This window comes from Adiantum capillus-veneris, chromosome 9 (assembly GCF_014529385.1).
Source record: "Adiantum capillus-veneris isolate H3 chromosome 9, ASM1452938v2, whole genome shotgun sequence".
NCBI classification, from domain to species: domain Eukaryota; kingdom Viridiplantae; phylum Streptophyta; class Polypodiopsida; order Polypodiales; family Pteridaceae; genus Adiantum; species Adiantum capillus-veneris.
The window spans coordinates 137,289,193-137,433,371 of record NC_140939.1 but is presented as its reverse complement, the minus strand read 5'-3'; the positions used below and the strand labels follow the sequence as shown (position 1 = coordinate 137,433,371).

Below are 144,179 nucleotides of genomic sequence, written 5' to 3'. Positions count from 1 at the left end.
TCAATTTGCCTACACAAAAATAATAAAAAAGGCAATGTGGCTGAAAATGGCACCAACTGGCAGATGAACTAGGATGCCAAGTCTATTGTGTTTCTCTACACTGAAATGGTGGACCTCTCAGCTATCAAGTCTATTGGGTTTCTATGCACCAAAATGGTGGACCTCCAAGCTATTAAAAAGGAAAGCTGTTGAACCTTCTCTCGTGCTACATATTTGGGTGTTGTTTTCAGTACAAGTGTTCACTCACCTGATCGACAAGATCTAAAATAGCAAGGAGTGCCGACTCTCAAGCGTGACAAAAGCTCGTAGATGTAGACTTTGCCATGAAATTTGCTACCAAGTGCCAATAACTATTGAGATATCCTTTTGCTACCACAATAACTTAATGGATGCACGAGGATGGTTGACTCAAATGAGCTACCCTAAACATTGCCAAGTAGACACCACTTATAGAGAATACCACCCATTGGTAGTTAAATTGAACCTTAAGATTAGGTGATCAGAGAGATAATCTTATCCTTCTTATAATTAGAGAATCTAACTATGGTCGTAGTAAGACATGATGCAAAATTTTAAATAAGAAACAAATATTCAATAATATGTGATTCTGTATAATTTGATGCGCTCTTTGCACCTTTTATAGCTAGCGATGCCATATAGTAACGATCCAACTAATAATTAATGAGCGGTGCCAAAAAGGAATTTGATCGGCTACACATACATATAGAATTCAATGCTCGAGCAGAGATAAACCACCTATAGCCTACAAGTAAATTAGTCCTTTTCTCAAACATGTGAGCGAGTGCTAGCTCAGTTGATAGAGCAAGAGCCTCTTGTGTCCAAGGTCTTGGGTTCAAACCCTCTTGACAGCTCGTGTGACATATAGCGCTCAGGGGGTGTTCCCAAGTCTATATGACAGGTTGACCTACCTTATCCGGTTGAGATGCTTCACCTCGTGGAGTTGGGTGTGTGAGTTGTAATTTCAAGTTGTAGGTATCTCTCTAAAAAATCAAATAAAAATATTTCTCAAACACCATCAAAAGAATTAAAAAATGCTAAAAAAAGACACAAATGAGAGAAAATAAATGTGTAAAATACAAGGTGACATGTGGAGAAAAGAAGGTTGACGTGGCAGCGCCATGTAGAATGGGAGTTGCCACGTGGGAAGGGGTGTTCGACGCTATGTAGGATTGGAGTGGCCACATGGGAAGGGGTGTTTGCCATAGGATAGGAAAGATTTTGGGAATGCGCGAGAATATGAGTGTGCAATTTGGACATGCTTGCCTTTGTCCTTGCATGTGCGGTTTTGGAGAAGAAAGAGAAGAGAGAGACTCGCAAGCGCAAACATGCACACTCACACACATGCACACACACGCAAGTGAAGACGACGAGGCGCAAAAAAGACGAGCGCTCTAACAACAAAAGTAAAGCTCCGGTCCGCCATCGCCACGCCGTTCCCTTGCGTCCCTTGCCTTTGCACATTCTCTCTCCTTTTTTTCATCTCCTCTCTCTCTCTCTTTAAAATCTTGCGCCAAGTGCGCCCCCCTCCCCCGTTTGAAGAAGCCTGTCAGAGTCTCGCAAAAGAAGTCATAGGCTGGGTTCGGACGGAGCGGCCAGCGGCGGCAAAACATAGGGCATGGCATCAAGCTTCTGTGGCGTGAAGGCATTGGCTGAAAGTTGACGACGTCTCTCCGTCTCCGGACCCACCTCGGGAACAGGCGGCACCCCCCCCTCCGGAAGAACACCTTAGGCGCCCTCCTGTCAGCTTGAAAACGGGGCGGGAGTGCTGATCACGGGCCAATGTGCAGGTCCGCCGCTCTGCAAGCAAGCACGTCGAGCTTGATTGGATGCTTCGATGCTCTATTTCCTCCGTGCTGCCGCCTATTGTGAAGGGGGGGTGGCAGACTTGGAGAGGGGGGTGGATTTCCACCGCTCCCGTCTGAACTCACCCATACTCCGTCCAGGCCTCCGTGCCAACGTGAAGACAGGATGAAGACAGCGTCAGAGCATGCAGCCCAGGACTGGATGAATGGAGATGGCAACCTTCTGAAGAGGCGATTGCCTTCTAAAGGAGGTTATTTCTCCAATGGCGGCACTTTTACGACACCATACACAGAGCCTTACATTTTTGCGCATGACTCAGGCCAGGCCATGCACTACAAACACTCAGAATTGGCAGACCCTCGTTTTGATGGTGCCTTATCAAATCCTCGCAAGGATAGGCACTGGCCCACTGGTATGCATCATAATGAGCTCTCTTTTCCTCGTGGGAGGCTTCACCTTTCTCAGCCTCATGATGGTGGGTTTGCAAACAGGGACCTTTACGGCACTCAAAGAGTCAGGGAACCCATGAAGAAGAAGCTGAAAGCCTTGCACTCTATGACTGGGAAGGATCATCAGAAGAGCATGCCCCCGGCGTCTGCAGTCAATTATTCTCTCAAGAGAAAAGCAGATGCACCGAAGGATACTTGGTTGGAGTCTCTGCATTCTGTTAAAACTCCCAAATTGAGCAAGTTCGACACTTCTAGAGATCCTAGAGCAGTCCCAGCGAACTTTAGGACCAAGGAAAAGCTGCTGGCTTCATCAAGGAGGCATGGGTCACAGCAACATCTCCATAGTGGGATGCCAGCATTTCTCAGTGAAACAAGTATGAGGCCCACAGCCAAAGCCTCCAAGGGATTGAATTGTTTGCTTGATTATGAACGTATGGAAGAGTTAGCAGCAGCTTACAACACCTCTAAGGCACACTCAGCACACACACAATTGCGAGAAGCATACACATCCACCAAGCCAAAGAATGCTTCCAAGAGAGAGAAGCATGGGCAAAATCAAGAGAGAACCCTTTACAGCGGGAGCAAGGATAGGGCATATGATATGCTCAATTCTCAAAAGAAAGTGGAGAAGTTATCTTCTTTAGACCTTCTTGTGCAGGCAGCCTCAGGTCTCGAGGCTGAGCTGAGAAGCTCTGAACTTGAGCTTCTTGAAAGAGAGAGTTACAGTTCTGATGGTTTCCAAGGGGAGGCAGGGATGCTGTTCACAGAGGAAGATTCAGATTCCACAAATGAAAATAGTGGGGCGGAGCAGACCTCACGTCCAGGTTCTCCAAAAGAAAAGGAAGATGATGCAGAGGAGTATGATATTGAAACTCTGAAAAGAATTGCTGCAATGTCTCCAGAAAGAGTGAAGGCTCCTTTAATTCGTAGTAGACGAGGCAGAGCCCAAGCTTTACCGTCCCGATTTCGTGATTCTTTGCTAGAGGACGACTGGAAAAGGCGAAGGAGGCGACCTGGCCAAGTTTCAACATCTGTTGAAAAGATTGTTCCAGTTGTAGATCACGAGGAACAGAAGATGGGCTCTAGTCAAATTTCACAAAAGCCAGTAGTTGAAAATTCATTGAATGAAAACGATAGTGATATGCAGACAAGCCGTGAGGTAAAGTGCGATACCTCTGATTTGGATAGAGAAAAGAGGCCACCTAAATTGGAACGGGGGGATGTTGGTACTGAACAGGTGGTTCTTGCAGACAAGTTTGATAGACCAGTTGGTTTTGATGTAAGTCAAAGCTCTTTAGCTACACTTTCAATGCAGGACCTCAGCATAAACCAGATGCCTTTTGCAAAGGTGGTGAAGCTGGAACCTGACGTCTCGGAGATGCCATCTACCAGTTTTGCTCTTCCTTTAAAGGTGCCTCTAAAAGCGAAGAAGCACAGGCAACAGATCAATGTTTCTTTGGAGATGTCAAGCAAGCAGACTATTAAGTATGCAAACCCCGATAAACCACCCTCTGTTTTACGTTCAGAAGAAGAAAGGGGCGGCTATCTATCCACTATGCCATTTGTGTTCAATTTTGAAATAGGAGATGTTGTGTGGGCTAAATTGGGAGTGTCCAAAGATTTTGTTTGGCCAGCAAAGGTTGTAGATCCCACGAAGGATGTTCCAGAGTCAGTGCTCAGAGCTGGCCACCCGTACCGGTTATGTGTGATGCTGTGTGGACCTTCGAGTGGAAAACATGGAGATCCGGTATGTCTACTTGCTGTCTATCTCAGAGGTTTGAGTGTGATCATGTTCTTAGTGCTGTTGCCCATTCTTGTGAATGGAACAGGACTACGCGTGGGTGAAACGAAGTTCAGTCTATCCTTTCATGGAAAATCTGGACAGGTTCTGCTGATTCCCACCTTTATATCATGCATTGGCATTAGTTTTCTCTATTGTATGAAAAATGTTCGTTTTTTGTATTGGCAGGTTTCAAGTGCAAATGGTGAACAGGCCTCCTGAATTTAGATTGGCTATTGAAGAAGCAGTACTGGCTGACTGTGGCGTCGTTCAAAATAGAGGGATTTACTTAGGACCTTCCCACTTTATAGAGCAGGCAAAAGAAATCAGCAATTTTGTCTCAAATGGTGCCATCGCAAACGAACGACCAGACCTTCCTCAGTCCTCAAAGGTTACTTCTGAGCTATTTTTCCAATGAGTGCAGATAGTTGCATGCATAGTGGTGATATTGGTTTGTGCTCTCATTAATTATGAACTTGTGTTGCAAATTTAGGCATGGCATTGTGTATAAAAAAATAAGACTTTGGTGAGTAATTTAGAAGCATTCTTCTATGTAATTCTTTTGTAATGCTATGCTGCATGTTGGCCGACTCTGCCCTGCATCTCAATAGCCATGACAGAAATCAGTATACAAACTTTTATGTACTGAGTTTATATCATGGCTATAGAGGTATCAATGTATGCTCATGTGTGCGCGTGTTTTGGGGGGGGGGGGGGGGGGGGGGCATATATTGATACCTAGCTTTATGATGTTAGTAGGGATGCTGTAGTATTTTGTCAATACTCTGTATGGAGGAGCTGACGGTTAAGCTGCCTTGTAGTAGATCACTGTGAGTCCATACTCACACAGTTTTTAAAGGTGACTCTAACCTTTCTGTGAGAAGGGAGAGTGCTTGGCAAACTGATCAAGTTCTGCGTGATTCATGCGCTTTCTAGCTGGAAGCATGTAAGGTGCAACGGAAGTGAATGTTGAACTTTGTTCAAGATGAGTGCTCTGAACTGTGCTCAAGGTTCCTTTTACTTATGGAAGGGAGAGCCTTCCGTTCCTTTAGTGAGAGAGTGCAATGGACACTGTGAATGAAGGTACTGAAACTGAGAGATAGAGAGAGAAGAATACGACACCAGAATGTTGTCAAACCCTCCTCCGAAGGCCCCACTCTCTATGGCGAGAGAGGTCTACTATTGATTGCACAAATCTCTATAATGCTTGGACTTGCTGACGATGTCGACGACGACGAGACGGGCTGAAATCTGAAAATGCTAATGGCTGAAATTTGCAAATCTTTATCTGCTGAATTCTGACTCTATGTCGGTGACGGCGATGCAATGACGACGCGCTGAAACGCAGATGCTGAAATTTGCATTTTCCGGGCTGAAACTGCAAACTACGTTGGATCTGACCGTGCGGCGAGGATCTGCTGCGGGAAGGTGAGATCTGCGAGGTTCGGGGGTTCTACTGCGGAGTCTTGATGCTGAAAACTGAAAACGTTGGTGCTATTGTGGATCTTGTCGCGATGAATGTGCAAAACGCTGAGCTGCCATGCTGATGCAAAAACGCTAGGGGCTGAATTTGTCCAGATGCAAGAACGCTAGATGCTGTGCTGTCCTGCTACTGTCGGTTGTCGTGCAAATGCAAAACGCTAGGCTTCTTGATCTGTCTGCTGTTGCCAGGCTACTGCAATGCAAAAACGCTAGCTTGGTTCTTGATGGAAAAAACGCTAGGTATTGCTTTTGGGGGGGGGGGGGGGGGGAAGGGGGAGATCTTGCTGAGAAGGTGCCTGTTGAACCGAAGTTCCTGCTGCCTCTTTTGTCAGAAAGTGCTAGCGCTAGGTTTCCTATGTACTTGCTTATCAAAATTGCCCTACCCAGTTTCCCAACAAAAGTCACTTAAAAATAATAAGTGAAAATTGGCTAAAATAGGGAAAATAGGTCTATGCACTGTAAAAATGCTCCTGATGGGTTCTGATGGAAATTTGATGATCATGTTGTGTGCAACCAGAGGATATGCATCTAATCTAAGTGTCTGGGCCTGCACGGTCTGCGAACAACTCACAAAAGTGCCAGATCACTTCCTAATTTAACTGAACTGAACCCATGTCATGAAGTAGCTTGTTCACGTACACATAGGATTAGATGTGCACGTGACAAAGCACTACCTCTTAGGTGCTGATTTTGTTGTCCAAACAGACCATCAAACCTTGCGATACTTCTTGACATAGTCAAAGCTATCCGAAAAGCATATGCGATGGGCAAACATTCTTTCTATGTTCCACTTCCAGGTTATGCGTGTGGAAGGCAAGAAGAATGTTGTGGCTGATGCATTATCAAGGAAGCCACAAATTTAAGCTGTCAATTCCTTATCATCATGAACTGGATGGCATGAAGGATTCACTTCCAGATTATGCGTATGGAAGGCAAGAAGAATGTTGTGGCTGATGCGTTATCAAGGAAGCCACAAATTTCAGCTGTCAATTCCTTATCATCATGAACTGGATGACATGAAGGAATAGTATGCTGCTTATGAAGATTTTGCAAGGATCTTTGAACAGTTACAAGAGGGGCAACATCATGAGCACTACCTCCTCAAAGATGATTTTATGATGATGCATGTCACGACTTTGTGTCACTAGGCCATTGCGACATAAGGTCATGGAAGAGAGTCATGTCCCACGTATGCAGGGCATCGTGGTATTGATGCGACAGTTAAAGTGGTAGAACATTCTTCTATTGGCCTACCTTGAGGAGAGATGTAGATGCCTTTGTGCGAGCATGCAAGATTTGCCAAAAGGTCAAGTTTGACAGGCAAAAGGCACCAGGGTTGTTACAACCACTGCTGATTCCGGATAAACCATGGGAAAACATTGCTATGGATTTTATCTTTGATCTTCCAAGAACGCCAACAGGGAATGATGGTATATAAACCATTATCTGCAGGTTCAGCAAGCAGACCTATTTTATCCTTTTTAGGAAGAAGATAAAACTTAACCAGATGGCACGTTTATTCATGTACAATGTGTTTAAGTACCATGGTATGCCACAATCGATTGTCAGTGATCGTGATCCTCGCATGACAAGTTTGTTCTGGAGAGGATTGTTTGAGAACATGGGCACTACGCTCAAGTTCTCGTTTTTGTTTCATCCACAAACTGATGGACAACCAAAAGAGGCTAATTCTACTATCTTAGATCTGCTGAAATGCTATGTGTCAGATAATAAGGGCAAGTGGGAACAATATTTGCCTATGCTTGAGTATGCGTACAATAATACGGTGCATTCGTCGATTGGCAAAGCACCTTTTGAGATTGTTGAAGGCGGAAAAAAAGTTCCTCCCATTTTGCATACAAAGGATAAGATCTTTGAGGCAGATCGATATGTTGAAAACATGGATGAAATGTATAAGAAAATTAAAGTTGCCTTGGAGAAGACTCAGGCAAAGCAGAAAAAGGCTGCTGATCGTCACCGTCGTGAATTGCTGTTATCACCTGGTGATTGGGTTCTGTTAAGGTTTGAGAAGGCAAGGTTAAAGAAGATGAAGGGCAAGGAACGGCTGTTTCCTAAGCTAAGCATGCGTTACTATGGGCCTTTTCAAGTGCTTGACAAGATCAGCGATGTGGCTTATAAGCTGAAATTGCCTGATGCGTGGAAGATTCATAATGCGTTACACGTGAGTCTTCTAAGACCCTTCGTGCCAGAAGATATGCCAGATGAGGATCAGTTAGAAGTTGAGGAACTTGATGAGATCCTGGTACTTGAGCAAGTATTGGCACATAAGAACAGAAAAGTTTTAAGGATAGGTTGCAAGACGCTACTTGGTGAAGTTCAAGAACGATCCACCTATGGATGCAAAGTGGATGGAAGAGCATGAATTATCAGAGTCACCAAATGTATTGCAGCTTTACCTTGAAGCCTTTGGGTTACAGCCTACGTATGTCCCAACCCAACGTGTGCAAAGGAGGGGTAATGATAGAGCTAGCACATCAAATGTACATATGAATTCAGTGTGATAGATGGAAATGACAAAAGTATGAAGGCCTCATTAAGTCATTTGTATCTATGTGTTACGACCTTTCTTGCGGATACATGCGGTGATAAAAGAGTGCTAACAACACAAGATCACTAGTGGCATGCATTTATGGTATGCAATCGAGGACGTTTGTAATTTCAAGAGGGGGGTATGCCACGAGGACGTGGCAAGTGTTAACTATGTCACGAGGACGTGGCAACTGCTAACCTTAGTTGTTGGTTTCTTTCCAATGATTTTTGTTTTATTTTTGAGACCCTCTTTTTGAAGTTGCAAATGGTCGGACATTGTATGGCCAATGTGAACAGTAGTTTCACGGGAAGTTGGTTGGCACTGGAATTCGTATAGTAAGAGGATGTCTAGGCTCAATTCAAGAATCATGTAGGTCCGCCCGTTGCACTTAGCAAGTTGGTGGATACTAGAAAGTGAACTCAATAAAGGCACAAAGCCAAGGTGGGGTCACCAAAGGAAAGTACCCGGTAGTTGGGCCACATTGCATTTTTGGATGCGGTCCCAATGGGAATAGATGGTCAGAAGACCAGTGGGAGCCAGCGGAAGCATTTCCTAAAAATTAGGGAACTGCTATTTTGGGCCATGAAATCTGTTCGTGTCATTACCTCCGGAATGACAAGGGGAACATTGTAGAACTCTTCTGCAAAGTCAACTGGGCAACCAGTCGGTAGATTTTTAAGCAGCAACCCCGAAATGGGAAATTACTTGTAAATGTGCCAAGTGGCACATTTTGGTGCACTTTCCTCTTGCAGAAGAAGTGGTGCTGAATTTTAAGCTGGGAGAGGGCTCATTTGCTGCCCACCGCAGGTAAAGAGCTATTGACTGCAAGCTTTTCCTCTCATGTACAGTGTGGTGCAAGAAGTCACATCTTGCACACCTCACACTGCTCTCTCTCTTCCCCTACGTGCAGTGATGTGATGCCCCACAAGAGGGCTCTTCATTTGACTCATGTACAGCTGTGGTTACATGCGTTTTTGCGGAGGCAAGAGCCTCTCTGAGCAAGAACAGGAGTAGCTAACTGCTGCTCCAAAAGCAAGCACCGGTGAGGGTGATAACCTCACCATACAGGTGCGTTTTCAGCGTTGGCTATGCTTGCGCTGAATTTTGATTGTTTTTCAGCCATACGGACGCCAGAACCTTGGGAATAGTGCCCCTCTATTAGAGGACAGTTTGGGCTGCTTAGGGCTGAAAACATGTCAAAAACCAGTAAATACAATGTGTTGAATTTACTGTTTTGGGCAAAAATCGGAGGGTTTATGCCAATGGAAGTGAGTTCCAGCAGGGGAATTGGTTTCGGGCAAGTTTTGGGATTGTTATGTTGTTGAAATTTTGCCAGAACAGGTGGTATCTAGCTGGATATAGGCAAAGAATTCCCAGGACTCTTCTTTGTAATTACCCTCTTAAAGAATAAAGAAATACCAAAAGGGGCACCAATTTTGGGGCCTACAAGTTGTCGGTGTGTGCTCAGAGCATTCTAGCTTCCGAGCCGTGTGTGTGTTTTAAGTGTTAATCCCTGTCGCATGTTACCTTTGCAAGTTCTCTCTGTGTGTGTCTAAAGTAAAGAATTTCGGGTGAAGCCAAAGTCTACCGCCCTACGGGCTGGATTTAGTGAACCTGGGAAATTACGTTCCTTTCGTAAGATCCTTAGAGCGAAGACGCTCAACCTGACGATTCCTTGGCTCGATCTTAGAGCAAAACCCGCTCATCAAATAAACTAGGATTTCAATCCTTGGATTCCTCGAGCACAGGCCGTAGCCGGCTCTTGCTCCTTTCCTCATAAAGAGTGTTCATTCACTTGTGCGAAAAGCACTACCATATCTTCCCTTACCGGGTAAAGGGTGTAAGCTCATAGGGTACTCAAGCTTGATAAAAGGTTTTCTTTTCTTGAAAACTCGGAATGGTTCCTTCATAATGACCTACCCGCAATAGCAGGTAATTTGTTAGGAAACTATCAGATACTAGATCAATCAGTAACCTTCCGGATGGTTGAGCAAACCAATTCATCGCATAAAGCAATGTTTCAATTCTACTCTCATAAACACTCGAGAGTGATGGGTTCTGGTGACACATTTATATACCTTGTGCCTAAAAGCAATACGCAGTTTTCGAATCCCTCAAAGATTTAACTTTGATCAAAGACTTGTCCGGTGTCCTCTCACTTATAGTTTGAGGGTCTTCTTTTCAAAAAACTTAGGAGTTAGATTGAATTCCCTTACTCCAAACTTTCTCCGGATAGCAACGTATCCTTCGAGGAGAGGTAACAAAAATTCGCTGTTTCTGTGTTCAATGGTTCCCGTCCATCGTGGGGATTTGATTCTATGTACACTAAGGTGTACACTCTCAGCTTTTATTGCTGACTCTACCATCTGCTGCAAAGTATCTTTGTAGATGCGTCTACAAAATTCGGGCAAAAAGTCCTTCGTTGAATTTCTTCATCTTTCTTTCGTGAGAGAGGATCAAGAGTGGAGCTACCTTGGCAAGAGTGAACCACTACTTGCTTTGATTCGCTCGTGTTCCTATTGGGCAAACCGATCCCAATCTTCTTGAATGCCTTCCTCAAAGCGTAGAGGAAAATAATTTGTCGAAAAATTCAGCCTTGAGTTGAATCCAAGTCTTGTTGTAAGTTCCTTGCAGAGCTTTGGTATACCACCAAGTACTTGCAATCCCCTTGAGGTGTTTGGTCACATGTCTCACCTTCGACGCTTCTGAGAAATTGCCATTTGCAAAGGCAACCTCAAACTATTGAATTAAAATGGTAGCTTTCGAAACATCTTCCCTTGCGTCAAAAGTATTAAACTCGACCGGAGTGTTCTGAGGTCTAAAGACCTTCATATCCTTCCCGAAAAGACGGGTTTTCTTGGCTATGGTTTTGGATTAATGTTCTTGGATGTTTTCTGGGTTCTGAAGTATCTTGAGCATTCAGCTCCTTGGATTCTCTAGGTTCTTGAGCATCATGCTCGTCGCCTTCTCAGAGAATCCCAAGTCTTGTGTCGACTTCTGTAGAGAGAAAAATTTTCCCAACTCTGCGAGCTTTTCTTGGAGGACTTAGGTTTCCGCTTGCTTACTTCTCTCTTGACTCGTCATGGCTTCTTGTATCTTCCCAAAGTCGTCCTCCTTTACAGAGAAAGAGAGGAGACCATGCTTTGATACCACTGTCACAAACGGGAGCGCATAGCAATATAGAATATATTTGGATAAATAGGACTTATCACTTATTACTGAAGCCAGAGGATATAGAGAGAAATAGATAGATAGAGAGAGAGAGAGATAGAGAGTGAGAAGATCGACACAGTATTGGGGACCTGAAGATGGGCTGGTCCCCCCATAGTATCTTTATTATTGAGGAGAAGTCTATACAAGCACTTGAACCGAACGTATTACCACGTTTGTTATGGAATAAGACTTGATGGTTCCGGGAAGCCTTGGCTTCCTATTCCTAGGGCAAGACCCTATTCCAAGGAACTTCCGTTATTTATTCCAAATCCTTGAGAACCAAGGTTCTCGCCTCTGGATCTTCCAGACTCAGGGCATGGCATCCCTGCAACTCTTTTCGAACTCTGTTTTCCAGAGTCCTTTTCCCGCAGAACAACTCTGCTTTCCCGGACGTGAAGTCCTTCCTTGGGATTCTCAACTTCCGAATCCCCAACTCGAGAGTCTACCACTCTCAGATCCGTGGATCTACGTCCCAAACTCGGGTACGAAACCCTTGGGCTGATCTGGCTCTAGTTTCTCAGAGCGCTTTCTCCTGCAGAGGCTCCTGCCTTCCTCTATTCCTACTCCTTCACTAAGAGGAAGTACACCTGCAAACAAATACTTAGAGATCATAACATGAAAACCGTTACCTTCAAAGTCTTGGCGCTCGAAACGCAACTTGGTTCTCGAAAAGCAATTCCCCGGAAAAGATCTCTATATTGAAAATCCTCTCTTCCAATCCTACACACAAAAGAGGTTTGTTCTCGGGTTCCTTGTCATAAATCAGCCCCATCTACGACGTTTATGGGCTGAAAACAGAGAAAAACAGCAGCTTGTCGCGATGGAAACACGCTCCGTATGCACTTCTTCGCGAGGGAACTTGCGCACTGGATCTTGGCGACATGGGTACACTTGGGGCAACCATTGCATCACCGGTAACGTCTTTTTTGCGGGTGAAATCTGTAGCAGCATATTCTCCTTGCAAAAACTGGTCTTCCTTCTGGGAAGGTCGTGTGATGCTTTTATGGGAGCCACGGCAAAGATAGCCGAGCGTTGGCTGCATGCATAGAGATCGAGGCCATTTTTTTTATTTTTTATTTTTATAATAGCGCTATTCTGCCAAAAAGAGAGAGAGAAATCACTGGCTGGTTTTTGCTGCTTTATTTTCCAGGTGGCTGCCCACTTATTAAGTGGGCGCTTGACATATTTTAAAAATGGTCTGAATTTGCCCAAAAACTCAGTAAAACCTTATAAGTTAAAACCAATGTTTACACAACACTTCCCAGGCGTCCTTGGATGCAATCACATGCACAGTTGCAATGCAGACATAGACTTCCTCGCGGAAAGCATCTGCTTTTCCGAAAAGCAATCCCGCTTTCTCAAAAAGCATCCGTTTTTCCTCAAAGTTTCCTATGAACTCATCTTCATTCAAGTGCTTGCTTTTCCTTGTGCACAATTCTAACACAGTTCGGAATTTCCTCGTGCCTAAGGATATTCCCTTTTCGATGCACTCGTCACTTACCTTGTGACACATCAGGAATACCCATCACCTAGTTCTTTCCTACCGAACTTATTGTACAATCTCCTTCGTGATGCTCTATGTCACCCATCCTATAACGCATCAGAGATATCCGTTCTCGGATGGTCGAATACTTCTTCTCGATACTCCCTGTCACCCATTCGATGTGACGCATCAGAGTACCCGTTCCTGATGGCCTTACAGATATTCCCTTTCATAGTGCTCCCGTCATTACTCTGAATGATGCATTAGGAATACATTGGATGTCTCCAGTGAGAAAAACCCTCTCACTTAAAATTCCAATAATTCATTTTTTTGGTGCTCCAAGCGAGAAAACCCTCTCACTTAAAATTCCAATAATTCTTTTAGAATTAATTTTCTTGGTTTTCCAAGCGAGAAAACCCTCTCACTTATAAATTCAATAATTCATTTAGAATTATTTTTTTGTCAGGATAAAGCCAATTTAGCAACTAAAATCATATGCACAAAGATCATACATTTAAGATATAACTATGGTTGCTTGAATCTTAGGCATAGCATGAGCTAATTAAGAATGCTAAGTGGGAATCTCTTTTGGAGTTTCCGAACTCCCTATTACACGATTATGTTGAAAGCAGTATTTTGGAAGTTCATCAAGGAAGTCATTTGTTACTTCTAATGTGGCGATTTACGCCAAATGCACAGTTGGATGAATTGTTTTCATCACGTCATGCATATGGACCATAAGTTGGAACTAATGGAGCAAGAGAATCTGTTAATATTATAGTATCCCATTCATCGAAGCCTTCTTCTCATCATGTCAAAGCACAAAAGCTGCACGAAGCAGAAAAATATAGACTCTTAATACAATGGATTCCTTGGAGATCCTATCTCATGGATCAAACCACTATTAAAGGTGGACACCACCTTCAGTTGCTAGAAACACAAGGACATTCTCTGACAAGCGTGGACTATCCTAGCAAAGCCCTCCTAGCTTTCAAGATTTATGCTTTTTTTTTTTTTTTTTGGTGTTGCATAGCACGAATAAAACTTAAAGCTTTCTTCTTCGTTTTTTCTCAATGCGATTTTTCCTTTGTAATGGAATTAAGCATGTAGTTTGGGTCTAAACCCTATCAATGCACTTGTTGCATGTGGTAAGACTGTCCATGGCCTTTTCCTCGTCTTTTTATAAAAGAATTAACCTGAAAATAACTTTTTGCTCTTTTTGTATAGGATTTTCCTTTAAGGAGGGAACGCTTGACTTTTAAGTTATTTGAAAGTTATGTGTACTTGACCTCTGAACTTGATCCACATGCCTCTCAAGCTTGCCTTTGTTCAACTTCTAATCCATGTATGATTAGTTTAACTAAGGGCATGACGATGCAGTTATCCTTTGAACCATTCGGAGTCTATGCTAAGTTCCTTCTAAAAATTTCAAGGTTTTTGGAGCGGTGCGAATTTTGCTTTTGCTTTTTTTTTTTTAAATAAAAAAAGAGAAAAGACTCTCTAAGAGAGAGAGAGAACTGATGCTTTTGATTTTAAAAGCTTTTGGGGCTCTGCTTTTGGGCATCCCTTGTAACCTTTAAATTAGTGGTGAGGGCCTCACTTCTCAGAGCATCTGGACGCAGAGTCTGAGAGTGGAACCCTAACCACTCTCTTGTACTTTGATGATTGAATAATATAAAAAGAAATACCGAAAGGGGCGCCAGTCTTTGGAGCCAATATCTCTAGGCACGGAACTCCGTCGGGCCAGTGCAAATCTATTGTGATCTGTGAATTGTTTTGAAGTGGTTATTTGGTGCTGTCGCGGTTGATTCTTGACTTGGAGTGTCCAAGTCTGTTACAGGCTCTCCCTTCCGTAAGTAAAAGGAACCTTTAGCACAGTTTGGAGCACTCATCTTGAGCAAAGCTCAACATTCACTTCGTCTTTAATGAGAGAGTGCTAGTGATCACAAACAAAGTGAATAAACATTGTGAGTGAAGGTGCTGAGACTGAGAGATAGAGAGAGAAGAATACGACACCAGAATCTTGTCAAAACCTCCTCCGAGGGCCCCACTCTCTATGGCGAGAGCGGTCTACTATTGCACAAATCTCTACAATGCTTAGACTTGCCGACGATGAGGACGGCGACGAGACATGCTGAAAAGAGAAAAGACTCTCTAAGAGAGAGAGAGAACTGATGCTTTTGATTTTAAAAGCTTTTGGGGCTCTGCTTTTGGGCATCCCTTGTAACCTTTAAATTAGTGGTGAGGGCCTCACTTCTCAGAGCATCTGGACGCAGAGTCTGAGAGTGGAACCCTAACCACTCTCTTGTACTTTGATGATTGAATAATATAAAAAGAAATACCGAAAGGGGCGCCAGTCTTTGGGGCCAATATCTCTAGGCACGGAACTCCGTCGGGCCAGTGCAAATCTATTGTGATCTGTGAATTGTTTTGAAGTGGTTATTTGGTGCTGTCGCGGTTGATTCTTGACTTGGAGTGTCCAAGTCTGTTACAGGCTCTCCCTTCCGTAAGTAAAAGGAACCTTTAGCACAGTTTGGAGCACTCATCTTGAGCAAAGCTCAACATTCACTTCGTCTTTAATGAGAGAGTGCTAGTGATCACAAACAAAGTGAATAAACATTGTGAGTGAAGGTGCTGAGACTGAGAGATAGAGAGAGAAGAATACGACACCAGAATCTTGTCAAAACCTCCTCCGAGGGCCCCACTCTCTATGGCGAGAGCGGTCTACTATTGCACAAATCTCTACAATGCTTAGACTTGCCGACGATGAGGACGGCGACGAGACATGCTGAAATCTGAAAACGCTAATGGCTGAAATCTGCAAATTTTTATCTGTTGAATTTTGACTCTGTCGATGATGACGACGATGCAACAACGACGCGCTGAAAACGCAGATGTGGAAATCTGCGTTTTCTGGGCTGAATCTGCAAACTACACGGGATTTGACCATGCGGCGAGGATCTGTTGCGGGAAGGTGAGATCTTCGAGGTGCGGGACTTCTATTGCGGGATCTGACTGCTGAAAACTAAAAACGCTGATGCTATTGCTGATTCTGTCGCGAAGATCTGCAAGAACGCTGGGAGTCCTGCTGATCCAAAAACGCTAGGCTCATTTGGGGTCTTGCGGGGAGAATCTGCTAACGCTAGGGCTGATCTGCTGTACTGCTGTCGCCGGGGCTGATTTGCAATGCAAAACGCTGAAGTATCTGCAATGCTGAAAAACGCTAGGCTCGGTCCTTGGCTGAAAACGCTAGGTTTACCGTCGGTGGGAGGTCTTGTTGAGAAGGTGTTTGTTGAACGCGAAGTTCCTGCTCCCTCTTCTCCCAGAAAGTGCTAGCGCTAGGTTTCTTATATACATCCTTACTGAATTTGCCCTACTTGCCCTACCTAGTTCCCAACAAAAGTCACTTAAAAATAATAAGTGATAAATGTCAAAAATAGAAAAAATAGGTCTATGCACTGTAAAAATGCTCTTGATGGGTTCTGATGGAAATTTGATGATCATGCTGTGTGCAACCAGAGGATATGCATCTATTCTAAGTGTTTGGACATGCACGATCTGCGAACAAACTCACAAAAGTGCCAGATCACTTTCTATTCTAGACCGACTGCGAACAGACTCACAAAAGTGCCAGATCACTTCCTATTCTAGATTGATTGAAGTGAACTCAACCCTTGTCATGAAGTAGCTTGTCCACGTGCACATAGGGTTAGATGTGTCACGTGACATCCTCTCCTTTCAAAGTGAGGTATTGGTACCGAATTGTCTGGCATCGAGGGAGATCGCCAACAGGGTCTGGAATCCTGGAAAGGACTCGTCGCCGGCCCACTCTGATGCGTTGGTCATGCGATACTTGAATTTCATAAAGGTCTGCAACGCTTCTTTCTTTGGGCCGTGCCGAAAGCGACACAAAGTCTTCTGTGGCTTCTTCAATGCTTCAACTTCGTCTATAGTCATGCGTCTACCTTCTTCAAGAATCTCTGAGGCTGAAAATTCCTGAAACCACTTCCAACACAAAAACATGAACATACCTATTCCATGTAAAGTGACTGGAAAAATTCTAGTCTTTCGAAAAAACTGTGCATACAATGCAGATGAACAAAGTGACGGAGTGCCAAACCGTCCATCAAACACACGCAAACAATGAGGTCGAAACTTGTCTTTCTGATCTAAATGAATCAACTGTGGCAAATCACAATGGAAATGCCCACGCTTGATGCTCAATCGTTCTTGTGCTCTTTCGGATACTGTGTCATGCCAAGGAAGAGACATTGAATGTGAATTCCTTGAATGCAAACATTTCATCTTTTCATGAGAGTTCCGCATACATCCGTGCTCATTCATGAGTGAATCGTGTTCATCGACAATATGGCATGCCTATGAAAAGGGATCACATAAAAACGGTGACTAAAATACAGGAAAGCATCACGAATGAAACACTCGAACAATGCGTGCTGACTAATCATTCGAACACCTAATACTTCCTGTGGGGGTTCTTTGGACCTCGACTCGAGGGCCAAGATCGGTTCTTCGTGATTGATCGAATCTTTCTGTGGGGGTTTTGTGGACCTCGACTCGAGAGCCAAGATCGGTTCTTTGTGATCGGTCGAATCTGCAACGAGGTTAGCGTCGCTAGAAAAAGTATCAACTAAACCATCATCCTTGTGAACAATCAAATCATTATTCTGCAAATCATCATGCTTGTGAATAATCACATCTTGATCATGCAAATCATCATGCTCGTGAGAAATCACATCTTGATCATGCAAATCATCATGCTCATCATTATGCTTATCATCATGCTTGTCAATATCATGCAAATAATCATGCTTATCATTGTTATTCAAATCATCATGCTTATCATAATCATGCAAAATTCAAATCATGTGTGTCATGCTTTGGAAAAGAAGAGACGGAGAGAGTCTCCTTTTTCCCGAATCTCTTGCATCTGTGCCTGCACTTGAGAAAAGAATCGGAACAAGGCGGCTTTCCTTTCATTGTGTTCATGCTCTATGGCTGCCATTCTTTCTTCGTGTTCACGTTGTATTTCTGCTTTTCTTTCTGCGGCCTCCGAGCGTGCTTGCGCGCGCTCACGCTCAAAGTCGGCCATTCTTTCTTCTTTTCTTGCTTCGCGTTCTAACTTCCTGTCCATCATCATCTTGTCGAAAGCCTCCATAGGAGTTAGTGCAACCCTTGGCGTAGATGGGGAAGGGGGAGGGTCCGAAAAACCTCATGGTGGGGAAAACTCTTCTTCGCCGCTCCCATGCTCACCACCTCCATGCGAAGTATCCATTCCGCTTCGGGTGATGACCATCATCATCTTGTCGAAAGCCTCGATAGGAGTTAGTGCAATCCTTGGCGTAGATGGGGAAGGGGGAGGGTCCGAAAAACCTCCCTGTTGGGAAAACTCTTCTTCGCCATTCCCATGCTCACTACCTCCATGCGAAGTATCCATTCCGCTCAAAGTCAGCCATTCTTTCTGCTTTTCTTGCTTCGCGTTCTAACTTCCTGGCCCCATCATCATCTTGTCGAAAGCCTCCATAGGAGTTAGTGCAATCCTTGGCGTAGATGGGGAAGGGGGAGGGCCAAAAAACCTCCTGGTGGGGAAAACTCTTCTTCGCCACTCCCATGCTCACCACCTCCATGATCCATTCCGCTTTGGGTGATGACCATCATCATCTTTTCGAAAGCCTCCATAGGAGTTAGTGTAATCCTTGGCGTAGATAGGGAAGGGGGAGGGTCCGAAAAACCTCTTGGTGGGGAAAACTCTTCTTCGCCACTCCCATGCTCACTACCTCCATGCGAAGTATCCATTCCGCTCAAAGTCGGCCATTCTTTCTGCTTTTCTTGCTTCGCGTTCTAACTTCCTGTCCACATCATCTTGTCGAAAGCCTCCATAGGAGTTAGTGCAATCCTTGGCGTAGATGGGGAAGGGGGAGGGTCCAAAAAACCTCCTGGTGGGAAAAACTCTTCTTTGCCACTCCCATGCTCACCACCTCCATGCTGCTTCGGGTGATGACCATCCACTGAAGTCGTGGGTTCTTGAGTTCACGAGGAACTTGGGGTCTTAGGTTCTTGGGTTCTTGAGTTTCTTGAGGTTCTTGAGGGTCTTTGAGGTTCTTCTTTCGCTTGCAATCTGTGTTAGAGATGTTGGGTTAAAGGCCTAAATAACCCCTTTGTACATTTTTATACTTTGTCCAGGTTCAATATGAACCTGGACACATTTTTTAAAGGTCACTTATAACAAAAGTGGGAAAACCCAAAACTCACTTATTGAGTTTTCCCCAAAACGTGAGCTCTCTCTCTCTCCCTCTTCGTTCTGCTAGCGCTTCCCTTCTGCAGCACAGTGCCTCCGCTTCAAGCTTCAAGGCGTGCACATCTTCGCGTGCTCTATCACTTGCACACACCGCCGCGTGCTCATCAACTGGTATCAGAGCCCAATTAGGGTTTGCTCCCAAACCTGCAAACGCTGATTTTCAGCCAAGGAGGTCAACTTTCACGCGAGATTTTGCAATTTCATCGCCAAAGGACTCGTCCCCGGACACTAGAGAGCTCCCGGCAAGTCAAATTGACCTAAAACAGGCTGAAATTAGGTCAAACCCAGTAAATGACAGGTTATGACAACAAAATACAGGTTTTGCAAATGATGTATTAAGGTGTGGGAACACTTCTGCTAAGTCCCCGCTACCCGAAAACACTGAAATTGCCGAAAAACAGGTGTTTTCAACAAATTTCAGATTTACGCAGGTTTTTTGCAAGTGTTTTTATGATGCGACTACATTGGGGAAAGTGCAAATTGATGCAATTTACGCACGTTTGACAAGTTTTGGCTATGTATGACCATTTGTGGTTCAATTTCGTGCAATTTGATGCTACAAATTGGGGCTTTTGCTCATACATGCTTCTAAAGGCTGTGCATTAGCCTTATGTATGTTCTGTGAGGTTGAAAACAACTAAAATTGTTGTTTTTGAGCACAAATTCGCTCGCTGAAATTTCCTGCGCATAAATTCAGAAATTGTTTTTTTGTGCCTAAAGCGATCTATTTTGCCCCAAATTGCTCCTGTGACCATTTGGAGCTGTAGTGCACACCTCTGTGAGGCTATACTCCGGTTTTTGTGCATTTTGCCCAAAAATTCAACGTGTTAGTTCTCTTATTCGTGCAACTATGGCCTCATCTTCTTTGGATGTGAAGAGTCTCTTCGAGATTAGGAGGTTCGATGGAACAGGTTTCGACCTTTGGAAAGACAGGATCCAGGGAATCCTATTTCTTAAGGATTGTGAAGGGGCACTTGAACATGTAAAGCCACAGAATATGACGGATGAAGCATGGGTTAGCGTGAACAGGAAGGCTGTTACATACATTAAAATGGCCATGACCGATGAGACAATCATTGATGTGAAAGGTCTCACAAGTGCTTTTGATGTGTGGGAGAAGTTAAAGGGAATGTATGAGAATATAACGCCTGTCAACCAAGTGCATTTGATGCGAAAACTTGTTGGCATGCAACTAGATGAGTCCAAGAGCGCTGCAGAGCACTTGTCGTTGTTCGCAAGTACGTTGTCGCAGTTACAGGATTCAGGCTTGTCCCCTTTTGATGATAAGCTGAAAGCTATCTTCTTGCTTATGACCTTACCTGAGTCATGGGAAACATTGGTGGTTTCATTGTCGAATAACCCCAATTTGACCGTTGATGGTGTTAGGGGTGCTATCTTGAATGAGGAAATCAGGAGGAAAGCAAGTGGAGAGGGAGGCAGCTCTGCCAACATGGTTGGAGACAGGACAGAAAAGAAGAATGCCTATGCACAAAGGAGTAAGAGTAAGAGTAAGGAAAGGGGAAATGCAAGCAAAGGCAAGGGTGATGTGACTTGCTATCAGTGTGGCAGAAAAGGTCACAAGAAACCCGACTGCAGGTACTATAAAGTTGAGTTAGAACGGAAAAAGAATGGCGGAGACAAACAGAAAGAGAAGAAGGAAGTCAAGACAGATGCACAGGATAGCTCAAAGGACAAAGAGAAGGCCAATGTGGCTTCTAGTGTTGTGATTGAGGAGCTGTCAGATGTAGAGGACATCTTGTGTGCCACTTTGTCAGACGATGATGCTTATGACCTTGATGCCTCTCTTAATGTTCATTCACAGGACATGCAGATCACCAAGAGTGACCTTATTGATGCTTTGTTGACTGTCAATGATGCATTATCCCAAACTTGGATTGTTGATTCCGGTGCTTCATTTCATGTGACTCCTATCAAGGAGTGTTTCTCTACTTTTGATGCAGGCAAGCGTGGCCATGTATACCTTGGAAACAGTCATATATGTTCCATTGAGGGTATTGGCACTGTGCATCTCTCCATAGATGGCACAAATGAACTTGTCTTGCATGATGTTAGATACGTGCTGGAAATCAAGAAGAGTCTGCTTTCTGTTGGTCAGATGGATATGCATGGTTATAGCATCTTGTTTGAGAGAGGATCATGGAAAATGACTAAAGGCTCAAGGCTGATTGTAAAGGGCACAAAGAAAGGGACACTTTACTGTATGCATGGAAAGGCCGTGTTGGGCAAGTTTATTGCATTGGCTGAAATTAACTCTCATATGGAGTTGTGGCACAAGAGGCTTGGCGATATGAGCCAAAAGGGTCTTTCTAAACTTTGTGCTTTGAACAAGCTTGATGCTAAAGGCACAAAGCGTGACTTTTGTAATGAATGTCAATATGGCAAGCAAGTAAAGCGTTCTTATTACTCTTGGTGTCTCTCGTAAATCTTGTGTGCTTGATCTTGTACATTCTGATGTATGTAGCATGCCTACTAAGTCTATGGGAGGTGCATGCTATTTTGTCTCCGTTGTTGATGATCATTCTAGGAAAATTTGGGTTTATTTGCTTAAATCTAAGGATGAAGCCTTTCCTGCGTTTAAGAGATTTCATGCATTTGTGACCACCCAAACAGGTAGAAAGCTAAAATGCTTGCGTACGGACATTGGGGGGGAGTTCACAAGTGCTGAATTTAACAAGTTTTGTGAAAATTTGGGCATTAAGAGGGAGCTTACTGTGCCATACAGCCGCTCTTCTAATGGTGTGGCTGAAAGATTCAATAGGACACTTTGTGAGAGGGTGAGATGTATGCTGTCCACAGCTAATCTCTCTCATGGATTTTGGGGAGAAGCTTTGAAAACTGCAGTGCATATATGCAATCGATCCCCTCACATGTCTTTGAAAGGTGACATCCTTGAAGAGGTTTGGTCTGGCAAGCTTGCTTCATATGATCACTTTCGCATTTTTGGTTGCGAGGCTTTTGTGCATGTCAGACCCGAGTTGAGGAGTAAACTAGATGCCAAATCCATTAAAGGCCTTTTTATGGGATATGGTGAAGAAGGCGAAATGGGTTACAGGATTTGGTTACCTGAGCTCAAAAGGGTCGTACGTAGCCGGGATGTTGTTTTTAATGAGGCAAGGCTGCTTCAAAACAATTGTGCCTCAAAACATGACCATAAAAGGGTCAAATTTCAGCATGACCAGCCACCTGTTAGGCCTATTTTTGACCCTCAGGATGCACCACATATGGCTGAAAATGTAGATGACCCAATGGTGTTTGAGCCAGATGATGTTGGACAATAAATTGAGGCTCCTGAAGGGCATTTGCAGCCACGAAACAATGTTGAAAATGGTGCTGAAAATGATGTACAACAGCCCATTGTTGATGATTTTATTATGCCACCTTATGTAGACCCATCACCGGATAATGTGGATCATTGGGTGAGGCGGTCTACTCGTCCAAGAGGGACTGTGAGTAGATATGATCCCTCTTTGCATTACATTATGTTGACAGATGAGGGAGAGCCTCTTACGTATAAAGAGGCAAAGACATGTGAGTCAAGCAGTAAGTGGGAGCTTGCAATGCAAGAGGAACGAAATCCTTGTATGCAAATGATACTTGGGATCTTGTGCCATTGCCTAAAGGGAGAAAGGCTCTTCCTAACAAATGGGTATACAAGATTAAGATTGTGGATGAAAAACCCAAGTACAAGGCAAGATTGGTTGCAAAAGGATATGCACAGAAAGAAGGAATTGATTTTCAAGAAATCTTTTCTCCCGTTGTAAAGCTTACAACTTTACGTGTCCTTTTTGCTCTCGTTGCGGTGCTTGATTTGGAATTGAATCAAATGGATGTAAAGACAACGTTTTTGCATGGTGACATTGAAGAGGACATATACATGAAACAACCTGAAGGTTTTGTAGTTCCTACACGTGAGGAACTTGTATGCAAACTGAAAAGGGCTCTATATGGTTTGCGACAATCATCACGGCAGTGGTATAAGAAGTTTGACACTTTTATGCTATCTCAAGGCTTTAAACGCAGCCATGCAGATCATTGTTTGTATATGAAAAGGGATGAAGATGGTAGTCCCATCATACTTGTTCTCTATGTTGATGACATGCTGCTTGCAGGGAAACATAAGACTAGTCTTGATGCTCTGAAACGTAAGCTAAATTCAACATTTGCTATGAAGGATTTGGGTGATGCAGAGCATATTTTGGGCATGCGTATTAAAAGAGAGAGAAAGCTGAAATTGCTGTTTTTATCTCAAGAAAGGTACATTGCAAAAGTACTTGACAGGTTTAATATGGTTGATGCTAAGCCTCTTGGAGTACGTTTACCTCCATACACTAAGCTTAGCAAAGCAGATTGCCCAAAGGATGAGGTGGCATTGAAAGCAATGAAGGGAATCCCTTATGCATCAGCTTGTGGTTCTCTTATGTATGCTATGGGTGCCACTCGTCCCGACATTGCTTATGCAGTGGGAGTTGTTAGTCGATACATGTCGAATCCTGGCAAAGCGCATTGGGAAGCTGTTAAATGCATTCTGAGATATTTGAAAGGTACACAATCAAAGTGTATCTGTTATGGCAAAAGTGACTTAAAAGTTGCAGGGATATTGTGATGCAGACATGGCAGGTGACATGGATACCAGGAAATCTACCAGTGGATATGTATTTGCCATTGCTGGTGGTGCAGTCTCTTGGTGTTCTAGGTTACAAAAAATTGTGGCATTGAGTACTACTGAGGCTAAATATATTTCAGCCACAGAGGCTTTAAAAGAGGCCATTTGGTTGAGCAGACTTCCAAAGAACTTGGCATGCCTGCTTATACACCCGTGTTGGGTTGTGATAGCCAGAGTGCTGTCTATTTAGCCAAAAATGCCATGTTTCATGCGCGTACCAAACACATCGATGTGCGGTACCACTTCGTATGACAGGTATTGGAGGATGGTCTAGTCAGCTTGACTAAGATCCATACACAGGATCATGCGCGTACCAAACACATAGATGTGCGGTACCACTTCGTACGACAGGTATTGGAGGATGGTCTAGTCAGCTTGACTAAGATCCATACACAGGATAACCCTGCAGATGTTCTCACCAAGAGTCTTGCTAAGGCTCAACATGAGCATTGCATACAGCTGGTGGGAGTTGGTTAACTTAAAGGCGTCCTTTATGCCTTTAAGTGGGAGGTTGTTTGGTTAAAGGTCTAAATAACCCCTTTTTGTACATTTTTATACTTTGTCCAGGTTCATATCGAACCTAGACACATTTTTTAAAGGTCACTTATAATAAAAGTGGGAAAACCCAAAACTCACTTATTGAGTTTTCCCCAAAAACGTGAGCTCTCTCTTTCTCCCTCTTCGTTCTGCTAGCGCTTCCCTTCTGCAGCACAGTGCCTCCGCTTCAAGCCTCAAGGCATGCACATCTTCGCGTGCTCTTATCACTTGCACACACCGCCGTGCGCTCATCAAGAGAACGATCTTCTCTTCACTCGAGTTCTACTCTTCCCTGCGGGCGCACCCCTTGGCGGCTTTGTGCTCACACCAAGGTTGCTTTTTCCCACCTTACGTCGATTGGCCGGCCGCCAAGTACACGGTCCGCTCTTAATGAGTGAAAAGAGGCAAGGGGAGGTTGGACAAGCCCTTCTTTCTTGGGTTTCCTGTCACTCTTCAAAAACATGATTAGGAATCGACACGCCCAAGAGGACTTGGGTTACGTGCGACCGCAACAAGCAAAAAAAATTATGTGGTTCTTGTGGTTCTTTCCTTGAGTGATACAGAACACTGCCAAAGCTTTGATACCAATGTAAGGTGGAGCGGAAGTGAATGTTGAACTTTGCTCGCTCCGAACTGTGCTCAAGGTTCCTTTCACTTACGGAAGGGAGAGCCTTCCGTGCTTTTAATGAGAGAGTGCAAATGATCACAAACAAAGTGGATAAACATTGTGAGTGAAGGTGCTGAGACTGAGAGATAGAGAGAGAAGAATACGACACCAGAACGTTGTCAAAACCTCCTCCGAAGGCCCCACTCTCTATGGCGAGAGCGGTCTACAATTGATTGCACAAATCTCTACAATGCTTGGACTTGCCGACGATGTCGACGACGACAAGACGGACTGAAATATGAAAATGCTAATGGTTGAAATCTGCAAAATCTTTATCTGCTGAATTCTGACTCTATGTCGATGACGACAATGCAACGACGATGCACTGAAAACGCAGATACTGAAATCTGGGTTTTTTCGGGCTGAATCTGCAAACTGCGTGGGATCTGATCGTGCAGCGAGGATCTACTGCGGGAAGATGAGATCTGCGACGCTCGGGACTTCTACTGCGGGATCTGACTGCTGAAAACTGAAAACACTGATGCTACTCTCAATTCTGTCGCAAAGATTTGCAAAAACACTAGGAGTCCTACTGATCCAAAAACGCTAGGCTGATTTGGGGTTCTGCAGAGAGAATCTGCTAACGCTCGGGTTGATCTGCTGTATTGCTATCGCCGGGGCTGATCTGCAATGCAAAACGCTGAAGTATTTGCAATGCTGAAAAACGCTAGGCTTGGTCCTTGGCTGAAAACGCTAGGTTTACGGCCGGTGGGGGGTCTCATGGTTGCGTTTAAAGCCTTGAGACAGCATAAAAGTGTCAAACTTCTTATACCACTGTCGGATGATTGTTTCAAACCATACAGAGCCCTTTTCAGTTTGCATACAAGTTCCTCACGTGTAGGAACTACAAAACCTTCAGGCTGTTTCGTGTATATGTCCTCTTCAATGTCACCATGCAAAAACGCTATCTTTACATCCATTTGATTCAATTCCAAACCAAGCACCGCAACGAGAGCAAAAAGGACACGTAAAGTTGTAAGCTTTACAACAAGAGAAAAGATTTCTTGAAAATCAATTTGTTATTTCTGTGCATATCCTTTTGCAACCAATCTTGCCTTGTACTTGGGGTTTTCATCCACAATCTTAATCTTGTACACCCATTTGTTAAGAAGAGCCTTTCTCCCTTTAGGCAATGGCACAAGATCCCAAGTATCATTTGCATACAAGGATTTCATTTCCTCTTGCATTGCAAGCTCCCACTTACTGCTTGACTTACATGATTTGGCCTCTTTATATGTAAGAGGTTCACCCTCATCTGTCAACATTGCATGATGCAAAGGGGGATTAAATCTCTGCGGTTGCCTTCTCAAACGAGTTGACCTGCGTACCCAATGATCTACAATCTCAGGCAACGGTTCTACATCATAAGGCAACTCATTTTCAGCTCTATCATGCTGCTGAAAATCATGTTCAGCCAATCCTGGTGGCTGTCCATCCTCATTAGGAGCATCAATATCATGTCCTACCTCTTCTTGCTCAAGGTTAACCGGCTGATTATCAATTTCAGCTTGTGGTAATGCATCATGAGGCTCTTTTTCAATATCAATGGGTGGCACGGAAGGCTGAAATTTGACTGTTTTTTTGTTAGCATCGGATTTTGTAGCATCCTTAAGCAATTTTGCCTCATTGAACACTACATCTCGGCTGCGCAGTACCTTTCTAAACAGTGGTAACCATACTCTATAGCCCATTTCACCTTCTTTCCCATAACCTAGGAAGACTCCTTTAATGGACTTCATATCAAGCTTTGTTCACCGGATACATACTCTCCTCCATATCATCACAAAAACGTTGAAATTCACCAGATACATAATCTCCTCCATTATCAGATCTGAGACATTTAAGCTTTGTACTCTTTTGCGTAGTGACAAAAGCATGAAACTTCTTATAAAAGCATTAAAAGCCTCACTCTTACTTTTAAACAAATGCACCCATCCTTTCCTAGTACAGTCATCAATAAATGTAACAAAATACAATGCACCACCAAAAGACTTAATAGGCATAGTGCATACATCGGAGTGAATAAGATCAAGAGGATTAGCTTTGCGAGAGACACCTGAGATTTCTTTTGCTTTCCATAAAGACAATCGTTACAAAAATCCAAGTTTTTACCTTTTACATCAACTCTCTTCAGAGAGAAAAGCACATCAATACCCTTTTGGTTCATATGGCCAAGTCTCTTATGCCACAATTCCGTGTGTGAAGCAACTTCAGCAACAACAAGAAACTTGCCAGGCAAAGCTTTGCATCGAAGATAGTACAAAGTACCTCTTTTAGACCCTTTTGCAACAAGCATAGAGCCCTTAAGCAACTTCCATGAACCCCCAACAAAGATGGTAGTATAACCATGTGCATCTAACTGGCCAACAGATAGAAAACTTTTCTTAATGCCTGGTACAAACCTGACATTATTCAACACAAGCTCTTGACCATTGTTAAGAGCCAAACGTATAGTACCCATTCCCTCAATATTGCAAGCAAAATTATCACCACGGTACACCTTGCCATAATTGCCTGCAGCATATGTAGCAAAACACTGCAAAGATGGAGTCACGTGGAATGAAGCACCAGAATCCACTATCCATGATTGGAATAGGCCATCATTAGCACTGAGCAATGCATCAATGACATCTTTCTTCGAGATAAGGATGTCTTCTGCATTAGCTATCACCAAATCTGAGGGGCATAAAGCCGCAACCAAGATTTCCTCAACGTCTGACAACTCTTCAATGACCACACTAGAGGATACATTTACATTCTCAGCATCCCTGGAGGAATCACCTGCTGATTTTTCCCCTTTCTTCTCATCTTTCTTCTTCTTTTCTTGCGTTTGCTTCTTCCTTTCTAGCTCTTTCTTGAAATACTTGCAATCAGGTTTCTTGTGACCCTTTCTGCCACATTGATAACAAGTGACATCCTTATCTTTTGTCTTGCTCTTACTTCTATTTTGAGTCCTGTTGCTTGCATCACGCTTTTGATTTCTACCTCTTGCAGTGTAGGTAGAACTGCCACCTTCCCCACTAGACTTGCGTCTAATCTCTTCATTGAGAATAGACCCTTTCACACCGTCATGCGTGAGGGTGGGACTATTACTCAAGGAGACAACCCATGTTTCCCAAGTATTTGGCAATGTCATAAGCAAGAAAATAGCTTTCAGCTTATCATCGAATTGCTGAAGCCCACTGTCCTGCAACTGACTCAACACACCTGTAAAAGCACTCAAATGCTCAGAGGCTGACTTCGAGTCATCAAGCTGCATATTCACCAACTTTCGCATCAAATGCACCTGGTTCATAGGCGTGGTGTTTTCATAATTGGACTTTAGCTTTTGCCATATTGCATAAGTAGAGTCCAAACGCTTGATGTCCGTCAAAATGTAATCATTGATAGCCATTTTGATGTACGTCATAGCCTTCTTATTTAACCTGGCCCACTCTTCGTCAGACAAACCTGGTGGCTTATTCTGTTTCAATGCATCTTCACAATCCTTTAAGAAAAGGATACCTTGCATGCGTTCTTGCCAAAGATCGAATCCTTGACTATCGAACCGTTTGATTTCCATCAAACTTTTAGTGTCAGATGCGGAAGAGGAAGAAGCCATCTTAATTCAACCACAAGTGTGTATACAAGGGAGATGCAATAGGCTAAAAATTTCAGCAAATAGTAGTAACCACATGACTTTGCATACAAAGAGCCACAATTTCTTTACATAAAACAGTCCAAATCTGAAATTTCAGCTGAAATGTGAAATTTCAAGCACCTGTACTCAGCTTTTCACTCAATTTGTCGCGACAAACATCAATACATGTGATCCCACAACTTTGGTAGACCTGCGTATTGCTGTTTTGACCTGTAATAACCTGTAAATCACCTGTTTTGACCTAAAAACACCTTGTTTTGGACTGTTTTGATGACCTTTTCGACCTCGGAATTAAGGGGCTTCGCGATGGAAGCGAAATTGAACGTGGGAGAGCAAATTTCACTCGTTGTCCAACAGACTGTGCAGGGCTGTTTTGAAACCCTAGGGCTCTGATACCAGTTGAAAGCGCGAAGCAGAAGGTATCGGTAGGTGCGCATCGCGATGTAGTGCAGGATTGGGACAAGAAGCAGGAGGCACAGAGCAGCAGAGAGCTAGCGCTAGAGATCGAAGTAGGGAGAGAGAGAGAGAGAGCTCACGTTTTTGGGGAAAACTCAATAAGTGAGTTTTGGGTTTTCCCACTTTTATTATAAGCGACTTCAAAAAATGTGTACAGGTTACATTGAACCTGGACAAAGTATAATAGTATACAAAAAGGGGTTATTTAGGCCTTTAACCCAACATAAAGAAATACCGAAAGGGGCACCAATCTTTGGGGCCAACAAGGTGTCGTTGTCTGCTTGGTAGCACTCTAGCTGCCAGGCCGTGCTTTGTCCTGAAGTGTTTAATTCTAGTCACATGCTTATTCGTAAAGTTCCTTTGTGTCGTAAAGTTAAAGTAAAGTTTCGGGTGAAAGCTTAAGTCCACCACCCTACGGGCCGGTTCAGTACCCATGTGCTGTTGGTATCTAGTTGAATCAAATCCTGACGTATAGTCCAGTGGTCTCTGTCCGTGGGAGGAGTACTGGAATGGAGGCAGTCTATCCATGCTGAAGCCATGTGACTAAAAGCATGATGTCATGTGTCCATACCAACATGCTGTGTCCCCTTGTAGCGCTAGCTGTCGGGATGACTCAAGGGCTAGCCGAGCATACCTGTCTCTGGGAAGGTCCCATAAATTATGCATGAAGGAAACTGATCTAGTAAGGGCCTCAACTACAAGAGGGGGGCCAGCTAGCTTAGCTCGAATAATCTCATGTGGCACCGAGGCCTAGAGGCCTCTCCATACATCTCCATCCATCAATGGTACACAATGCCAAAATTTTCTTAACTAGAATGTATAAGGCTTTGCACAACACAATGCCAAAATGCCCCCCTCCAAAAAAAAGAGAAAACCCGTATAGGGAAGGAATCTGGGGCCTCCAAGAGCGATGAAGGAATCTGCAAGTCCACTTCTCCACTGCATTAAGCATACCTCTTTTTTGGTAGCAAGAAGTGCTAGCAACCTCCATCGGAGTGCAACGGGCTCTTGAAACTTGTGTCGGCCGCTCCCATAAATTTGACTAAAGTATGGGTAATCGGTAATTACAGGCATGGCCTTTTAATGTGTTGCTAAAAGTAGCTCAAGCAATCATGCTTCCTATGTTTCCACATTTCATGCCTTTGCTGCCTTGGAATTCTAAAGCAATCTCTACCCAAACGCTTTATGCTTTGAACGAAAATAATCTCAAGTCAAGGATGGTTTGGGTAGCAGTTATTGAGATAATGTTTTCAAAGAACCAAGTATGACTGCTCAGTAGGTTTTGTCTTACAATTGTGCACCATTTAATTGTAGTTGTTGAATTGAATATTTGAAGCAGTATAAAGGTTAGATTTTGTATAAAGGCCTTTTTTGCCCTTAATTTATCTGTATGATGATTGTATGCAGAGCGCCCCCCCCACCCCCCGTGTCCCTCCCCTTCTTCCTTTCTCTTTTTCCCTGTGACATGCACACTCACAAAACCTTATTGGGAACTTACACATCACTGTTACTGCACCATTGCTGAAAGACTACCAAACAAATTATTTTTCCAGGGTTATGAGAAACTGGAGGACAGCTCTGTTGATGTGAAGGTCCCATTTGACAAGGATGCTCCAAAAAATTATGCTGGGGAGGGGTAAGGCTTTTTTTAAAACCGGAGCTCATTTTCATATGAACTGATTGAGACACTTTTTCTAATTGTTGGTGGGTCTGTTATGATTGATATTCCTCTGCTTTCAGCAAGAAAACCGAAGGCATGATTTTGGCTGTCCCGGAGAAAATTGATGTTGTTTGCTATGGCAAGGAAGCAAAGTATATTCCCAAGTTCCATCAGTAAGTTAATTATGTGCTTCCTCTCTTTTTCTGCATGCTCTTTTCTTTGCTTCTTTCAAAAACATATGGTGCTATATAGAGCATAAACAGCAGTTCTTCAACTCAGTCATGGCTCTCCTTTGTGTCACAGGGTGTTATGTGAGTGTGAATTATGCATTACAGGCCAAATGATGGGGCCTTCAAAATGGGAGCGCCATACAGGAAGTCGAAAGAAGAAGTGGAAAGAAAGCATTAAGTTAAAGAACTCCAACAACACTCTTTTGTCATGGGTAGGGAGCTAATTTCTGTTCACATATCAAAATTCTGTTGCAAAGAAGTTGGGCTTTTAAGCTTGTGCTTTTTTTGGTTGACAGCTACATTTCATGCTAGAGCATGGTGCAACTGGCCTTGCATACACAGAGTCAAATACCAACCTTCCATCAAGACAGCGGGAGCGGAAGCTAGCGGCTTGTTTACAGTGTAAGTCAATTTTGACTCTTCTTTTGTCATTATCTAGCCTTGCTCCATGCACGTCTAGTCCCTAATTTTTTGTGGAGGGAATGCTGATAAAATCACCATCTTTGCAACTGCAATTTGGTGATACGAATCAACTGGAAGGAAAGGTTCTCGAAAAAATGTTTATTGACCATCTGGAGTACCTGCCAGAGCTTTTAATTGTCACAAAAGGGCCTAAATATACACAGTTGCTGATTTGCTTAACTAAAGCTGAGAAGATTTGTTGAAAATAAAGAATTTTGGTCAAAAATCTGAGGTCTGTTGAGCATTTCTAATATCAAATATATAGAGAGTCCACAAATAGAGCATATCTCAAGCATTGTTTATGTTCAATACAATAGGTTGCCCTTGATCTCCGGAGTCATGACAGAAACTCAGTATGTCGAACTTTGTGTTGATGTATGCTCATGTGTGTGTGCGTGTAGTGTGTGTTGTGTTTGGGAGCATATGTTAGTACCTAGTTCTACACCCACTATTGGGCACTGACGATGTTAGTGGGGATGTTGTGGTATTTAGTCAATGCATGATGAAGCTGATGGTTATATTATCTTGTGGGTGACTTTCATGGGTCTGTACCTTGCACTTTCCTTTGAGGGTGAATCTGGGCTTATCCTGGATTCATCTAGGTATATATCTATAGGTTGTGACCAATACGGTATCTTTCTGGCAAACATCCCTCGTGCTCATTCTATGTACTGGAATCAGCCTCTTCTCATTCCTCTACTGAGTTGTATAAAACACTTGATGGATAATAATATGCTGATTCTACACTACTTGAATTATCGATCTTTGAGCCATATATGTGAGTGTAGAAATGATTATTTAAGACTTGGAAAATGGATGTGCCCCTGTTTGGCAAGGGAGAGACCAGTGCACTTACAACCTTGTACTCACAATTCATGGATGAATATGATTACAAGAAGCTTCTCAGCATCTTCCTACTTCAAGGTTTATTCATACATGCATGTGCTGGACTTGTTTCTGCCCTTGATAGTTATAGTATCATGGTGTGCTGTTTTCTCTGCAACCTAAACTGTGAAAGTTTTCTTTTCTTAATTCGTCTGCTTCTGGAAAACTGTTTCCAGTAATGTGGGGAGCTTGTGTTGGTTGCTCTGATTGTTTTGGATTCATTTGCAGCACCTTATGTACCTGTGGTAGTAAACTGGACAGCAGAAAGATGTGCTGTGTGTAGATGGGTTGAGGATTTTGACTGGAACAAAATGATTATCTGCAACAGGTGGGAGTTTTTTGCTTGAGTCATGGTGTCAAAGGTATTGCAATCCATTAGGCATCTCATTTACATCGTTGTTTATGGTGGCAGATGTGGGATAGCAGTCCATGAAGAGTGTTATGGAAAGAGGGCAACCAATGGTTTCTTTATATGCCGTGTTTGTGAAAACCCCGATGTTGAACATGAGTGCTGCCTTTGTCCTGTAAAAGGTATAAACTGGAGGTGTTTGGTGTTCTTATTTTTAATTGATAGTCTAATTTGGTGATGGTGAATTATTTAACAGGTGGAGCATTGAAACCATCAACAATTTATGGATTCTGGGTGCATATAACATGTGCCTGGTTCATTGAGGAGGTTTCCTTCAAAAATGCTGTGACCATGGAGCCAGCTGATGGCTTGACAAAGATAGATGCTGCTCGCTTTCGTCAGGTTGGTTGTCATGCAAGCATTACACTTATATGGTGGTCCTTTTTGTACTTGCCTTACTGGTCTGGCATCAAAATTCCTTTTTGGTGTTTGTAGGTTTGTGCTGTTTGCAAACAGGTACATGGAGTGTGTATCCAATGTGCTAAGTGCCCGACTGCATATCATGTGATGTGTGCAGCTCGAGCAGGCTATCGCATGGAGGTATCTGGGCCCATTTTAAACAAATGAGTTGTGCATTCTGTTTTGCCCAGCAGTATGTGGACTTGACTAATTGAAATGCCGGCATGTTGACAGCTACACAGTCTAAAGACAAAGGGGGGAAACTGGCTAAACAAGAAGATAACTTACTGCTCTGATCACAGGTATGCTGAGATTATGGAAATTAAATTGCAACACTTTAATTGACTCAGATGAGTAATCGACTCAGATGAGCACCATGCTACATAGAGTGGTGATTTAACATTCTATGTACATGGAGACCAAAGTTTGCTGTGACAAACACCTAGGTTTAGAAAATGGTAATCATGAAATGCCCTTTGGCTCATTGGCTCATTTGAAGTACAAATAAAGAGCTGCGTAACAAAAGACGGTAGTTATGGACTAGGGAAAGGACACAAAGACTCTGTGTCCTTTCCCCGGAAAACTGGTAACCACATGGTGAGCGGCGAGGAGGCCGTGAGCCATGGCGGGAGCCAGTCTCCGAGGGAAAGGACACTGAGTGTCCTTTTCCGGCTGTCACAGGTCCGGGGGGAAGGGGGTCGGCTGCTGAAGACTGAAGAAATCGGGTCATAAATAGCGTGTGCAAAGGACACTCGGCAATCATTACATTGCCTGCGCTGACCTGACTGATGTGGACCTTCTTCTTTCATGCACATGCCGCCATTCCCTGCGCTGACCTGGCTGATGTGGACCTTCTTCTTTCATGCACACGTCGCCATTGGTTATTCCCAGGGCTGATAAGGAGCTTCTTCCTTCGTGCACAGGTCACCATCGGTGGTTATCAACACTGACTTGTCAGCAGTAGAATTGATCGCAGCCTATTCTAGGTGCTGACATGTCAGAAGGAGCGTGGTTCAGGGCCCTTTGATTGGACAAATGCAGCCCGTGGATTACGGCAGGGAAGGGTGTCCGGATGGACGGTCGAGATCGTCAGCCCCCCGACCATGGACTGTGACGGAGATGTAGGCAAACCCCTGGTCGGGAACTGTCCAAGGTCAGGAGGCTAGATGTTAGATTTAAAATTTGTTTCAAGGATGTTTAAAAATTGTACAAGCGTTTGACCAAAATAATTTTCTTTGGGACGATCCAAGCAAATATCCAGTTGAAACACTATATCCCTGGCTCTCAGTTTGGCATTTTGTAGGTGGAAATGCTGAAGTATGAATGTCGGCAAGACAAGTTTTGTGTCCTAAATTATCAGCATTACCCTTTGCCTATCTTCTCCCTGCTCTTCCTACCTTTGTCCTTCTAATTTAGAATTTTGCCTATTTTATTCTGGTTGGAGGTAGTTAGGTTGGATAAATTATGAGATTTTTAAAATTTTAAGATTTGTGTAGAATGTCTCATAATGCTAGAAAAGTTTTGGAAGCTGTCCTTGACATTCTTTGGTTTATCTAGCAAAGATGTCAATATTATCAAAGAGACACTTCTAATTCCCTTCTCTAGCGAAAGCCCAACGGAAGAGTTGCAATTCAAGTGCTACATTTCAAAGTTTCATAGTTCTGTGCCTGCCTGCCCAAGCCTTTGCTTGTCACAATTTAGAACAGGATTTGAGGCTTGTTTCTGATGAATGACCGATCTGTTAGCATGCTAAACATGAGCTCATATACAAAAGAAGCAAAGGATAAAGCTAAATAGGAAGCTGGAGGTGTGTTGACAATAGTGGAATGTTGGGCCTGTTAGAAAAATAAGAAAGGCATGAATGGAAGGGCAGGGGTGGGGTTGAAAAAAAAGGGTAAAAGGGGGGCGGGGGGTGCATGTTTTCTGCATGGAAACTATAGACGGGGATAGTCATCTTGGTCATTGTAAGACGATGATAGTCATGTTTGTCATTGCAAGACAAGTCGGAGAAGCATAGAAAGCCAAAAGTCAGTCCTTAAGCTGTATGCATATAATACAACTGACTATCTTTATTTAAAACTTCATCTTTGTGGTCATCCATTCCTGGCTTTTTTCTTTAAAAGCTACTCTAAACTTGTAACCTCAACTTTGGGTTGTGCTTTGCCTGATATCATTGACTCTGTTGATTCTTTTCTTAAATTCAGGGCTCCAGATCCGGATGCAAAGCTATTTCTCACTTCTTCTCAGGGAAATCAACATGTAGGAAAGAGTCTAGAAGACAAGGACAACTTCAGTGTACTTGAGTCTGCTGACAGCATGGCAGACAGCTCTGCTGTCATGCTTGCGAGTGAATCTGAGTTTTCTAATGCTTCTAGATGCCAAGAATACAGTGACCAAATGAAACTTTACAACAAGAAGGTAATAAAGATTTTATTTTGCTTGTGCATTGTCCCTGGATTATAAAGGTTTTTCTCAATTAGTACCATTTATCTAACCTACAGAAGTTAGAAGGAGAAGCGGTTGTGCACACGGTGTCAGGTTACTGCTGGCATTCTTCAGAAGTTATATCCAGCTTAAGAGTGAGTTAACATGATTTTGTTTGCAGTATGATTTGTTGGAATGGGCAGAAAAGCTCACATTTTGGTGCTGGACTTGTACAGCAAGAAGAGTCGCATATCAGAGAAAAGGCATCTTTGCAAGAGCGTTTAATAGATCTACAGGTTTCTTAGTGAATGCATTATTACCTTCATATAATAAGAACCTAGCAGTCCGGTTTAATAGACTTTTTTCTGCTTTGGGGTTTATAATATCTTCACAGAGGACAGAGAAGAGTAGAGTTTGCTGTGGGAGGTCCGGTATACATGGCTGGGGTCTGTTTGCTCGGCGTCCTATTTTGGAAGGAGAAATGGTAGGCAGTGTTGATATTAATTATAACGGACATGGCCAGCATCTGAACTCAAAATCATCTTCAACATTTGGTTTCAATTAGTCACAAACTTTGCAGAACTGGAATGAGTTTCTCTAATGGTTTTGCTTCTATCAGGTTGTGGAATACCGTGGAGAGTTAGTGAGAAGAAGTATTGCAGATCTTCGTGAAAATAGATATCGCCGGGAAGGCAAAGGCTGCTATGTAAGTGCAAGACTTTGTTGAGGATTTTGTGCACCTACACTGGCGAGTTAAATGTTTATAATACTGCAAATGTTTATAATACTGCAGTTCTTCAAAATAAGCGATGAGGTTATCATTGATGCAACAGAGAGAGGCAATGTGGCACGCCTTATCAATCACTCAGTAAGACAATTTTTCAAAATTTGAAGCTGAATAGTAAGGATGGTTTTTTGCATGAGGTGAATGTTTTGTCTCGTCTTTCCCAATTAGTGTGCTCCAAACTGTTACGCCCGGATCTTCACCATCAATGGGATAGGAGAAACAAGTATTGTGTTGATTGCCCGTAGGTATCTGAAGGCCCGAGAAGAATTGACGTGAGTGGTTTATTAGCTCATTAGCATCAGCTTTAAGTAGTATTTCATAACTTTTAAGTCCTAACCATATCTTGACTTTTAGGTATGACTATCTATTTGACCCGGAAAATAAGGAGGTCCCATGCCTCTGCGGGGCAGATACATGCAGGAAATTCATGTGTTGAAGTTGCCAATAGTGATCGAAGCAATGATTTGTTTTCAGTTGAAGAAGACCCAATCTTGCTAAGCTGTGTTGATGAAACATAAGTTTGTAGCGATGGATTGAAGCAACGATGCAGATCTTTGATGCAAGAGAGTTGTTCATACATGGGGACAGTCACACAAAATAAGAGCTTTTCCTGAGAAAAAGATGCGCCACCAACTCTTTCAATGGCTCTTTTAACACCTTCTATATAGGTGGGGTGGCTTGCCCTGGATGTTGTATAAGATACGCCAACATCGCGACCTTCCTCGACCCGTAGCAGCGAGGGCAACACTTCGGATATACGCAAGCTGTCGCAGAGATCCATATAATTTGCCTGTGATCTCCCATTGCTGTCATTCAACGGTGCTACTTCTGAGAGAGTATCACCATGTATTTTGTTCTCTGTAATATATGTAGGTTCATCAATTCTTTTCGGAAGGGTGTATCAAAAATTTTGTATTCTTTGACAAGAGCATTCGAGTGTTGGCAGGTTGTATAGTGAGGCATCTCAAAGGAGTTGTTGGGATAGCACATTGTAAAGGTAAGTCAAATGTACTCCAGCAGAGACCAAAATATTGCTGGGCTTTCACCAGTATTAGCAATTTACAAAGCGCAATTCCTACATTTGGCCTACATAAGTTTTAGTAAAGCATGGAACTCTGGGGAGCAATTTTGGATCGTTGGACAAAGCTTGTCGATTAGCGCCACAGGGCGGTTAATGTTGGCAAACATTTTCTTGTTAATCCCTTAGAAGAGGTGCATTAACTAAGGGTTGTTGTTTGCATATGTAGGCCATTGTTTGAAATATTGGACATTTGTTTTCGTAGCTCATTGGTAGGGAAGGCGATCAATCCTATGGCGCATTCTAGCTTGGCGAATAGTTACGGCGTGAGGGAAGTTTTCCATGTATAGTGGTCTTTGAGGTGCTCACAAAAGAGTTGCATTTTCATAGTTTGCAACATTGGAAGGTAAGCAAGCTACATTGGAACATGAGGGACCCAATGAGGGGTCTTCGTCGTTCATACTCTTCTGACATTTCCATTTTTCCTGTTAGGGAACCCTTGAGGGCGCACGGGGGGGGGGGGGGGGGGGGGGGGGGGGGGGGTGGTGGCTTCGATCGAAAAAAAATGTTTGTTACTTTTAACTTGTAACTTATTTTGTGTTTTGACTAGTTTATGTATGGGGCTTTGTATTTACTTGATGGTATGGAAAGGATGTTGCATTGTCTGGTGGGGGTGAGTTATAGTGGTAAAGCGATTGTTGGCGTGTGCTTCTAATCAATCAGAAAAAATACACAATTCTTGTTGTGTAGCTACGATGGAGTGCAATGTGGATGCAACAGACTGCTCCAGGTTGTAGATTAGAGGGAAGTTCAGCGTGTAAGAGGTTCGACCTTTTAGCTAAGCTAAGCACAAGAGAGAAACATGGTGCTCATTATTGGAGAGAGCAAAGAAAGGGGCGGTAGAAGAGCTTGGGCAAGGTTGACGGCTCTCACAATGTTTAAATGTTTTCTTTAAATTAGTCTAGTCATGAAATTGAATTATGAAGTGTCTTCCTGAAGGATTTTAAACATGGTGTATTTCTTGTCTTGAAAGAGCTCTACTTGTTTTCAACAAATATAATCCTCGGTGCACTCGAGGCACTCAACATATACGTTTAGGGACATTACAAATATTTGAATGGGTCTTGATTTTTACCTTGCCCCCATTACTAACACCGAGTCTAGAAAACATGGTCATAAGCATTGAAGATGCACAAGTAATTACTCATGTTAAAGTGGATGATTTAAACTAGGTGTTAGATTACTCGAATCGGATAATTGAATGTGATTGACTTTAGATGTTCATATATAGCAACACGGATTGCAACCTTAAAAGTGTCAATTACAACAATAGCAAAAAGATGATAAAAAACCATACTAGCAGCCTAAGTCAAGCTAAGCTAAGTATGAATCAAACATTTACTTTGATCAAGTATGTATGTACACAAGACAACCACCTAGGCTAGATATAATCCCTAGTTGACTATAGGTGACATAAGAAATAGGGAGAATTACCAATATACCCCTATAATTTGTGCACAATACAAATTATTAGGTTTGCATGGAGTTCATCATGCCAACTAGTAATTACCTTCATTTCCTTGTGAAGTATTTTGAAAAGCATCCTTATCAAGTATTGAAGTCGACAAGGGCACCTAACCTAGTGGATCTACAATGCTGATAAACACTCTACTAGTATTGTCTCTTGTGATTAAATATTCTGCTTGAAAGAAAAAACTAATCCTTTGCATCTCTACAAAGGATAGAACAAGTCTCGAGCATCCGAAACTAAAAACACAAGTTAGAAAAACTATCAAAATACCATACTTTTGAATCACTTTTATGAAGAGCACATGGTTGTGTGCGTGCGTGTGCGGTGACAAAGGAGAAGAATAGGTAGGCACGAGTGGGTGGAGCACCTCTCAGCTCAAGTGTGAGAGCTCCTTATTCTATATAAAGAGTAAGGTATCATTTGTATACATTGGGCGGTTAGGTCATATGTGCGTATTTGACCTAAAGTGCAAATGCTCCCTTTGCAATTGTTAGATCGGTTCTCGACACTAGAAGGTTATATATGATACTTTTGAATGTTAACGATAACTACGTGATCTTGACTAACCTAGCCTCTTCAATGCTATTTGCATTAAATGGATCATCACCGTTAGGATTGATCATGTATGGATGTGTCGACTCTTGACTCTTGGAGGACCACCTTCCCCTCACCCATAAGGACTTGATGTGCGTGTCCTGGTATAACCATGTTAGCTTCTAGCACGAGCATATTAAAAAAATTCATATTCTTTATCTCTGACTCAACTCACTATGACTCACGAGAGCATTCTCGATCTACCTATATATCCAAAGAATCCATAGATATGTTGTGGACATTGTCATTGATCTCATCAGTGAAAGATATGCGTGTGCATCTTTCTACATGTTTGTAAAGTGATGTAGGTACCACTGTTTTGCACATGAGAAACGTGCAAAGGGTAAACCATTTCACTATGGGCACCTTTTAAAATCACTAATAAACCCTTATGCATTTGGAAAATATTGCTATACAAGCAATACATGATAGCCACTATTTTGTACCTGTTTCATTGAGATCAAATTTTATTTCAATTTAAAAATAATGTACATGACAAAGCGTACAACATGCACCATTAAGCAATGAGAAACATATATCTTGTTGGGGTATAGGCGCATGTGCCTTGCCCAATTGCCCAAGTTATGGACGCCTGTGTAACACCTTATTCTTGTGTACAAAGAATAAGGGCATCTCATTAGAAGAGTTTTGCTCCACCCACACGATGTGTACTCTCTCATTCTCTTTTTTCGCACACACACTCCGCACACGCATTGCATTCGCACACTCACAACTAGTATCAGAGCGCATGGTGATCGCGCAGAGCACGACGGCTTTGAGAGCTTCGAGCCGATAACTCGCTCGCTCTCAACGGTGGAGAGATCAAGAAAGCACGAAAACTTTGTGAGAACGCAATGGGAGCATATGAGCTCAACTGAGAGTGATGTATGCTCTTGTTGAAGCTCAGAAAGGAGTGTGGAAGATTGTGTGTAAGTGAAGGTGCTGCCCTAAAAATTGTGTGCGCAGCAGCACTGTTTTCAAACTCCTTTGTCTCCTTGTAGAAGACAAATCCGAATCTTTTGCCTCCCAGCCCTTCCGTTTCGACGTGGTCTACAACTTTGCAGAAGATTTTTTTTTGCAAATTCCTCACCGTTTTGCTGATATTAAGCTCATACTCAATGTATAGAGAAATTGCGGGTTTTTTGTTTTCGCATAGTGTGCAAGTTTGATGCACTTTTGGAAGCATGATAGATGCTCCAAGTGGGTGCATAAATTCTGAGCTGAAGTATGTAATTTTAGCTCGTGCAGAGCCTTTGGTTTGAGGGTTTGTAACATTTAATGCACTAGTAACTTGTGTGTAGCGAAAAATGATAACATAGTGAGCATTCCATTAAGAATAATTTCTTAATGAGCATAGAAAGAGTCCTTCGTTTGAGAAAGCAACATAGCATTTTACACCTAGCTAGTTTGATTTAGACAATACTTGAAAAGAGAGAGAAATAGAACAATTGACAACAGTTGAGGACCAGATTTACATGAAGGCGGGCCCCCCTCCAAAAAGGCTTTGTATTATAGCTTCTCCCATCAAAGGATACTTTTTGTACAATACAGTTTTTGTGTTCCTTGACAAAACTTGTTGGTGCAATGAAGATGGAAGCTTCATGCACCAAATTATGCTTGAAAAACACACCTAGTGGACCTAGCCTCAGTCCCAAGACCTCAAACACCTTCAAAAATGGTGAGAGCTAGCAGGGAATGAGGAAAGAGTGAGAGGAAGAAGGTGTATCCAAAGAGAAAGAAGTATTCTCCTCACATAACCACTCTACTAGCATAGCTTAGGTTAGTAATCAACACGGTAGAGGAGATGAGCATGCCATTGAAGCTTGGCTCTTGGTTGGATTTGCATTCCATAGCCAAGAGTTGTTGGTGTAGGCCTCTACTTCTCAATGATTGGAGAAGGAGATGGAGTTCTTGCTCAACACATAAGTTGTGTGAGTGTGTAGCAAAGTGTGTAAGACTAAAAATGCCAACTCTCTCTCTACTTGGTCAACCCCTCCTCCAAATTTCTCTTGCTGGCTTCTCATTGGCTCCTGCAAAGCTTAGCCAATAACAATTAAGAAGCATAATTGATAGCCTTGTGACATGTGTCCCCCTTTTCCCTTTTGTGAGAGCTTTAGATAATAAAATAATTTATTTAAACTCTCATTGGACCTTTTAGTCTTCTGGCCAATAGGAATCAAGCAAGCCATTGGGCTGCTGGATGCTCATTGGACCCCTTGGTAGACTATCCAATAGTCTTCTAGGGAGCTTAATTTCTATTGCTTCTTTTATCAAGCATTTTTAATTTGATTAGACTAATTTTACTCTAGCCTAATTCTCATTGGTCCACCTCTATTTTGAGGGGAGATTGGGGGCAACTAGGCTAGGAGCCTGCCATGTGTCCATTCTTCCCTTTTGGGGAGAGCTTAGGAGTGTGTGTGTGTGTATGTGTGTGTTTCTCTCTCATCCCCTATCATTAGGGCTCGCCCCCTCCTTCCTAGGGATGTGGGAAGACCTTTTAGTCTTCCATAACCATCGCCATTGGACTTTTTAATTAATTTTTGGAACTTTAGCCTATGGAAGTCTTAATGGAGATAAACCTTAGGTCTTTTAAGCCCCATTGAAGCACATTGCTCTTTTGCAGACTGTCCCCCTTTGGATCCCTATTTTTCCACCTTCGGATTCGAGCAGAGACCGGTCTGGCAGCCTTACCAATATTCTAGCTTTTACTCCTCTAGTACTTTCCCATATTAAATAATTAGTTTAACATGAAAAAATCATTTGGGAGAATTAGATATTAGTTTTTATGACATTACCTCTCTCTGGAAATCATAGTCGTCCTCGACTATGAGGTAGTTAAAATAAAGCCTAATCATTAGTCCGTTTGCTAGCAGGTAAAGGATCCATATTCTACCCTACGACACCGCTCCAGAACGGATGACTAGTCCATTTGGTGCTTGAGTGCCTTAGCTGCCGCAAGCATGTCTGCACATTAGTCCGTATCAATCTTCCATAGTAGAGTGACCAGCTCTACTTGGTGTTCGGGAGACGTCGTCTCCACAAATATGATCCTAACCATGCATACTTATTAACATTTGTGCACAATAAAGAAAAAGAGAGTCTTATAAGACAAAAACTTTGTTTATTTATACATATTTACATTTGCTTACTCTAGGGAATCATTGTAAGCATTGACAAGGTTTAGGTTATCCTTTAATTGTATGCCTTGCATCCATCTAGCATCTTCAAAAGGATAATTTTTAAACTTGACAAGATATCGTCGGATAGTCTTACCACCTCTCAATACCTTGTCTTCGTGTCGGAGAATGGACTCGAGCTGCAGCACCTCTTCTTGGTCCTCGATCTCCGGTTGGTCTTTAATGGTTGCTTCTTGAGGTGGCTCTCCTTTGTAAGGCTTTAGGAGCTAGACGTGGAAATCATTGTGTATGAGCCAATGGTTGGGCAACTTGAGTTGATAGGTCATCTCCTTGATTGGCCTAAGAATCTGAAAGGGACCACAATACCTTTTTGCTAACTTAGCATAGTACTTTTGGTGTCCCGTAGGATTCTTGCCCGTCGTGTGCCTTAATCGAGCCTTGGGAAACTTAAGCAAGACCTAATCATTTTGTTTAAAGGCTAGGGCTCTTCTGTGCTTATCAGCAGCAGCCTTTTGCCTTTGCTGAGAGATGGAAATAGCATCCTGATTCTTGTAGGTCTCGGCTATATTCATCTGCAGCGAAGATCTTCCCATGTACCTTAACTAGCAGGGGACTTTTTGATTTTCCCTCAATCACCTCAAAAGGTGCTTTCTGCGTGGAAGTATGTACAGTGTTATTGTAAGCATACTCCACTAAAGGTAAGCACTTCTCCCATTGGGACTTTTGATCTACTTCTGTGACATAAGCTTTTAGTAGATCAAGAATTGTTAGGTTAGCTATTTCAATTTGGCCATTTGTTTGCGGGTGATAGGCCGAAGAGAAGTTTAGCCTTGTATCTAAATTCTCAAAGAGACCCTTCAAAAAATTACTAGGCATTCTAGGATCTCTATCCGACACTATGGACATTGGCAAGCCGTGGTACTTGAAGATTTGTGATATAAAGAAGGTTGCCATTTGATGGGCCTTGATAGTCTTTTTGACAGGTATAAAATGTGCTTGTTTGCTAAACCTGTCCACTATCATCCATAATCCTGTATTCCCATGGATAAACTTGGGCAATCCAAAGATAAAATCCATGGATATGCTCTCACATGGTGAATTAGGGATTGTCAAAGGTTGAAGCAATCTAGGTTGCTTCCCTCTATCAAACTTCATCTTTTGGTATACCACACATTTTGAAACATACTCTTGTATGTTTGCTTTCATGGAAGGCCAATAGAAGTATGTTTCTATCCCTTTTAGGGTAGACTGAATCCCTCTATGCTCCACACAAGGAGGAGCATGAGATTCATACATTACTTTCTCACATAGCGAGTTAGTAACGCATAGCCCGTTGCCATCGAGAAGATAACCATCTTGTAAGGTAAATGGTTCTTCCTTCTTCCCTGATGCAAAGATTGAAATCACATTCGGGATCAATACCGTACTCATCTATCATAGAAGATAGATCATTGTGAGTTGCTATGGATACCGCATTCACTCTCGGTCATCTTGAGAGTGCATCGGCTACTTGATTATGCTTTCCAGCAATGTGAGCAATATGAAAATGGAATTGCGAAAGGAAATTTGCGAACCTCATTTGTTTGTCAGAGAGCTTGGTTTGTGTCATGAAGTACTTAAGACTTTGGTGATCCGTTCGCATAATGAAAGGAGTCCCCAATAAATAGTGCTTCCATGAGTCTAAAGCATGTAGAACTGCTAAGAGTTCCTTCTCATATATACCTAGAGCTTGCTCAACAGGGTCGAGCCTTTGACTTTCATAGGCTATGGCGTGCCTTTCTTGGAGCAAAAACAGCTCCAAGGCAATCAACACAAGCATTGCATTGGACCTCGAATGGATTTGAGATATCCGACAGTGTAAGCATAGGTTTAGAGTTAAGCTTCTCTCCAAGCTTTTCGAAAGTATTGTTCTCCTTGGTGGACCATATATACCTAACATTTTTCTTTGTTAGGTCATGTAATGGTCTAGGGATTTGTGAGAACTTTTCTATGAAGCGTCTATAGTATGCACACATACCTATAAAGCTTCTTAATTCATGAAGATTCCTTGGATTAGACCATCCTTTATTACCTCTAGCTTTGATGGATCCATTTGGATGCCATCTTGAGAGATAATGTGACCTATAGGGTGAATCTCTTGTAATAAAAATTCACTGTTCTTTCGATTAATATAAAGTTTATTCTCTCATAAAACTTGAAATATTACGTGGAGGTGTTGCTTGTGTTCGTCTAATGAATTAGAGTAGATGATTATATCATCAAAGAACACTTCAATAAAGCTTTGGTGAGGCATGCATACCTTCTCCATCAGACAATTAAATTGGCTGGTGCATTGGTCAAACCAAAAGGCATGACAATGTACTCGTAAAGACCAAACGTATTGCGAAATGCGGTCTTTACAATGTCTTGATCAACTATCTTTATTTGATGGTAGCCACTTTTTAGGTCAATCCTATTGAAGTAGGCCGACCCCTGTAGCTTATCAAACAGGTATTCTACCCGTGGAATGGGAAACCTATTCTTGATAGTGATCCTATTTAGTGCTCTATAGTGGACACACATACGATATGTGCCATCTTTCTTTTGCACTAATAATACTGGTGAACAAAATGGAGATGAGCTAGACCTAACCATGCCTTTCTCAATCAACTCATGGATTTGCCGCATAATCTCCTCTTGTTGAGCTTGCGAAACTTGATAAGGAGGTTTATTATGCATCACAAAGCATCCCATAGTAATTGCTACATGTTATGTAACGGTGTTCAAGACACCTGGAGAAGGAAGATCCGCCAAAAACCCCCACCTATAATATGATAGCAAAAATGTCCTACCCTTTAGCACTCACTACCTCCGAGCTATAGGGCTCAACCAATTCATAGATGCTGATGTCGAAGATTCCGCTGGCGAGTCCAATCCTCCGTCTCCACACAAGATGCCTGCCTAAAAAAAAGGCGAACTATCTCAATATAGTAAGAGACCCAACACAATCAATCCATGCAACTCACTGATCCACACCAAAATATACATCAATCCACACCAAAATATACATCAATCCACACTCCCTGAGTGCACTATGATACTTTTGGGTGTTTTTATGTGAGCATATGTGTGCGTGTGCATGTGCGTGTTGCCTCCGTGCTGGTGTTTGAGAGCAACCAGAATATCCAAACTATACCTAAGTGTCAGAGTCAAGGTGGGTGTCAAATTTGATGTCAAAATCATGTGCCGATGCCATACTCAGCCTCTGGATGAAGGTGTCATTAATGCCAAAAAAAAAATCCCATTTCACTTTAGTGACAAGCAGTTCAAACACAACATCACCTTCAAACCGGTCTTGTGTTTTGCATTTTTGGCCCACATGCACTTTGAACCAGCTAACAACTTCTTCTACAAAGTTGTAGATCTTGAAGTAAGCTCTCATAGATAAAATAAGTTTAGAAAGCTCCAATTATGACCAAAATATTGAACTACAGCCAAACTGTAAAAGCTGAGCGACCCCTTCTCTAAGAAACCAATTTCTACAATTTCTCGGATGAAAACCATAGACCTTGAACCTTCTGTCAATCCGGAGCTATCGCACACTCAGTGTGGATGTCGCTGCGCTCCCCGAGCCCCCCTTGGGTTGAAACCATCGAGAAGCTCAAGCTCCAAGCTCCAAGCTCCAAGCTACCTCCTCCGTAGACGTTGGTGTGCAAGCTATCGTCGCAAAGCCTTTGAGGCGTCTGAGCACACCGCTATAGCCATTGGCTTTGATACCAGTTAAAGAGCACACGATCATATGGAATGAGTGCGTGTAGTGAAGAAGGAGAACAATAAGCAGACACAGAGAGTGGGCTTCTAAGAGAGCCCCTTATTCTATATCTAAACAAATAAAGACATCTGTATACAACGAGCGGTCGACAATTGGTGCATTAAAGAAGACCTCTATATATCTTAAATATTGAGAAAACTTGGGGTTGTGCACCAATATGTTTTCCTTCATCTTTTTAACCTCAAGAAAAGATTACTCATCCGTGGGTCCATATAGTTTAAGACCAAGTTTGACTAGGATCGTGTTTTGGGATCCCTAGAGCTAGAATCTCTCTATTGCTGCAAATTCTTTAAACCCATTTTGATAGAGATTACATATATCTCCAAGAGATATGCTTTAGACATCTTTAGCAATCCTCCCCATTTTCCTCAATATTTGAATTGATTTTTTGTTAATGATTTCGCTTGCCAAAACATCCACTTTGTCCAAGCGTTTACCTTGGAAAATTTTATTTTTTTAGGGATGGAAATGATGAGAAAATCCTACTAAAGAAACTGAAGCTGGACCATTTTCAAGAGTAATGACTGACATCACTAATGATGTTGAAGCACAAATTGTTGTGTTAGGAACGAGTAGTAGATGAAACAAAGAATTGGGGCATCATCAAAGAAGCAGTGAAGGCGAGATACTTTCCCTTATTCATGTGATGCTCAAGATAAAGAAGCTCTACAAGCTTACCCCATGAAGCCTCATTGTTGATGCCAACTACTCTCAATTCATCAAGCCCAAGAAATATGCCCCTACCATGACCACCAAGCAAGCCATTAGTTGACTTATCCAAGGGCTAAGCACCCCACTAAACCATTAAATGGAGCCCATGGTGCCCTCAGATCTTCAAGATGCAATGTGAAAATGAATTAAGGGGACAACCAAATGCAAGAAGATAGCCTCTCAAGCCCCACCAAAACCAATCATAAGCCACTTCAAGGGCACCATATCCTCGTCACAATAGAACCAAAACACATTTCTCACCTAGGTCCCAATGTACGAATTACATAGCTTAGCAAAATGGAATATGTGTCTACAACCTTCAACCTAGCCACATGCCCCAAATAAGCCAACTACTGCCTTGAGCCCCCAATTAGCCCCTCCACGTGGGACTCCATGGGGATGCCATAAAAATTGCTAGATGACATGTGACAACCAGCTCTCATCTTGGTGAAGGTCCTCCAAGGAACTAAGGCCTAGAGAACAAAAAGCCTACTTTATTGTTTTTCTGAATGGTAGCGGCTAATCATGGCAACGAGGCCATTTTTGAAGATGAAGAGGAAGAACGATAGCTATTGAGCACCAAGGAAGAAATCAACAATTCTCAGTGCTTGAAGTTTTAATTGGTTACAAGGTAAGCATATTAAATTCTAAAAGCACACACTCATTTCTTTCTCTACAATGTATAAAAACCCTTTAAGAAAATGGCCGTTGAACTAGCCAGTTGGTGAGGAAATTGTGACAACGGAGTGGAGAAAGCTCTATTTGAGATTAATGAAAACTTTGCAAAGATACAATTTCTATGTCCTACATTTCGACATCCATGATGAAATTCTATGCATGGATGTGCCTTGGGCCCATAAGGTTATCATCCAACGTGAGGCATACTGCAAGAAAGACTAAGAACAAGTTATTAAGGCTAGCAAACTACTAGAGGATCTTAGGAAGAAGGACCATAAGCCAACTTTGTTACTAAAGTACTGAGATGTGTTGGTAGAAAAATTACCAAATTCCACCAAGGAGGGAAGTGGACCACAAACTCACATTCATATCAGGAGCCACTCCAGATGCTAAGAGTCTATACAAGATGTCAATCCTAGAGGTTTCAAATGTTTCTTAAAATTTTTTGATGTTAGTCAAGCAACAATGTGCATTGATTACCAAAGCTCAAAAAATTATGCATAAAAATCAAGTATCACATTTTGAGTGTTGACAGTTTGCTCGAACATTTGGATTTTCATACCCATGCTTTTTTCCTCATTGAATCTCTTTTCTAAGGTTGGGGTGGCTTAGTCTTCAAGGTTTTTGGTGAGGTAGCAACATTCTTTTGAGCTTCCCACACGTGATCACTTTTTGCCAATGGAGGTGATATAAGAGGTATCTTTGTATAGGAACTTTAGAGCATCGTCTTTCCAATATGGTGCTACTTTGTAAGTCCACATCCATGGAACACCTAGAACGACCGCTTCATAGATATCACCATCTACCATCATATAAAATTGATGTGAGCAATCATGACCATCAATATTGATTGTCAAGTTGATCTGGCCCAAACTTAAAAGATTTCCTCTGTTTGTAGCTTTCAACTCCATATATTCGTTGTTAAGGGTTCAATTGTCATCTTTCTGTAAGTGGAGTAATTGATCACATTTGATTTGGCTCCTATATCTACAAGTGCTCTTTTTTTTGTGCCATAGTAGCAAACATCTTCCCAAGTGTCTTGACTATCCCCCGGAGCTTGGGTCTTTCTTGAATTACCTCAAAGGGCCACCAAAAACTAGCTATAAGAACATGAAAAAGTACCTGATCTTTGCCTTGATGTGCACTCTCTTCAACTATATCGATTTTCTCTTTATAGAGGACCCTCCATAGCACTCCATCTCGACCATATGTCATCACATCTTCACTAACCAAAGTGAACTTGTGAGCCTTCTGAAAAATCCTCCTCTTTTGCAACTTTGACAAGCCTTCCAAACATTGTGGGACCACATAGCACTAGCGAATGGCCTACCTTTAGAGTAAAGTTTAGCGGGACTTGCAATGTGTGTGGTAGGTATGTCCATCAAGCTAAGGATTTCCTATTGCTTAAACGCATAATGGAAAATAGAACACCCTTAGCCTGGATAGACTCACCTCGAGTTCCTTCATTAATGCCTACCCCGCCTATTGAGCGACCATCGTAGCATATGGTCCCTAGAATGCAAAATGTTGTTCGAAGCACACCATTATCCCCTCCAGTGCTAGGGTTGTAGCCTCCGCATCTACGAGTTACCCCTGTGAACCAAGTAGGCTGTGAGCCATATATTACTTATTTTGGCTGCGAAGATGACATAGACTCGGGTATCACCTACGGAGTAGATACTCTTGAGGAGTGTCCCCAGTACTACATGGAGGACCATTGGGGTCAAGTAAAGCATGTATATCAAGCTACTACTAAAAAAATCATCAATATCTTTTAAAGTCTCTCTACTTGCATACGTGGTGGGTGCCACATATGAACCTGCTACGTGGCCGGTGGTCGGGAGCCAGCACTCAACGATCGGCAGCCAACTTCTAGGTGGACTTGGCTATGCATGGATAGCTACACGTGGATGCATGGACAGATGTCTCTCATGAGAGAGAGCAACCCATAGAGGCTCCTTTATATCTATATAAGGAGGCCATCTTCATGGACCAATGTACATCCCACATTGAAGGGAATCCATATTGAAGGATAACCAGCCCCTTGTATTCTTGCCTACTTTTTCTAGTTGTCTATATCACCATCTAAGTATCAAGCTATCCCAAGTTAAGCTAAAGTGTTTTGATTGGACTTGCCGCTATTGTAGCAAGACACAATCAAGAAACCTCACTTGGTTTGAGGACCATCTTGCCGAAATGCCCTACCAAATCTCTCCATGCACTTATGTCCCACAAGATGTCAAAGAAGCCGTGCTTGAAAGTAGTTGCAAACATCCAAAGCACAAGAGGAAGGTAATGGTTGGTTAGAATTGCAAGCCCAAACAAGTTTCTCAAGAGCCAAAACAAGTTGTGGCAATGGGTGCAAAGATCACAAGCAAATCCAACATCAAAAAATTGCAAGAGGTAGAAAAGGAGATTGTCTGCACAATCATGGATTTAAATCTTGCTTTTGAAGTGCTCAAGATCAAGCAATGGAAGAAGACGATAGTTGCCATAACAAAGGTGGGCTATCAAGAATGGTTGTCCGCCCTCTCCTATCATGAGATGCACACAAAATGCTTCCCCAAGAGAAAACTCACACTGATAGGGAGCTTGGCATGGGTGTCCAAATATGGATGTAGTATCCTCTTCGTTGGATAGAGTGATAGGAGGAAAAGAGGTATCATTAGCATAATTGTCTCTTCTCGTCTTGGCACATATTTTGTGCAGGCGATTGTTTCGGGCAAGGCAGGCAAGACAACCTTTAGATCCTTCATCCACAAACATATTCGTCAATCCATATTGGAGGTGTGTGCCATGTTTTCAATTATGCTTTAGTATGGACTCTCTTCTACTATTTTGTATCTAGTAATACCTATTTTAACAACTATCAGCAATGGAATGATTTTTATGTGATGATTACTTGGGGCGGTCGCCCATATATATGTTAATACAGCACGTGAGTTCAACATAAGGGTTTTTTTATTATAAAAAATTAGCAGAATTACATTAATAGAAGGGGATTTTGATTTTATTTTGGGAAAAAATTCGTAAGTTTCTTAAGAAAAATGGGTTGTTTTATTACTTTACGACATATAAGTACAGGGTTTTTTTAATACCCTTTGAAGGCACGTGAGATATAGGTGATTTTTTCTAAGTGACCCCCCTGAGGATGATTCATAAAGTCTTTACTTATGTATGTTTTGGATTTTGACCATGTAGGTTGGATCGAGGAATGTCGTCCACGTGGCGATGGAAAACACCGCAAATTGTGCATCTATTGTATGCAATGTTGAGAAGGAGTTCCCAAACATTGTATGGACTCCATGTGCAAGTCATTGTCTTGATTTTCTCATGGAGGACATAGGAAAAATGGGATGGGTAGATAAGAGGTGGTTACAAAGGCCACTTCGATTATCACTTTCTTCACCATCAAGCAGAAGGCGTCATTAAATCTAATATCTAACCAACCCAAATGATTTTCTCATATTAAATTGATCATTTAATGTGGGATAATAAACAAGAACAAGGGTTAGAATATAGACATGTGCTTACGGATCTATCTCCACACGGGACCAATGGTAAAGGGGTCCAAATGAGAGATGGTCTGTCAAAGAGCAAGGTTAACTAATGGAGCTTAAAAGACCTTAGGGTTAGCTCCATTAAAGACCTCCAATGGTTAGTGTTAAAAGTCCTTTGACCTTAGGCAAGCTAGGGCTGAGCTTGAGGTGGGAATCCGACCTAATCTTGAGATGCTTCTCATGCTTGATGACTAAGGTGCGTGCTTGATGACTAAGGTCCGTGGTTGATGACTAAGGTGCTTGTCATGCTTGATGATTAAGGTACTTGAGGTGCTTGTCATACTTAATGAGGAAGGTATTTGAGAAGCCTCCCATGCATGGGGGTTAAGGTGCTTGAGTAAAAACGATACCCTACAAACTTAATGAGGAAGGTGCTTGAGAAGCTTCCCATGCATGGGGGGGTAAGGTGCTTGAGTCAAAAAGAGACCGTACAAACTTAATGACGAAGGTGCTTGAGAAGCTTCCTATGCATGAAAGTCCCAAAGTTAGGGGAATCTTTGACTTAACCTTCCACTCACCCAAAGGGCACCCCTTTTTCTCAAAGGGCACATGGACGAAGGTGCTTGAGAAGCTTCCTATGCATGAAAGTCCCAAAGTTAGGGGAATCTTTGACTTAACCTTCCACTCACCCAAAGGGCACCCCTTTTTCTCAAAGGGTACATGGACACTTGTCAAACTCTCCCTATGCTTAACCACATGCTGTGCTTGAATGCTATTGGTTGGGCTAAAGAGGGGTCCAATGAGATTCTAGGTCTATCCAACAAATATCTAGATATTTTCAAGCGCTCTCTCTCTAAGGGGTAAGGAGGACACTTGTCCAAAGACTACCCATGTACTTGAATGCATGCTGCATGTGATTGGCTAGGAGGGAGAGGGGTCCAATGAGCTTGAAACATGTGTAAAAGCTAAGACTTGCCCCAAGCAAGCAAGGGGGGTGCTGGGGGGATACACACCACACACACACACACTCATTTTGTGGATTCGTTCTCACTTGGTGAAAGTGGAGCTGGAACTCCACCTCCTTCTCCAAGCTTGTGAGAAGTGTTAGCCTATACCAACACTCTTGGCTATGGAATGCAAATCCAACCAAGAGCCATGCTTCAATGCTTAAGCTTGCCATCTTCTCCATCTTCATTACTATGCTATTATGTATGCTAGCAAGAAGAGTGATGATAAGTGAGGAAATATTTCTTTCTCCTATGGAATGTTTCTTCTTCCTCTTCCCTATCCTTATTCCCCTCTAGCTCTCTCCACCCTTGAAGGTGTTTGAGGCCTTGGGACCGAGGCTTGGGATAGTTAATGCTTTCTACAAAGTTTATGTTATGCTTGTGATGCATGAAGCTTTCCATCTTCATTGCATCACTTAAGTCACAAGGAACACAAAGATTGTATTGTACCAAGTCTCTCTTGATGGGAGAAACTATAATACAAATGCCTATTGGAGGGGGACCGGCTCCATATGAATCCTATTGTCATGTTATCTAAACTCTCTCTCGCTCTTGCAAAAGTATTGTTCATGTCAAGTTAACTAAGTACCATGTTTATGTTGCTACCATCAATTCAGTTCACCCACTGTGCTCACAAAGTAATCTCACAAAATTGCTTCACCTAATTTCCTAATTCCGCTACTCTCAAAGTTCATCGGCCATTTCCATTACATTGGTATCAGAGCATTTGGTTTCTCTTTTCTTGCTTAAGAAGAGAGGTTCTTAAGTAGCCTATTAATGGTTGTTTTTGTTAATTATATTAGGGTAAGTGGGACTGGGATCTATTATCGGTTTTGTTGAGCCCACTATGTGGGATATTTATGCACACCTCAGGAGATTTGGTCTTAATATTGGAGTCTTTTTAAGCTTGGCTACGGCTTTACCATTATTGAGCCATAAGAAGTCTTAAAGGAGCTATCCCTCGACAAATTCGCTATGTTAGACTCACTCCACTACTCTCTATAATTAACCAATTCAAGCCGTGGGTGTAGATACTTAAGTGCCTATTTTCAAAGGCTAAGAGGAGTAGCAACTAAGGTTTTGAATTGCCAAAGCATACACTAAGTAAACACATAAGTTTAATTAACATGGCTGACAATAACCAAGAGTACATGTAGTATGAACATTGGAGTGCATCCATGGAGCGAGCCAAGAGCAGTGAGCCTCGAGCAAAAATGAGAAATCAGTTGAGCAGATAGAAGCGAGCACAAAGTAGCTTGAGACAACCCCACTGTAGTAAAATCAAGCCCCATGTATTTAGGGTTTAATACTTCTATGACAAATACTCCAGTGCACATAGAGAAAGACGATCCTAAAATCGCGAGAGAGAGAGAGAGAGAGAGAGAGAGAGAGAGAGAGAGAGAGAGAGAGAGAGAGAGAGAGAGAGAGAGAGAGAGAGAGAGTCATACTCCAGTGCACATAGAGAAAGACGATCCTAAAATCGAGAGAGAGAGAGAGAGAGAGAGAGAGAGAGAGAGAGAGAGAGAGAGAGAGAGGAAAATTTTTATAGACCTTCACGAATGTTAATACTCCCTAAGCAAAAATTGGTAGGGCAATGGAAAAATTGCATGCACCATGATTTCTTTTAAATCATGGGAAAAATTTATAGGGAGGAAAATTTGTAGAGAGCTTGTGTGTGTGTGTGTGTGTGTGTGTGTGTGTGTGTGTGTGTGAGAGAGAGAGAGAGAGAGAGAGAGAGAGAGAGAGAGAGAGAGAGAGCGGATTTGAGATGTACTACCTTTGCAAAAGGCCCAAATGATCTATGAGAGAAAAACATACATTAATCATACCTATGATACAATTATTTGAAACACGAATGAAACAAAAGAAACAAGATTATGAGTGGTGGGTACAAAATGAGATAGTGACAGGCTAGAGGGGGTCTGAAGTGTGTGTGTGTGTGTGTGTGTGTGTGTGTGTGTGAGAGTGACAGAGAGCATGCCATTCAAAGTTGACCATTGGAAAGCAATGGAGATTGCAATATAGACAAGAGAGAGTGCCATGGTAGAGTTGCAAAGTTTGCAAAACTCTTTGAATATGTTATGGATGAAATCTATCGTATTCTTGAAGGAATAACCTAGAAAAAAAAATGCTTTAGTACCTACCTCTTACAAAAAGTTTATGCTGATTCATTTCAAAAATTAGGTGCTGAGTGGGTTACAAAATGCACTGAGTAGGAGGAACTAAATAACTGCAGTGATCTATAGACTATAGGTTTTGCTATCTTGTCTACCCTTCCAAAAACAAAATAAGACATCACCCAGGCTATAGCCCTTATAGCTGATTAGGTTGGATTCTGACTGCCTTTGTTAGCATATCCTTAAGAATGGCCTTTGGAATTCGTGCTTGATGGATATGCATGTTGTTGTTGACATCTTGTCCAAGTACAATCAAGTACACAAAATAAAGATGCTTGCAAGCAAGAAAGGATGCTTTTTTTGCCAACCTGCCTTGAAAATCAATGCACGAACAAGATGGGACATTCTGAATTATAACTTCTATGCATGATGTAGGGGCTCTACTGTGACCTGTCAGTAGTTCTATGGTAAAAATCTCTTTCTCTCCTTCCACTTCTACGCGGCTTCCAGTCAATTTTGTTGACATTTCTAATGCTGCATTAACTTGAGCATAGGCAGCCTTCGATACCCCTGGTCGATAGGGATAATTTTGATCTTCATTTTTGTTGGCATGGGGATCTCTCTGATGCACTTCTTTGGGGATCAATGATTCCGTTGACACTCCAATCTCAAATCCTGCCTTCACAAGTGCACAAGCTTCTTGGATGTTGAGTTTGGTGCCCTTTGCAATAGGCCAAACATGCGGAGCGCATTCTGGTGGGTGTATGATGCTTGTGCCCATTCTCCATGTATGCCTCACATATGTGTTGCAAAAGTAGCAAAACTTTTGCTTCCGCCAAGAAGATAATTGACAGTCACTCCAAAAACATGGAGCTGGGTCTCCCGATCTCTGCCTCAATCCACACTTCTTACCAGCTGTCCAATGGTTACACTCCACTCTACTTGATGTTGGTATCCTGCGAATAGCCCACTTTGTGTCATGGACATTTTGCTCTAGAGCTTGCAACAATTCACTGCATGGTTGCTCATGTGCTGCATTTGACGTCTTATCTTGCTTGACATAATTATACTTAGGCCTGTGGCTACAAATGCTTGTATCCATATCCATTAATGGTCGCTTGGCACGCATTGTCCTCTTCTCACCCTTGAAATTAACTCTGTTATTGAACATTGGAGTACCCATGGAAGCATCATCCACTGCCCTAGAGGTGGCTGCTGGTGATGGACTAGTCTGCATCCTTGACATGGCTCTGTCAACTAAAATTTCCAATGTTGGCCCCCCTCCAATATATTTACCATCCAAGAAGGCTAGACGCCGGGCACACTGAAGATAGGCATTAATAAGATCAGTGACACATGCATCATAAAGACTAATTTTTTGCTTGTACCCCTCTCCAGCCAACCAACTTGCATGTTTGCTCTCAGAGAGGTTTGTCCTTGGAATCAATGCATTCATTATGGGCTCCCCATCCTTGACCATCATATGTCCCCAATGGCTAACCCTGAAATGCCACCAACTCAACCAACTATCTAGCTTTGGTATGTTTTTATTTGTTGTCTTGCCTGTTGCCCACCAGCTCCTAATCCTACGAAATTGCTCGAGTGCCGCATCTGTTGTTTCAGACAATCTCCACTTCTCACACATCTCTTTATGCTTTGATTGGTACTGGGAGTGGATATACCTCTGTGTGTGCACCCTCAAATTATCCTCCGAGTGCCATAGACAAGACCTTTCCCTACCCACCATTTCCTTCTTGTCCCCGAACACATATCTCACTGCATTCCAATTTGCTCCTGCCTCATCTGACATGAATCCTTGAAAATTGGCTGGCCTATCTGTGTGCTCAATCATAACCTGGTTCATAGATTCCCAAAACATTATTTGTGCTTCCTCATCTTCTTCTTTGAACTCGCATGTGGCAATAGTTAGAAGCTCTCCAATCCTAATAACATTACAAAGCCATGAGCCAAGGTATACAATAGTTTACACAATTAGTATCCACATCCACTTATTTATTTTTTAATACTTATTTGTTACTTACGTGTGATCATAAACATGTGCTCCCATTGTGTGCCAGCCTCCTTCTATTCGATGGACATGGTCAAAACAAACCCATGATAATCGGAGGTCTTCATGTCCATCTCTATCCATCCTTCTGACCACATCTACTCCTGAACCTGGGCCAGTAGTAGACATCTTGAATATGAAGGACCGCTCTTGTGATGTTGATGCTTGCAATGGAAATCGAGAGCCATGGAAGAACTGAAAGTGGCACTTTCTCTTTAGTTCAAGAATTGCATCATATCCATCACCCATTGGTCGAGTGGTCCTTCTACACTGCATTTGCTTTACCCTACAACATACATAATCATGGGTGAACCAATTTTTCAAGAATACAAGTGTTTTGGTGCTTATAAGTTGAAAACTTACTTCTTCATGTTGACAAGGGTAAGCAATTCTTGGGACATCTCATGGACATCCTTCGCACTTATAAAATCCCCACTTGTAATATTGTCATCTGTGAAGGCCTTGAACACCATCTCTCTAGCCAATATCATTTGTACCTTCCTAGGGCCTGCTCTATTGTCCATTGTCACTGCCTTAGCTACTAAGGCTTTTATGTTCCGAATTGATGCTCTAGACATTCCCTTAGGGACGATGTGTTTGTGCTTGCCATGGTGCATAAATAGCCTACTATGGCAAGAATCCCTAGGCATAAAGTAGTAAACTGTTGCTGGACAATCTTTCACACACATGGGAACATGCTTGCAAAAAAAGCATTCCAAATTTCCATAGCTCCCCATGGCTAGGAAGCCATTCTTTGGGAGCTTGGACAACTGACCATTCCAATGTTGCTTGTTAGTTTGATTAGTTCTGCTCCTAAATGAGCATCGCTCATTCATACATTGGAAAACCCCTCAACAAAAACTCTTCCTAAGGACAAAAGATTTTTGAGTTCTTGTCTGAGTTTGTGGTTTTGTCCACAAATTTCCCTCATACTTTTGCTCCATACCCTCCATTGCCTTCCCCTCAATCATTTCATAGATGCAGAATTCTTGGTAGGTTTTTGGTAGATCTTTGACCTTGCCCTTGTATTCACACTCTTGCATAATAGTGTGAAGCACATCATTGGGAGGGAGTGTACGGATGATCTGGAATGCAAAAACTGCTGTCTCAAAATTTAGAGTTTCTTCATCTAGCTTATCAAATTCAACATGATCTTCATTTTCCTCATCATCATCAATTTGTCTGCAAGAGAGAAAAAAAAATAGTGAAGAATTGTTCAAATTCAAACCTTCCAAAATGATCTTGGACTTACATGCACTTACATTGGTGCAGGTGATGGACCAAATGGAGATGACTCAGGGGTCTGAAAGATGTCTTCTAGTCTTGCAGTGTAATTTTTAGATAATGATTCCTCCAAGATGAAGTATGCCTCCATATAAACCCCTGCATAGGTGGGAAGAGGTGCCAAAACATTAAACTCTTGTCCCTCCTGAACAAGAGCCTCGACAATGACCCTAGTTGTACCACACAACTTCTCTTGCAGGAGCTTGACGGGAAGGAGGCATTTTCCATGGATGAATGGAATGTTGATGGATTGTCCGGACACAGATTGCAAGAAAATTTTAGCTTCCCTGCATAAAAGAGAACTTTCAATCACATCAACACCATATCCATAGTTAATAATTTTGAGTAAATTGAACACGTGTCAAGTCAATCTGTACCAACAACTCTGTAAAGTTAACAATGTCACATTCATTCAAAAACACTACTGTCTCAATCCGAGTTTTTTTTTAAAATGAAATTCTGACAAATGCTTAAAAAATGTTAATCTTGAGAAATGTTTTAAAAAACGTTAATCTAGCGAAATGGTTGTAAAAGTTAATAATTTCACAGACATTCGAAAACACTACTATCAATCCCAGTTTTTTTTTAAAAATGAAATTCTGAGAAATGTTTAAAAAATGTTAATCTTGAGATATGTTTAAGAATACGTTAATCTGGAGAAACGGTTGAAGAAAGTTAGTTTGGTTTTTTAATTATATTCTAACTTTTCAAAACATTTTTATTGCCCTTCAAATGTTCAACTTTTGAAATGCACACTGCTTATTCTTAATCGTTCATATTGTTTGCCTGGTTTCCATCCTTTGCAACGCCATGAGGAAGGCAAGGCTCTTGCAAACGTCGCCACTGGCCAAATACTTCCACCCCTTACGCCCCAAGAAAACAGCAAAGGTAAGCTTAACCTTTTGATTTAAGGACCATCTTTCTCAAATCTTTAAGCACGCTGAGCGTGCTTAAAGATTTGAGAAAAGAGAAGGTGAATTTGACAGCAAATGAGAGCATTTGAGTTGAGCGTAGGTGTGAGAGGAATGGAAGATTCCTGTTGCTGTGTGTATTGAGCTGTTGCTGTGTGTATTGAGCAGGTGGTAGCACTGTTGAAGCTTGAATCACTACTAGTTCGTGGTAGCAACAGAGCTCAGAGAGAGAGAGAGAGAGAGAGAGAGAGAGAGAGAGAGAGAGAGAGAGAGAGAGAGAGAGAGAGAGAGAGAGAGAGAGAGAGAGAGAGCTCCTATGAGAGACACTGTGTATAGTAAAGCTCCCTTAACACCTCAAACAGCGTGAGATGCAGGGTGTGAGTTGTCGATGGAGAACTGGAGAGCAAAGCCAGGAGGGGTCAGCGTGACTGCGAATGGAGAACGAACACACACACACACACACACACACACACACACACACACACACACACACACACACACACACACACACACACACACAGAGTCACTTACATGTTTGCAGAAAGAACATATAGATTCTTCACATAAAGCTCCAGGAGAATGGAGAAGAGCAAAATGATAAGTGGTAGTATAGAGGTGGTGCGAGATTTGTAAAGTGATAAATGTGCCAGCTGTAATGATTTCAACTCGCCATAATGACTCTAACACACCACAACTACCCATACTTTAGTTAATGGTTGGAGCGAGATTCGTGGTGATAAATGTGTCGACCGTAATGATTTTAACTTGCCATAATGACTCTAACGCAACACAACTACCCATAATTTAGTTAATGGCTGATGTTGTCCTTTCCAATGTGTCCGATTCAGTCATTCATATGGCTTTTAACTAGATTTCATATAATCGAGAATTTTCATTCTTTCAAAGTGTTTATGCACTTCACAAGATCGAATTGTGAGGATGGTAAGTGTGAGGCAGATATTATGAGTATGGTAACTATGCCTAAGAGAAGGAAAATTGTGCAGGGTGCAGGGGATTCTGGAGCAACATACAAGAGAAGAGGTAGACCATCAAAGCAGGACAACTTCAATAGGTCAATTGCAAGAGCAGGTAATCAAGAGCATTCTCAAGTAAGTCAAAAGGATGCTGAAGATGTTGAGGAAAATGGTGGTGCTGAGGAGCTGGTTGATAGTATTGTTCATGACTTGGAGCAAGAAAACGTTGAGAAGGTAGTGGATCAAGTTGCTATTGAGAGAGAGGAGCAGGGAGCTGATACTCAGAGAACTCAGGAAGATGATCAGAGTGAGGAGGTGGTAGTTGAGAAACATGACCAGGTGACTAAGGGGCAACGTGATGATGAGGTGGCTGAGGGGCAACATGATGAGGAGGAGGGGCAACATGATGATGAGGTGATTGCGGGGCAGGATGATGATGAGGAGGGGCAACATGATGATGAGGTGACTGAGGGGCAACCTAATGATGAGGTGACTGAGGGGCAACAAGATGATGAGGTGACAGAAGGCCAGAATATCTCCAATCTTGCAGGGGGGAGAAGAAACAAATTAGAGGTGTTTGGTAAGATCCTTGAGATCTCTACACCACAGGCATTCCTTGAAAGAATCAGAGTCACATTTTCTGGACCACCCCCTAGGATCCCATTATGCAGGTTACTGTCTAGTGAAGCCATTAGAAAAGTAAGCCCTTCCACCGAAAGATCACTCACAAGAAGTTTTATTAAGATGGGAGGATATCTTGAGAGCAAGGGAGCCTTTACTGTCTCCATTATTGATCTAGAGGGAGAGGAGACACCAATCACTCAAGAAAGGATAGATTCTTGGGATGACTGCTGGAAAACAATTAATGAAAGATTTGAGAGGTCCCTTGATTTAGAGACAGAGTGGGGACCCTACTTGAAAGGAAAGATGGTCCATGTCCTGAATGGCAACAATCGTCTGCATGCATAGATGGAATGCATTAGACAAGGTATTCTTTAACTTAATCTCCTTTAAGAACTTTTGTTGTGTTGATTGCACTATTTTAATATAATTGTATAATATTTTAGTATTTTAGGCTGATTTGGGGCTGTTTTTTGGGCTAAAAACGCTAATTCTTTAGGCTGATTTGGTGGCTGATTTGGGGCTGATCTTGTCTGGGATGTTGTCTCATGGAGTGCATTGACTACGGATATGCCCAACATAAGCGAAAAAGGCGAGGAAGCTTAGGGATGTTTTGAGCATATGCAATGCAAGGATGCCTCTCCAAATGCGATCACCTAATCTTGCATCTTCACGGCATATGCCATTACGCAAGACACTAATATGGGCAAAATAGTTTAGATGATATTGTTAGTCAAGGGCTATTGAAAAACGATGTCTTTCTTGGAATTGCCTTGGTCGACGTGTATGCCAAATGTGCTCTATCTCAGCAAGCACAAAAGGTGGTCGAGGAGTTGCTTGTCAGGGATGTCGTCTCATGGAGTGCACTGATTGCGGGATATGCCCAACACGAAAAAGGCCAAAAAGCTTTAGGGCTGTTTTTAGCATATGCAATGCGAGGACTTCTCATGGAATGCACTGATTGCGTGATATTCTCAACACAGGAAAGGCCAAGAATAGGAGCTAAAAACGCTGATTTTCTGGGCTGATTTGATGGATCATTTAGAGGCTAAAAACGCTAAGTTTTAGGGCTGATTTGGTGGTTGATTAGGGACTGATCTTGTCTGGATGTCGTCTCATGGAGTGCATTGACTGCGGGATATGCCCAACACGAGAGGGAAAGGCGAGGAAGCTTAGGACTGTTTTCAACATATGCAATGCAAGGACGTCTCTCCAAATGCGATCGTCTACGTTTGCATCTTCAAGACATGTGGCATTATGCAAGAGGCTAATATGGGTGAAAGAATTTCGATCATATTGTTAGGCAAACATTTATGGAAAAAGATGTCGTGCTTGGCATTGCCTTGGTCAACATGTAAGCGAAACGTGCTCCACCTCAGCAAGCACCAAAGCTGGTCGAGGAGTTGCTTGTCAGGTATGTCATCTCATATAGTGCACTAATTGCGAGATATGCCCAACACGGGAAAGTCCAAAACAGGGAGCTAAAAATTGCTGTAATTTTGGGCTGTTTTGATGGCAGATTTGGGGCTGATCTGGGGCTGTTTTTTTGGGCTAAAAACGCTAATTTTTTAGGTTGATTTGGTAGCTGATTTGGGGCTGTTTTCTTGGTCTAAAAATGCTAATTTTCTAGGCTGATTCGGTGGAGGATTTGGGGCTGATCTGGGGCTGTTTTTTTGGGCTTAAAACACTAATTCTTTAGGCTGATTTGGTGGCTGATCTTGTCTGGGATGTCGTCTCATGGAGTGCATTGACTACGGATATGCCCAACATAAGCGAAAAAGGCGAGGAAGCTTAGGGCTGTTTTGAGTATATGCAATGCAAGGACGCCTCTCCAAATGCGATCACCTAATCTTGTATCTTCACGGCCGCTATGCCATTACGCAAGACACTAATATGGGCAAAATAGTTCAGATGATATTGTTAGTCAAGGGCTATTGAAAAACGATGTCTTTCTTGGAATTGCCTTGGTCGACGTGTATGCCAAATGTGCTCTACCTCAGCAAGCACAAAAGGTGGTCGAGGAGTTGCTTGTCAAGGATGTCGTCTCATGGAGTGCACTAATTGCGGGATATGCCCAACACGAAAAAGGCCAAAAAGCTTAGGGCTGTTTTTAGCATATGCAATGCGAGGACTTCTCATGGAATGCACTGATTGCGTGATATTCTCAACACAGGAAAGGCCAAGAATAGGAGCTAAAAACGCTGATTTTCTGGGCTGATTTGATGGATCATTTAGAGGCTAAAAACGTTGAGTTTTAGGGCTGATTTGGTGATTAGGGACCGATCTTGTCTGGATGTCGTCTCATGGAGTGCATTGACTGCGGGACATGCCCAACACGAGAGGGGAAGGCGAGGAAGCTTAGGACTGTTTTCAGCATATGCAATGCAGGGACATCTCTCCAAATGCGATCGTCTACGCTTGCATCTTCAAGACATGTGGCATTATGCAAGAGGCTAATATGGGTGAAAGAATTTCGATCATATTGTTAGTCAAACATTTCTGGAAAAAGATGTCGTGCTTGGCATTGTCTTGGTCAACATGTAAGCGAAACGTGCTCCACCTCAGCAAGCACCAAAGGTGGTCGAGGAGTTGCTTGTCAGGTATGTCATCTCATGTAGTGCACTAATTGCGAGATATGCCCAACACAGGAAAGTCCAAAACTAGGAGCTAAAAATGCTGTAATTTTGGGCTGATTTGATGGCGGATTTGGGCTGATCTGGGGCTGTTTTTTTGGGCTAAAAACGCTAATTTTTTAGGTTGATTTGGTAGCTGATTTGGGGCTGTTTTCTTGGTCTAAAAATGCTAATTTTTTAGGCTGATTTGGTGGCGGATTTGGGGCTGATCTGGGGCTTTTTTTTTGGGCTAAAAATGCTAATTCTTTAGGCTGATTTGGGGCTGATCTTGTCTGGGATGTCGTCTCATGGAGTGCATTGACTACGGATATGCCCAACATAAGCGAAAAAGGCGAGGAAGCTTAGGGCTGTTTTGAGCATATGCAATGCAAGGACGCCTCTCCAAATGCGATCACCTAATCTTGCATCTTCACGGCCGCTATGCCATTACGCAAGACACTAATATGGGCAAAATAGTTTAGATGATATTGTTAGTCAAGGGCTATTGAAAAACGATGTCTTTCTTGGAATTGCCTTGGTCAACGTGTATGCCAAATGTGCTCTACCTCTGCAAGCACAAAAGGTGGTCGAGGAGTTGCTTGTCAAGTATGTCGTCTCATGGAGTGCACTGACTACAACATATGCCCAACACGGGAAAGGCCAAAAAGCTTAGGGTTGTTTTTAGCATATGCACTGCGAGGACATCTCTCCAAATGCGGTCACCTATGCTTGCATTTGAAAGACATGTGGCATTATGCAAGAGGCTATTATGGGTGAAAGAATTCCAATGATATAGTTAGTCATGCATTACTGAAAAACGATGTCATGCTTGGCATTGCCTTGCTCAACTAATATGGGCAAAATAATTCAGATGATATTGTTAGTCAAGGGCTATTGACAAACGATTTAGTGCTTGGCATTGCCTTGGTTGACATGTATGCCAAATACGCTCTATGAAAATGTTATATAATGGACTTGGGAGTTGGTTGACTCTCTTACAGTGTTTTATGTCTCTTTAGCTTTTATAGACATGTAGAATGTCTTACTCTATTTAACTCATGAGCAATATATAGGTTTCTCACCAAACTTGCCATCTCCCTCCAACTAGGATTTTTTGTGCATGCCGCTCGCTCCTATTGCACTTAGATTCTTGATGGTAATAGTTGCTCGCTCTCATGGGCTCGCTCAACGGCCACCCCCGAATATTGATGACTTTGATTTTGCACATGAAGGTGCTAATGATGATGCCCCCATGTTCGTTAATTATCTTGTCACTAGGTTGCAACAAGCTATGGGCAACCCCGCTTTGCAGGCCGAAGTTACTCAACAATTTCGTGCTTATGGGATTTCCTTTCCTCTCCAAGAGGAGAGAGAGCTTAGGAGGCCTCTTGATGAGACTCCCAAAAGAAGACTCTTTCCCATACGAGAGGAGGAATCCAAAGATCAAGAAAGTAATGAATCCCTAAATTCCTTCGAAGATGTGGCTCCATGAAGAAGGCGGACTAAATGATCGTCAACTCCTCCCAAGAGGAAACGGTTAACCCATAGTCCTTCTCCTCGTCACTCCAAAAGGGAAGAGAGGAAACCAAGGAAGAAAAAGGCAAGAAAGAGGTCACCCCCTTCTCCTTCTTCTTCACCTTCCTCCTCTATCGATAAAAGCTATGGCTATTCTCCTAGAGAATACAAGAGGGGAGGACATCGCAAATCTTACCTTGCATGGCGAAGGTCACAAAAGCTAAAGAAGTTCAAAGAGGGAGGAAAGAGTATCTATTTTCTCACCTATGATGGCACCTTTGGTGCTACCGACAAAGTATTGGCCTTCATCCAACAATTTGATGCGGCCTTTGGAGATGAGGGCCTCATAGAGTCCTCCAAGCTACGCCATGTAGCTATGCACTTCCAAAAATTGGTTCGTCAATGGTGGGCTAGCCTTCGTGGCAACGGCAATGCCCCAAAGACATGGAAAAATCTACGAGTTTTCATCATGAAGAAATTCCTTGCAAGTGATGCAAAGGACAAAGTACTCACCGAATGGCGGAGTTTGAGGCCTCTCTCATGAGTCTATCCACAAATATGTGGACAAGTTTTGGGATTTATATCTCAAGGCTATTGTCTTTCAAAAGATAGACTTTACTGAGAAAAGCCAACAATTCTGTGCGGGATTACCTGAAGATATGGCCAAGTATGTCAGCTCTCAACGGCCTGTTCTATCAGCGAAGTAATCCACCATACCATGGTTACTTCACCCATCAATTTCCAACAAGGGGTTAGACGGAATGTCAAGCCCATGGAAAATAAAGACAAAAGTGATGCAAAGGGAAAAAAAAATGCCCAAAATTCTTCTCAAGGCCATTCCAACAACAACAACAATCGGTCCAAGAAGAAAGGAGTTTACAAAGGTAAAAATAAACTCTCTCTTGAAGAGCTTGAAACTTTTCGCAAGGATCACAAATGTTTTAAGTGTTGGGAGCAAGGACATGGTTATCGTTCTTGCACCAAAAGAAATGCTCGCAATGAGACTCCTAGAGCTTCCACTATCGAAGCTTCAAAAGAGGATGCTCATTGCAAAGGATCACCTCTCTCCTATGCTTGGGGAAAGGTAAGGGAGCATGATGCCTTCATCTTGTTTGACCCTGGTTCTACTCACAACTTCATATCAATGGAGTTGGCCACCAAGTTGGGCATTTAACCTTTTGAGATGGAAGATGCTGTAACTGCGGATTCCGCTTTCAAGGGATAGCAAGCCTCCGTTACTCCCTTGATTGGGAAGTTGATGCTTCATGTCCAAAGCTATGTCGACAAAGAAGACTTCTTTATCTCTCCTCTCCAACATGAGGATGCTATCCTAGGCGTACCATGGTTTAACCGCATGGTTGCCAACATGAAGTTCCCTGAAACGAGAATCTACTTCACCTACAGGGGAAAGAATATGTATATAGATGCTAATGAGTCTTGTCGTACTATACCACTTGTAAATCCTCTTGTCCTTGACAAATCAATGAAGAGCTCAGTTTCTGCGTACATGATTTTTGTCAAAGAGTCCCTAAAAGGCCCTAGTGTTTCATCAAAGGTGAATGGTAGGAATCAAGAAGAGTTAGACTTGTCTAACTTTCTAAAAGGATTCCAAGATGTGTTCATCGATGATATCCCTATGGACTTACCTCCAAAACGAGGGGATGATGACCATCGAATTGAGCTCCTATCAGGAAGCTCACCGCCTAATAACAAACCTCCTTATCGAGTTTCACAAGCTCAACAAGAGGAGATCATGAGGCGAATACAAGAATTGGTAGACAAAGGGATGGTGAGGCCTAGCTCCTCTCCCTTTTGTTCTCCAGTCCTTTTAGCACAAAAGAAAGATGGTACATACCGCATGTGTGTGGACTATCGTGCACTAAACCATATCACTATCAAACATAGATTTCCCGTACCTCGGGTAGAAGATCTGTTTGATAAGCTACAAGGCTCTACCTACTTCATTAGGATTGACCTTAAAAGTGGCTACCATCAAATAAGGATAGTGAATGAAGATATCCTAAAGACCGCGTCTCGTACAACATTTGGCCTTTCTGAATATCCAGTCATGCCTTTTGGCTTGACTAATGCACCGGCTACATTCAATCAATTAATGGAGAAAATTTTTAGACCCTACAGCAAAATCATTGGAGTGTTCTTTGATGATATCATCATCTACTCCAATTCCTTGGAGGAACACAAGCAACATTTCCAAGTGATTTTTCAAGCATTAAGGGAGAATAAGCTTTTTCTCAATCAAAAGAAAAGCGAATTTTTCCTTCAAGAGATTCAATACTTAAGTCGTATTATCTCTCGAGATGGTATCCATATGGATCCATCAAAGTTGGAGGTAATTAAAGCACGGCCTAATCCAAGGAATCTACATGAGCTAAGAAGCTTTATTGATATGTGTGCATACTATAAACGCTTCATAGCAAAATTCTCTCAAATAGCAGGACCATTACATGACTTAACAAAGAAAAATGTTAAGTATTCATGGACTTCTAAGGAGCAAAGTGCTTTTGACAAGCTCAAAGAGAAGCTTACCTCCCAACCAGTTCTTATGCTTCCGGATCTCTCAAAGCCATTTGAGGTCCAATGTGATGCTTGTGGTGATTGCCTTGGAGCAGTCTTGCTTCAAGAAGGGAATGCCATAGCATATGAGAGCCAAAGGCTCAACACGGATGAACGGGTCTTAGGCATTTATGAGAAAGAGCTGTTAGCTGTTGTACATGCCCTAGACACATGGAAGTACTATCTATTGGGGACTCCAATAATTTTACGAACAGACCATCAAAGTCTTAAGTACTTCATGACACAAACAAAGCTTTCCAGCAAACAAATGAATGAGGTGGGAAATTTTTCTTTCGCAATTTAATTTCCACATTGCTCACATTGCTGATAAGCACAATCAAGTGGCTGATGCACTTTCACGACGATCAAAAGTTAATGTTGTGTCAATAGCAACTCACAATGATCTATTTTTCTATGATAGATGAGTATGCTATTGACCCTGACTTTAAAGACATAATGTCAGCCCTTGCTTTGGGGAAGAAAGAAGAACCATTCACCTTGCAAGATGGTTGTCTTCTCCATGGCAATAGGCTATGTGTTACCCACTTGCTTTGTGAGAAAGTCGTGTATGAATCCCATGCTCCCCACTATGCGGGGCATAGAGGCATTCAACCTACTCTTCGAGGAGTAGAGACGTACTTTTATTGGCCTACCATCATGAAAGTGGACATACAAGATTATGTTTCAAAATGTGTGGTATGCCAAAAGACCAAGTATGATAGAGGGAGGCAACTTAGATTACTCCAGCCATTGCCAATCCCTAATTCACCATGGGAAAGTATATCCATGGATTTTATCTTTGGATTACTTAAGTCTATCCATGGTAATATGGGAATATGGACAATAGCCGACAGGTTTAGCAAGCAAGCACACTTTATCCCTGTCAAGAAGACTATTAAGGCACACCAAATGGCAACTCTCTTCGTATCCCAGATTTTCAAACACCATGGATTGCCAACAACCATCGTGTCAGATAGAGATCCTAGAATGACCAGTAATTTCTAGAAAGGTCTTTCAAAAATCTAGGTACAAGATTGAATTTCTCTTCGGCCTATCACCCACAAATGGATGGCCAAAGTGAGATAGACAATCTTACGATTCTTGATCTACTACAGACCTATGTTACAAAAGTAGATCAACGCTCACAATGGAAAAAAGTACTCACCTCTTGTAGAGTATGCGTATAATAATACTATCCATACTTCTACATGAAAAGCACCTTTTGAAATCATAGAGAGAAAACCTAAAAGTCCCTTGCTACTTAAAGTACATGGGAAGATCTTCACTATCGATGAGTATAGCTGTGACCTGCAAGCATCTTTTCAAAAGATTAAGGAGGCTATATCCATCTCCCAACTAAGGCAAAAAACTACTGCTGACAAGCACAGAAGGGCTTTAACATTCAAGGAAAATGATTGGGTCTTACTTAAGTTTCCTAAGGATTGACTGAGGCAAACGACGGGAAAAAATCCTACAGGCCATCAAAAGTATTATGCTAAACTAGCAAAAAGATACTATGGTCCTTTTCAAATTTTGAAGCCAATCAATGAGGTGGCTTATCATCTCAAGTTGCCTAACCATTGGCTCATACACAATGATTTTCATGTGAGCCTACTTAAGACCTACAAAGGAGAGCCTCCAAATGAACCAATTATTGAAGACCCTCCCGAAATGGAAGACCAAGAAGAGGCGCTACAACCCGAAGCTATCCTTCGGCATGAAGACAAGGTACTACGACATGGTAAGATTATCCGACGGTATCTTATTAAGTTCAAAAATTATCCTTTTGAAGATGCTAGATGGCTGCAAGGAATTCAGCTTAAGAATAGTATAAACCTTGTCAACGCTTACAATGCTACATTAGAGTAAGCAAATGTACATGTTTCTTTTAAATGGTCAATGTTTTTGTTTTATAAGACTAATTCTCTCTTTATTGTGCACAAATTTAAGTAGTATGCATACCAAGAATCATGTTTGGGATGACGACATCTCTCAAACACCATGTAGAGTTTGTCACTCTACTTGGGAGGATGAAATGGACTAAAGAGCAGACATGGTTGCAGTACCTATGTCTCCCAAGCACCAAATGGATTAGTCATCCATCTTGGAATGATGTTGTAGGGTAAAAAGGGATCCTCTACCCGCTAAGACAAATTGACTAATGACTATGGCTTTATCTCTTTTACCTCATAGTCAAGGACGACTATGATTTCAAGAGAGAGGTAATGTCATAATAATCAATATCTAATTCTCCTAAATGATTTTCTCATGTTAAACTGATCATTTAATATGGGGAAGTGCCAGGGGAGAAAAAGCTAGAATATTGGTTAAGCTAGCAAACCGGACCACATTAGGGATCCAAAGGAGGGAAAATAGGGATCCAAAGGGGGAGCCATCTACAAAAGAGCCATGTGCAACAATGGGCTTAAAAGACCCTAAGTTCAGACAATTAAGACTTCCAAAATGCTAAGTTTCCAAAATTCAAAGGTTGTGTCCAAAGGTCAAACATGGGGGGAATTGGATGCTTTGTGTGTGTCCCAAAAGTCTTTGTCAATCCCTACATAGGAGGGGGCGAGCCTTGCAAGTAGGGTATGAGATAGAAACACACACACACACACACACACACACACACACACACACACACACACACACACAAGCTCCCTTTACACAAAGGGAATGAGGGACACATGTCAGCTCCCTAGCCCATATGCCCACAAGGTGTACCCAATTCCTATTGGATGGCCTTGGAGGTGGACCAATGAGAATTAGGCTAGAGTAAATCTAGTTTAATTAATTTAAAAACACTTAAAAAAAGAACCAATAAGAGTTAAGCTCTCTAGAAGACTATCGGATAGTCTCCCAAGGGGACCAATGAGCATTCAGTAGCCCAATGGCTTGCCTGATTCCTATTGGCCAGAAGGCAAAGGGGTCCAATGAGAGTTTAGTTGAATTAAATAATTACCTAAATCTCTCACAAAAGGGGGATACATGTCAGAAGGCTATCACTTATGCTGCTTAATTACCATTGGCTAAGCCTGGGGAGGTCCAATAGGATGCTTGCAATAGAAAAAAGCAAGAGGGGTCGACCAAGAGAGAGAGGGGGCTGATTTTTACAAGGCATTAACACACACACACACACACACACACACACACACACACACACACACACAATCTCATGTGTGAAGTAAAGAAGACTCTCTCTCCTTCTCAAGCTTTAATGGAAAGCTTAACACCTACTCCAAGCTTGCGAGAAGGAAGGCCTACACCAACAACTCTTGGCTTTGTGATGCAAATCCAACCAAGAGCCAAGCTTCAATGCATGCTCATCTCCTCTACCATGCTAATTACTAAGCTAAGATATGCTAATATGAGTGATTATGTGAGGAGATGTACATCTTTCTCGTAAGAATACTCCTTCTTCCTCTCAATCTACTCTCATACCCCGCTAGCTCTCACCATCTTCGAAGGTGTGTGATGTCTTGGGTCTGAGACCGTGAGGCAATTGATGTTGTGTTTGATAAGTGTTTTGCTTAGTGCATGAAGTTTCCATTTTCATTGCACTAGCTAGTATTGAAGGAACACAAGAAATTGTATTGTAAAATGTCTCTCTTGATGGGAGAAACCATAATACAAAGCCTTTTGGAGGGGGGACCGGCTCCATGCAAATCTAGTCCTCAACTGTTGTCAATAGCTTAATTTCTCTCTCTTTTGAAGTATTGTTCATGCTATCTAACTAGGTGTTATGCTTTTTGTTGCTCTCTCCACCCAAGCACTCTTGTTATTCTCATTAGGAATCTATTCTAATGAAATGCTCACTATGTTTCATGCTATTTTCCGCTACACACAAGTTATTAGGCCATTAAATGTTACATCAATAAATCTCATATCTAACCAACCCAAATGATTTTCTCATATTAAACTGATCATTTAATGTGGGATAATAAACGGGAACAAGGGTTAGAATATAGACATGTGCTTACGGATCTATCTCAACACGGGCCAATGGTAAAGTGATCCAAATGAGAGATGGTATGTCAAAGAGCAAGGTTAACTAATGGAGCTTAAAAAACCTTAGGGTTAGCTTCATTAAAGGCCGCCAATGGTTAGTGTTAAAAGCCCTTTGACCTTAGGCAAGCTAGGACTGAGCTTGAGGTGGGAACCCGACCTAATCTTTGAGGTGCTTGTCGTGCTTGATGACTAAGGTGCTTGAGGTGCTTAGATTGCTTCAATCCATACAAAGCCTTCTTACATCTGCACACTTTGTCCTCTTGTCCTTTTATGACAAAAACCGTGAGGCTGCGTTACATAAACTTCCTCAAATATGTCACCATTCAAGAAAGGAGTAACAATGTCTGATTGATGTACATCCCAACCAAAATGAGCTGCCAATGCACATAGAAAACGCACAGTAGTCATACGACAAGTGGGAGCAAGAGTGTCTTCATAATCTATGCCTTTTTGCTGTGCATAACCCTTTGCAACAAGTCAAGCCTTATGGCGATCGATCTCACCATCCGGCTTGCGTTTCAACTTGTAAACCCACTTCGTACCAATGGCCTTTTTGCCAGAAGGCAAATCACATAAAGTCCATGTGTCATTTTCTATAAGTGCATCATATTTTGATTGCATGGCAGCCATCCAATTTTTTGAATTCTGTGCTTCATCAAAAGACATTGGCTCCTCAACATCATGTAAGCTAGACACAACCAAAGCATAACAATCTGTTGCATAAGATGCATGGCGAGAGCCTGAACGAGTACGACTAGACAAAGGTGCATCCAATTTACTGTCACGCAAAGTGTGCACCAACCATTTTGGCATACCTCTAGCGTGCTCATTTTCAGCCCTTTCCTCATCAAGTACATCATGTACATCTGCATCAGTAATAGGTTGATCTGTAACATTTTTAGAAACCCCCATAGGCTGTACATTTTCCTCATTGGAAATTACATTCGTATTTCCACCACTGAAAAGAGGCAACAAAGTGTCATAAATGTCCTATGAGCTTACATTACTGTCTCTAGTACATGACAGCAAGGGCTGAACAGAGTCTTCCACAAACATTACATCCCGAGAAACCAGAATACACTTTGTTTGCGGATGATATAATCTGTAACCTTTGCTTTCAGCACTATAACCAACAAAAATACATTTGACAGCCTTATCATCCAATTTTTTGCGTTGTGTTTGTGGCACCAAAGCATATGCCAGATAGCCAAAAACACGCATGTGCTCAATAGAAGGCTTTCTATCATGCCATGCTTCATATGGAGTAATAGACTGCAAAGCTTTCGTAGGACACCTGTTAAGTACATAAGTGGCACACATGATGGCCTCAAGCCAAAAAGAATGCGGCAAAGCTTGTTTTTTGACCATACATCGTGCCATTTCCGTCAGTGACCTGTTTTTCCGCTCAGCAATACCATTTTGCTGAGGTGTGTAAGGCACTGTACATCGGTGTTTTATCCCACGACTAGCCAGAAATGCATTAAATTCATGAGACATATACTCCCCTCGATTGGAACGAAGCGTGCTTATAGTACATTTCGAGACATTTTCAGCCATAGCCAGAAATTTTTTGAAGCACATAAAAACTTTGGACTTCGCTTTAAGCAGAAATACCCATGCATGCCTGGAGTAATCATCAATGAAAGTCATGAAGTAAAGGTAATTGCCCAAGGATGGAGTTTGCATGGGCCCACAAACATCATTATGCACAAGCTGCAACCTGCATGTGGCCCGAACTGAACCATCCTTTGGAAACTTAGAACGCTGCATCTTACCCAAAATACAGCCTTCACAAACATGTTTGACAGGTGCTTCAAGAGGCGGCAAAGAAGCAACCATATCAGATTTCTACATACGCAGCAAACTGGAAAAATTCAGATGACCAAAACGTGCATGCCAAAGTTTTGCGTCTAAAATAGCCCTTGAATCTGCAACATCATTTGCAAAATTTTGTCCACACTTGTCATACAAAGTGAGCTTATACAGCCCACGGCACAAAAGGCCAGATTCAACAATTTCATCACCAAAATTGAGATCATGAACTGTACATCTATCATCCACAAATTTGACTACAAGTCCAAGTCTAGCAAGTGTGGATACAGACAAGAGATTCTTCTTGATCCCAGGTACATAAAGTGCATCAACAAGTGTGAAGGAACTGCGATTTGCAGCAGTAAGCACAATCTTTCCAACTCCCTGAACCAGATACGAGGCATTGTTGGCACAAGTGACTGAATTTCCACGAGGGACAGACTCGAGAGAGGTGAACAATTCACGATGTGAGGTAATGTGCTTTGTAGCACCACTGCCGAAATAGCACACATGTGAATCTGCAACAACTGACATGCATGCATCATGGACAATAGGATTGTAAGTGCACTCTGAACTAAAAGCCCATTCTGCATCAACATCAGCATTACAATCTCCTTTCACAGAAGACTCAACAATGCCTGCATTTGTAGTGGAACGAGCATTTGCAGTGGAACCACCCTCTTTCTTCTTAGCCTCTTTGGCCTTCAACTTAGGACACGACTTGATCAAGTGATCATTAACTTTACAATAATGGCAACGCATCTTCTATTTTCCCTTGTCACCAAAATTGCTCGACGAAGTGCTGCCAGTAGAAGCATTAGGAACAGAAGTTTTGCCACTCACAACAGAACCATAAGAAGTGGTTGCATTGCTGTTACCACCCTTTCTTTGAGAAGCAATAAAAGCATGTTCAACTGCATGCTGTCTAGTCCCGTTTTTTCTTGAAAGTGACTCTTGCAACAGCAATGCGCATAATGCATCAAACTTGACAACTTCTGGATTTCCTTGGATCATAAGTCTCCAAGTACTAGCAAAAGTCTGGTAAGAATCTGGTAAGGCATCAAGAACAATCTGCACAAGGGAACTGTCTGAAATGACTTCTCCTGCAGAAATAAGTTGCTCATTGATATCCTTGACACTAGCAAGGAAAGTGTCCATATCATCTTCCTGATGCATAATCTTCGACTCCAGCTCTTTACGCAGCAAAGCAATTTTAGCCTCATTGCGACTTGCATAAAGACCAACCAAAATATCCCAAGCCTATTTTGTAGATTTTGCTGAACGGATGTGAGGAACAATGGTGCGCTTCACAGACAACGCAATCAATGCATGAGCTTGCGCATCCTTAACATCCCAACAAGCTTGTTCTGCCGTAGGCAAAACAACTCTAACAGCAACAATCCTTGCAACAAGACCTACAACATCCTCAACATCGCCTACATCCTCAGAACCAGGAGGTACATCAATGCTCTGCACAATATTCCAGACGCCCTTTGACACAAGAACATGTTGCATCATATAAGCCCACATAGGGTAATTGTCCCCATCCAACCTGTTCTCAACAGCAAACATCTTGAACACATCTGTGTTGTTGTTGTCAGCCATGGTAAATGCTGCACCTGATGTGAAAACTGTCCAAAAATAGGAGAATTGGAGCGGAAACAACACTTCCTATGTAGCACAAACCATAGAAGACTGTAAGGCACCTGTTATGCAGAAAACCGCACTGAGAGAAACTCTGCAAAAAATGACGAAATAGCTTGTGCAGACCTGCCTGTAGTGGAAACGGAGGCTGAAATGAGCCCAAATAAAAAAACTAAGCAGACCAAGCTCTTCGAGTTGAGCCGAAATATTTGTCAACTCGCGACGAACGCTCGCCAAACCTCACTGTAATCGGAGAAAGTGAGCAGGCGTGTGCTGGAGCAGCTGGTGACTAAGCCCGAGAGGTCGCAACCTACTCTGATACCAATTGTTGGAATTAGGGTTGCAGAGAAACGCACACAGCTTGGAGAAGGCGAAGGAAGCTCAAGGCACACAATAGAGAGTGTTACTTAGTGTGCAATGGAAAGATAGATAGGCCTAGAGTGATGGGCGTATATATAATGCACCGGGGAAAAAACCTCCTAAAGAGGGAAAAAATGCCCCTGCGGTCCTAGTGTGTTCACACACATCACTACCACATGTATATGGTAACACAACTCGCCCCAAGCAAGCAAGGGGGGTGCTGGGGGGATATACACACACACACACACACACACACACACACACACACACACACACACACACACACACACACACACACACACACTCATTTTGTGGATTCATTCTCACTTGGTGAAAGTTGAGCTGGAACTCTACCTCCTTCTCCAAGCTTGTGAGAAGTGAGAGCCTATACCAACACTCTTGGCTATGGAATGCAAATCCAACCAAGAGCCATGCTTCGATGCTTAAGCTTGCCATCTTCTCCATCTTCATTACTATGCTATTATGTATGCTAGCAAGAAGAGTGATGATAAGTGAGGAACTATTTATTTCTCCTATGGAATGTTTCTTCTTCCTCTTCCCTATCCTCATTCCCCGCTAGCTCTCTCCACCTTCGAAGGTGTTTGAGGCCTTGGGACCGAGGCTTGGGATAGTTAATGCTTTCTACAAAGTTTATGTTATGCTTGTGATGCATGAAGCTTTCCATCTTCATTGCATCACTTGGGTCACAAGGAACACAAAGATTGTATTGTACCAAGTCTCTCGTGATGGGAGAAACTATAATACAAATGCCTATTGGAGGGGGGACCGGCTCCATATGAATCTGGTCCTCAACTATTGTCATGTTCTCTAAACTCCCTCTCTCTTGCAAAAGTAATGTTCATGCCAAGTTAACTAAGTACCATGTTTATGTTGCTACCATCAATTATGGTCACCCACTATGCTCACAAAGTAATCTCACAAAAGTGGTTCACCTAATTTCCTAATTCCACTACTCTCAAAGTTCATGGGCCATTTCCATTACACAAGCCGCTTGCTATGTTTCGGGAACATAGAAAGCTTGAGCTCAAGAAACCTTCATCTATCCACTTTGCATACCTATGGCTTTATGTGGAGAGGCTAGATGATGTCAAATTGCCTCTTCGCCAAACGGTGGTCTTCACAATGTGGAATGAATGGGCGGAGTCTTCCTTAGAATTGCCAAAGGACATGCAAAGGCTATGCTTCAATGAAGACTTTTAGGAGGGAATCAAGGCAATTGTGATCATGATCACACCTTTGTATCGAGTTCTCCGCATGAAGGACATGGAGAGTGCCATCCTTGGTCTTCTTGTGCACTTCATGCGCGAGGCCTTCAAAGAGATGGAGGCATGAACTCTTCTTGAAGCACATGAGGAGAGGGAACTCTTAGCCAGAGGTGGGCATGTATGCAAAGACCTATTCATGGTCTTGTCACATTGCTTCATTTGGCATACAAATCTCCCAATCGATCTCGAGTTGCTCACCGATAGGGATTCTTTCTTGCCAAAGGCATTTCGAGAGGAGGATCATGGAAAGCTCTTTGAAGTTCTTATTGCCTACAATGATGGGTGTGACCATGGAGGATTCACTATTATCGGGGAGGAGATGCCACCTGCGTGCATCCCATTAGGAACCCCCCCCTATATACGGTCCCTTACATGGTAGCCAGCCCCCTACCTACGGAGATTGAAGCGCTAATATAACCCCCTACATACGATCTCTAGAGTATTAACACCACCTCCCTACCTTATATGTATAAAAAATTCAATAGCTTAAAGAAATTTGCAAGAACTCCATGAAAGTTTTTTGCCAAAGTTTCCCCTATATACAAGCCAAATTTCCCCTATATACAAGCCAAATTTTCAAATTTACATGTGCCACCTACTTTGCAGAATTCCCACACGATGTCGTGCTACTTTGCGGGCACGGGATGAAAGATGAGAACCTGAATGCATTTTTGAGTTTTGATAAACTTATGATCTATGACAGATTCTGTTTTGACTAGAATGTATGATGACAGTGGGTTTTGGGGCCATCAAATGAGACTATTGTCTATAGGCTAGGATATGAAGATTCTATCAAAATGCAATTTTTAAGGCTAAAAGTGTAGTGCTTTACACACTCACCATGCCTATCTTTACTGCTTGTGAATCAGAGTCCGGAGAAGAAAGATACGACAATCCAAGGCTTTTCAGGGGTCGATTATGCTCCTAGGGCATCCACTAGGAAATATGTAAGATAGCACGTGCGAACAAAATAAGGGATTTATAATTAGGAAAGTGAAAATTTTCATACAATTTTTTTACAACAATCCATACATAAGGGGTACACATAATACTTTAAAATATGCAGGTAAGGGATTGTTTAAATGCCTCTTGTTCGCACGTGCTATATGCAAATTTTAAATAGTGAACTCTCGGGGGTTTTGCTATTCTTGGATCCACCTCGAGATGCGTACTGAAGAAGTTGGATCAAGCTTAACAGAGGTTTGATTGCTAGTGCTTGGAACGAGCTACAACATGTGCTTTGCAGTACTCAAATTGGGCATTCACAGCTCAACTTATGGTCAATTTCGTTCTCTCTGTAGTTTCGGACATCCATGAGTAGGGAAAATAATGGGGGATGCAATTAAAATTGAGCTCATCACTGGTTTGGTTGGTATGTGGGCGGGAGTTGTGTTTGGGCAATGCCTTAGTTGATTTGTATGCCAAATGCAGTGCATTTGTTAAAGTAGAGGTTGTGTTTAACAATGCTTTAGTCGATATGTTTACCGAATGTGATGCTCTTACGAAAGCATGCATAATTCTTGAAGGGTTTCCATCAGGATTTTGATTATTGATTGCAGTATATGCCCAACATGGCGGGTGCAAGTAAGCCATGTGTTGTTTAAATTGGATGTGAAAGGAAGGTCTTTCTCCAAAATGCTTTCATCTATGATTGCATCTTGAAGGTGAATGGCCGCACAAGGCATCGAAATGGGCAAGAGAATTCACGGTGTGTGGAGTGCTAGTCAAGGGTTGTTGGAGAAAGATGCCATGCCTAGCAAAGCTTTGGGTGGAATGTATGCCAAGAAGGGGTGGATGCCCAATAAGTTAAGGCTGCTCGGGTTTAAATGCCTTCAAAGGCCACCCATAGTGGAAAAAAAAGAATAGGTTTTAATGTGAACTGAGGAGGAAAAACATAGCATACTTTATTGTATGACCGTAAAGTGACAACCCTGAGTTGGAGGCATTAAGTGCTTTTAAGGTGAACATTTGTGTGAAGGTGTGTATTTGCATGTGCCTGCATCTCTTTGTTGTTGTTTCACTACTACTTGAGGTCCGATTGTGTGACCTGCCTTTGAGCATGGCAGGCCTCGTTACTAATTGACACCTCGTTTTGGGAAGTGGGATCAATGGCTCATGATCACTGGTTGATTATGACCGTTGGATTACCTAAGGAATGCAAAAGATTCTTGCTTTTCTGGATATGGGGCTTCAACCCCCTACCCCTTCTCCACATAATAGACTCTAACCACTAGGCTATCGCACATTTGTTTTAAAATGTGTGTGTGTGGTAAGTTTATAGATTACGACGTCGGACACCAGTTTACACTTAGTTCACACCTACTTCACATTGAGTTCACACCAAATTTGGTGTGGTGTACAGACCCTCCCCAGTTCACACCAAGCTCACACTATGTTCACGTCAAGCTCACACCAAATTTGATGTGGTGCACATACCTCCCGAGTTCACTCATAGTTCACACCTAGTTCAAACGGTAATCGGACAGCCCGGATTGCACCTGCCTCGCGATGCCTAATGTGGACCATTGATCCCACCTCCCTAGGGAGGTGTCAATTAGTGACGAGGCATGGCAGGCCGCAAAGCTTTATCCAACAACACTCCACTATAAGCCTACCATTTTATATGTTGTGCCTCGTGAGGCTTCTTGGTTCATGTATGCCACAGCCACGTGAAAACCAGAAGGTGCCCATGCAAGCTTGAGCGAGAAACAGGATCGAGTGCGCGTGCCTTCTCGCGCGCGAGAAGCTCTACACAGTGAGTGCTTGTAGTGCTGGCGTGCGCAGCCTGAACAGGGGCGGGATCTCTATGCAGACACATTCTTTGTACGTACGTTCTCTAGCTTGTGAACGCTGCTGTTAGAGAGTACGTAGTATCGAGAAGGGGCAAGTTAAGCACAGCATGATATCAAGACGACAACGTTGTACACAATGCATCATGATCAAACCCTGCAGATCATTTAGAGAGTGGACAATGTTGTGGGTAAGCGCATTGTGATGATGCTGAGGAGACGGTGGTAATGGGTGATGGAGAGTTCTCTCAGAAGCTGCTTGCATTGCTACCTGCTGACCCAGTTGAGCAGTTGGAATTGGCTCAACGCCTTATGTCACGTGCCATGGCAGCAGGTGTGAGCAAGCTTGAATCAGAGACAGGGCGTTTGCGTCAGAAATTGGGTGAAAAGGATGCTACTATCCTCTCCATGCAACACCGTATGGTCGATCTTGAGCGGACTCTCCAAGAAACCTCCTTCCGCCTCTCTCAAGCCCTTGAAAGCCAGGTATTCTCTCTTTTTCTTTCTGTCTCTAGCTAATGGAATTCACATTCTTCAAAAAAGTATGCCTTTTTGTTAAATTAAAGAGAATCAAAGAGGGATCGATTCTCCCATAAGGTTTAAATCAAGACCTAACTTTGTACCCTTATATCTTCTTATTGACATATCTACGAGCTAGCCAGAGGCTATTGCCATATTTTTCAAGAGGTGGCTTCATAGTAGGGTGAGTGATGCATACTTTTGATGATGTGGCATCTACTTGGATGAATGAGCCCTATGTAGGGTGTTCCTAGGCACTTCTACACGACTTTATGTCACTTTATCCTTAGGTAGGTGACCCCCTGGACTTATTCTCTCTCATCCATTTATGAGCGCTTTGTTGAGTTATTACGCTTGGGTCATTCTCTCTCATTCTTTGCCACTCACATTTTCTTTGTCTCCTCTCTAGTACACTTCTCTTTTCACTCCTTCATGGGTTCATGTTAAGAAGGCTGAGGACTGCTTGCAGGCCCTATGACATGCATTGGGAGCAGGAGATTTCATTGCGGTAACTTGTTCCAATATGCTACATTTTTGCATAGTCTTCATTTTGAGAGATTCTATCATGGAAAACCTTGTTTGTGACTTAGCTTTGTTGATTTCTGCAAAGCCTTTGACACAGTTTCGAGAGCTAGGTTGATACAATGACTACATGACTTGGGAGTCTCAGAGGAGCTTGTATGGGGTATCATGGCATTGTATGAGACAGTTACAGAGATAGTATGGACAATAGAGGGTCTTTCAGACCCTGTTCACTTTACTAGGGGTGAAGCAAGGGTGCCCACTTTCCTGACTTTGTTTGGATCGTATATTGATATGATTTTTGAGTATATTGAGAGTGCAGGGGATACAGGGGCGCGTTTTTCAGGTACATGGATAACTCTATTGCTTTATGCCGATGATATTGTGCTTATTTCAGACTCTCTAGAGGGTATGCAGAGACATCTAGATGCATTAAATGCTTATGCACATGACAGTGGGCTCTCCATCAACCTTGTCAAAACCAAGATGATGGTATTCAATACTACAACGCAGTGGGTCAGGAGATCAACACCTATTTTTACATATGGATAGGAGATAGTGGATTATCCCATTTCCTAGCTGTGTCCTTCAATGTTTGGGAAAAATACTCCCCCCATTCATCTTCATCAATGTTTTTCAGCTCTACGTACCATTACTTTTACTGACTCTGGTTTTGTGTGTTGGCTTCCCGTCTCGTGACATCTTCTTGTCGTACTGATTAGTATCAGCCTCACGGTTCTCTGTTTCCGTCTCTGAGCGTATCTCTTCTATAGTCTGCTTTGCTGTCCTTGTGTGGTGAGCGACGAGTTCTTTGACTTCTGTCACTCTCATCAGTTTGTTTTTGACTTTGAGATCCATGAGACCTACTTCTCCTTTCAGCCCTTTTAGCTCTCTACCGCCTAGAATGATTGGAATGTTGCGAATCTTGTGATTCCTTAGCAGTGCCCCCTCTTGGAGCGACATCAGTTTCATTCCAAGGGTGTTGATTAGTTTCAGACATAGAAACAGGGGACGGGGGGATGTGGCCCTTTTATGCGGGGACGGGACGAGGGACGCTGGGACGGAGACGGGAACCCGTTTTTGGGACGTGGGGACGTCCCTCACAGGGGACGGGTCCCAAGACGCGGGTCCCCGGTGACCAACTCGGATGGGACGCGGACAGGGGGCGCCCCCATTTTGGGGGGAGCTCTTTCTACTTAAGAGCACCCACTTCCAAGCCTCAAGGCTCATAGCCTCATAGTATCTACTATCATACCCAAGCCTCAAGGCTCAAGGCCACTTCCTTGAAGACTTGAAGTTCCCATTGAAGTTCCTCTCTCTCTCTCTCTCTCTCTCTCTCCCCCTCTCCCATCAAGCTTTCTCCTACTCCTCTTTCCTTCTCTTCAACCCTTCTCTAATATCTATCATCAATGGCATCTCAAGATGGATCCCAAGCTTCTCTAAGCCCTCCTCCTTCTCCTTCCTCCAGCCCCGCCAACGCTTCTCAACCCCCTTCCTCCGCCGACTTCACATGGACATGGTGGAATGAGGTGATTGCTTGAGGACTTCACATGGACTTGAGGATGATTTTTTGGATCAAATGGACTATGCAGAGCCAGTTGACATTCAATTGGCACCATAGGCCAACATGTAGAGTCTAGAATCGAGACCTCTTGAGTCTCGAGTCTTGACTCTTGACTTGAGTCCTTCCCTTTTTGACTCCCATTTATGCTAAACTCTACTTAAGTCTTATCCACTCTTCACTTGTACATCATTATGTTTTGCCCCTTGGCGAGGATAATTGATGCTTGATCACCACACCAATGGTGTATTGTGTCGCGCACGCTGCACGCCCTTTGTTATATTTTGGTGTTATGTAATATGAATGCAAAAAACACTTTTTCTTTGCAATCTTGTGCTCCTAGTGTTCACTATTGTCTCACTATTAAATTTGCAAAGAATTAGTGTTTTTTAAAGCGCGTCCCCTGTTGTGTCCCCCGTCCCCTATTTTGCCACGTCCCCGTCCCCGGGACCCGCCACGTCCCCGAGACGCATCCCCGTCCCCATGTGACTATGGTTTCAGAGCCTAATTCGATCTCCTTTGGAATTGGATTGACTCTTTCAGGGTTCTCCCTGAATTCAGTGGCTAGTCATCGGCCTCTTGTGCTTCTTCTGGTTGCCATTGTTGACATACAATAATTCTAATACTTGCCTGGGAGATAGTTCCTATCTTAGAGCAATTGAGCTCAAACCACCGTGATCGCCAGAATGGAATGAGCTGGCATGTGTTCAAACAATTATTCCAAGTTGGTACTTAGAATTAGAGATGTCAGATTCGGAGAATTCATATGGCACTTCAGACCACTAGAAAATAGAACTAGAAAATGAAATTACAAGACACAACTAGAACTGAAAATGTATTCAAAATAGTCAGTGTACAACTAGGGAGCATTAAGCATACCAGTAAATGGCTATGGAATTACAGAAAGAGAGAGAGCGTAGCAGTACAAGATTACAAGATGATTACAATGTGATACAAAAGTCACAAGAGTTCCCAAAGTCCAAGAGGGCAAGAAATCTAAGCCGTCTAAGAAGTCCCCAAAAATGAATAGTGGGACCTATTTATAGGTTGTCAGACTGTCAGACTGTGCACTGTCAGTTATTGTGGAAACTCGCTGATTACCGCTTCTGGAAATTTCTGATATCCGTCAATCCTACTGGAGGTGGTTTCTGCCTTCTACACATGGATTTAACCTTTTGGTCTCATAGGTCATTTTGGCCTTTTGAAGACATTAATATAACAATTCATCTCTCTCTCTCTCTCTCTCTCTCTCTCTCTCTCTCTCTCTCTCTCTCAGTCTGAGTACCACAGAGTCAGAGGGGACACCACCACCAGAGAGCTCGGGTCCCACCCATACACACATCAGCGGTACTCTCATTGATCGAGCTACAGAGTTAGGGAGATCGAGACGACCGCGACTGAGGAGGGGAGCCACGCAGCACCGGCGGAGATTGCGGCAGAGGATCCATAGGATTCTAGCACGACACCCAGAATGTCGATCGGGATAGGCTTCATTCTACTGCTATATTGTATCATGGTGACACTTATCCCCATTTTGTACCTTTATGGTGATACCATTGCTCAGCCTACCAGCCACCCATAGGAGTCGGTAGCACTCCTATCAGTTCTTTGTTTGTAGTTTTCTTGTTTGTACCCAGACTTGGTACTAGACTCATCATTGTAATCAGTTGGTCTCATAGGTCATTTTGGCCTCTTGTAGACGTTAATATATCATTTCATTTCATTTTCTCTCTCTCTCTCTCTCTCTCTCTCTCTCTCTCTCTCTCTCCAAGAAGAGAATGCCCTCAAGGTTCGCATTGGTGGACTACCCAAAATATGGGAAACAACCAAGAATGACTTCTCCAAGCTCTTTGACTTCCTCAACGAGACCCTCAAGCCGATCAACCTCGACTGCAATGCGATAGAATGTATTACCGCCAGGAATCCCAACAAGCTCATACAGGTCTACTCCGGACAACTACAACAATCTCTTCTTCTTAAAGACACCAACTTTTTGATTGCAGAGCAACTCACCCCGCTATAACTCAAGTGCAAAGGCGAAGAGCCGAAGAAAGTGGACACGGGGCGAGCCAAAGGCAAGTGGGCGGTATATTGCGGAGGGAAGGCAATCATAGATGAGTTTTTCTCTTCCATGCCTTCTACAACACCGTCAAACACCACCCCTTAGCTTCTTCTCTCTTTTTTCTTTTTTGGTATTGTCTTGTTTTTGTAACCATAAGGTTGTCCCCATTCAGCCACTGGAAATCACCCAATCGTACCGACCTCCGAGTCGTTTCAATGTAACAACCTATTCCCTCTCCATAGTGAGAAGAGACACTCTACTGTATGCATGTTTTTGGTTCCATGGGTCCACACATCTTTGTAGAATCCACATCTACTTGCAGCCCTCTTTATCAGAGCTGTGTTTTGTCGTGAGAAATCATGTCAAATCTGCATTTTTGCCAGTTTTGTATCTACATGTTTTCAGCTTGTCGGTGTTAGGAGTTTTCGAGGCCATTTCCTAGGTTTCTTGTCTAGTTCTAGTGAGTGAGGGCTTCTTTGTGGCTGTGCCAGCCTGCCTCACAATATCTAGGAGTCACGGGAGTTCTCAAGTTCTTGTCTGATATGGCCCCTTGTAGACCAATTTGAGTGGGCATTGCATGCAGGCATTCTGACTCTTGACATTCACATTTCCTAGGTCATCGGGGTATCTGGATAGGTCGGGCAACCCATGAGTACCCCTATATGGGGGAGGGGTGGCATCCCCATTTTGGTAGAGTTTGTGCAGAGCCTGTATCTCCCTAGTGTGTAGAGATTGCCTCATGGGCTGCAGGGCTTGTCCACTTTGTGTGTATTATTTTCTCTGTAGCATTTTTCTCTCTCCTCTTCTCTTCTCTCTTCCCCCCGTGCTTTGTGTTACCACACGTTCCACTGCACTCTGACATGGTATCGAATTCACAACTTGGCAACGCCGGCCTTGCTATTGGGAGTGCATGAATGGCTGATTGGGCTGCAGATTTTTGGCCAGCAAGACGACTTGTAGCTGTGTTACCGTCGTGGAGAAGTCTCTCCATGTTGCATTTTTGCATTGGAAGGGGCTGACAGAGCTCTGTAATTATTTTTGCGTGAAGAAGGCTGTGAGGAGCACATTGAAATTTTCATTCTAGCCGTGTTTTCGACCCTTTGCAGTTGCATGTTTGGGCAGACAGCGGCCTATCGGCTTGTGTTTTGTGCATTGGAGGATGCTACCTCCCTATAAGAGACTATGTTGTGCTGGTCCGTGCGATCTATCTGTGACCACCTATCGGCTTGTGTTTTGTGCATTGGAGGATGCCACCTCCTGACAAGACAACATTCTATCCGTGCGGTCTATGTGTGACCACTATAGCATTCGGTAGTTTGGACTTTGAAGTTTGGCTTGCTCATCGATGGGCATTCGATTCTTGGGAGGTCCATTCATTCCGGTCCTTGTTTGGCGGTTGCTTACTCCAAAGAGGGTAGTGAGTTGTGGATTGCTTTTGACACATCTGTGCCTTCATTCAAGGAGAACACACGAGATATAGCCATGCTATTGGCATATGGGATCTTGATTGTCCCAAGAAGCCACCATAATCTTGGGTGGATAGAGATTTACCATTGGACCTTGGTATGAGAGTTGCATTGCACGGAGCATCCACATGTCATGATCATTTGGATTATTACCTTCATAGTTTACACTCACCCTTGGTAGCCTCACAAATGACTTATCCCCCAACCTGGGCAGATGTTCTCCCCTAGCTCATGAAGATTGAGAGCCACACTAAGTTGCGGTTTGGTTGCATTGTTAGCATGGATCATGCATTGCAGAGGATTGGAGGCAGGAGATACAAACAAGACGGCTCAGATTGATTGGCTTGGCCACCCCTCTTCTTAGAGACTCTTGAGCATAGTTACCTGGAATGGAAAATCGAAACACGGAAAGGGAATGGGAACGGGGAACGGAGACCTGAAAATGGCCATTTCCTGTAACTATGCTCTTGAGAGCACAGCCTGCTTAGTTTGGCTTTCTCTTTTCATGGAAGATTTTGAGCAGAGATTGTTCAGTCTGGCTCTCCCTCATCTTGGAGGACTTTACCTACTGACAAGGCACCATCCGGTGGGTGACCCGTGCATTCTATCGGTGATTATTGTAGTGCTACCTCTCAGTTTGTAGAAACTGGGTGGGCAGTCGGCATATCGAGAGAGGCCAGGACTTGTAGATTGTGCAGACTAGAGCCAGAGACGGGAGCGTTCCATATGTAGATACCATGTATATTATAAGATCAGAGGGAGATATTGCTCCCTCTGCATGGAGGGATTTGGACCAATCAGTCGCATCATGGGATCAAGGATTAGTGATGTCTAGGCCTCTTACGAGAGATGCACAAGCATCAGCAAATTCTTATAACTAGCACCCTAGTAGTGACGAGCTAGACAGAGACAGCAGATAGTGAGGACAATCGATCTATTGGAGCCATGATCATCAAGAACGAGGCTTACTTAAAGTTTCACCTTTAGCGGAGCACTAGAGGCCCAGACCAGACACAGACTGTGCTTGCTAGGCCCATGCCACCATCATTGGACTCCCATATGGGCAACAGAGAATTGCACCAGATACACACCACAAGCTAGGGTCAGGATGCATTTCAAGAGCCTCTAAATTTCCACAGTTTCAGATGAGTACATCAGAGTTGTATACGCCCCACCATCAAGTTTTGTTCTGTGCTATCATCTACCACTTGTGCATAATACTCAAGGACATGGACCTCATTGTATACTATTCGACTCATAGGCCAACAGGGCCTTTCATATAGACGTTAATACAATTGTGCTCTTCTCTTCATTCCTTCGTGGCATTAGAGCAAGAAGGTCGAGGATTGCTTGGAGACCCTATTGAGTGCTTTGATAGTTTCTACGAGATGATTCATTTTTTGCTAACTTGTTTCAATTTGCTGCATGTTTGCATCTTCCGCTCAGTTTCGAGGGATTCTATTGTGGAAGACCTTGCTTGTCAAGTGCAGCGGAATTGAAATGGTGAAGATCTAGTTTTACACTTCCACAAAACCCTTTCCTTCTTTCCTTGCGTTAGTAAATGCTTTGTGCTTCAATGAATGTTCCTTTTATGTTTCCCTGAAGAGAGGGGCTGAGAGAATGCAATAGAGATGTGTAGAGGGAGAGAAAGAGAGAGAAGAAGAGAGCGACACCCGATGGGGTCTCAACCAACACTCTCAAGGGCCCCCCACATCATTACTGATGTGGTATTTGCTTTAGATTGCATAAATGGAATGTATACACAATGCAATACCTCAATGCAAACTCTATAGACTCAATGACGAAAAATCACCGCGGTAACTCCTCGGGAAGAGGCACCTTCGGGGCTGATTTGATGCACCTTGGATCCTTCTTGATGTCGGAATTGCGAATGACCACCACGGGCTGATTTGCACTCCCGATGTGAGAAGTATGATGGGCTGAAAACGCAGATCTTGACGAGGCCGATGATGGACAGCAATGGAGCACTCGATGTTGGCGAGGGAATGGCCGAGGGGAGGCTTGATGGGTTGCCGAAGTACCAGACCGCAACGGGAAACATGCTAGCACCGGATCCGAGCCGATCCGTCACGAGGAAGTGGGCTGAAATCTGAAAATGCTGGCTGATCTGTTGCGAATCTGAAAGACGCTGGCTGATCTGCAGAACTGAGCGCTGGGCTGGTTGCTGAAAACGTTGCTGATCTGCTGCTGTCCCAAAGCGCTGGCTGCTGTGGAGGGCTGAAAACGTCAGGTGGCTGAAGTTATCTCCTGCACTTGTCTTCAGATGGATCCCTTAAAGGGTGCATATCACTGGTTAAATACTTATTAGGCTTCAGGTAGGGCAATTGTCCACCAGCTTTTCCAACAAATAAATCATAAAATGATTAATTTTAAAAATAGGTCGGGGGGGTCCAATCTGGGTGCAACCGTCGCATATCCGTCCACCTGAGAATCCGATCGACGTGCGGTCTGGCACGTCAGATTCCTCTAACCTAGAATTACATGCTCGTCATGCCAGATGCCCACCGTAGTGTAATAACATCTGTCAAAACGTGTATACAAGCCATTTATGCAAGAGGGTTTTAAACTGAAAAACCTAATCTAATGGACTTGTCCGCACATGCAGGTCCTGCGAACAGGCTCACAAAATTGCCGGTACTAATCCTCCTAGGATTCTAGACATCCCTATCTAGGAAGAAGGGGAAAACTGGCTTTGGAAGTCGATGAAGTATGTCCACGTGGCACACAGAGCCATGTGCATGTGACATCCCCTCCTGCTTAAGGTGAGGTACAGGTAGCGATCTGCATGGCCTCGTATGAGGCTAGCAAATTTGGGTAGTGGATGAAAAAGCCTTCTTCCACCCAAGCATTTGCATGTGTCCCTCGATCCTTGGACTTGAGGAAATGTTGCTTTGCTTCCTTCTCATTGCCAAACTCAAATGGAAGCATTCGAAAACACTTCGACTTGGTGACTTTGACTGGAACAATGATCTCCAGTGGTTCTTCTTTTGGATTGCTCCTTGGAAGTCCACCCTTGTGGCGGCAACTCGACGGGTCCACTTTGGAAACACGCTGTGCCTCCTGTGGACGCTTCAAAAGAACGGCCGTGTAAGGTCTCGGCTTGCGGAATTTGACCATCCTGGACCTGAGTGCCTTGAAATCCACACAAAATTGAAATGAGTTCGATTTCTTACGAACAAAGAGAATTGGTAAACCAAAAGACTGTACCTTGGGAGGGCGAAGCCTCCTAAATGAGAAATCACCTGGTTTTGGCTTCACTTGATCCGATGGAGAATTTTTTTTACCTACATGTTCCTCGTCATGCAATTGGTCAGAGGCAATGTCCATAGGTCGATGGGGAGGGTGTGCAAGGAATTGATGATCCTGGGAAAACACCGAATTGACCTTAACAAAACCTTCACTATACCTCTCAGGAATACCCAAGTTCCTTGATACGGGGTTGACATAGATGACCGCCACTTGGGCTGCTCGATGTAGCTGTCTGTTTGCCTGGACATGAGAGATGAGAGGGAGAGAGGGAATACCGCTCTCACCTTGAATGAGGACGGGTTGCGACACATTATCTTTGATGAGAAATGTGAGCTTCTCCCAATCGATAATGGGTTTGAACATGCAAAACCACTTAATGCCCAAAATGATATCACATCCTGCAAGTTTAGAGACTACAAAACGACGAGTAAGTTGGGTTTGTTGAATAATCAACTTGACATCGTCACATTCTTGAAAAATCGAAGCGTCCATGCCTTCAGAGAACCCGTGCACCGGGAGGATGGGGATGGGCGAAGTGTGAAGACAGGCACGCTACACAAGAGATTCACTTATGACATCTTGAGAATTTCCAGAATCAAAGAACACAATGCCCCTTTGACCATTCACATGTCCATAACATTTTGTGAGTTCATCCTCTTCAAACATCCTCTCTTGCTTAGCTTCTTGCTCTATCACACTCATAGTATTCACTTGAGAGGTAGCATTAGAAGTTGACGCAGTAGAGGTTTTCTTGTTAGATTCTTTCATTAGGACATTCCCTTTTCATGTGACCGACGACGTGACAATGAAAACACCTATGTTCCTTTGCATACAATTCTTGTTCTTCCTCACTTAATTGACCGCCTAAAACTCCTTGAGCAATCTTTTCATCAGGTGTGAGTTGAGGTTTATCAAATTTTCCTTTACCCTTGTCCTTAAAATAATCGCCCTTAGATTGAGATTGAGATGGAGAATTAGATCGAGAAGAAGAACTGAGAGAGTTCTTTTTATGGCTACCATTCCCATCAGAATCCTTGTCCTTTTCCTTAGACGAGGCAGATTTGGGGTTGTTTAGGAGTTGATTTGGGACTAAGCTGAATGGAGGTAATTCAAGCCTTACTTTAGTCGACCGTTCCGACCCTGTTCCCCCTCCAGCCCCCCCTCCTCCTCCCCGTTCCCGTCCCGTTCTAGACCCTCCCGTTCCCGTTCCCCGTTCCCATTCCGGGTAACTATGGTTACTATGTCTTTCTTACTCTTCTTATTCTATCTGTTCCTTTGCTTTTGCTACATATTGACACTTTTTCCATGGAAATCTCACGTTAGCTTCTTTCATTTGAAGCTCTAGCCCATACAACTATCTTAATTCTTTGACGTTTGGTTCCTAAGCTAAAGATTTAGTTGTTTCAATTCTTTTTCTTTGCTTTGTTGTTAGATTCTCTGCTTCTTCTGAACTGTTGTGGTCTTATGAGGTTATTTACATGTCACATATTGCATTTCCTACAGATAGTGAGACTTAATGCCTAGTATCTGAAGTCAAGGTTCTTTCAACAGAAATTCATAATAGAAATTGTCCTTTTGATATTATTTTGTTCCATCTGGTGCAGGAGAGGGCAATTAATGAAAAGAATATGCTGGCATCAACCGTGCAAAAAATGAAGCGTGAGGTCTCAAAGGTGTTGTTGAAGAATGACCTTCATCGAGATATACACACACTAAAAAGTTGAGATGGTAGTTGAATTGATGAGAAACTTTGCGAACTTGTTTAAAATATAAGAATGTCAGTGATAGAAATAGTGTATTTGACCCACTTTGTCTTTCAGTTACCCTACTTTTTATGCATGTGATATTGGTTTAACATAGAAGGAAAAGGTGATGTGCTAGCTGCTTTTTATTGTGGGTGCCTCTCCGTAGAGTGTGCATGAAATGCCACTCACAAAGAAACTACGATGCAACAAGTGAACAACTGAAAAACAACTGAAAGACAAGGACGGGAGATTATAGAGACAACCACATTGGACTCAATGCTCAGTTGTACCCAGAAACTCACAACGTATCATCTACAAGTGACTGGCCGGCAGCACACTCAACTCTAGACTAGGGACCAAGAAGACACAATGGGGGTGTCGAGGCTCAGAAGTGCATGGAAGCGTGCTGTGAGACTGTGTACATTTGACTTCAATATCTAGAACAAGACATGACTAGAGTGAGAAAAGAAGCATCCATGTTGTAGCAAATATACCTCCATACCTCCAGAGGAGGGAAGGAGTGAGCGGATTGAACAAAATATCCAGTGGAAGAATGAGTAGACTAAACTGGTCGTATGCAATTCAGCTCCATCTGACACGAGCCCAATGTTGTCATTTATACTCTTGGTAGGCCAAACTGCTCGTCACTGGGACCAGTGAGTTGGTCCACTGGTCCTTGTCCTCCAAGTCTACTAGGCTAGTCCATTAGGGGAGACTAAAACTATTCCAAGCATTATATAAACTCTAGGTAGGCCATCCTAGACTCGTCAGCACCGAGCCTGGGCTACATTGTTTACCCTTCTTGCCACTTGCGTGAATGATGATAAGACTCCTTGATATAGGTATGTGCAATTTATGTGGTTTTTTTTTTGGGGTAATGAAGGTAGATTGTATATTTGCAAAGCTTGAGGCACCTTACACCTTGTAAGGTGCTTGCCAGTCAAATGGTAAAAAGGTGTGGGTTCAATGGATTCCATGAAAACCATTTTCTTTGTGGTCCAAATGACCTTAGTAAAAACTTTGTTGCCTGAAGAACATCAGTATACAGTATAAACAACACTTGCACCTATTGGCATTGCTGAAGTTTGAGAGATGGAACCTCAGGCTGTCCATTCTTTGCTTTAATGCCTTCAACAATGATATGCAGCTTTTAAATTCTAAAATGCCTTCTTTTTTTTTATCTTCACTGTACCATTAAAATTCTCTCTCAAGTTCAATTTGTTAGATCTTTCATCCAAGTGTGTTAGGCTTTCCTGGTGACCATATCCACATCTTCTGATCTTATGAAAGTAATTGTGCTAGTTTATGCTAGGTCGAGGTCTTGACATGAATTTTTTTTCTTGTCATTTGTTGGTGATGGCTGCTGCAGTTGGAGATGTTCAAAAAAAATTTGTTGCAATCATTGCAAGAAGATGACGACTCTGTTGCTGTAAGCTATTTTTTTAACTGCAAGCTACATTTGTTCGCTGGCACAGGCCTTTACTTATTGGGTTTTCACCAACTATTGTAACAGTTGATGTTATGCTGCCCGAAGTCTTGGCTTCTGTAATAAACAAAGAGCTTTGTGTGCATCCAAGTCCTATATTCAATTCAGAAGTAGATGTAAACATTAATGACAATACCAACAATTTATGGACAAAGGAAGTTCAGCCCCGCCCTTGTTCCAACTGATCACAATTTGTGGCAACAAGTATGATGCAGGAGGGAGATTGTTAACATTAATGACAATACTAACAATTTATGGAGAGGGGAAGTTCAGCCCTTGTTCCAATTGATCACATTTGTGGTAACAAATATGATGCATACAGAGACTGGCTCATGGGTCATGACTTCTCTAGTGGGAACCCACAACCAAAGAGTCAAATCATGAGGGTGGGATCTGGCGATGGAAATAAATACATAAGGTAGGATCAACCATGGATACATGTGAGAGATGGAAAAGAGATTGGAAAGAAAGGTCTCCCGGTGAAATCCAAGTTTATTTCTCTTTTCAACTGCTGGCAATATCCTTTCACATAATACAACCAGGTTTGCCTGCAGTATGCAGGCAAGGGTGGTCATTACCAACCTTCCAAATTCTTGTTCAGTAAATTCTATCATCGAAAGATAGCTGAAGGCAACAGCGTTTAGAGGACTGGACCTACACAAGCATCATCATGCAACAGTCCACGCAGCAAGGAGACTGTGCATGTTTATCATGGTTCAAGAGGAGCTCCCAATTATCTGATCAACAGTTTGATAAGCAGCATCATCAAGTTGGCTGTTTTGCATTTTCTACCATTCATTGTATAAGGGCTGAAAGTTTCACCCTTGCATATGCCATGAAATCTGCGGCTAATGCACTCACAAACTTGTCAGCTCTTACTCTAGTAATACAACCATCATCAGGCAACAGCTCAAGCCGAGCCACCAGGCTTTCTTTGTCTTCAAGCAAGGGTCTCTATCAGGTGCTAAAAAAAACATTAGAAAAAGTAACTATAGAGCTGGATTTTATGAGACCTCTTTACATTTGAGGAGGAGCAAATCTAAATGAAGGTGCCTAGCAAAATTGAGACCCTGCAAATTCAACCTTTCACCAGGTATCTCCTAGGTATTGTGGGTGCATAGCAGTCCTTTAGACTTGCTATTGGGCTTTATGGTGCATTTGGAGTTTCAGGAATGATCTTATGTTCCTTCAACTCCGAGAGACCCGTTTTCATAGAAACATGGGACGGAGGACTGGAATGGGAATAGGCAAGGGGAGCGGGATGGGGCAAAAGGCTGTCCTAGGGACGGGGGAAAACGACAATTTGAAAATGATTATTTTCTGGAAGAAATTTGAATACACTTGATCTACATTTAGAGACAAAATGTTGAGCACAAATTTGCATCAAAAATAAAAGAAATACATAGTCATATTTGCAAAAGACTACAATGGGACGCCACATGATAAACAAACCCGAGTGTACAATCCCAAAAAAAAATAAAAATGGAAGAGAAGTGTACACTTGAGGCAAAACGGAAAAATGCAAAGATACAAGTAGCAAATAGTGTGGCAAGAGTCAAGAGACTAGGCAAGAGGCTGCAAAGGTTGAAGTTGAATTGTGACCTCCTCAATAAAGTCCTCAAAAGGCTGTGGCTCAGGTGGAGGGGGAGATGGGGGGGGTTTTGGGGGTGGAGTGGGGGGGTGGTTTGGGGATAAGGCTCTGGCTTTGGCTTGGAGTTTGGAGGCTGAAGGCTTAAGCATGGGAAAGAGCTCATATATACAAAGCCTAGCATATGCTATAAGGCCTTGAGGCTTGTGTGTGTGTGTGCGCACCCCCAAGGGAAAACGTTCAAAGCTGGGCAAAATGTCCTCCAATGGCCAGTTTTTTAAAACTGGTCATTGGTCAAGCGTCCCCCCACACCTGTCCCTGGTCTGTCTCCGTCCTCTTGACATGTCCCTGCGGTGTCCCAATGGGACAACTGTTAAGCCATCCCCTTTTTGGCATCCCGCCCACCCTCATCCCCAGACGGCCCATCCCGCATCCAAGGGGTCCGGCCCGTGTCACTATGCCCGTTTTGGTTAGTGATGGTGTCTCTTTACCAGACATTACATTTCTTGTTTTGTTTGTAGGCTTTAGATTTGTTTTTTGACTATTGTAGTTGCATGCCATCTTGGTTTGATTTTTGCCTCATCTTTGTACATTGTCTTCTTTGTAGGTTTCTCCTCTTCTCAGAGCATCTGGACGCAGAGTCTGAGAGTGAGCACCTACCCACTCTCTTGTACTTTGAACACATATTAATACAAAAAGAAATACCGAAAGGGGCGCCAGTCTTTGGGGCCAATCTCTCTAGGCACGGAACTACGCCGGGCCGTGTCGACTAAATTGTGAAGTGTGAACTGTTTTGAAGTGAATCTCTGCTGTGTCGTGGTAGAATCTTGACTTGGGGTGTCCAAGTTTGTTACAGTGGTATCAAAGCGCGGCCGATTTGTCTTCTACCGGGAATTCCGATCCTTTTCTCGCGACACTTGTGGATTCCAACAGAGATCAGCCGACTTCTTCTGCATCTGGGAATGCGGGAGGAGATCACGAAGAAGATTCTCATGAAGAGTACGGCCCACCTTGGCCTACTCAGGCTGAGATTGAAGAGATGGAACGTCGACAATTGGTTGACGACTCAACAAAGATGATGATTAACATTGCGAAGGATCCAAAATGTCCGAGGATGTTTACAGAGCAAGAATTAGAAGAGGTGGTTCAGACACAGATCAACCGGCTTTTGGACGCAAACAATAAAGCCAAAAAGCACGACAAAAAGCAGAAGAAAGGAACCGACTTCCTGGTTATTTGGGTCGTCGATCGACTTTTGCATCGGTAAGAAAGCAAAAGAAGCGTGTACGATTTGAAGGACTCAGCTTGAGTCTTGCGGGATTGGTGTTTTGGTTGGCTGAAAGAGTTAGGCTACACCTCATTTGGTTTACTGCAATTACAGCATCCAACACATATCACTTGCTCATTCCCCCGTATTGGATTGCGAGGCATGGCAGTCAGGGCTGGAAGTTCAAACTAAGGTCTCCTTTTGGCATTGTATAATGGGTGTGCTTTCTGTCGGTGCCCTTCTAGGAGGCCGGCCTATTGTTTCATTTTTTCCTGCATTGATGCCGCCAACAGCATGAGACTTTAGCTCACATGGTGTGGTGTTGCTATCATGCTGAGGAATTTCTCTGAGCACTTGGTTGGGTTTCAAGCCCTTGCTATCGTGGTCTAACTTGTGGGAAGCTACCCTATCAGCAAACTGATACACACCATTCCCTTGTTGTTTGGTACATGCATGTAAAAGGGATGGTTAGTATAGTTAGTCCAATACTGTATATGTAGAAGCTTCAATTAATTAAATATAGCATTGCTTTCTCTTGTCGATCAAGTGTCTCTCTCTCTCTCTCTCTCTCTCTCTCTCTCTCTCTCTCTCTCTCTCTCTCTCTCTCTCTCTGACTTTGTATCAGATCCGCTGCATTGTAACGCTATGGTCTCATAGGTCATTTTGGCCTTTTGAAGACGTTAATATAACATTTCATTTCATTTCTCTCTCTCTCTCTCTCTCTCTCTCTCTCTCTCTCTCTCTCTCTCTCTCTCTCTCTCTCATGGCTCAGATGAGGGCCGACCCGACAGCTTTCATCCGGGTAGCCTTGGCACCAGACCCGCCCATGTATCACATCTTACATCCCCCCATTAGTACAGGATGGAGCTAGATAGCTTGATGCATTCTCATGATTGTACTACCTTGAGCATATAGACATGCATATACCCCCTAGAGATAGAGCTCCATCCCTCCTCAGATACTCCACTACCTACATTCAGTTCAGTTTTGTATCAGTTTTGTTTCATTTGTCTTTCCGATAGACGGATGACATACATACCATGTACATTTGATTTGTCTCATAGGCCGATTTCGGCCTGACATAGACGTTAAAAATCTTTCTTTCTTTCTTTCTTTCTCTCTCTCTCTCGGATTGTACACCCTGCTCATCTTGTACCACACACATACCCACAGTGTGTTATATTAGCCCTCATTCACTACTCTCACATCCCCAACTCATATCCTACACAGACTCAGGGCTCTGACATTGTATCAAATTCACCGCGTCGTAACTTTTCGGTCTCATATTCATTTCATTTCTCTCTTGTTGTTTCTTTGCTCGCTCGCACTCTCTCCTACCATAGCTTTCGTGCGACTACACCCACCATACACCCATCATAGCCGTATCATGCAACTCCAAGCCGGGCTTGGACATCAAGACAGAACCACTTGGTGTAGCACTGTGTGAAGTAAGTAATGAAAGAGTAACAGCTTTGACGTATGGCTAGGACGGGCAGCTATGTTTGGATTCGTGGGTGAGGCCTCCATCAAAGTTGCCACTGGAAAAGGAGTTTTAGAGAATGTAGGTTTGGTAACTCCTCTTCCTACATAGGCATTGGAAATGGTTGTTGTCGTGGAGATAGTTACTGCTTTGGTCTGTTAATACTGACGGCTAGTGGCAGAATTTGACAACTCTTGTAATTCTCAATAGGTTTACAAACAAATACTTTTATTCTTTGCTTATTGCTTCTTCCCTTCCTGCACTTGATTTTCAGCTGTGACCAAGTCTTTTTTGTGCTGCCACTGTCTACGCTCTACAAGTTGTGCCCCTTCGGCCCTCTGTCCTGCTGCCAAGTGTCACCTTTTGGCCCCTTCAATGGTAATTGTGGTCCAAATCTTATGCTTACACTGAGAAAAATAAAAATGATAATGCCTTATGTGTTGACACCTCTTTCTAGGTGTTCTAAGATCTGATGTTCCATTGGGTCTTGAACTTGGAGTTCATGCATGGAACGGTGGACTTTGCTTTCCGTTGGTACATGTGCACATGCCCAGAAATTCTTTGTGTGTGGGCTTTACGTGGTCTGGTACCATTGTGTACTTGCGCAAAAACGTCCCCCTAGTCATAGGTCATGAACGGAGACCATCCATACTGATGCTACATTACATAGCATATATATGTGTAGGTGTGCCTTATTATTGCATGCTAGCTTCTTGCTTGCACAACTTTCTGATGAAAATCTTAATGCACATTGGTTAAGTCATGGGCTGCATGTTCGGTCACATGCTCATCATGGTCACATGTCCCATGCGGTGAGCCCAAAGACTTCAAGGGCGGGAATAGATCCATGAAGTTTGATGCATTATATGGTGAGTATGATGCAAGCAAAGTGTTGGCATTTGTTTCTCAATTTGATATTATATGGTGAGTATGATGCAAGCAAAGTTTGATGCATTATATGGTGAGTATGATGCAAGCAAAGTGTTGGCATTTGTTTCTCAATTTGATATTGCTTTTGGCGATGAAGTCTTCACTGAAACATACGTGCTTCATCATGTATGCATATTTTTGAAAGGAATAATTGCACATGGGTGGATATCTATAAAGCTATCACCTGAATCAATTAGGACTTGGGAAGTGTTTAAACAATGCTTCTTTGCTCAATTCCTATCACCAAATGCAATGCAACCATGACTCAAAGATGGGACAAAATTGGGTAATTAGAGGGTGAAGGTCCTCTAATATGTAGTTTGGTGAAGCTTTGCCACAAGCCTCCCCGTTTTTGTCTATCTCTGAGGTGGAGGAGAAAAAAAAATTCATTGGAGGCTTACTTCCTATGTAGTAGAAGGGAACGGAGTTGCATCCTAAGGATACTTTGCCTCAGCTTGTTGCCTCGGTGATGACATAGACAAAGAAAGGGCTGGTTATAATCTGCATAATTCTGGACAGCCGTCTAGAAGGGAGCAAACCTCCACCAAATCAGGTGCGAAAGTTGAGAAGAAGCCAATAAGCGTCCATTCAAACCCGCAACTTATGGGCTTACTTCGGATCAGAACAAGGAGTATATGCGCGAAGGCAAGTGCTTTACTTGTGGTGCAAAGAGCACATGGTCAAAGATTGTCCCAAACAGATGAAGAATGATGAGAATAAGATTGTAATGTCTAAAGTGCATATGATTCCGAATGGACAAAGGGATACACTGCATGAAGACAAAGCAAAAATTGTATTCAAAGGTTGGGGACAACTTAAGGATCAGCTCGCTCTCTTTATGTTTGATGATTGTGCAACGGAAAATTTCATATCCATGGAAATGGCAGATACTTTGGGTATTGATGTAGCACACCTAGGTCCTCACATTGAAGCTTAAGCAACTTTTGCTGGAAAAGAGAGCCAAGCTATGCTGATCCTTGGAAAGCTATGCATACATATTCAAGGCTATTTGAATCATGAAAAATTTCTTGTTGCTCCTCTTAATGGTTGTGATGTATTGCTTGGTAAACCATGGCACACAAGCATTGATCCATGGAAAGCTTACAAGACCAATAGGTTCTCTTTTATGGACAAAGGTCGTGAATATGTAATAGATGCTGTGGAAGAGGGTGGTACTACACCTCTTGTATCTGATGTAAAAAAGGTAACGAAAAAGAGTGTGTTTGCTTATGTGATTTTTGTAAACGAGTGTGAAGATACCAATGTATTGCACAAGTAATTACTCTTAGTGAAGAAAAGTTAAAATTTTTACATGCATATGAGGACTGTTTTGCCGATGAATTACCAAATGAGCTACCACCGATACGTCCAGAAGATCATTGCATTAATTTTGTGCTAGGAAGCTTGCCTCCTAATAAACCAATTACCTATTGTGTGAGTGCCTCACAAAGAGAGGAGATCTTGAAACAGGTGAATGAGCTTCTTGACAAGGGTTTGGTTCAACGTAACTCTTCATCCTTATGTTCACCTATACTTCTAGTGCAACAGAAGGACGGATCCTATCGCATGTGTGTGGATTATCGAGCTTTGAATAAGTTCACTGTTTAGAATCGGTTTCTACTTCCACACATAGATGTTATCCTTGACAAATTGAGTGGCTCAATGCATTGACCTTAAGAGTGGATATCACAGGTTCGAGTGGCGCCTAAAAATGTACATAAAGCTGCGTTTTTCATATCTTTTGGTCTCTAAGTATCTTGTCATGTTCTTTGGTCTCACTAATGCGCTAGCTAATTTCAATAGAATGGTGGATCACTTATTTTGTGAGCATAGAAAGTTTACAAGTGTATTGTTTGAAAAGGCATTCTTGTGTATTTAAAGAATGAGAATGATCATAGAGTCGATTTAGAAACTATGTTTGAAGAGCTTCGCAAGCATCGATTGTTTATCAATGCTAAAAAACAGTGAATTCTTCTTATCAGAGATACGGTAGCTTGGGTACATAATATCAAAAGATGGAATACGAATGGATTGTGCAAAAATTAATGTAATCCGCGATTGGCTAGACTTCTAAAGTGTACATGATATACGAAGCTTTCTCGGTTTGTGCCCTTACTATTGTAGATTCATTTGCCATTTTGCGTGGATTGCTTCTCCTTTGCATGACTTGACAAAGAAGAAAGCTACATTAAAATGGACGGATGATGAGAAATATGCTTTTAATGATTCCACAGGAAAGGCTTCTTTTGAAATTGTGTATGGCAAAGTGATTTTGCCACCTATTCTTTGTACTAGGGATGAAATCTTTGCAATTGAGGAATATGTATGAGACTTGGATATTGCTTTTTCTCAAGTGAGGACAACCATTGCAAGGTCACAAGAAAAGCATAAGAAGGCTGCTGGTAAGCACAAAAGATGAATGGATATCAAAGAAGATGAATGGGCATTGCTGAAATTACAGAAAACTAGATTGAGAATGACGCCCGAGGATGAGAATTTGACGTCTAAATGCAAAAGAAAAGGCTCTTAGAAAGAAGGAATGTATGCTAAGCTTGCTACTAGGTATGATGATCCTTTTCATGTGATTGAAAGGATCAATGAAGTGGCTTTATACTTGCTTTACCTAGTCATTGGTGAGTACATACTGTATTTCATGTAAGTCTTCTTCGCAAGTATGCTGGACCGGAACCCACAAATCCAGTCAACGAAGATCCACTAGAAGTTGATGAGTTGGAAGAGATTTTGCAACCTCAACAAATTGTTTTTCATAAGGATGGAAAGATTGTGAGGTGGTATCTTGTTAAGTTCAAGAACTATCTTCCCATCCATGCAAAGTGGGTTGATGAAGATACCCTACACTTGCTTCATGAAACTTTGGATGCTTTTTAGTTGCGGACAATTGTTTAAAAGTGTCACCTTTTGGCCTCTTCAATGGTATTAATGGTCCGAATCTTATGCTTACATTGAGGAAAATAAAATGATAAATACCTCATGGATTGACACTCTTTCTAGGTGTTTAGAGACCTTATGTTCCGTTGGGTCTTGAACTTTGAGGTCCCGTGAGGAACAGTAGACTTTGCTTTCCATTGGAACTTCTGCACTGATGTTGCATTGCATAGCATATATATGTGCTTGCGTGCCTTATTTTTGTTAGCTTAATGCCGTGGAGGACGCACACCCAAAACTGTGCATAGCAAAAGCCACCAGCAGATTATGTAATAAGGACACAACAACTTACCATAAGCTTTAGATCTCATAAATTATCTTAAGATTCCATGTAAATTGTATCACCCTTATCTCCTTAGCTAGTTTTTGTATGTCCTTGGTTCTTTCTTGGAACAAAGTGCACTCTTGATAGCAGTTGATGTCTTGAAGCCATCTTATATCAATTCTTGTAATGATTTGGAGCTTTGGACTGGATTTTGAAGTGTTAACTATGTGGAGAATAATGATTTAATATTAAAAGTTCAATATTTTCTCTGTTATGGCAGCAGCAAATGGAGGATGTGGAGGCCTCATCACAACCTACCTTTAGGGATTCATCCTCATTGATAAAAGGTGCATCTCTAGCTGGTTTTTGTTTCTTTTCCAAAAGTCTTGATTATGGCAGTTTGCATGCTTTGACTTCCAGTACAATCTATGTTTTGGTGTGGTTGACACCAGGAATCTTAGTTTTGTTGCCTCAAGGTCATGTTTTCTTGGTTCCAACCCAAACAAAAAATTTAAAAAAGCTCATAGATCTTAAATGAAAGGAAAGATAGAAACGTCTTGTCCTAATTAGTATGATTTTCTGGTCTATTTCTATGAAGCTAGTCCAAACAGCTGAGTAGAGGCTCGTCTTGCTGTAGCGGATCATTGGCAGGGGGAGGGTCTCACGACCGAGTTCTTGGCAGATTTTTGGGGGCGCTGCTGGGACAGCAGACAACCGAGGAGAGTCACCGTGTTCCAGTGGCTAGTTGCCCACCGAGCTACTTCAGTTGGGAGTTGGTGCATAGTGGCCATTCTGTCAAAAAGTGATGATGTGGCGTGCCCAACTCGAAAGAAATGGCCGAGTGAACAAGAGAAACTTAACGCAGTAACTTAAAGAACTTGTGAAGCACCGGTCGAGGGGCCTAAAACCCTAAAAACAAAAAAAGCTTGATCTCTGGCGGAGAGTCTCGTAGATCGCGCTGAATGTTGATGTTGTAGGGCAGTACGGACTGCTGATGTGGCATGATTGTACGAAAACTCGCGCTTTGCGTTGGCAGTGCCACATGGTAGGCTGTATGGAGTTTTGCAATTCACACTCGTAGATTTTTACAGTTTCTACGTGTGGCTTTTGGGGACGAGAGCTTTTGGGGGATAAGTGCCTTTGGGATCTGATGCTTTTGGGCATCCCTTCAACTGCTTATAAGTGTCCCTAGGGTCACTCTTTAAGAGCGTCTCGACGCAGAGTCTCGGAGAGAGTTGGACCCTCGGGGAGTTTGTCACAAGACAGGCACCACGTGCCAATAGAAAAGAGCAGACTGAACAGACTTTTGGCACTTCAATAACAACTGAACTTAAAGAGAGAGATGACACGCGACACGGAGTGGCAGAATTCCACCCCAGAGAGTATTGGCCCCAAACCTTGGCGCCCCTTTCGGTATTTCTTTATATTGCATCAACACAGTACAAGCCGGTATTCAAGACTCTGCACCTTCTCCAGGAAGCATGCCAGAGAATGAGCCCTAGCCTCATATTTAAAGGCCCTTGGCCTGAAAAGCAGTTATAGTAAAAAGATTTTAAAACTCAAAAGCTTCTGGTCCAAAAAGCAATGCCAAAAGCTGTCAGCGTAATTTACGGAAATCCGTACAGCCTGCCACGTCATTAGCCAGCGCAAAACGTGGAAATCCATACAGCTTGCCGTCATCATCCCAGCGCAATTTTCGAAAATCTGCCACGTCATCAGTTTTTGGCGTGTGTCCGGATCTTGCTTTATTTTCTTCCTTTATGTCACTTGGGGCCCCATGGAACGGGATTCCCATAAGTTGGTAGGACTTCTTCTGTTACTTGTTCTTCTTAGGGTTTAGGCCCCTCGGTCGACATCTGCAAGTTGGCTCCATTCTTTAGGCTTTGACACTTCAACAATTTGTTATAGAGTTGTACTTTGCGAGCATAATAATAAAGAAAAACCGGAATGGGCGCCAGTCTTTGGGGCCAGTGCATCTTGGGCGCAGAACTCCGTCGTGTCGTGTCGACTCTCTTCTCTCTCTTTCTCGTCAGCTCAGTGATTTTGCAGTTTCTGTTCATTTGTTGCTATTGATTTCTTGCTTGGAGTGTCCAAGCCTCTAATAGTGTTATCAGAGCTCAGAAAGATTCTCCTTCTACGGAGGATTCGATCCCTTCTGCAGCACACATGGGTTCTTACGGAGAATCTGATAGAGACAACACCTCTCTGCGGGGTGGTGAAGAAAAGTTGAAACCTGGCGCGGGAACTGAAGAAAACAACGAAGATTTAGACAAATATTCGGCAGGGAACTTTGCTAGAGTAGAGTACAGACGTCAACTGCAGGTTGATACGTGTGCAAAAAGATTGATGAAGTATTCCTAGAACCCGAAATATGTGAAGCATTTGAAGAATTACTTGATGGATGAGATTCACTCAAGATGGCGAGCGGCCATTGATTCTTCTTCCAAGTCGGGAAGGAAGCTGAAAGAAAAGCCGAGGGCAGAAAAGTGGAAATTGTACTCAGAAAGAGCTGGACATAGTTTTTGAAAAGAAGATAAACCAGTTAATGAAAGGCTTGAAGCACCTTCGAAAGAAGATAGAATTGGAAGATTTCTCCGGTTATCTGGGCCGAAAGTAGACTTTGAAGGTGGCAAATAGATCCAAGAAGCATGTTCGTTTCGAGGATTACCAAGGTCTTTCTTCGTCTCTGACTGTTTGTTGTCCTCTAGCTCCAATGAGGATGAGAAAAGGTGGAAAAAGCAGAGAAAAAGCAAGAAAGGCAAGAAAAGCAGAATTCTGAAAAAGTCTAGGAGGCATGGGAGGCCATCTAGTAGTTCAGAGGAGGAGAGCTCGTCCTCTTCTGAGATTGAACGGATGAGCAAGAAGACCAAGGAGTTCAAGGAAGGGGGTCAGCCGTCAGGTTTGACACGTTTTCATGCTGTGAGGACGCTTATCGAGCCTTTGAGTTTATACAGCAATTTGGCGTCGCCTTCTCAGGAGGTCGTTTCTTGGAATGCTCCAAGTTGCGAAGGGCGGCATCTTACTTGAAAGGAAATACACAGACATGGTGGTCTACTTTGTTGTTACGCAGAGAAGCACCTACGATGTGGGTAAAATTCAAGAAAATTTTCACGTCAACTTGGATATCATAAGAATATAAAGATGTCCTCATGGCTTGGCATTATGTAAGAATGACTAAGAAAAAGACAACAGATGACTACTATGAGAGGTTTTGGGATACCTTTTTGCAAGTATCCTCATTTCGGAGGATCAGTTTGAGGGATCGGACTAAGCGGTTTGCTGTGGTTTGCCAAAAGAGATTCGACATTATTAATTGTTTTAGTAGTGTGTCTCTATTCAAAGACTTATGGAACATGCCAAGTAAGGTTTTGGAATGCATGCTAGCTCATTGACTTATCCTACGGATAGGTTAGTGTCCACCTCAACAGGGCAAGAGTCTTCCAATGACGAGAAGGAACCGGATGAAAGTTCATTAGAGGATTCCAGAGAAGGGCTTCCAGAGAAGAAAGGGAATCAGATGATATTGCATCTGAGGGTTCCGACGAACCTAGGGAACCTAATGCAAGTTCATCAAAGGATTCCGGAGAAGCAAAGGAATTAGATGATAGCCCATCTGAGGGTTGCGGCGAAGCAGGGAAATCAACCGAAGGTTCCTCAAAGAATTTAGACGATACAGATTAAGTGTTAGCGGATAGGGGAGGCAAGTGAGGCTACCACCAGGTCCTAGGGCACAAGAAAAGAACATAAAGGGAATTAACTGGTAGATGAGAGTATTCCAAAGATCCTAATTCAGGTGCCAAGGACAAGGGAGGCCAGCACAGCTACCAATAGGTCACAGGGCACAAGAAAAGAACAAAAAGGTAAGCTAGGTCCATCGGATAATTTGGTCAAGGGTACTTTTTGGCCCTAGATGCAAAGTTGATGGAGGAGAATATCGCAAATTCTCTTCGGAGAGAGCTATACCTTGAAGCTTTTGGGTTATTAGCATTGTCTATGCTAAAAGTTACTGATAAATCAGTAGGTTGAATCTGGTGCGGTGCGGACTGCACAAGAGGGGAGCCACTCCACTCCTTTGTGACAGATTGCCTAGATTTAATAAAATCACTAATTTTTCTTTGAGATTTTAGGGATACTGATGGGATGCCAGTATTTTACGGAATGACTTTATGAACAGATGTACACTGAATTGGAAATTTTCTTAATTGAATTAAAAAATGTGCTCTTTCATGTGTGTATTGTTAGAGACATGTAGAGAAAGATGAAATGTTTGCAACATTTTGTTTTATAAATGAACTCAGTGCATCTAGACATCTGTTAGAGATCAACGAGATCTGGATGTGATGGCTAAGTGAATGAAATTTGAATAAAATCTAAATGAAATCTCTATGAGATTCTAGTGCATCAAGACGTTTATCTAGATGAGATGACGGGATACTGGTGTAAGTGCATCAAGAGTTCTAGAACGATGAGATGGCTGCACAGTGATCTAGGTGCATCAAGAGTTCTAGGCGAAATGAGATGGCTAGATTGAATGATTGAAACATGGTGTTCAGTGTGAACTAAGTGTGTGATTTTGTGAACTACATGCTATGGGGATGTACTGTCTTGTGGGGATGGTCATAGACATTGTTTGCTTGACGGAAATGTGACAAGAAAGGATGCAAATTTGATAGTAACAAGATTTTGTAGATCAGGACATTTGTGAAAAGATCAGCGTGGTGTGGAGTGATCGCTAAATGGTAACAGGGTCTGTGAGACCCTAGTAGAAATGAGATTGATCAATGACTGATGTCTTTGTATAAGTGCTGGATTGGTGGAGTCTGGTGCATGAGTACATAGAGTCAGTGTCTATTGAATAAAGTTTCTGTCCTTTGGCTGTTTTTGCAGGCATAATGGAGGCGATTACAATTCTTTCAAGAAGGGGGAATGTCAAGTGATGACGTGGTGTGCCCAATTAGAAAGGAATGGCCGACTGGACAAGAGAAACTCAACCCAATAACTTAAAGAACTTGTGAAGCATCGGCCGAGGGGCCTAAAATCCAAAATAGCTTGATCTTTGGAGGAGAGTACCGTAAATCGCATCGAATGCTGATGTGGCAGGGCCGTACGGACTGCTGACGTGGCATGGCTGTACGGAAAGCCCATGTTTTGCGCTGACAATGCGGTGTGGCAACTTGTACAGATTTCCGCAGTTCACGCTGGCAGAGTTTTGGAGTTTCTATGCGTGGCTTTTGGGGACCAGAGCTTTTGGGGGATAAGTGCTTTTGGGATCTGATGCTTTTGGGCATCCCTTGTACTATTTAAAAGTGTCCCTAGGGTCACTCTCTAAGAGTGTTTGGACACAGAGTTTTGGAGAGAGTTGGACCCTCGGGGAGTTGTATTTTGCAAGCATAATAATAAAGAAATACCGGAAAGGGCGCCAATCTTTGGGGCCAAAGCATCCAGGCACAAAACTCCGCCGTGCCGTGCTGTGTCGACTCTCCTTCTCTCTCTCTCTCTCTCTTTCTCGTCAAGTTCAGTGATTTTGTAGTTTCTATTCATGTGTTGCTATTGATTTCTAGCTAGGAGTGTCCAAGCCTATAACACACTCTGGGGTATGCGCCGCCTATGACCATCCACTTAAGACCCAACACCATTGTCTGTGGGACTGCCCCATGGCACAACAGGTTTGGCTTCAAATTCTTCGGCTGATGCCTACACTTGCTACAGCCAGCCAATACACCTGGGGTGCTGTAGCTTGGTCCACTCTCATAGGCCTAGCACTTTGTTTTGAGATGGATGGCTTTAGTCAGCAGGATGATTGTGATACAAGAGGGCTGGCCTACACTCCAGCTTGTCATAGTGTTTGTACCTCAGGAGTGGAGCAGAGATAGAGAGAGTTGTTGGGAGCTCATTTGCAGCGCGACATTGTGGTTCATTTGGAGAGCCCAATGCTTCCGCATCTTCGGGCTCGACCTGTCCCACCTGCGAAGACTGTACATGACATTTGGCTGGAGCTGATCCATACACTCAAGGAACAGTTTGAGAGACTTCAGGGCAGCTCCGAGCGCATGTGAGAGCACCGCGAGGCCTTCCTGCGACTTTGGCGACCAGGGCCCTTCTTCACCATGGTTCATGGAGTGCCTAAATGGAAGTACCGCCCATCAATGTGGTTGTTCCTCCTCCCATGTCCCGATTTAGCCATCTTTGTACATATCTAACCTTTTCATTGGGAGAGTCTCCCCACATTTTGATGTGCCCCTCCCTAGCAGGGGCAGGTTGTAGCCCATGGGCAGCGTTCTTAACTAATGGAAGGATCTTTTTCTTGCAAAAACAGAAAAAAAATCCCTCCACCTAACATGGGTGGCACAGCCAGGTCTGCTCTAATAATATCATGTGGAACTGAGGGTTTTCTGCAGATGATACGTGACAGCATCATAACCCTGGGAATCTCTACCTATGTCCACCGCGAGGCTACGAGTTCATGTGTGTCGAAAGCCACCCCTTCTTGGAAGGCTCCTGAGAGTGTGGCTGGTGACATCGGGCTCTTAACATTACCAAAGCTGCATACCCTCTAGTAAGATTTATTCTAGCTGCACTCGTCATGGAGAATCTTCCTGTGGTGCCATTGAGGTGACTCCCAAATATACATATGAATCAACAACGTCAACATGACTGCCTGCTAGTGTGAGAAAGCTCTACTCTTGACCTATCGAGAGTTAATTGTGAGGCCGAGAGGCAAAGGGAACTCTTCCAAGGCCTGAAGGTGCTGTTGTAGGCCATCCTACGACTCAAAAGACCGAAATAATATCACCAGTATAAAGCATAATGTGGATTGAAGTACCTACCAGGTTCACCTCCCCTTGCCCCCACTATCTCAAAGAACTCACCAGTAACTTTGTCTCCCACCTGAGTCCACTGAGATGCCTGATGATGGAAGGCAAACTCGTGGCACGCTCCTCATTGGTACTCAGCTCTTGCCAAGCCTGCTGCATGTGCTCCTCCATCTGAGGGCTGGGTGATGCTCGTGCATCCGATGTAAGGAAGCAATGCCCTATCAGAGCCGTTTCTCATCCTCTCAGGCTGTAGCCAAGCGGGTTGCTGACTCCTCGAGGAAGAAACGACTAAGCTCCACAAGGCTAGTCGCCGCTCTAGCAGGAGGGTCCTTGGGTGTGTCCAGACTTGTTGTCCAAAACAATATCTAATCATGCCACCCACAAGGCATCTCTGAAGTTCTCGTCTCAGTCAATCCCTCTGGCCTAAAAAGTGTGTTCACCAAGCCTCGGCACATTCCATGACACAATTATCATGGGGTCAGTGAGAGAAAACCGATGTTGCCGCAACAGCCAACCTCGCTATCTTCGAGATCGGCTTGGATAGGGAGTAATCTGCATCCGAATGACCCCAAGATAGGTGTGCCTGAAGGGACTATCCATCCCATGCCCAAGATGAGTGTGCAGTGCAAAGGGCTACATCCTTTGTTCAGGTATCCTCATGTACATATACATAGAAAGGCACACTTTGGGTGTCAACAAAAAAGTATACCACAATGTGTCTAAAACATGTTGCATCAGGCGGTGTCATAGAGAACTTGGCTAGTGGCCATAGGGTCTATATCAAGTTTGTCACTCCCAAGTCCCCTGTGTGATGAGAGAACTCAAGAGCTTGGACGTGGAGCCAAATTAGCAGTGTATGCATAGTCCACTCTCTATGATCCCTGCCACACAAACCAACTGCAATGTCCAAGGCCTCTACACTTCTGGCTGCCCGAAACAAGTTGCCTCGAGGTCAAGAGATGGGTTGCCAAGAAAGCGCATAAAGCCGTAGTCGAAGAAGTCCCATCGTCAGCATATGTCACAGCTTGTCACCCGCGAGGGATTGTTGCAAAAGGAGAAGCCTGCACCAAAAGTGGCATCCTCAAGAAGGGTTGTCCCTCCCGAGCCATTCGGCTCGTGGAAAAAGCACTGCCAAGAGATCTTGGTGCTGCCGAGGAGTGCCTTCTCCCCTGAACTAGTGGTGGGGTATGCGATGGGTAAGGAGGCAAGGCTGAGGGGCTAGTGGCGGAGATCGGAGGGCGGGAGAGGAGGGTGGGGGAGGGGGAAGTGGAGGCAGAGGCGGAGTGGGTGAGTCCGCAGGCGTGGGGGGGGGGGGGAGTGTGGTGTGTTGGTGGCGCCATGGGAGTGAGGCTGAGGTGGAAGGAGACTCCTCAGGCATATCCTGTTGTAGAGGGTCAAAACGGCTCCTTGTAGGGACCCAATGTTGCTTGTCTGTCGTAGGTCAGCCACTAGGGAGGCGTGTATGGTGCACCTGTCCCTGATGGCGACGACCACGTACTTGATGCCAGCCATCGGCTGACTGGCCATCCATCTCTGAAAAAGTGCCATCTTATGCACGCTGGGTCTCTATCTGCTGTGTTTGGCCAGCCTTGGGAGGCTCAGTCTGTCTGCATATGAAGCACTGGTTTGGGAATCCCAAATACTCAACGCTGTGGCGGATCCATCCACCACTTGCCCTAGGCAGACGGACTACTTTCCGGAGAAATGAAATGAAATGAAATGTTATATTAAACGTCTTCAAAAGGCCAAAATGACCTATGAGACCAAACTGATACAATCCTTGTGGATCTAATCCAATGTCTAGGTACAAAAATAAGATGAAGTAAAGTGAAAGACTAAAGACTAAAACTAAAAAACTAAAATCATCATCATCAAAGTCATGCTCGAGGATGCTCGGCATTGGGCATTGTACGAGAAAGTATTGCATCGGTCGTTGAAGAGCTTCGTCAATGTCCGCCTCTGTAAATAGTCGTACTGGGCGTCTCCCTTATTGTGCTAGAATAGTCCTCATCCTATGGTGAAGCCTCCGTGTCGTGGTCGCCCTCGTAGACGTGGGCACCTAGCTCTCCCGAGCTCAGTGGCTCTGTCCACTAGTATATCTTTGATATAAGTGGGCTCTGAAGTCTGCTGTGCATGTTCATCAAGCGCTGAGTCCCTGCTCTAAAGAAGTCAGTGATCTCCCTCTGTAAATGTCTCCCACTGCCTGGTCTCCTCAAGTGACTCTCCCTGTGTCTACGTAGCTCTAGCAAAAACAACCCGAGGCATCTCTGATCCTTATATCTCATGACTCTAGCCAACGATTCAAAGCCCTCTCTGAACAGACAGTAAAAGCGGCCTTGTATCTCATAGTATACCGGACAATGACAAATGTGATGTAACTCTGTCTTTGGCTCTATTTGATACAATTGGCATATCCTCGCTTCTGCTAGTACTCTCCTAAATTTGCCAGTCTCAATCTCTAGCTGATGCGCTGATGTGCGCATTTGACCAATAGCAAATCGTATCCCATAGGATAAATGAGTGTCCATATAGGCCGGTGTGATCACATATCCATCTTTTGCTAGCTAGAGAAGATGCTCTCTATAGAAAGTCATCTTTGTGTCCAACTCTTGTACCGGCTGTATCCATGTGCTTCTCGTATCTAGCTGAATCAAATCCCAACGTATAACTCCAGTGATCTCTGTCCGTGTAAGAGAAAGGGAGAGTGCATTCAAGGAGTACTGAAATGGGGGCAGTCTATCCATGCTGAAGCTATGTAACTGAAACCATGATGTCATCTACCTATACCAGCATGCTGTGTCCCCCTATAGCGCTAGCTGTCGGGATGACTTAAGGGCTAGCGGAGCATATCTATCTCTAGGGAGGTCCCATAAATGATGCATGAAGGAAACTGATCTAGTAAGGGCCTCAACTGCCAGGGGGGGCAGCTCGGCTCGAATAATCTCATGTGGCATTGAGGCCTTAGCCCGAATCAACCGAGAGATCATAGAGACTAGAGGCCTCTCCATAGATCTCCATCCATCAGTGCTACCAGAATTTCCATGATAGTCTACTGAGGGTCCCCAAATCTGAGCCCCATAAAGCATAGCTGAAGCCACTAGAGTGTCAAAAATCCACAGCTTTGTTTGAGGTTCTTGAAACTGAACCTATGAACACATCTTCTCCAATCCTCCCAAGGCTGCATAAGCTCTCGTCAATCTAGTCTCTGTTGCTCTCCTCAATGAAAACACCGGTTCACTGAAGACTACCCCAAGATACGTGTATGCATCTGTATACTCCACCTTCTCCTGGCCATATGTAAAAGTGGGTGCTGACCTCCTGGCCCCCTTTAACCTTGATTTTCCAAGGTTAACAGACAATCCACTATCGTGGGCAAATGTGTACAAAACATCTAAATGACGTTGCATTCCCTCCGGGAAGTCAGAAATCAACACGATATCATCAGCATATAACAATAGTGGGATCCATGTTTCTGCCAACTATGCTCCTCTATCACCATCCCTCTCAATGTAGTCAGCAATCTCATCCACTTACATGCCAAATAGTGTAGGAGATAGCGGGCAACCCTGTTTCGCCCCAATAGTGGAGTGAACCAAATCAGAAATTCCCTCTGGAGTGGAACATGTCCCACTACTGACTTGTATAGAGCATTGATCCCCCAAATCAACTCTTTAGGTACCCCCATCTCCTGCAGTCTGCGCATCGGCACTGTATCGAAAGCTTTGCGGAAGTCCATAAAGCAACAATAGAGTCGTCTCCCACGTGAGCTCCCCTCAATAATGGCTTTGAGTGTCAGGATATGATCAAGAGTAGAGAAACCTCTTCTGAAACCCACTTGTCCTGCTTGTACAAAAATGTGTGGCGAACCAAAATGTGTACTATAGGTATACCTGCTGCCTTGGCAACAACTGAAGCTACCGTTGTGGGAGGGGTCTCCAAGACTATCCCAATTCTCCTCAGGCCAGGAAAGCAGACTGAAAAGGGAAAATCTGCTTCCTTGACAAGAACAGAAGTTGGGTTGAATCATGGTGCCACTGTTGAAAACAAGCCCTAGCTGCTTGAATGGCCGGCGGGCTCATCGAAATGACCTTGGAAGCCATCTTGGGAGTCTCAAACTTGATCTTGTAGTAACCACGTCCCAGGAGCTGTATGGCGATGATCTTTCCCACCTCCGTGAGAAGGCGGGCCTAGAGGAGATGGTGCACCTTGCCTCTGGTAGTCCTTGTGCTGATAATCTTGCAGATGACAGAGGTGGCCTGAAGGCGATCCACCTTTGCTACAAGGCTCACTTTCTCTGTCAGCAATAGAGCAAGTTAGATGGTGGGCTTTGCAGTGGTGGGCGAGGAGGCTTCGTCTGAGTCCTTCTGAGGTGGAGCAGGAGCCTCCAGCAGTGTTTGCTGCTGTGGAAGAGGAGGAGGATGGGTCGACGGCGAAGAAGGCAAGTCGAAGACGACAACAGAAAAAGGGGGGGGGGGGGGGGGGGCAGCGGCGCAAGGGCAAGGGGGGATGGGAGAGGCAGTGTGAGGATGGGATGAGGGTGATGGTGCAACAACAGCAACGAGCATCGTAGACCTTGGATATTTTAAAGAATTAGGTAGCATTGGGCTTTGAAGAAGCAAGAACAAAGCAACTAATCTCAAGCGGTGAAGTATTTGTATCCAGTGGAGGAGAGAGGATGAGAAGAAGAGCAGAGAGGGCAATTTCAAGTTCATAGCCCTTGAGAAAGTGCCATGGCACTCGTTAGGTGGAGGTCTTATTCCAAACAGTATGTATGCTTCATCCAGAGGGTGAGAGAGTTACCTCAGAATAAAATCTCATTCAGAGCCTTCGAGGCTTCCAGTCAGCTACTGGAGGCAGGAGAGAACAGATCATGGTATGCACTGGTGCACAGTGGTTTAGCACACATGGCCTGGACATAAAACAGCTTCACCCTTCCAGTACGCCCGACTCACCGTTTATTCACCTACACCATGAGAGGGATCGAGTCCTGACTGCTCCTTAGACAAGATCTCTGGCAACACAGATCACCTCTAAGTTCTTGACCATCCTCTTTATACAAAGGCGATACCTACATAGCTATACACATTCCTAGTGCTGATAAGACTTGCAGGCTATGTAGAATAGAGGTAGAAAGTAAGGAGCCTTTGTATGCACCTGGCCGGCTTATGAGAGCAACTAGGACGACACACCACTCTGATTGCAGGATAGCCCACAGTTAAGAGAGTTGGAGTCGAGACTCTGCTGGACCGCTGCATGTTTGAGATACAGACCCACTACGTCTAATGCTGAACGACAGTCCCTGCTTATGGAGTTCTTTCAGAGGGCTACTATTGCACCATCTCCTACTACCTAGAGAAGAGTCGCACTACAGCAGGCAGAGATTGCCTGGTTCCGCAGGTGATCCCAAGTGCCTGGATACCAGGCCTTAAGTCAGTTCAATGCACCAAGCTCAAGTGGATTGAATAGCTGTTTGTGTGGCTTTCCGATGGATTGAGCAAAACTTTGCTTGTTCTGTGAAAGTTTTAAATGATACAACCTGTAACCTGAGTGTTCATTTTCTACATAAGCCTCAAAGTCACTGACTGGTTGTTTTCTAGTTGCTCCACGTTCAAGTGTGGTGAGGTTTTCATTTATTTATGGTCAAGGCTCTGAAAAATGAGGCTTATAAGTTTTATTTGTTGTAGTTGATGGACGAGTTAGCATGATTCCCAGAACCAGTGATCATGAGGACCTCTATGGCTCGAGGTTGTCAACTACAGTTTCAGACCCAGCGACATCTGCTTTACACAATGATCGTGGAGATTCTATAGGAAGTAATTTTCTCCTTTATTCTTAACTTAGCCACTGATGACAGGGCTATTGATAAAATTGATAAAATTTGTCAAACGTAGTCTTTATATTTCACTCTTTTTGTGTAGCAGTAAGGTAATGTTGTGATCTGTTTGTGAAAGTAGGTAACCCCATGACACCATCCGTTGGCAGAGGTAGTGAATCAATTTTCAGGCTGTCAGACACAGGCATGCAGACAAAATCCTCCTTATCACCAGCACGTAAATCAGCCCATCCTAGCATGCCAGCAATCTCTGGTCAATTAGCGAAAGTGGATGGCAAAGAATTTTTCCGGCAAGCAAGGTTGGTTGATTTGCTAATCCATTTTTTTGCTTAGATATTCTAGCTGCTTTTATAACTAACGGTGGGAATTTTTGCATAGAAATCGACTGTCTTATCAGCAATTTAGTGCTTTCCTGTCTAACATCAAGGAGCTAAACTCCCACAGGCAATCCAGAGAGGTTGGTATATTTGTCTAATAAGTTCTACCTTTTGTTGTCTAATCAGTTAAGGTTGTTTTATAAACCTGCTACCAGTTATCCTTTTGTATAGTTGACAATATCCATCCTGGCCCATGGGCAATAAAGAAGACCTATTTGGAAAGTTTCTGTAGAACTATGGCAAGGATTTTATGGGAATAACATTGGTTTAAAGAAAGGCTTGTATCTGGGCAGAGTTTTTTCCTATACATTCTTTAAAAAGATATTTTAGGAGAGGGGCTGAGTGGCAATGATTATAAAATAATTTTGTGTTTCCATTGGGTTCAATGAGAGCAAATCCAGAAATGATTAGAGAATTTTCAGATATTTTTTAGCCTGTCTTTCGCATTGTTCAATTGGCCAGGCCATCTTTGCATTCACTCAACTAGGCTACTAGCCAACCTTGAGCACAAGGAAGCCTGAAGGGTGTCAGATGAATTTTGTGCAAAGAAGCTCTTCTTAATCATTGTGCTTATTTTTGGGATGAGACATTTGGACTTCCAGGTCGTGAGCACCTGAATCCTTTTACAACTCACATCGCTTTTGATTCACGCTAGATTCTTGGCTTTTGAAGTAGGTTCACATAAGTGAGACAACCCAATATCACATCCATAACTGACCACTAGATAAGGGATACTTGCTCTTTCGCTTTGGGCCACCATATTCATTCGCTACCACCTAATAGAATTTTTTTGAGAGATGTAGGTCAGCCTCCTTGCAAGGAGGCTAAGAAAATGGGGATCTAGTTGTATTTACAGGTTTTTTTGTTGAATTTTCACATCCTCTCTTGGAACATAAATGGTTTGCATACTACTAGTGGAGTCTTACCAGAGCCGGAGCGAGATCTTTCGAGCAAACTAAAACCCGAGCGAATATCTAAATGGAATCTACCCATGTTGTGCTATCTGTTGCTTTTGATGCTGTCCTTACTTGTATATTTCATTCCTTGTTTGGAACATATACGTGAGTCAAGTTTTGTAGAGAGTGCTAAGAATAAGATCCACCAAGAGTCTCCTAGGTCGATGCCGGCTGGAACATGGCACTCTTTGCAAAGGTCCCAAGAAGGCACAATAGTGGAAGTGAGGTGTGATTTTTTTTTTTCCCCAAGAAAAAGATCCTTCTATTAGTTAATGAAAACTGCCCATAGGGCTACATCCACCTCTGCAAGAGAGGGCTACAACACGCATGATGGGGAGACTCTCCCAATGAAAAAACAGCATATATACAATGGGGCTAAATCAAGAAATGGGAGGAGGGAAGAGCCACACAGGTGGACAGTAGTGCCATCTGAGCACCCCCTGGACCAAGGTGTAGAAAGGCCCAGGGCGCCAGAGTCGAAGGAAAGCCTCGCGGCGCTCCCGCATGCGGTTGGAGCTGCCTTGTAGTCCCTCAAGCTGTCCTCTGAGAGTATGGATCAGCTCTAGCCAAAAGTCACAAACAGTCTCTGCTGGTGGCACAGGGCGAGCCTCAAAGATGCGGAAACAACGGGCCCGCCAGATGAACCAAAGAGCTAGGCCGCTGATGAGCTCCCAGCACTCCTCTCTCTCATTGCACCACTCCTGTGGAGTAAGGTTTGTAGCAGGCTGGAGTGCAGGTCGCCCCCCCTGTATCACTATCATCCTGCTGGTGGAAGATAGCTCAAACTGTAGTGCCGGGCCCGTGAGGGTGGACCAAGCCGCTGCCCCCCAGGTGTACTGTCGAGCCGCGGAGAGGGCAGACATCAGCCGAAGAACTCATAGCCACACCTGCTGGGCCGAAGGACAGTCCCAAAGACAGTGTCGCTGACTCTCCACCAATTGGTCACAGGCTGTATATGCGGCCGAGAGACCACTATGCACAAGCCAGCTCCCTACTGCTGTGGCTCTGTGTGCAACCAACCACTGGAACAAAGTGACGCGCCTCGGCTGTCTGGAGTCCCACAGCCTCTGCCAAAAAGCTGCCAAGAACTCAGCTGTGAGACCCTCCTCCTGCCAATGACGTGCTGCAGCGGGGCGGGCCTCTCTCTGCGTTGCAAGTATATGACGTCCAAGCCGAACAGTGTACTGGAAGAAAGGGACTCCTGGGCGGTCTGCAGAAGAGAAGGGGTCCCTCCATAGCCACTCACCAGGATCCCACTGTACTCGTGCCAGTGGACAACACTCCCAAGCCCATAGCCTCCAGTTTCCTGTCTCGAGAGCTGCTGGGTCAGGGTCTATGACGCAAGTCCTCCCACAGATGCCCACAACTCGGATCCTCTGGAAACAGCACTCTGCTACCTGCGGGGCCTCTACTGTAACTCGCTGTAAACGTCCCCCACCTTGAAGCTCAAAGAACAGGGCTGGGACAGTCTCTGAACAAGCCCTGACTGAGATGAGAACCTCCAGTCATGTGAAGGCTCCCATCCATCGGGGTGCTACTGGCTCGAGAGGCGTGAGCCACTCAGCTGGAACTGACTCTGAGATGTCCTGACACATGCTCTGAACCCCTCTCATGCCCTGTAGCTGGACACCCTGCACCTCCTTTGGCAAACCTGTGAACTCTAGCCAGTCACCTAGAGAGCGTGCTAGACCTGCTGCCATGGGACCCCATGAAACATGAGGCCTACTCCCAACCAAGTGGCCTCTCTAAGTGCTAACCATGGGGTTCCAGACGAGGGGCTGTCGTAGGCGCTCCTCCGTGCATGTCGGTTGTCTTTGCTCTAGGCCACGCCGTAAGAGCTCCCAAGAGCGAAGCAAACTCTCAGAGAATCGGTTCTCCAGTCTCCTGCTCAAACCAACTCGGCGTAACTCTGTAAAGATCCATTTGGTCGAAGGTTGCCAAGGGCCTCCTGACTGAGGCACCCTGGCACGAAGCCTCTGCAGCAAGAACTCTTTCCAGGGCTCCTCGCCTGGAAGAAGTCCTCTGACAACGAACTTCCCAAGAAGGGCTCTGCTCTGCTGTGCTGGATCAATGATCCCAAGCCCTCCCTGAGAACAAGGAAGTGTGATGACCGACCAAGCCACCTTGGCTCGGGCAACCTGAGTGTCGCGACCTAACCAAAGGAAGTTCATGATCAGCCTCTCTACCTGGCTTATACAAGAACTCGAGAAGATCCAGCAAGAAGTGATGTACCACATAGTTGCCAACAACACCTGGTTGGCAACTACTACTCTACCAGCCAGCGAAAGTCATGCTGAACTCCAGTGTAACAGCTTTCTCCTGATGGACAGGAGAAGAGGAGCAGTCTGCTGCTCGGGGGACAAATCCAAACCAACCTGACAACCCAAGTATCGAACTGCAGTCCCTGGGGGAATCCACCTGAAACCCTCTCCTGGCATCCACTCTGGCACAGGAGCACTGCCAATCAAGAAAGCCACTGTCTTTCTCCAGTTGATCAACGCCCGATGCACAGTAGAAGGTCTCAAGAGCCTGCCCACACCTGTGTAAATTGGCCTCCTGGCCCTCTAAGTACAAGGCTGAGTCGTCGGCAAACTCAGTGTCCAGAAGCTCATCTCCCCGTATCGGGAGTGCTAAGCCCCTCAAACCAACCTGCTGTGACACCAAAAATCTGCTCATCGCCTCCGCATAGAACAGAAAGAGAAAGGGGGCAAGAGGACAACCCTGTCTGACCGATCGTGTGAGCATGAAGCGCTCACCTCTACCTCCTGCCAAAAGCACCTGACTGTGAGCCTGTCTGTACAAAGCTGACACCCCTTTGATCCAAGCATCTGAAAAGCCCATCCTACGAAGCGTGCCCTCTAGAAAGTCCGAGTCAACTCTGTCGTATGCCTTCTCAAAATCGAGAAGAAGAATCACAAGGTCCTCCCCACGGAGACGTGCCAGGGCAGAAGCCTCCCAGAAAGTGAAGATGTTGTCAAGGATACTGCGTTCCTTGACAAAACCTGTCTGATGTATAAGGCTCTCCAAAAGTGGCTGAATCCTCAAACTCAGAGCCTTGGCAAGAATTTTGTAGGCTGAGTTGAGGATGGTCGAATCTCATCCAAGGAGCCACCCTCCTTTGGAATGAGGTAAATCAGGCCCTCACTCATGCTATCCGGCATCACTCCTGTGTGCAGAATGTACTCAAAGGCACTACAAAGATCTGGGCCAAGCAAGTCCCAGTACTCCAAGAAGAAGCTGGGAGTCAGCCCATCCTCACCTGGACAGCTACCACGAGGAAGGGCCCTAAGAGCCGTATGCAGCTCCTCAAGCTGAAGAGGTATCTCCAGCCTCTGGCGCATCTCCTCAGTCACAAGACAAGGCATCTGCGCCCAAACCTGCTCCCTGTATGCATCCTGTCTCTCTGACTAGGGCTCAGCCGTCAGTAGCTCACGGTAAAAGTCAGTAGCAACTGCACGCATATCCTCAGGCTCACAAGCAACTGACCCATCGGGTCTCCTCAGCTGAGTGACCTTGGCATGCGAGTGCCGAGGTCCTACTGTCTCAAAAAAGGCACCTGTCACTCTGTCACCTACCTGAGTCCACTGAGATGCCTGTCGGTGAAAGGCAAACTCATGGCGCCTCTCCTCTGTGCAAGCAAGCTCCTGTCGAGCCTACTGTAACTGCTCCTCCAGCCATGGACTGTCTGGATGCTGCTCCTCCATCCTCTGTAGTGAAGCAATGCCTCGTCTGAGACGCTGCTCCTCCTCTCTCGCTGCGGCCCGTCGAGCCAAAGACTCCTGGAGAAAAAAGTGGCTAAGCTGAGCTAGGCCTAAGGCCACTCTGTCTGCCGGTAAAGCCTGGCTGTCCATGCCCTGTGTCCAAAGAGCCTCTACCCTCTCTCTGAGTGCTGTGTCCAACAAGACCCACTCTGGGATGCGAAGCATCGTGCTCCCACTCCTCTGCCTGTCTGCCACTGTGAGGATCACTGGTGCATGGTCCGAGAAGGATGTCCCTGCCAAGATGCCCACTGATCCCCCCAAGTCACTGAAGTGGTCACTAGTGTAGAAGCGATCTATCCGCGATAGATTCACTCCTCCCACTCTGCGGTCTGATCTAGAGAAGGCAAGACTCTCTGGAGGCCTCACAAAGCCAGAATGCTGCCATGTATCCGAGACCCTCAAGGTCATACACAACCTCTCCCAAGCTGCTAACTCGACTCCATGCACAGTAGCATGGCTGCCTCCGATCCTGTCAAAAGGGTCCTCCAACATGTTGAAGTTCCCTCCTACACACCAATGGTCAACCTGTGGCAAAGACTCAACAATCTGTGACCAAAACTCTGCACGAGCACTCGCCACATTGGGCACATAGATGTTCAGGAAGCCCACAAGGCCACCCTGAACCTGCAAAGTAATCCACTGAGCCCTGCCTGGCACAATAATCCCTCTGCCCACAATGAGTCCGCAATAGTCATACTACCCCACCCTGGATGCCTCCAGGTCCAAAAGCAGCTGACCAAAAGGTATCATAACGTCCACGCAAAATCTGACCACAGCGCCGGATGCGGCTCTCAGACAAATGGTGCTCCTGAAGCATAAGGAGATCAATCTCTCCTCCCACAAGGCAACGCTGAAGCTCCTGCCGCAATCAGCCCCGCTGTCATTGAAACTGGGCCCACCTAATCCCTGCACGTTCCATGAGACGATCCTCATGGGGAGCGAGAGAGAATAGATGCTGCCGCAGCAACAAGACGGGCTATCTTCGAGGCAGGCTTGGATGGGGAGTAATCCGCATCCGAGCGTCCTCTAGATAGGCGAGCCTGTAGTGAGTGCCTGGCCCAAGCCCAAGCAGAGCGAGCCGAGCGTAAAGCAACCTCCTCTATCCAGGAGTCCTCATGTATGTATACATAGCAAGGCAAACACTGTGTATCAGCAAAAAAGTACACCACAATGTGCCTACATCCTGCTGAGTCTGGGGGTGTCACCGCAAACTTGGCCAGTGGCCACAAAGTTTGCAGCAAATCTGTAACTCCAAGTTCTCCCATGTGGTGAGAGAACTCGAGAACCTGTGTATGCAACCATCCCACCACTGAGTCGAGGGACCACTCTGTCTCGGTCCTACCGCAGAGAGGAAAGGAGAAACCAACTGCTGAGTCCAAGGCCTCTGTCCCCCTAGCGGCAAGGAACAGCGCGTGGACCCTGAAGCAGGCTGCCTCGAGGTCTGCTGCAGAATCGCCGAGAAAGCGAGTGAATCCGTAATCGAAGAAGTCCCAGCGGCGTCGGAGGTCAATGCTCGTCAGACCACGAGGGATAGCTGCAAGGGAAGATGTCTGAATTTGCAAAGGGGGCCGCAAGAAGGGCTGACCCTCTCTCGCTAGGCGACTCGTGGCAAAAGCGTTGCCAAGAGATCTCCTAGCCGTCGGCGAGGGGCCAGTCTCCTAAGTCGACTGTGGTATTGAAGCAGGAGGAGGGGGAGAAGGAGCTGGGGGGGGGGGGGGCGGAGGAGAAGAGAAGCGGGGCGGGACGACAGAGACAGGGGGGCAAGGTGGGGAGTGGACGGGAGCAAAGGGCGGGGGAGGGGATGAGGAGGAAGAGAGGAAATCTGAAGGTGGAGGGGCTGGCGAGGGTGAAACGGAAGAGAAGGCTGGCGTAGGAGGCTCCTCCTGCTCAAGAGGACCAAAGCGGTTCCCCGTGGGAACCCACTGCTGCTGAGTAGGCACCTGAGGGCCATTCTGAGTGCCAGGCTGTCGCTGTGGCCCCTGGCGTCGACGGCCACGGGCCTGCTGCCACCCCTCCTCCGCTGGAGCCCCAGGCTCGGAGGGTGGCTCAGAATCTGTGCGCTGTGTCGCTGGCTGAGGCTGCGGCCCAGCCTTGGCAGGTTGGGGCTGAGGCTGAGGTGCAGGTCGTGGTCTCCTCCGTGGACAGGCCTTCGCTAGGTGGCCCATCTGTCTGCAAATGAAGCACTGGTTCGGGAGACCCGAGTACTCCACACTCTGCCTAAATCAACCCCCACTCACCCGAGGCAAAAGGATGACCTTCGGGAGCGTGTGGGTATCTCTGACCAAAACTCGAACTGAAGGGATGCCGGCCGCCTTGGCAGCTACTGATGCTGCCGTACGAGGTGTCTCCAGAACAGTCCCAATGGCGGAGCCAATCCTGGAGAGCAGTGGAAGGTACTCCCTCCGTAAACCCGGAAAGCAGACTGAGATGGGGATGTCTGCCTCCTCTACGAGTACATCCGAAGTCGGGTCAAAACCGTGTCGCCACTGTCGAAAGTGGGCGCATGATGCTCAGATAGCCAGTGGACTCATAGCTATGACCTTGGAGGCCATCTCGGAAGTCTCGAACTCGATCTGGTAGTACCCCCGTCCGAGGATCTGGACATCCAAAATCTTGCCCACCTCTGCGAGAAGGTGGGCCTGGAGAAGGTCTCGCAGCTCTCCTCTGCTAGGACGGGTGCCGAGAACCTTGCAGATGACAGAAGTCGCCTGCAAGCGCTCTACCTCTGCGGCAAGGCTCACTTGCTCTGTCGGCGAAAGAGCAAGTCGAATGGTGGGCTCAGCGGGGTCGGGCGAGGGGGCTTCAGGTGAGTTCCTCTGTGGCGGAGCTGGAGCCTCCATCTGTGTCTACTGTTGAGTCGAAGAAGCGGACGGAGAAGAACAATCTGCAGCCGAGAATGCCGAACACCTGATCTGAAGAAAAGGTGTTGCAGAGCCGGGCAAGCACGGGTACAGCGGGAGGGCTAGGGGGGGAGGGCGGCGGGCAAGGAGTGGGGGGGGGCAGCGGGAGGGCTAGGGGGGGAGGGCGGCGGGCAGCTGGGGGCAGGAGGTGGCGGGCTGGGCAGGGTGGCGCGAGGGCGAAGGGGGCAGGAGGGGGCAGGAGGAGGCGGGATGGGCAGGTGGCGAGCTGGGCTGGGTGGCGCAAGGGCGGAGGGGGGAGGGCAGCGCAGGGGTGGCTGAGGGCAGTGCGAGGGTTAGGAGGAGAAAAGGGGGGGGAGAGGGAGCGATGGCGCAAGGGGGGGGGGGGGGGGGGGGGGGGGGGGGGGGGGGAGCGTGCAGCAGCAGCGGGCCTGAGAGCTCGATGAAAATGACTAATTCTTTGTTGCTTTTGTGAGGTGTGATTTATGAAAGGGAAATTTCAAAAGGATGAGGTCAGTAGCCCACAAAACCGATCCCCAGGCGATTCACTAGTAGTACTAGGGAGACGTCACCTGTGTGCACCAAAACAGCCTTTTTAACCCCTATATACGAGACCCTCCTTTGTAGAATCTACCTTTCTTGCCTTATAAAAGCCCCGTATTGTACACTCATGTGCTACCATACGGCAACCCTTAGTGAATACTACAGGAACACCGTCAATACACAAAGGTGCCATCCATGCCGGCCAAGCATGCATGTGTCATGTGCTCGTGAATGGGGATTCAAGCCACACACCTACTTTAAAGTTATTTCCTATAGTACTGTAGTCCCACAAATAGCTATGCATCAAGAATCAAGCAAAGAGAACACATAATGTACATGAGGCTCCATAAGGTAGACAAAAGAGAGTCTCTTCCTAGCAATGACTATTCAAGGAATTATTATGATGATGAAGCAAAATATAGTGAGATTGTCGCATAGCATATCAGTGAGACCCCTAGAAGAGGAAGTTGCATCTCATGAGGCTCTAGATCCCCCTGCTCAACAAGTTTAGACTCATTAATCATCAACTTCCCCTGCAAGAAGTGCGTGGAGCTTACCAAGAGCTTTTTTCCATCAAAACATTTCAAAATGCAGTTTGCCAATAAATTGAAACAAGGAAGCTTACCAAAATCAATCTCCTCAATTTGTGGAAGTGCAAGAATTGTCAACACAACATCCCTCAATATCGGTTTCGAGAGCTCTGCATAGGCAACAACATGGCCCTCCCCGTGTCTATCCACCATATTAGACAAGCATCTATCCCCCCAGGAAAGAGAGAATGCATGGATTAAGGAGACTGCATACATGTGTGCACCATGACTATTTGTGGACCCATTGTCTTGCAAGGACGGGAATAGCTCGCAGACTCGCTGTGAGCAAACTCTTGGACACTTAGAATAAAATGAGAGAGAATGACACCATGAACAGGCATTGCCCTACCAGCCACGCACAGGTGCATGGGGCTAGAGATAGCTCAGAACTGGTTGTGAAGTCGGGCATTATATGTCAGCCAGGTATAATTGAGGCCTATAGGGTTGTATTGTCAAAAGAACCTAAACTTAGGAACTTGGGCATGAACTTCTTCTAGAACTTAGGACTTGTTATGTTGGGTGTTCTATGTGTAGCAATGTGATACTGCACTATTGTATGAAACTTTGAGATAATGAACACTTTGATGTAGCAATGTTGAAAAACAAATGGGGGATAGGAGGTGGAGATAGCTCCCAGCCACCATATTTTTTCAAAATCTCTACACTCCAGCATGATTGCGGCACCTATGATTCATGCGTGAATGAGTCAATAACCCTACGCACTTATCCGTAATAGATCCGGTTCACGTTGATTCCTAGTTTCAAGCAGGTTGGCAACCTAAACATGAAATATTTCCATGGCTGGTTGCAGGTCCTGTTGCAAGTTGTTGGGTGCATACTAGTTCCCTTCCCGTTCCACCTCTGAGGGGTGAAGTTAGCAGGCAATTATAGAAACGACAAATGTGCCTCATGCTCTCTTTCTGGTAAAAATAAACTTTATTAAGAATTTAAAAATTCTGTTAGTCTTTTCACTCCATGTGAACTTGGTTTCCATTAGCAATTGAATGAGCAACCCAAGTGAATAGTCTGTAAGATTCCATCGCATGAGGGCTGCACACGACCATACTAAAAATTCTCGAGTCACCCATAGATCCCTACGCCGGCGTAGAGACTTTGGGGCAATGCGTACACAACCAAACCAGAAATTCCCCATAGACCCCTGCGTCGGCGCACGGACCTTGGGGCAATGCGTTTCAAGAGTAAAGATCAGTATTTAACGTTATGCAAGGAGGTGATAATTACTGCCGATGCTGGTGCTATACACGACCAAACCAGAAATTCCCCATAGACCTGCGCCGCGCTGCGGTCGAGGAACCTTGGGGCAATGCGTTTCAGGAGTAGAGATCACTATTTAACGTTATGCAAGGAGGTAATAATTATTGACGCTAGCAAAATACAAAACCAAACGAGAAATTCCCCATAATTTGCGGTGTAATCTGCACCACAAATGGCGTGAGTATCAAAAGCAGTTGACTTTTGGAGTTTTTGGAGCGCAAGCTTTTATTAACACATGATTTTGGGACTTTTAGCCATTGTAAAATGCAGAGGCCAAGGGCCTTTAAATATGCGCCTTGGAGAAGCCTCATTCACTAACTTTTTGGATGAGTGGTTCCTGATGACAATTGTATCTACGAAAATCAATGCAAAGAAATATCCCAAGGGTGCCTAGTTGAGGGACGAGTGCATTTGGAAGTGGAACTTCCACTCTGTGTCTCATCTAAAGTGTTTAACTTCTCTTTCATTTCCAGGATTTAAAGTGTTTGCAGATTTATTCCAGTTGTAAAAGTCTGTTCTAGTCGATCTTTCTTGTTGGCATGTGGTGCCCTTCCGGTTATTGTGATTTTTCTTCTATAGAAATAGATCCTTCCATTAGTTAAGAAAACTGCCAAATGGGCTACAACCTGCTCTGCTAGAGAGAGCTACATCAAAATGCGTGGAGACTCTCCCAATGAAAAGGCAAGATATGTACAATGAAGGCTAAATCAGGAAATGGGAGGAAGAAACAACCACACTGTTCGGTACTGCCATCTAGGCGCACCATGAACCATGATGAAGAAGGCGCCCTGGTTGCCAAAGTCGCAAGAAGGCCTTGCGGTGCTCCCACGGAGTTGCCCTAAAGTCTCTCAAACTAGCCCCTGAGTCTATGGATCAAGCTCAGCCAAATGTCACGTACAGTCTCCGCCATTGGGATGGTTTGAGCCTGGAAGATGGGGAAGCAACGGGCTCTCCAGATGAACCATAATGTCAGGCTGCAGATGAGCTCCCAACAATACTCTCTATCTCTGCTCCACTCTTGCAGGCCGGAGTGTAGGCCGGTCCTCTTGTATCACAACCATTCTATTAGCTGCGAAGTGCTTGGCCCGTGAGTGTGGACCAAGCTGCGACACCCTTGTGTACTAGCTAGCTGTAGAAAGTGTAGGCATCAGGGCCATTCCTCAAGAAAGCCCAAGTCAAATCTGTCATACGCCTTCTCAAAATCGATGAGCAGTATCACAAGATCCTCTCCTTGGAGACAAGGGAGAGTAGTCGCCTCCCAAAAGGTGAAGATGTTGTCAAGGATGCTACGCTCCTTGACAAAGCCCGTCTGTGTCTCATGTATGATGCTCTCAAGTAGCGTTTGAATTCTCAAACTCAGAGCCTTTGCTTAAATTTTGTAGGCTAAGTTGAGAATGGTGATGGGCTGGGGTCCACCTAGGCCCTACACATTCCATGAGACAATCTTCATGGGGTCAGTGAAAGAAAATCGATGCTGCCACAGCAGCCAACCTCTCAATCTTGGAGGCCGGCTTGAATGGGGAGTAATCTGCATCAGAGCGACCTCGAGAGAGCTGTGTTGAAAGTGACTATCCAACCCATGCCCAAGAAGAGCGTGCAGTCCATAGGCATACACCCTCTGTCAAGGAATCCTCATGCACAAATACATAGCAAGGAGCACTCTTGGTATCTGCAAAAAAAAAACATTACAATCTGTCCATTTCCGGCTACATCAAGCGGTGTCACATTAAACTTGGCTAGCGGCCAAAGTGTTTGTCAAGTCTGTCATCCAGGACCCCCATGTGGTGCGAGAACTCAAGAACCTAAACCTGGAGCCAATCGAGTATTGTATGCAGAGTCCCATATGTGTGATCCCTGCTAGATAGTGGAAAGGAAAAACTAACCGTTGTATTCAAGGCCTCAGCACCTCTGGCTGCCAAAAAGAGAACATGTACTCTGAGACAAGCTGCCTTGTAGTCAGGGGATGGCTCGCCAAAAAACCGCATAAAGTCGTAGCCGAATGTCGAAACTGGTCAGCCCGCGAGGGACTATCATAGAAGGAGAAACCTACACGAAAAGTGGTGTCCTCAAGTAGGGCAATCCCTACCAAGCTAGCCAGCTCATAGCGAAAGCACTACCAAGAGGTCTCCGAGCTACTGAGGAGTGTTACGTCCCTTGAGCCGGTGGTGGAGTGAGAGAAGGGCCAGGAGAGGAGGCATGGGGTAGACGGGAGGGGCGGGAGAAGGAGGTGGGGGAAGGGGGGGTGGGAGGGTCTAGCAGTGGTGAGGCTGAGGTGGAAGGGGACTCCCTAGGAGTATCCTGTTGTAAAGGGTCAAAATGGTTCCTTGCAGGAACCCAATGCTACTAGCGTGTTGTAGGTCAGCCACCTGTTGCCAGCCTTTAGCTGACTGGCCACCCATCTCTGAAGCCTGTGTATCCTGGGTCTCTGACTGCTCTGCCTATCTAGCCTTGGGAGGCTGAGCGTGTGTTGTGGGTCGAGGTCTGAGGACAGCAGGCCTTCATGAGATGGCCCATCAGTCTGCATCTGAAGCACTAGTTCGGGGGACCTAAATACTCCACGCTGTGGTAGAGCCAGCCGCTACTTACCCTAAGTAGAAGGACTACCTTCAGGAGAGAGTGGGTATCCTGAACCAAAGCGTGTACAGTAGGTATACCTGCTGCCTTGGTAGCAACTGAAGCTGCCGTGCGTAGAGTCTCCAAGACAGTCCCAATCTCGGAACCAATCCTGGATAAAAATGGGAGGTACTCTCTCCTCAGGCGGGGGAAACAAGATGAAATGGGCAAGTCTACTTCCTTGACATGAACATTAGAAGCTGGGTCGAGACTCCAAACCATGGTGCCACTGTCGAAAATGAGCCCTGACTACTCGGATGGCCTGTGGGCTCATCAAAATGACCTTCGAAGCCATCTCAGGAGTCTCAAACTCGATCAGGTAGTAACCACGCTCGAGAAGCTGTATGTCGATGATCTTTTCCACCTCCGCAAGAAGGCGGGCCTGGAGGAGGTAGCACACCTCACCTCTACTGGGTCTGGTGCCGATAATCTTATAGATGACAGAGGTGGCCTAGAGGGGCTCCACCTTAGAGCCACGAGTCCTGCCAGCTTATCGTACATCCAAGATATCTCCTCATCTTGTCGCCGCAACCCATCCTCCATGAGTGCTTTCTTCTTCTCAAGCGCTTTCCTTTTTTGTCCACTCTCCTGCCTCATTTTGTCTACATCCCTGTCGAAAGCTTCCTTAGTCCTTTGGCGTGTCTGAGTCAATTTGTTCACAGCTTCCTGAGCCTCATTCCAATAGCATTCCTAGTCTTCTCTTCCCACATCATCCTACATTGGTAACACCCATCTGCTCAATTCGTCAACGCTCACCACAAAGCGATGCATCGCTCTTTCAAAGCAAAAAGACGCAACCTCCAAATTAAACCATGCCTTTAATGAAGCCATCTCAACACTGATCTGATATCAAATGTTAGGGTCCTTGTGCTGGTCGGCAACGCCAGCAAAGTCCGATACAATATACATGGGCTCTACAACCAAAAAGGTATGTGATTAAGAGCTTTTTGGTTGTAGAGCCCGTGTTGGCTCCACGAGTTGAGGTGGCTATACCCTCGCTCGTCCTATATCTATTGTACAGATTTTGCTGGCATTGCTGGCCACTATAGATCCGGCCATAGAGTTGCTCGAGGGCTCGAGAGGAGCCCCTTGTCGACTGTCTTGAGTCACTTGTGTTGTGCACAAGGACCCTAACATTTGGTATCAGAGCAGTGTTGAGATGGCTTCATTAAAGGCACGGTTTAATGTGGAAGTTGAGTCTTTTTGCTTTGAAAGAGCGATGCATCACTCTGTGGTGAGCGTTGACGAATTGAGCAGATGGGTGTTACCGATGCAGGATGATGTGGGAAGAGAACATCAAGAATGCTGTTGGAAAGAGGCTCAGGAAGCTATGAACAAATTGACTCAGACACGCCAAAGGACTAAGGAAGCTTTCGACAGGGGTGTAGACGAAATGAGGTGGGAGAGTAGACAAAAAAAGAAAGCTCTTGAGAAGAGAGGTTTTGCCCTGGGAACACGAAGCCAAGGCTTCCGAGTGACTCTTAAGTAGCTTATTGCCAATTATCCTTGTAATATCCTCACAATCCATAGCTATAATGCAAGTCTGCAAATAGAAAGGGCTAGTTTGCTTGTCTAAAAAGCAAACAACTGAGCTCTAATATCACAATAACCAAATTCTTTGTCTTGAACAATTGGCTCGCTACTTTGCTGCCATCGCTGCATCCCCCCCGCCCCCACCTCTCTGTTGCTCTCCCCCCCTCACTCGCGCTGCCCTCCCCTCAGCTCGCTCCCGCCGCCTTGTGTGCTGCTCCTCACCCTACCCTCTGCACATAGTGCCCCCCCCCCCCCCCCCCAACAACCCACCCCATCCCTTGCCTGCGTTGCGCCACCTATCCACTACACGTGAGTCCTGCCAGCTTATCGTACATCCAGGGTATCTCCTCATCTTGTCGCCATAACTCATCCTCCATGAGTGCTTTTTTTGTTCCTTGCTCCTTGATAACCAAGGTTTTGCCTCTGGAACTCACCCCTCAAACTCACGACTCTTTTCCAACTCTATTCCTAGAGGCCTCTTTCCGCACAGATCTTAGCATCAACTCCGCTTTCTTGGACATGAAGTCTCTTTCTGGGAATTCCCAACTCGAGAGTCTACCACTCTCAGATCCGTGGATCTACTCCCAAACTCAGGGTACGAAGGCTCCTACAAAGGCTCATACCTTCCTCTACTCCTTAGAGCGCTTTTCTCCTACAAAGGCTCATACCTTCCTCTGCTCCTACTTCCTCGTGCAGAGGAAGTACACGTGCAAAACAAACACTCATAGAACACTCGATGGTACTCGGAAGTCTTGGCTTCCTGTTCTCAGGGCAAAACCCCTCTGTTCCTTGCTCCTCCAGAACCAAGGTTCTCACCTCTGGAACTCACCCCTTGACTCAGGGCATGGCATCTCTACGACTCTTTTCCAACTCTATTTCTAGAGTCCTCTTCCCGCAAAGATCTTAGTATCAACTCCGCTTTCTTGGACATGAAGTCTCGTTCCGGGAATCTCTACTCCCTGTTCCCAACTCGAGAGTGTACCACTCTCAAATTCGTGGATCTACTCCCAAACTTAGGGTACGAAATCCCTCAGGCTGATCTGGCTCTTTTTCCTCAGAGCGCTTTTCTCCTACAAAGGTTCATGGCTTCCTCTGCTCCTACTTCCTCGTGCAGAGGACGTGCACCTGCAAAACAAACACTCGTAGGACAAACCGTCTAAACGTGAAAAACATTACCGGTGAAGAACACAACTCTGTTCTCAGAAAGCGATTCGCCAAAAGAGATCTCTAGGTAGAGAACCCTCTCTTCCAACCGTCACAAGAAACGCTGTTTCTTCCCTGAAGAAACAGACCGGCCCGTTTTTGGAGAAACAACATTTCTAACCCATTTTTTTGGGGGAGTAAAAAATGTGCATGTCACTTTATATTCTCAATCACTTGCATTTCTCTATACTTAAACTTTGTGCTCTATACATAATGCTTTCCCTCTCTCCCCAAGGTTTATTGGGTACTTGAGAGTGAGTCTTGTGGCTTCTTTACACACTTATTGTGGCTTTAGGCATTTTGGGTGGTTCTGTGGGTGGGTGTATGTTTAAGTCCTATAATAATTTGTAGACTAAGTTAATATGTTCATTAAAAGAAACACCATTGCTTGACTACTTCGATCTCGACCGAAACTCTGAAACTCCAGTTTTTCCATTTCCGTTTCTGTCATTTCGGTTTCTTGTTGTGACTATGTACACACTAAAGAGGTGTGTCCTTAGGTTCCTTCTCGTAAATCAGCCCTGACTACGATATCTATGGGCTGAAAACAGAGAAAACAGCAGCTTGTCGTGATGGAAACACTTTACGTAGGCACTTCTTCGCGATGGAACTCACCTACTTCGTCTTGGGGATATGTGGTGCACTTGGGGCAGCCATGGGAGTCATCGGTGGCGTCATCTTGGCAGCTGAAATCTGCAGCAGCATGGGCTGAACTTTAGCGCTGGCTTTTCTGGTGCCTGAGAGAGAGAGAGAGAGAGAGAGAGAGAGAGAGAGAGCGCTTTTATAGCTTCTGGAAGCCGGCAGGAATAGGGTGGGGTTTTCTTGGCAAAAATAGGGCAGCAAGGGTGGGCCCAAGTTAGAGAGAGAGAGAGAGAGAGCTTTTTCCTTTTGCTAATAAGAGAGAGAAAGGGGACGCTGGGTTTTTTTGCTTTTCCTATTTGTAGCTGCCCACTTATGAAGTGGGCGGCCACACTCTTAAAAGTGGTATGAACCTATTAAGATCTCAGTAAAACCTTATAAGCCGAAAACAATGCTTACACAATCACAACCCAAGCGTCCCTGGATGCAATCTGAACCCATCTTCATTCAAGTGCTTGCTTCATCTCTTGTGCACAATTCTAACTCACTTCGGAGTACTCTTGACTATGGAATATTTCCTTTCCAATGCTCATATCACCCACCATGTGACTCATCAGGAATACCCATCACTTAGTCCTTTCTCACCCATACTTATGGTACAATCTCCTTTGTGATGCTCTATGTCACCCATCCCATGACGCATCAGAGATGTCCATTCCGGATAGTCAAATACTTCTTCTTGGTGCTCTATGTCACCCATCCGATGTGATGCATCAGAAGTATCCTTTCTTGGTGGCCCTACAAATATTCCCATTCACAATGCTCGCGTCATTACTTTGAATAACACACTAGAAATATTTGTGCTCCGATGTCCCAAGTGAGAAAAACCCTCACTTATAAATCCAATAATTCTTTTAGAATTGTATTTCTTGATGTCTCAAGCGAGAAAACCCTCTCGCTTATAAATCCAATAATTCATTTAGAACTTAGATAAAGCTAATTTAGCAACAACACACATGATGATTGACAATTGATGTAGAGACCTTTAGCCTCCATGATATCCAAGATGATCCAGTGCAAGGCATCAGTGCCACATGAGATCATTAGGGCTGAACTAGGGGCTGCACCGATTATAGTGGAGGCTCTTACCAAAGCTGTGTTCTTCATTCATAGACTATGGGAGCTCCCTCACTATCGATATGCGCGACTAGCTCTTGAATCCTCCTAACAATTGGCCGGAAACAGAGGAAACTCATGCTGGTATATGCAAATGTCGTCTTGGTTTCAGCTTCATGGCTTTAGCATAGACAAGCTACCCCCCTTTCAAAGACGTTAATATAACATTTCATTTCGTGACTATACCAGCCAGAGAGGAGGGATACAGGGTACATCACTAGCAGAGGTATACTGAGTGATCGAGTAGTAGAGCTGGGGAGATCTAGGAGGCCCAACACGAGGGGATGCTCCCATTGACAGAGAAGCTTAATACACATATCCACCATTTTGTATGTGTTTTTTGAGATACACACCCACTTTTTGTATATGTACCTCTCAAGCCCTTGATGCCACCTTTTACAGCTCTGGTAGTGTTTCTGTTTCGTTAGTTTCTTTCTTTCGTTTTATCCAGACCTTGTATCAAATTCACCATGATGTAACTCTTTGGTCTCATAGGTCGCAAATGGAGAGGGAAATGAAGGAGTGGAAAACAGAGATGGAAGGATGGTGGAAGGAGAAGGCCAACCTACTTCAAATGGTCTTCAATGAGGGCGCACAGTGGAAGAAGGAGAAAGAGAGCCTTAACGCAGAAATACAGACACTCAAAGAAGAAGTCTCAACCCTCAAACAGGAGAACCCAAACGCCGAGATACGAGTACTCAAAAAAGAAGTCTCAGCCCTTAAACAGGAGCTTGCTGATAGAGTAAGCAATGGACTAGAGGAAGGCGAATTTCAACCCTCGGTAATAGATGAAATCAAGGAAATTAAGGAACAGGTAAGGATGATCACAGAGGAAGAGAAACTGAGTGTGGCAAAGACATCTTCATAGGCGGAGATGATAACAAGGACACAGAAAAAGGCGGACGAGGCTGAAAAATGGATTGAGGTCGCCAAGAATGGGAAAGGTCAAGAAACTCCTTGTACACCGACGCTTATCAACATGACTCTCGAAGAGGAACAAAGAAGGCGGATGCGAGCACTGCATGTGAGAGTGACCGGTCTCAAAGACATAAACAATGTGGAGAAAGAGGTCACAAGCCTTACATCCATGATGGGGATGGAAAAGCCTCTGCACACAAAGGCATGGAGGGTAGGTAAGAAAAGTGATGGCACGGGTGAGTCTTCAAAGGGGAGAGCTCTCATACTACGCTTTCCCTCGTTGGAAGAGAAGAAGGAATTCTTGAGGAAGAGGCCTACTCTCAAAAAGACAGGAATTTTCCTCGGTGATGACCTGACTCTCTCACAGCTCGCACATATGAGAGAGGTAATGCCAGAGATTACAACGGCAAGGGAGAAGGGAAAGATAGCCTTCTATAGAGATGGACGGGTGGTGATTTTAGAGCGGCGTCCTGCATGACGGTGCGAGACCTATGGGACCACACTGAAGATGGCTACCTGGAACTGTAATGGGTCTATGAGGTTGGACGTGAGCGCATTTGAGGAGAGTTTCAAAGACAAGGATATTGTGTTCTTCTCAGAGACTCATCAGGCCCCTGGACAGGTAATGCCACATGTGGTGGGATACAGATGGGAAACAGCTCACAGGACAAATGCGAGACTCGCAGACAGTCTTCTACGACACTTCAGATGAGATGCTTAGAGAGCTGAATGTGGGTGAATTGGGGCTTGACAGATGCTCAAATGACAGAGAGCAAACGGAGTATGGGAGATACCTCATGGAAATGACGACTACACATGGATTAGCCATACTTAATGGCTTACAGCGATTTCCTAGAGCAGCCGGTTTAACATGCTTTCCACATGGACATGGGGCCAGTACAGTGGATTATGTTATGACACAACCGAGCTTTATCCCCTGCATTCAGGATTTCACAGTGGGAGCCAGGCCAGTGGGCATAGCAGTAGACCATGCTCTCTTGACACTATCCGTTAAATTTCAGTATAGTACAACCCAGACATCAGGAGGCAGGTCACACACCCGCTATACATTTACTCCAGAGACTGATTTCGTTTATTCAGAGGAGATCTGGCACCATCTATTGGAAGGCACAGCTGGCACAAATGGTACAGGCCTCTCAGTGGAGGAGTGCACCGCACTACTGACTGAGACATTGCATGGGGCTGCATCAGTGGCATACCCACACACTCAGCCGGACAAGAGACGACATTCTGGGAGCATACCCCAGAATAGTTGGTATGATGAAGAATGCAGAGAGATGAGAGACCAGCTTCAGAGGGATCTTCTTTTAGGAGTCATCACTTACAGACAGTCCCGGATTGCTTTCTGACGCCTTGTGCGACGGAAGAAGCGAGCTTACCTAGCCCAAATGGAGCGAGACTTGTATCAGATGTTCTTGAGTAGGGACTCAGGAGAGGCATGGCGTCTCTTCCATGAGCACTCCCCTCCCCCAGTGATTACTTCACCTGAGGTGTGGGGCCAATATGCGACATCATTATATACGGTTCCTGGACAGGAACCCCTTCCAGACCCTACCAAGCCTTGCCCAGCTACGAGCACTTTCTTTACACCTGAGATGGTACAAAGGGCCATTGACAGAATGAAGACCGGGAAGGCATATGATCATGACAGTCTAGTATCGGAGCACTTTATACATGCCAGGGATATGCTGATGGAGGTTCTCACAGTGTTGTTCAATCGTGCCATGTGTGAGGGATTACCTGAGACTTGGAGATTGTCTGATATTGTGCCCATCTTCAAGGCTGGTGACCCTACAGAGCCTGGGAACTACCGCACTATCATGGTTGGACACACATTGGCGTGGTTGTATGCATCCATCCTGGAGCAACACTTGAGCAATTGGGCAGAGGGCGAGGGGGTACGAGCAAAGGGTCAAGCCGGCTTCAGGAGGGGTTTCTCCACTCTTGATCATATTCTGACACTCAGGGCCATCATTGAGGAGGGCAGAGCACATGGGAGACGAATATATTGCAGCTTTGTGGACTTTCGTAAAGCATTTGACATGGTACCAAGAGCTCGATTGATGCGCAGACTACAGGAGATGGGGGTGCCCATAGAGGTGATTTGGGGGATTATGGCTTTGTACAGATCAGTGATGGGACGGGTACGCACTCCGGAAGGGGTATCTAATTTAGTTCACTCTACCATTGGAGTGAAACAGGGCTGCCCATTGCTCTATTTGGTATGTATGTTGATGAGGTGTCTGATTACATCGATAGAGAGGGTGACAGAGGTGCACAGCTGGCAGGGACGTGGATCCCATTGTTGCTATATGCTGATGATATTGTGCTGATATCTGACTCACCAGAAGGTATGCAACGATAGTTGGATGCACTACGCAATTTTGCAGAGGATAGTGGATTGTGTGTTAACCTAGGTAAAACCAAGGTTATGGTGTTTAACACCACACCGCAATGGGTCAGGAGATCAGTACCCACTTTCAAGTATGGTCAGGAGATTGTGGAGTATACAGATGCATACACTTACCTGGGGGTAGTCTTTACTGGGCTGAGATTTTCCTTGAGAAGAGCAGCAGAGACTAGACTAACTAGAGCTGGTGCGGCTCTGGGAGGAATGGAGAGGATGTGTTCACAGGTTCAGTTCCAAGAACCTAGGACAAAGTTATGTCTCTTTGATACTTTGGTTGCCTCTACTATGTTATATGGGGTGCAGGTTTGGGGACCTTCTATAGGCCAGGATGGGTGGAGGCGTATGGAGAAGCCCCTAGTATCTATGATCTCTCGGCTGATTAGAGCCAAGGTTTCTATACCCGCATGATATCATTCGAGCGGAATTAGCTGCCCCCCCTATGGAGATTGAGGCGCTCACAAGATCAGTCTCCTTTGTACACAGTCTGTGGGATACTACCAGAGACATATGCTAGGGTGGCTCTAGAGTCCTCCAGACAATTAGCTCTTAACGGGGATACATCATGCTGGTATGCTCAGATGACATCATGGTTTTAGACACATGGTTTCACCATGGACAGGTTGCCTCCTTTTCAATACTCTCTTCAGACACCCTTAAGGTCTCTGACACGGGTAGAGATTAATAGACTCATCCGTCAGGATTTGATCCAGTTGGACACGAGGAGGACATGGATAGAGCCGTTACAAGAGTTGGGCACAAAGATGGCTTTCTATAGAGAGCATCTTCTCCACCTCACGGGGGATGGGTTTGTAATTCGACCTAGCTATATGGACACGCATCTTTCGCATGGTTTGCGTTGTGCCATTGGCCAGATACGCACGTCCTCACATCAACTCGAGATTGAGACAGGCAGATTCAGAAGGACGCCAGCAAATAACAGAATATGCTGCCTATGCCATCTAGAGCCAAAGACAGAAGTACATTACATATGTCATTGCACAGTGTACTATGAGATACGAGGCCGTTTTCACTGTCTATTCAGAGAAGGTTTTGGGCCTCTATCTAGGGTCATGAGTTATGAGGATCAAAGATGTCTTGGGCTTTATCTACTTGAGTTACACAAGCATAGAGAAACCTTACTGAGGAGAGGTGAAGAGAGACATCCCCAGAGACAGATCAGAGATTTCTTTACACTAGATATTGTACACCCAGAAGAACAGACAGAGGAGCAACCAGCGACGGTGGAGAGGTCTACCCGCACTACTGGCATTCTCATAGACCGAGCATTGGAGCTAGGGAGATCTAGACGACCCCGAGGGAGGAGAGGAGCTACACAATTTCGAAGGAGGCTATGGCAAAAGATTCAAGCCATACTCTTTCGTCGTCTAGAGTGCAGATGAAGATGGATCTCTACTCCCCTCCCATATTGTCTTCACATTGTACTGCTTAGTTTAGGATCCCGCAGTATTTATATTTTGTTATCCTAGTTTAATTTATTTTGTTAATCTGACTTTGTATCAGATACACCGCATTGTAACTTTCTGGTCTCATAGGTCACTTTGGCCTTTTGAAGACGTTAATATAACATTTCATTTCATCTCATCTCATCTCTCTCTCTCTCTCTCTCTCTCTCTCTCTCTCTCTCAGTTTTATGGTATCATTGGACATGTGGATCGTATGATGATGCTATAATGTTCTGGATCAATAGGCCTTTTGTAGACATGAATAAACATTTCATTCCATTTTGTTTCTTCTCTCTCTTTGTCGGTTTTACGCTATCACTCCTCTTGTGAACAAAGAGAAGAGTTTGCTTTGATACCAATGTAAATCTCTGGCACCACTTAATAGGGGGTGAAAGACTGAAATTGACTTGAAAGATGACTAAAATTTGTCAAACACAGGTTGGGAATTGTGAGCTTGCTGCTGCTCGCGCTGCCCCCCTCCCCTGCTTTTGCCATCGCCCTCAGCCCCTCCTGCTTGCCTTGCTGCGCGCTCCCTTCCTCCCCTCCTCGCCCTCCTTGCTATCCTCCCCACTCACTGCCTGTTGCCCCCGCTGCCTCCCCCCCCCCCCGGTTCTATTTGTCAGGCTTCGTCAGCATCTCAACAGTTTTCCTTGGCGTGTTCGGTCCCGTAAGAGAACGCTTTCTCCTCTTCGCCCTCACTTGCAGTAGTAGACACAGATGGAAGCTCGTGCTCTGTCTCAGGGGGACACAGATGAAGCCCCCTCATCCGACCCCGCCTAGCCCACCATCCAACTTGCTCTGTTGCTAGCAGAGCAAGCGAGCCTCACAGCAGAGGTGGAGCGCCTTCAGACCACCTATGTCATCTGCAAGATTATTGGTAGTCGTCCCCGTCGCGGAGAGGTACGTAACCTTCTGCAGGCCCGCCTTTTAGCAGAGGTGGGGAAGATCATTGACATCCAGCTTCTTGGGCGAGGATACTATCAGATAGAGTTTGAGACTCTCGAGATGGCTGCCAAGGTCATCTCGATGAGCCCATTGGCCATTCGAGAGGTCAGAGCTCATTTTTGACAGTGGTGCCATGGTTTCGATCCAGCATCGGATGTTCTTGTCGAGGAGGCAGACTTGCCTATTTCGGTGTGCTTCCCTGGCCTGCGGAGGGATTACTTACCGCTTCTTTCCATGATTGGTTCCGAGATTGGGATAGTCTTGGAGACCCAACGCACAGCAGCTTCAGTTGCAGCTAAAGCTTCCGGTGTGCCTTCAGTACATGTTCTAGTTCGTGACACCCATACTCTCTCGAAGGTGGTCCTTCTACCTAGGGTGAGTGGGGGATGGTTACGTTTGAGGGTGGAGTATTCGGGACTCCCGAACTAGTGCCCCATTTGCAGGCAGATGGGCCACTCAACGAAGGCTTGTCCTCATAGGAGATCTCGACCCACAGCGCATGCGCAACCTCCCAAGGCTGAGCATGCCCAACGGACAGGTACCTAGGACACACAGGCTAGTACCTCCACAGAGGCTAGCGATCAGACAGCTGACGGTTGGTAGCAAGTGCCCTGCCACCGTTGACAGGGATGGGCTCGCCACACTGCCCTCCCTGGTAGCCGACCTCCTGTAGCTCAGCAATGTTGGGTTCCGATAGAGAACCGTTTTGACCCCCTCCAGCAGGAGCCCCCTCCACCTCAGCTCCACCGCCTCCCTCTCCTCCACCTTCAGACTTCTCCGTTCCGCCGCCGCCGCCTCCTCCTCCACCCCCCACCTCCTGCTCCTCCTCTCTCCCCGGTGGAGCCCTCAGCCTCATCACGCAACCCATCCCACACTCCTCAGACGTAGGGGACTAGAGACACATCCGCAGCGAGACGATCTTTAGTACTTTCGCTACGAGTCGCATGGCTCGAGAGGGACAGCCCCACCTGAGGACGCCACTTCTGATGTAGACCTCTCCTTTTGTAGCAGTCCCTCGGGGTTTGACCAGCTTTGACATTCGAAGGCGATGGGAATTCTTTGACTACAGCTTCACACACTTCCTTGGTGACTTCTCCCCGACCTGGAGAAAGCTTGCTTTCGAGTTCACGTCCTCTTTCTAGCAGCCCAAGGCACTGAGGCTTTGGATACAGCGGTAGGTTTCTCCTTTCCACTGTGCAAGAGGGATCATATAGAGTGGACTTTGAACACAGTTCTTGACTAGCTCCAGGTCTAGGCTATTGAGTTCTCACACCACACAGGGGACTTGGGGGTTACAGATCTAGTACAAACACTTTGGCCTATAGCCAAGTTTAGTGTGACGCTGCCGAATGCAGCAAGTTGCAGACACATTGTGGTGCACTTGTTTGTTGACACTCAAAGCCCCCCTTGCTATGTATTTGTACATGAGGATTCTTAGACGGAGGATGTAGCCGTACGGACTGCATGCTCGGCCTGGGCCTGGGTGGGACAGGCACTTCAGATGCGTTTGTCTACAAGTCGCTCGGATGCAGATTACTCCCCATCCAAACCGGCCTCAAAGATAGCAAGGTTGTCTGCTGCTACAACATCTATTTTTTCTCACTGACTCTATGAGGATCATCTCATGGAATGTGCAGGGATTAGGAGGGCCCCAGTTTCAGTGTCAGAGGGGTCGATTGCGTCAGGAGCTTCAGCAATGCCCTGTGGGTGGTGAAATTGAGATGCTTATGCTACAGGAGCATCATCTTTGTGAGAGCCACATTAGACGATGTGGTCAAATTTTGTGTGGTCGCTATGTGAGATTTGGTCAGCTGCATTTGGACTTGGAGGTTTCCAGGGAGGGGTATGTATGACTATTGTGGACTCATGGCAGCAAGCCATTGTGGGAAGAGGTATTATTGTCATAGAAATAGGGGACGGGGGGACGCGGCCCTTTTATGCGGGGATGGGACAGGGGACGCCGGGACGCAGACGGGGACCCGTTTTTGGGACGTGGGGACGTCCCTCACAGGGGAGGGGGCAGGGGACGGGTCCCGGGACGCGGGTCCCCGGTGACCATCTCGGATGGGACGCGGGCAGGGGGCGGGGCTGCAGCCATTCAAATTTCAAAAAATTTTAAGCGCCCACTTTTTGGGGGGGGGGGGGGGGTTTCAAATTCAAAAGCACCCTTTTGGGGGGAATTTCAAATTTCAAAATCCCACTTTTGGGGGGCCTTTCAAATTTCAAATTCAAAGTTCAAACCCCCATTTTGGGGGGAGCTCTTGATACTTAAGAGCACCCACTTCCAAGCCTCAAGGCTCATAGCCTCATAGTATCTACTATCATACCCAAGCCTCAAGGCTCAAGGCTCAAGGCCACTTCCTTGAAGACTTGTACTGTGTCGCGCACGCCGCACGCCCTTTGTTATATTTTGGTGTTATGTAATATGAATGCAAAAACCACTTTTCTTTGCAATCGGGACTCGCCACGTCCCCGAGACCCGTCCCCGTCCCCATGTGACTATGATTATTATGCCAGGAAGAGCTCAGTGGATGACTATGCAGGTTCATGGTTGCCTCATGGGTTTCCTGAACATATATGCGCCCAATGTGGCAAGTGCACGAGCAGTGTTTTGGTCTCATATTGTTGAGTCTTTGCCGCATGCAGAGCAATGGTGTGTTGGGGGGGACTTCAACATGTTGGAGGACCCCTCTGACAGGATTGGAGGTGGCCATGCTTTTGTGCACGGGGCTGAGTTGGCAGCTTGGGAGCAGCTAAATATGATTGTGAGGGTTTCTGATGTTTGGCAGCACTCAGGCTTTGTGAGGCCCCCAGACAGCTCGTCTTTCTCTCGCTCTGACCGCAGAGTAGGAAGAGTAAATCTATCTCGGATAGATCGCTTCTACGCCAGTGACCACATATGTGACATGGGGGGATTTGTTTGCATCCTGGCAGGGACTACTTTTTCCGACCATGCGCCAGTGATTCTCACTGTGACTGACAGACAGAAGGGGGGGGGGGGGGGGGGGGGGGGGGGGGGGGGGGGGGGGGGGGTGCGATGCTACGCATCCCTGAGAGGATCTTGTTGGATCTAGACCTTAGAGAGCGAGTGGAGGCACTTTGGACAGAGAGCTTGGACACGCAAGACACCCCTGCTGGTAGAGTGGCCTCTAAACTGGCTGAGCTTAGTCGCTTCTTCCTCCAGGAGTCCACAGCTCGCTTTGCTGCAGCTCGGGAGGAGGAGAAGCATCTTCGACAGGACATTGTTTTCTTGCAGAGGATGCAGAAGCAGCATCCAGATAGTCCTTGGTTGGAGTAGATGCAGCAGGTTGGACAGGAGTTGGCTAGCATTGAGGAGCGGCGTCATGAGTTTGCCTTCCATTGGCAGGCATCTCAATGGACCCAAGTGGGTGACAGAGTTGCTGGGGAGTTTTTTGAGACGGTGGGGCCACGCCATGCGCACACCAGTGTTAGTCAGTTGAGGAGACCCGACGGATCAGTTGCCTCAGAGCCCGAGGACATGCCTACAATTGCTACCGACTTTACCGTGATCTGTTGTTAGGTGAGCCTCAGTCAGAGCGTCAGGATGCATGCAGAGAGCAAGTTTGGGCATAGATGCCTTGCCTTGTTACTGAGGAGATGCAACAAAGACTTGAGCTTCCCCTCTAGCTAGAGGAGCTTCATGAGGCCCTCAAAGTACTCCCTCGAGGTAGTTGTCCAAGGGAGGATGGTTTGACTCGCAGCTTTTTCTTAGAGTACTGGGACTTGCTTGGTTCAGATTTTGCAGCACATTCCAGTACATTTTGCACACTACCGAGATGCCTGGCAGTATGAGTGAGGGCTTGATCTACCTGATTCCCAAGGAGGGAGGCTCCTTGGATGGGATTCGATAGTGACGACCCATTACCATCCTCAACTCATCCTACAAAATTCTAGCAAAGGCTCTGAGCTTTAGGATTTAGCCACTACTAGAGAGCATTATACATGGGACCCAGACAGGTTTTGTCAAGGAGCGCAGTATCCTTGACAACATCTTCACTTTTTGGGAGGCGTCTGACCTCGCGCGTCTCCGAGGAGAGGATGTGGTGATACTCCTTGATTTTGAGAAGGCCTATGACAGAGTTGACCGGGACTTCCTAGAGGGCACTCTATGCATGATGGGTTTCTTAGATGCTTGGATCAGAGGTGTGGCGCTCTATACAGGCGTGCGCAAAGTCAGGTGCTCTTGGCAGGGGGAAGAGGGGAACGCTTCTTGCTCATGTGTTTGGTCAGACAAGGTTTCTAGCCCCTTTCCTCTTTTTGTTCTATGTCGAGGCAATGAGCAGATTTTTGACTTCTCAACAAGTTGGCTTGCGTGGTCTTGAGCTCCCTATCAGGCAGATGAGCTTCTTGACGATGAGTTTGCCGACAACTCAGCCTTGTACTTGGAGGGCCAGGAGGCCAATCTGCACACGTGTGAGAAGGCTCTTGAGGTGTTCTGTTGTGCGTCAAGAGCACTGATCAACTGGAGAAAGACAGTAGATTTCTGGGTTGGCAGTGCTCCTACGCCTGATTGGTCACTAGGTGAGGGTTTTAGATGGATTCCCCCAGGGACTGCAATTTGTTACTTGGGTTGTCAGGTTGGCCTTGACTTGTCCCCTGAGCAGCAGACTGCTCCCCTTCTCTTGTCCATTAGGAGGAAGATTATGCATTGGAGTTCGGCACGGCTCTCTTTGGCAAGCAGGTTCTAGTGGCCAACTAGGTGTTGTTGGCTACTATGTGGTACATCACGTCCTGCTGGATCTTCTCGAGCTCCTGTATCAGCCAGCTAGAGAGGCTGATTAGGAACTTTCTTTGGTCAAGGCGCGACATCCAAGTAGCCTCGGCCAAAGTAGCCTGGCAGGTCATCACCTTACCGTGTTCTTAAAGGGGGACTGGGGATCATAGACCCAGCACAACAGAGCAGAACCCTTTTTGGGAAGTTTGTTGTTAGAGAACTGCTTCCACGGGAGGAGCCCTAAGGGAGTTGTTTCTTCAGCGGCTTCGAGCTCAAGTCCCTCATGCAAGAGGCCCTTCGAGCCCTTCCATCAGGTGGATCTTTATAGAGATGTGCAGAGTTGGTTTGAGTAGGAGATTGGAGGATCGATTTGTTGTGAGCCTGCTTCGATCTTGGGAGCAGCTCTGCGGAGTGGCATGGAGCAGCACCAACCCACTTGCACGGAGGAGCGCTTGAGACAGCCCCTTGTTTGGAACCCCATGGTTAGCACTCAGAGAGGCCACCTGGTTGGTAGTAGGCCTCATGTTTCTTGGGGTCCCATGGCAGAGGGCCCATCCCGCACTCTCGATGACTGGCTTCAGTTTTTAGGTTTGCGAGAGGAGGCACAGAGCATCCAGCTACGAGGCATGAGAGGGGTGCAGAGCATGTGCCAGGACATTACAGAGGCTTTACAAGCTGAGTGGTTCACCCCTCTAGAGAGAGCAGCTCCCAGATCGATGAGGGCCTTCATGCGACTGGAGGTCCTCATCGCAGTTCGTGCTTGCTCGGAGTCCGTACCCTCCATGTTCTTTGAGATCCAGGGCGAGGGTCGCCTACACAGAGTCCCAGCAGAGGCTCCACAGGTTGCAGAGTGTTGTTTTCAGAGGATACAAGTAGTGGGCATCTATGGGAGGACTTGTGTGTCACAGATCCTGACCTAGCAGATTTTGAGACAGGCCATTGGCGGCTTTGGGCTTGGGAGAGCTGCCCTCTAGCACGAGTGCAGTGGGACCTTGGATAGTGGTTTTGGAGAGACCCCTTCTCTTCAGCCGATCACCCTGGGATCCCCTTCTTTCAGTACATTGTTCGACTGGGGCGACACATACTGGCAACACGGAGAGAGGCTCGTCGTGTTGCAGCACTTTATTGGCAGAAGGGTCTCACAACTGAGTTCTTGTCTGGCTTTTGGGAGCGGTTGTGGTCTCCAAATAGCCGAGGCAAGTCACTTTGTTCCAGTGGCTAGTTGCACACAGAGCTACAACAGTGGGGAGCTGGCTAGTACATAGTGGCTTTTCAGCAGCCTATGCTTCATTTGGCGGGCCCATTGCTTCCGCATCTTCGAGGCTCGTCCTGTCCCACCGGCGGAGACTGTTTGTGACTTTTGGTTGGAGCTGATTCATACTCAAGGGTCAGTTTGAGAGACTTCAGGGCAGCTCCGACCGCATGAGGGAGCGAAGAGAGGCTTTCCTGCGACTCTGGCGTCAAGGCCTTTCTTCACCATGGTCCAGGGTGCGCCCAGATGGCACTACCGGCCACCTGTGTGGCTCTTTCCTCCTCCCATTTTGTGATTTAGCCTCATTGTACATATTTTGTTCACTTACTGGGAGAATCTCCCCATGCTTTTGATGTAGCCCTCTCTAGTAGAGGTGGTTTGTAGCCGTATGGGCAGTTTTTATCAACTAATGGAAGGATCTTTTTCTCGGAAAAAAGGAGATTGTTCAAACATTGTAGACAAGAATGTGCAAGGGACACTTGAGAGGTGGCGCCTCGAGAAGATTGGCCTCCAAATAGGTGCCATTTCTTGGTTGTTATTAGTTGAAGGAGAGTCTACAGGGCTCTCTGCTCGGAGAGACCGCTCCCAAAATTTGAGTTTAAAATTAGCACATTGGCCTCGTACATGTTTAGTTGCTAAAAGAAACTTCTAAAAACAAAATCTTGCAGTAAAAGAAACTTGTAAACTTATTATCAACAAAGTAGAGCATGGGATGCTGCCACATCAGCACCCGTCTGTCCAGCTGCCACACCATCATCTGTACACTTGCCCATTTTCGTCCACAAATCACGCGACATTTTATGCTGAGCAATCCATACGACTCTGCCACGTTATTTTTTGTCGCACTCTTGATATGCTACTTACCACCATTTGGGCTTTGCAGTGCAACTGTTTGAGGTTATCTTTTCTTGTACTGTTTGGATCAGGCTCTCTGAGTGGTGTGGAAGGTCTTTTGCTTACATATTCCGAGTAGTGAGCCTTTCAGCACTACTGGCTCCCTCACTGGCATTTCAATAGAGCTTTTATACACATGTTGCTGTCAAAGGGATGCAATAGTAGGCTCTTTTGGGAAAGCAAAAGAGCATACACACTAGATGGCTCTGTACGTTGGTGTTTTTCACACTCAAGCATGGGAGGATTACCCTCCCTAGTGGTTTTTCCACACTCCTACATGCCACCCTATATATCATGTACCATCTCTTTTGTCTAAGTTTTGTTCAAAGTACTAGTTGTTTTTTGGCTTCCTAAAACAAGCCTTAGCGGAGAAGAGAGTCAGGTGGACATTCAAAATTTTATTATTTCTTACTTTGATTGGACCTTGCTTTTCTTGTGAACAATTGAAAACTTCTTTACGTTTTAGTTTGTCAATGTCTCCTTTCATTTTGCAGCCTTACATGGGTACATGATTTGATTTCCCTTTTATTTTAAATGTTTTAGAATGTCATGGGAACCTTCACCTTGTTTTATCTACTGTTAAAACAATTAAGTCAAATGTTAAATCAGTCTTGCTTCATTTATTTTGTGTTGTTTAGGTGTTTTAGTGTGTCTTGACTATGTCTTTTGTCCAAGTGTTTTAGCCCCTTGTATAGTTCATAACTCGGACTTCTCACTTCTTTTTTTCTAATTTATGTAGGTGACATTAACAAAAGCTGAACAGATTTTTGGACCAGAGAACCAGGATTTGTATCATGCATTTGATGGATTGATTACACACAATACTACATAAAATACAAAGAAATATATGTTGTGGGTTTGTGTATAAACCACACGGGCAATAGCACGAGAGTTTTGCTTTGATTGTTTTCAATCTTTTTCAAATAAAAAGTTATCTATAGTGCAATTCATGTGAAGGGAAAGTGCTAGTTGGAAGAAGAGAAGTTGCTTTATGTTACGACTCTGCAATGTATGCTTGCCCTCAAGAAAAACCAGATCTTTTGTTGATGCAAAAGAGAAGACACAAGGAGATCAAAAGTAGTGACGACAGGCCTTTTGTGTGGGAAGATTCTTTGAGACTTTATGAGTTGCACATGAAATTTTAACAAATATTAAGTTGCTTGACAACAATATTCGTGGTTAAACAGCTACCTTATAGAATTATAGGCTCAGTTTGAGTAGGCAAGATCTTTTCTTTTTGGCTTGACAAGAAGTCGAGGTAATGAAGCCTAGAGATATAAAATACAAACCTGAAGCTTTTGTCATCACAACTATGGCCCTAGCAGTCAGTTTTATCATGCAACAAGGTGCCACATATCCATGTCAAGGACTGACTCATATTCATATACATCACAAGCCCATATGCTATAACTTTCTCAAGCG

The 144,179-nt window shown here is 44.5% G+C and overlaps 5 protein-coding genes across 13 annotated transcripts; 4 read left to right on the top strand and 1 right to left on the bottom strand.

The window, feature by feature from the left end:
- The first annotated feature begins 1,548 nt into the window (after positions 1-1,548).
- On the top strand, positions 1,549-37,416 carry LOC147451241 (histone-lysine N-methyltransferase ATX4-like). 3 transcript variants are annotated; one of them, XM_086520205.1, is made up of 21 exons: positions 2,098-2,236; positions 2,316-4,020; positions 4,103-4,158; positions 4,243-4,444; positions 30,636-30,718; positions 30,823-30,915; positions 31,046-31,184; positions 31,269-31,374; positions 32,548-32,647; positions 32,732-32,850; positions 32,925-33,070; positions 33,164-33,268; positions 33,362-33,429; positions 35,332-35,545; positions 35,629-35,706; positions 35,788-35,847; positions 35,946-36,035; positions 36,171-36,257; positions 36,345-36,419; positions 36,507-36,610; positions 36,693-37,416. In XM_086520205.1, exons 2-21 carry the CDS (start codon positions 2,350-2,352, stop codon positions 36,772-36,774), a joined length of 3,678 nt encoding a protein of 1,225 aa, XP_086376331.1. In that variant the 5' UTR covers positions 2,098-2,236; positions 2,316-2,349; the 3' UTR covers positions 36,775-37,416. The 3 variants fall into 3 exon arrangements, with proteins under 3 accessions (XP_086376332.1, XP_086376330.1, XP_086376331.1); XM_086520204.1 differs by having other exon boundaries at positions 1,554-4,020; XM_086520206.1 differs by lacking the exons at positions 35,332-35,545; positions 35,629-35,706; positions 35,788-35,847; ... (3 more) ...; positions 36,507-36,610; positions 36,693-37,416 and adding an exon at positions 34,051-34,233 and having other exon boundaries at positions 1,549-4,020.
- A 17,222-nt stretch (positions 37,417-54,638) lies between these two features.
- LOC147451240 (uncharacterized) lies at positions 54,639-55,571 on the bottom strand. The gene has a single exon (XM_086520890.1). It carries the CDS (start codon positions 55,569-55,571, stop codon positions 54,639-54,641), a length of 933 nt encoding a protein of 310 aa, XP_086377016.1.
- Positions 55,572-58,604: 3,033 nt separating this feature from the next.
- LOC147451239 (uncharacterized) lies at positions 58,605-60,648 on the top strand. Its single transcript, XM_086520889.1, has 2 exons — positions 58,605-58,682; positions 59,710-60,648. The coding sequence occupies exons 1-2, from the start codon at positions 58,605-58,607 to the stop codon at positions 60,646-60,648; spliced, it is 1,017 nt and encodes a 338-aa protein (XP_086377015.1).
- An 18,079-nt stretch (positions 60,649-78,727) lies between these two features.
- LOC147451237 (uncharacterized protein At4g15545-like) lies at positions 78,728-143,713 on the top strand. Of its 7 annotated transcripts, none has more exons than XM_086520203.1 (8): positions 78,728-79,386; positions 89,905-89,973; positions 91,415-91,474; positions 100,288-100,354; positions 112,507-112,635; positions 112,777-112,954; positions 113,034-113,112; positions 142,790-143,167. In XM_086520203.1, the coding sequence occupies exons 1-8, from the start codon at positions 79,129-79,131 to the stop codon at positions 142,796-142,798; spliced, it is 849 nt and encodes a 282-aa protein (XP_086376329.1). In that variant the 5' UTR covers positions 78,728-79,128; the 3' UTR covers positions 142,799-143,167. The 7 variants fall into 7 exon arrangements, with proteins under 7 accessions (XP_086376329.1, XP_086376328.1, XP_086376324.1 ...); XM_086520198.1 differs by lacking the exon at positions 142,790-143,167 and adding an exon at positions 143,497-143,713 and having other exon boundaries at positions 78,729-79,386; positions 100,291-100,354; XM_086520197.1 differs by lacking the exon at positions 142,790-143,167 and adding an exon at positions 143,497-143,713 and having other exon boundaries at positions 78,729-79,386.
- On the top strand, positions 133,875-134,868 carry LOC147451238 (uncharacterized). Its single transcript, XM_086520888.1, has one exon. The coding sequence runs from the start codon at positions 134,080-134,082 to the stop codon at positions 134,866-134,868; it is 789 nt and encodes a 262-aa protein (XP_086377014.1). The 5' UTR covers positions 133,875-134,079.
- Positions 143,714-144,179: the final 466 nt, after the last annotated feature.

What these genes read in the sequence shown, in the direction of transcription:
- LOC147451241 (XM_086520204.1), top strand. Translation starts at nt 1,990, where the DNA reads ATGAAGACAGCGTCAGAGCATGCAGCCCAGGACTGGATGAATGGAGAT. An exon ending in CTGCCTTTGTCCTGTAAAAG is followed by an intron (nt 32,851 to 32,924) that starts GTATAAACTGGA and finishes ATTATTTAACAG; the next exon opens with GTGGAGCATTGAAACCATCA. An exon ending in GGGAAGGCAAAGGCTGCTAT is followed by an intron (nt 36,258 to 36,344) that starts GTAAGTGCAAGA and finishes ATAATACTGCAG; the next exon opens with TTCTTCAAAATAAGCGATGA.
- LOC147451240 (XM_086520890.1), bottom strand. Translation starts at nt 55,571, where the DNA reads ATGCGTGCCAAGCGACCATTAATGGATATGGATACAAGCATTTGTAGC.
- LOC147451239 (XM_086520889.1), top strand. Translation starts at nt 58,605, where the DNA reads ATGAGGAAGGCAAGGCTCTTGCAAACGTCGCCACTGGCCAAATACTTC. An exon ending in GCCCCAAGAAAACAGCAAAG is followed by an intron (nt 58,683 to 59,709) that starts GTAAGCTTAACC and finishes AAAATTGTGCAG; the next exon opens with GGTGCAGGGGATTCTGGAGC.
- LOC147451237 (XM_086520197.1), top strand. Translation starts at nt 79,129, where the DNA reads ATGGGTGATGGAGAGTTCTCTCAGAAGCTGCTTGCATTGCTACCTGCT. An exon ending in TCGTGGAGATTCTATAGGAA is followed by an intron (nt 112,636 to 112,776) that starts GTAATTTTCTCC and finishes TTGTGAAAGTAG; the next exon opens with GTAACCCCATGACACCATCC. An exon ending in GAATTTTTCCGGCAAGCAAG is followed by an intron (nt 112,955 to 113,033) that starts GTTGGTTGATTT and finishes ATTTTTGCATAG; the next exon opens with AAATCGACTGTCTTATCAGC.
- LOC147451238 (XM_086520888.1), top strand. Translation starts at nt 134,080, where the DNA reads ATGGACAGGTTGCCTCCTTTTCAATACTCTCTTCAGACACCCTTAAGG.